Source organism: Oncorhynchus mykiss, chromosome 9, assembly GCF_013265735.2.
Source record: "Oncorhynchus mykiss isolate Arlee chromosome 9, USDA_OmykA_1.1, whole genome shotgun sequence".
NCBI classification, from domain to species: domain Eukaryota; kingdom Metazoa; phylum Chordata; class Actinopteri; order Salmoniformes; family Salmonidae; genus Oncorhynchus; species Oncorhynchus mykiss.
This window is the reverse complement of record NC_048573.1, coordinates 76,631,168-76,775,346: the sequence shown is the minus strand read 5'-3', so window position 1 is coordinate 76,775,346 and position 144,179 is coordinate 76,631,168. Positions and strand designations below refer to the sequence as shown.

The following is a 144,179-nucleotide window of genomic DNA, read 5'->3' as shown; positions in this document are numbered from 1 at the left end:
ACACTTAAATGGTAACTAGCTACAATGTAGCCTACAGTATGCCTACCTGGCAGTATGATATCAAATCCAAAACTTTATTCGTCACATGACCTTACAGTGAAATGCTTACTTTACGAGCCCTTAACCAAAAGTGCAGTTCAAGAAAAAAAAATACTTACCAAATGAACTAAAGTAAAAAAAATAATTACACAATAAAATAACGAGGCTATATACAGGGGGTACCGGTAACCGAGTCAGTTGAGGTCATTTGTACATGTAGGTAAGGGTGAAATGATTATGCATAGATAATAAACAGCGAGTAGCAGCAGTGTACAACATCAAACAAGTGGGTGGGGGGGGGGGGGGGGGCATCAATTTAATAGTCTGGTGGCCATTTGATTCATTGTTCAGCAGCCTTATGGTTTTCGGGTAGAAGCTGTTAAGGAGCCTTTTGGTGAAAGAATTGACGCTCCGGTACCACTTGCTGTGCTGTAGCAGGGAAAACAGTCTATAACTTGGGTGACTGGAGTCACTGACAATTTTATGGGCTTTCCTCTGACACCGCCTATTATATAGGTCCTGGATGGAAGGAAGCTTGGCCCCAGTGATCTTCTGGGCCATACGCACTACCCTCTGTAGTGCCTTGTGGTCAGATGCCGAACAGTTGCCGTACCAGGCAGTGATGCAACCGGTCAGGATGCTCTCGATGGTGCAGCTGCAGAACTTTTTGAGGATCTGGATTTCCTGACGGGCCGCCCCCAGGTGGCAAGAGTAGGTAACAACACATCCGCCCTGCTGATCCTCAACACAGGGGCCCCTCAGGGGTGCGTTCTCAGCCCCCTCCTGTACTCCCTGTTAACTCATGACTGCATGGCCAGGCACGACTCCAACACCATCATTAAGTTAGCCAATGACACAACAGTGATAGGGCTAATCACCGACAACGACGAGACAGCCTTTAGGGAGGAGGTCAGAGACCTGGCCGTGTGGTGCCAGGACAACAACCTCTCCCTCAACGTGATCAAGACAAAGGAGATGATTGTGGACTACAGAAAATAGAGGGCTGAGCATGCCCCCATTCTCATCGACGGGGCTGCAGTGGAGCAGGTTGAGAGCTTCAATTTCCTTGGTATCCACATCACCAACAAACTAATATGGTTCAAGCACACCAACACAGTCGTGAATAGGGCACGACAAATCCTATTCCCCCTCAGAAGACTGAAAAGATTTGGCATGGGTCCTCAGATCCTCAAAAGGTTCTACAACCATGCTGGTTGCATCACTGTGTGGTATGGCAACTGCTCAGCCTCCGACCACAAGGCACTACAGAGGGTAGTGCGAACAGCCCAGTACATCACTGGGGCCAAGCTTCCTGGCATAGGACCTCTATACCAGGCGGTGTCAGAGGAAGGCCCAGTACATCACGGGGCCAAGCCTCCTGCCATAGGACCTCTATACCAGGCGATGTCGGAGGAAGGCCCTAAAAATGGTCAAAGACTCCAGCCACCCTAGTCATAGACTGTTCTCTCTGCTACTGCACGGCAAGCGGTTCCAGAACACAAAGTCTAGGTCCAAGAGGCCTCTAAATAGCATCTACCCCAAAGTCATAAGACTCCTGAATACCTAATCAAATGGCTACCCAGACTATTTGCATTGCCCCCCCCCCCCTTTTTACACCACTGCTACTCTCTGTTGTTATCATCTATGAATAGTCACTTAAATAACTCTACCTACCTATGTACATATTACCTCAATTACCTCAACTAACCGGTGCAACCCTGTATATAGTCTCGCTATTGTTATTTTACTGTTGCTCTTTAACTTGCTACTTTTATTTCTTATACTTATCTGTACTGCGTTGTTGGTTAGGGGCTCGTAAGTATACTATAATACTTTTGTAAATAAGGTATTTCTGATTTTTATTGTAATAAATGTGCAAAAATGTTTCTGTGATGTCATTAGGGGGTATTGTGATGTCATTAGGGGGTATTGTGATGTCATTAGGGGGTATTGTGATGTCATTAGGGGTTATTGTGATGTCATTAGGGGGTATTGTGATGTCATTATGGGGTATTGTGTGTCGATTGATGAGGAAAATGTTTTATTTAATCATTTTTTAGAATAAGGCTGTAACGTAACAAAATGTGGAAAAAGTAAATGGGCCTGAATACTTTCCAAATGCACTGTATGTGTTTGACCCAGGTCTGCAGACTACATATGTGTTTGACCCAGGTCTGCAGACTACATATGTGTTTGACCCAGGTCTGCAGACTACATATGTGATTGACCCAGGTCTGCAGACTACATATGTGTTTGACCCAGGTCTGCAGACTACATATGTGTTTGACCCAGGTCTGCAGACTACATATGTGTTTGACAGAGACAGACAGACAGACAGAGGGACAGCCGGACAGCCAGACAGCCAGATGGACAGACAGAGAAAAACAGACAGAGAAAAACAGACAGAGACACACCCTGACAGACAGCCAGCCAGACAGCCAGCCAGCCAGCCAGACAGCCAGACAGACAGCCAGACACAGCCAGGCACAGCCAGGCACAGCCAGACACAGCCAGACAGCCAGACATACCCTGACAGACAGCCAGACAGACAGAGACACACCCTGACAGACAGCCAGACAGCCAGCCAGACAGCCAGACAGACAGCCAGACAGACAGCCAGACAGACAGACAGACAGCCAGACAGCCAGACACACAGACAGCCAGACAGACACAGACAGACAGCCAGACACCCAGACACAGCCACACAGCCAGACACAGGAGCAGGTCTTGACACACAGTGAGGAACAGGTCTTGACAGGCCGTCAGCTCCAGCCCTGTGTGTGTTATTAACTGTGTAGCTGTGCAGCCTTCTCACACAGGAGAGAGGTAGAGACAGAGAGAGATAGAAAGGGAAAGGGCGATACCTAGTCAGTTGTCCAAATGAATGTATTCAACTGAAATGTGTCTTCCACATTGAACCCAACCCCTCTGAATCAGAGGTGCGGGGGGCTGCCTTAATCGACATCCACGTCTTCGGCGCCTGGGGAACAGTGGGTTAACTGCCTTGTTCAGGGGCAGAACGACAGATTTTTACCTTGTCAGCTTGGGGATTCGATCCAGCAACCTTCCGGTTACTAGTCCAACGCTCTACCCACTAGAATGAACTGAAAGACAAAAGCAAGGAGGGCTTTCCATGCCATTAAAACATCTATTAAATGAGATCAGATTATATTAAATGAGGCAGACTATCTGACCACTGTGACTTGATAGAAAACTGAGGAAAACACCGACTAGGTACAGACAGTCTGGCCATAGAAAACAGTTGCCACAGACAGATCTGGCAAACCCAGAGAGAACGGGTTGTCCTCACTCTGCCCTCAGAGACAGGTTGAGACGAGGCAGAATCTTTCTCCTACACTGCCAGAATTATACAGACTTACGGGTAATTATCTTCACCCACATTGAGAGAACACACAGACTTCCAAACAAAAACAGAACATTTGAAAATCCAATATTAGCTGCAAAAATATGTTGACAGCCAGTCGAACGACCAACCAGAACAGTGGCATTACTACCCGTCTTCCTCACTATTTCAGTATTGTCCTCTACCCGTCTTCCTCACTATTTCAGTATTTGTCCTCATTCATTTCTAACACTATTCATGCCAATAAAGCCTTTTGGGGAGAAAGAGAAAGAGAAGGTGAAAGAGAGAATTACATGGTCTGGTTCGCCACTCTCCTTCAAAGCCTCTACACTCCACTTTTCTCCCTTCTGTGTGTTTGCATCTTAATTAACCAATCAGGTTTCATCTGCTACTCTCTGATGTGGTACCAAGCAGGTCGCCCCAGTTTCACAGTGAAACTAGATGTCCATCCAGGTCACCAGGACAGGAAACCCCCTCGCAGCCAGAGGTCGCAGCTTACACCGCTCCGTCATCCCCTTGTCGACAGGGAAAAACTGTGATTTCTAAGGTTTAAGTTGTTTTAAGCCTATCGCAAACCTTAGCTCTTAAATTTTAACATTCGGGAATGAACGCCTAAACTTAATAACCTTAGAAAATCGACATTCATTTCATCAACGGGAGTGGTGGCGTAAGCTGTGTGTTTTGGTTCCAAGGCTCACGAGTTGCACACATTTTCCCCCGTCAAATATCGACGTTTATCCCCTCCACTTGTCTGAAACGTCCAATTCGGAAGTGAGACTGTCATATCTTGGTGGTTCTGTTGTGAACACAAACTCTCTGACCCTTACACACACACACACACACACACACACACACACTGTTTAACAGTCATATACAGTACGCATCAAAAAGCCCAGCGCTTCCTATCTGAACATGCTGTGTAAGCAGGTTTTTGATGAAGACATAAAAGCAGGCTAATCTAAAAAATAATCTCCACATGACATGACACTAATTGATTTGACATAGACCTATTGAGATTAAAGTCTGTGGAAGAGCGATGTGTTTGGGATGATGAAACTGCACTTTGTTTGAGCTGCCGCACCCTGAGGGTACACGGCTTCAGTAGCAGTAGGCTTCAGTAGCAGTAGAATTCAGTAGCAGTAGGCTTCAGTAGCAGTAGAATTCAGTAGCAGTAGGGTTTAGTAGCAGTAGGCTTCAGTAGCAGTAGGGTTCAGTAGCAGTAGGGTTCAGTAGCAGTAGGCTTCAGTAGCAGTAGGGTTCAGTAGCAGTAGACTTCAGTAGAAGTAGCATTCAGTAGCAGTAGGCTCGGGTAGCAGTAGGCTTCAGTAGCAGTAGGCTTCAGTAGCAGTAGGCTTCAGTAGCAGTAGACTTCAGTAGCCAGTAGACTTCAGTAGCCAGTAGACTTCAGTAGCAGTAGGCTTCAGTAGCAGTAGTCCATCTCTTGTAGCTCTTTCTATCGCTCTAGTCCTCTCTCTCTCTCTACTTCTTTCTATCCTTCTGTTTTGCGCTCACACACACACACACACGCACACGCACACGCACACGCAAACACATGCAAACGCACACAAACCACCGTTTTAGTTACCTATACCGTATCTACTGTGTTTAGTTACCTATACAATATCTACTGTGTTTAGTTACCTATACCGTATCTACTGTGTTTAGTTACCTATACCATATCTACTGTGTTTAGTTACCTATACCGTATCCTACTGTGTTTAGTTACCTATACCGTATCCTACTGTGTTTAGTTACCTATACCATATCTACTGTGTTTAGTTCCCTATACTATATCCTACTGTGTTTAGTTACCTATACCGTATCCTACTGAGTTTAGTTACCTATACCGTATCTACTGTGTTTAGTTACCTATACCGTATCCTACTGTGTTTAGTTACCTATACCATATCCTACTGTGTTTAGTTACCTATACCGTATCCTACTGAGTTAAGTTACCTATACCGTATCTACTGTGTTTAGTTACCTATACCGTATCCTACTGTGTTTAGTTACCTATACCGTATCCTACTGTGTTTAGGTACCTATAACGTATCCTACTGTGTTTAGTTACCTATACCGTATCCTACTGAGTTTAGTTACCTATACCATATCTACTGTGTTTAGTTACCTATACCGTATCCTACTGTGTTTAGTTACCTATACCGTATCTACTGTGTTTAGTTACCTATACCGTATCCTACTGTGTTTAGTTACCTATACCGTATCCTACTATGTTTAGTTACCTATACCGTATCTACTGAGTTTAGTTACCTATACCATCTCTGCAGTGTTTAGTTACCTATACCGTATCCTACTGTGTTTAGTTACCTATAGGGGTATCTACTGTGTTTAGTTACCTATACCATATCCTACTGTGTTTAGTTGCCTATACCAAATCCTGCTGTGTTTAGTTACCTATACCGTATCCTACTGTGTTTAGTTACCTATACCGTATCCTACTGTGTTTAGTTACCTATACCGTATCTACTGTGTTTAGTTACCTATACAATATCTACTGTGTTTAGTTACCTATACCGTATCCTACTGTGTTTAGTTACCTATACCGTATCCTACTGTGTTTAGTTACCTATACCGTATCCTACTGTGTTTAGTTACCTATACCGTATCCTACTGTGTTTAGTTACCTATACCGTATCCTACTGTGTTTAGTTACCTATATCGTATCCTATTGTGTTTAGTTACCTATACCGTACCCTACTGTGTTTAGCTACCTATACCATCTCTGAAGTGTTTAGTTACCTATACCGTATCCTACTGTGTTTAGTTACCTATACCATCTCTGCAGTGTTTAGTTACCTATACCGTATCCTACTGTGTTTAGTTACCTATACCGTATCCTACTGTGTTTAGTTACCTATACCGTATCTACTGTGTTTAGTTACCTATACAATATCTACTGTGTTTAGTTACCTATACCGTATCCTACTGTGTTTAGTTACCTATACCGTATCCTACTGTGTTTAGTTACCTATACCGTATCCTACTGTGTTTAGTTACCTATACCGTATCCTACTGTGTTTAGTTACCTATACCGTATCCTACTGTGTTTAGTTACCTATATCGTATCCTATTGTGTTTAGTTACCTATACCGTACCCTACTGTGTTTAGCTACCTATACCATCTCTGAAGTGTTTAGTTACCTATACCGTATCCTACTGTGTTTAGTTACCTATACCATCTCTGCAGTGTTTAGTTACCTATACCGTATCCTACTGTGTTTAGTTACCTATACCATCTCTGCAGTTTTAGTTACAGCATCCTACTATGTTTAGTTACCTATACCGTGTCCTACTGTGTTTAGTTACCTATACCATATCTACTGAGTTTAGTTACCTATACCATATCCTACTGTGTTTAGTTATCTATACCGTATCCTACTGTGTTTAGTTACCTATACCGTATCCTACTGTGTTTAGTTACCTATACCATATCCTACTGTGTTTAGTTACCTATACCATCTCTGCAGTGTTTAGTTACCTATACCGTATCCTACTGTGTTTAGTTACCTATAGGGGTATCTACTGTGTTTAGTTACCTATACCGTATCCTACTGTGTTTAGTTGCCTATACCAAATCCTGCTGTGTTTAGTTACCTATACCATATATACTGTGTTTAGTTAGCAATACTGTATCCTACTGTGTTTAGTTACCTATACCGTATCCTACTGTGTTTAGTTACCTATACCGTATCCTACTGTGTTTAGTTTACCTATACCATATCTACTGTGTTTAGTTACCTATACCATATCTACTGTGTTTAGTTACCTATACCGTATCTACTGTGTTTAGTTACCTATACCGTATCCTACTGTGTTTAGTTACCTATACCGTATCCTACTGTGTTTAGTTACCTATACCATATCTACTGTGTTTAGTTACCTATACCGTATCCTACCGTGTTTAGTTAGATATACCGTATCCTACTGTGTTTAGTTACCTATACCATATCGACTGTGTTTAGTTACCTATACCGTATCCTACCGTGTTTAGTTACCTATACCGTATCCTACTGTGTTTAGTTACCTAAACCGTATCCTACTGTGTTTAGTTACCTATACCATCGCTGCAGTTTTTAGTTACCGTATCCTACTGTGTTTAGTTACCTATACCATATCTACTGAGTTTAGTTACCTATACCATATCTACTGTGTTTAGTTACCTACACCGTATCCTACTGTGTTTAGTTAACAATACCGTATCCTACCGTGTTTAGCTACCTATACCATCTCTGAAGTGTTTAGTTACCTATACCGTATCCTACTGTGTTTAGTTACCTATACCGTATCCTACTGTGTTTAGTTACCTATACCGTATCCTACTGTGTTTAGTTACCTATACCGTATCCTACTGTGTTTAGTTACCTATACCATATCCTACTGTGTTTAGTTACCTATACCATATCTACTGTGTTTAGTTACCTATACCGTATCCTACCGTGTTTAGTTAGATATACCGTATCCTACTGTGTTTAGTTACCTATACCATATCGACTGTGTTTAGTTACCTATACCGTATCCTACTGTGTTTAGTTACCTAAACCGTATCCTACTGTGTTTAGTTACCTATACCATATCCTACTGTGTTTAGTTACCTATACCATCTCTGCAGTGTTTAGTTACCTATACCGTATCCTACTGTGTTTAGTTACCTATAGGGGTATCTACTGTGTTTAGTTACCTATACCATATCTACTGTGTTTAGTTACCTATACCGTATCTACTGTGTTTAGTTACCTATACCGTATCTACTGTGTTCAGTTACCTATACCGTATCTACTGTGTTTAGTTACCTATACCTTATCTACTGTGCTTAGTTACCTATACCGTATCCTACTGTGTTTAGTTACCTATACCATATCTACTGTGTTTAGTTACCTATACCGTATCCTACTATGTTTAGTTACCTATACCGTATCTACTGAGTTTAGTTACATATACCGTATCCTACTGTGTTTAGTTACCTATACCGTATCCTACTGTGTTTAGTTACCTATACCGTATCTACTGTGTTTAGTTACCTATACCGTATCTACTGTGTTTAGTTACCTATACCATATCTACTGTGTTCAGTTACCTATACCGTATCTACTGTGTTTAGTTACCTATACCATATCTACTGTGTTTAGTTACCTATACCATATCTACTGTGTTTAGTTACCTATACCGTATCTACTGTGTTTATTTACCTATACCATATCTACTGTGTTTAGTTACCTATACCGTATCCTACTGTGTTTAGTTACCTATACCGTATCCTACTGTGTTTAGTTACCTATACCGTATCCTACTGTGTTTAGTTACCTATACCGTATCCTACTGTGTTTAGTTACATATACCGTATCCTACTGTGTTTAGTTACATATACCGTATCCTACTGTGTTTAGTTACTTATACAGTATCCTACTGTGTTTAGTTACCTATACCCTATCTACTGTGTTTAGTTACCTATACCCTATCTACTGTGTTTAGTTAGAGCATTTGGAAAGTATTCAGACCCCTTCCCATTTTCCAAAATGTTGTTTTGTTACATTCTCGTTATAAAATGTATGAAATGAATGTTTTCCCTCATCAATCAAACACAACACCAGATAATGACAAAGTGAAAACAATAAAAACAAACTGAAGTAGTATAAAACAAATGTAAACCAGAAATACCTGATTTACATACTGATATAAAATTAAACATGAAAATACCTGATTTACATACTGATATAAAATTAAACATGGAAATACCTGATTTACATACAGTATTCAGACACTTGGCTATGAGACTTGAAACTGAGCTCAGCTGCATCCCATTTCCAGTGATCGTCCTTGAGATGTTTCTACAACTTGATTGGAGTCCACCTTTGATAAATTCAATTGATTGGACATGATTTGGAAAGGCACACGCCTGTCTATACAAGGTCCCACAGTTGCACAGAAGCATGGTGGTGGCAGCATCATACTGTGGGGAAGGTTTTTAGCAGCAGGATCTGGGAGACTAGTCAGGATCGAGGGAAAGAGGAACGGAGAAAAGTACAGAGAGATCCTTGATGAAAACCTGCTCCAGAGCGCTCAGGACCTCAGACTGGGGAGAAGGTTCACCTTACCTTCCAACAGGACAACGACCCTAGGCACAGAGACTAGACAAAGCAGGAGTGGCTTCGGGACAAGTCTCTGAATGTCCTTGAGTGGCGCAGCCAGACCTCGACTTGAACCCTATCAAACATCCCTTGTCATAATGGGGTATTGTGTGTAGATTGATGAGAGAGAAAAACAGTTATTCCATTTTAGAATAAGGCTGTAACGTAACAAAATGTGGAAAAAGTAAAGGGGTCTGAATACTTTCCGAATATACTGTATACCATATCCTACTGTGTTTTTTAGAAAATTATCTATACTGTATTCTACTGTGTTTTCTAGAATATTACCTATACTGTATTCTACTGTGTTTTCTAGAATATTATCTATACCGTATCCTACTGTGTTTTCTAGAATATTATCTATACTGTATCCTACTGTGTTTTCTAGAATATTACCTATACTGTATTCTACTGTGTTTTCTAGAATATTACCTATACTGTATTCTACTGTGTTTTCTAGAATATTACCTATACCGTATTCTACTGTGTTTTCTAGAATATTACCTATACTTTATCCTACTGTTTTCTAGAATATTATCTATACCGTATCCTACTGTATTTTCTAGAATATTACCTATACCGTATTCTACTGTGTGTTCTAGAATATTACCAATACTGTATTCTACTGTGTTTTCTAGAATATTAACAATACTGTATTCTACTGTGTGTTCTAGAATATTACAAATACTGTATTCTACTGTGTTTTCTAGAATATTACCTATACTGTTATTATACTGTGTGTTCTAGAATATTACCTATACTGTATTCTACTGTGTGTTCTAGAATATTACCTATACTGTATTCTACTGTGTGTTCTAGAATATTACCTATACTGTATTCTACTGTGTGTTCTAGAATATTACCTATACTGTATTCTACTGTGTGTTCTAGAATATTACCTATACTGTATTCTACTGTGTGTTCTAGAATATTACCTATACTGTATTCTACTGTGTGTTCTAGAATATTACCTTTCTCTCTAAAAATAATTAAAAGGTCTCCAAAAGGGGTTCTTTGGCCGCCCCCCCTTTTTAAAAAATAGGTTTTGAGGAAATGTGGTCCACGCTGGTGACAGTATTCTCCACAACAAGAACCAACCACCTTCCAAGACTGAGGATGCGTCCCAGTTCTCTACCCTTATCCCGAAGTGTGCACTCTGTCATGGATTTAAAAACACTGGAATGGTGTGTTGTCTGGAGAAAATGAGCATGCAGCACATTCTCTGTGCTTCCAGTCAGACTCCCAGTCCTAGATACACCATGGCTGTGAACGTTCTGCAGTCAGTCTTCTCTCTCTCTCTCTCTCCTGCAGACTGCTGTTGCTTTATCCAACTGTAGTCTCTATCTCTCTCCCCTAGGTGTTTGCTTCACAACATGACCTACATATTTCTGCCTGAGTGCAGCAGAGCAGAGCAGAGATCCGTCCTCCTCCTCCTCCTCCTCCTCCTCCTCCTCCTCCTCCTCCTTCTCCTGGCTGGTGCCAGCCACCACCTCTCTGATTAAACTAAACTCCTACTGCACAATGAAGGGAAACAACGCTACGATGGGGCTGGGATCAGGACGGGATAGAAAGAACTTGGGAGACAGACAGAGCAGGAGAGACAGTCGATGGACGGGCGGGTGGGCGGGTCGGACGGGCGGACGGGAGAGCTGAGTGAATGTGTGGAGTGAGGCGAAGGAAGGCAGCCGCCAACCCCAGCATGGCAACAATGCAGCCAATAGATAGACGGCATCTCGTATCAGTGGTTGGTTCGTCGGTTGGTCCCACTGGGCAGCCAATAACGCCTCACCCCTGAGGCGCTGGCGGGGTGGTGAGGGTTGGGGGGGGGAGTGGATGGGGCTCTGCGGGGATGAGTGACTCAGATCCAGATGTCTCGACTGAACCGAACGAACCGACCGACTGACGGGGTCAAGTTCACGACCGCAATCAGGACACGGTATGCTTTGCATAAAACACAAGACTGTGTGCTGCATCTAACCGCATCACAAGAACATGTGCTAAAACACAAGACAGTGTGCTGCATCTAACCGCATCACAAGAACATGTGCTAAAACACAAGACTGTGTGCTGCATCTAGCAGCATCACAATAACATGTGCTAAAACACAAGACAGTGTGCTGCATCTAGCCGCATCACAAGAACATGTGCTAAAACACAAGACTGTGTGCTGCATCTAACCGCATCACAAGAACATGTGCTAAAACACAAGACTGTGTGCTGCATCTAGCCGCATCACAAGAACATGTGCTAAAACACAAGACAGTGTGCTGCATCTAGCCGCATCACAAGAACATGTGCTAAAACACAAGACAGTGTGCTGCATCTAACCGAACCCTGCCCAGGCAATACCCACAACCACAGCATGTGAACATGTGTGCTGCAACACAACAAAAAGACATTGTGCATTTCTAGAATTTGCGCAACGCCCCATTCTGTCTATTGTCAACAATAAAACTACACCTTCCAGACTACAGGCGGGTTTGGCTTTACCACAGTATGTTATTGGAGAGATTGGAAACCTGACCTACATTCTCTGTAGAAGACATACCTCAATCTACATTCTCTGTAGAAGACATACCTCAATCTACATTCTCTGTAGAAGACATACCTCTATCTACATTCTCTTCCCAAGACACACCTTAATCTACATTCTCTGTAGAAGACATATCTCTATCGTCCGATTGGTCACACCTCAGATCACTAGTGTTGCTCTGGCCCAATCAATTGGTCTCTGAGGTGACGAGGTAAATTGAGCCACCTTTGTTTCTAGGAAACCATACACCAAATGAATCATGTGGCCAAAATATTTAGGAAGTGGTCATCATTTCATGGCGTCTGTGAAGGACGAAACCACATGGAAAAACAAGTGGTAAACAAGTTAGGTCAAAAAAAAAGTGGATTTTGTACCAAATGAATGTATTGTGTGAGAGGTCCATGATGCCTGCATCACATATACATCAGTTGGGGTCTCTATAAGCTGCAATAGGAGGTACTAAAGCTAGCATGGAAGTACATCCTCGTAGCTGTGTGGGCTAATAAAGTCGAAATGTTTGCCTTGGGGTAAGTTGAGACAATGGGGCAAGTTGAGCAAATTGAAGTGCTTTCTTCCCAGGGAGTAATGCATTATCGCTGGGATGTTAGGTAACAAACAACAGGGACTGGTCAAAGGCAAGGGTTTTAAAAAACGTACTGCGTGTTTGTTAGATTTGTGATTGTGTTGAAATGTGTTTGGAAAATAAAGATAGACATGGTTTTAAAAGTAGTGGTAATTGAATTCAGTACAGACGTTTGTAGGCGGCTTAACCTAACCTGTAACTCAACCTGTCCCACGGCTCGATCCACCCTGTCCCACAGTTTAATCCACCCTGTCCCACGGTTTAATCCACCGTGTCCCACAGTTTAATCTACCCTGTCCCACAGTTTAATCTACCCTGTCCCACGGTTTAATCCACCCTGTCCCACGGTTTAATCTACCCTGTCCCACGGTTTAATCCACCCTGTCCCACGGTTTAATCCACCCTGTCCCACAGTTTAATCCACCCTGTCCCACAGTTTAATCCACTCTGTCCCACAGTTTAATCCACCCTGTCCCACGGTTTAATCCACCCTGTCCCACAGTTTAATCCACCCTGTCCCACGGTTTAATCCACCATGTGCCACAGTTTAATCCACCCTGTCCCACAGTTTAATCCACCCTGTCCCACAGTTTAATCCACCCTGTCCCACAGTTTAATCTACCCTGTCCCACGGTTTAATCTACCCTGTCCCACGGTTTAATCCACCCTGTCCCACGGTTTAATCCACCCTGTCCCACGGTTTAATCCACCCTGTCCCACGGTTTAATCCACCCTGTCCCACGGTTTAATCCACCCTGTCCCACGGTTTAATCCACCCTGTCCCACGGTTTAATCCACCCTGTCCCACAGTTTAATCCACCCTGTCCCACAGTTTAATCTACCCTGTCCCACGGTTTAATCCACCCTGTCCCACGGTTTAATCCACCCTGTCCCACGGTTTAATCTACCCTGTCCCACGGTTTAATCCACCCTGTCCCACAGTTTAATCCACTCTGTCCCACGGTTTAATCCACCCTGTCCCACGGTTTAATCCACCCTGTCCCACGGTTTAATCCACCCTGTCCCACGGTTTAATCCACCCTGTCCCACAGTTTAATCCACCCTGTCCCACGGTTTAATCCACCATGTCCCACGGTTTAATCCACCATGTGCCACGGTTTAATCCACCATGTGCCACGGTTTAATCCACCATGTGCCACGGTTTAATCCACCATGTGCCACAGTTTAATCCACCATGTGCCACAGTTTAATCCACCCTGTCCCACAGTTTAATCCACCCTGTCCCACAGTTTAATCCACCCTGTCCCACAGTTTAATCTACCCTGTCCCACGGTGTAATCCACCCTGTCCGATAGTTTAATCCACCCTGTCCCACAGTTTAATCCACCCTGTCTCACGGTTTAATCCACCCTGTCTCACGGTTTAATCCACCCTGTCCCACGGGTTAACTCAACCTGTCCCACGGCTTAACTCAACCTGTCCCACGGTTTAATCCACCCTGTCTCACGGGTAACGGGTAAATTGTGAAATGGGTAAATTGTGCCAATAGACCACTAGTTCTGGACAAGCTATGTTTTCAAAACTGTAATGTTTACATGAATTCTGATTATTTCCATGGATACACAACATCCTGAAATACATGTAGATATCTTGGTTCGAAAGAATACTATATTTCCCTTGAGTGATGCTGAATGTGGTAAATTGAGCAATTTTTTACAATCTCCCATACTGTCCATAACAACTTCAGCAGACCAGATACAATCCTTGGATGGACAAAGCAAACTATTCACATTTCTATTATATTTACAATCCATACAGACACACTTCACTGAACCAGACATATTTTCTATAGTTATAGTACCGGTACGACTTCGGGGACTAGCGACTCGTTGGGGCGGGCCAGGCACCTGCAAGCGGACTGGGCTCGTCGGTCGGGTGTTGCCCTCGACAAATTGGTTCAGCTGACTTCCGGGTTAGCGAGCAGTGTGGATAAGAAGCAGAGCGGCTTGGCGGAGCATGTTTCAGAGGAACGCATATCCCGATCTTTGCCCCTCTTGAGCTCGCTGGGGAGTTGCCGCAATGAGACAAAGTCGTATCTACACAATTGGATACCACAATTGGGGAGAAAATGGGGTATAGGAGGAGAGTGGAGGAGTAAACCTGGCAGGCTTTGAGGAATGACACACGCAATGAGTCTGGATCTAAGTACCTCCTCAATGATTTCTAGAACGCAAACACATTCTAACCGTTCTGATTGGTCCCAGAAACCGATGGGTAGAGCCAGAGGCAGAACACACGCGGGTAAAGCAGCGTTCAGAAAATGTGTCATTGGCTTTGATACTCTGATTGGTTAGAGACGATCCAATCGCAGATGACTTTGTTTTGTACGACGCCCCTCATTTTGGACGTCAGTTTCAGACTGAAGTACGTAGCGAACATTAAGCAGTGGGAGAATTCAGTTTGAGTCGTCAAGCAGACATGAACTGACCTTAAAACACACAGAGGGTCCATTATGAACACGCCATCTGTGTCCCAAGGTCAAAGGTAGTGCACTATATAGGGAATAGGGTGCCATTTGGGATGGCTCTGGTCTAAAGTAGTGCACTATATAGGGAATAGGGTGCCATTTGGGATGGCTCTGGTCTAAAGTAGTGCATTATATAGGGAATAGGGTGCCATTTGGGATGGCGCTGGTCAAAAGTAGTGTACTACAAAGGGAATAGGGTGCCATTTGGGATGGCGCTGGTCAAAAGTAGTGCACTACAAAGGGAATAGGGTGCCATTTGGGATGGCGCTGGTCAAAAGTAGTGCACTACAAAGGGAATAGGGTGCCATTTGGGATGGCGCTGGTCAAAAGTAGTGCACTACAAAGGGAATAGGGTGCCATTTGGGATGGCGCTGGTCAAAAGTAGTGTACTACAAAGGGAATTAGGGTGCTTTTTGGTATGCAGCCCATTACTGAACACACTGTAACCTCCATTATGTTTTAACACAACAGTATGTCAAACCCGGGCAGGAGGGAGAGGGGGACGGATTTCAGAAAATTATTTTGAATGAAATGCGCTTTGCAGGATTTCAAGGATAACTTGAATGATTGTCTGTAAAGCCTTTCATTTTCCTGTTTCAAAAATAGCGCCGATAGAGGGGGCAGCCGAGCTTCTAGTCCCTCTGCAACTTTGCAGTATTTTGTTTTTTATGTCATTTCTTACATTATTAGGTCAGAAATGTTTTTTGTGTTAATGCAGTGGGGCAAAAAAAGTATTTAGTCAGCCACCAATTGTGCAAGTTCTCCCACTTAAAAAGATGAGAGGCCTGTAATTTTCATCATAGGTACACTTCAACTATGACAGACAAAATGAGAAAAAATAATCCAGAAAATCACATTGTAGGATTTTTTATGAATTTATTTGCAAATTATGGTGGAAAATAAGTATTTGGTCAATAACAAAAGTTTATCTCAATACTTTGTTATATACCCTTTGTTGGCAATGACAGAGGTCAAACGTTTTCTGTAAGTTTTCACAAAGTTTTCACACACTGTTGCTGGCATTTTGGCCCATTCCTCCATGCAGATCTCCTCTAGAGCAGTGATGTTTTGGGGCTTTTGCTAGGCAACACAGACTTTCAACTCCCTCCAAAGATGTTCTATGGGGTTGAGATCTGGAGACTGGCTAGGCCACTCCAGGACCTTGAAATGCTTCTTACGAAGCCACTCGGGCGGTGTGTTTGGGATCATTGTCATGCTGAAAGACCCAGCCACGTTTCATCTTCAATGCCCTTGCTGAAGGAGGTTTTTACAAAAAATCTCAAGATACATGGCCCCATTCATTCTTTCCTTTACACGGATCAGTCGTCTTGGTCCCTTTGCAGAAAAACAGCCCCAAAGCATGATGTTTCCACCCCCATGCTTCACAGTAGGTATGGTGTTCTTTGGATGCAACTCAGCATTCTTTGTCCTCCAAACACGATGAGTTGAGTTTTTACCAAAAAGTTATATTTTGGTTTCATCTGACCATATGACATTCTCCCAATCTTCTTCTGGATCATCCAAATGCTCTCTAGCAAACTTCAGACGGGCCTGGACATGTACTGGCTTAAGCAGGGGGACACGTCTGGCACTGCAGGATTTGAGTCCCTGGCGGCGTAGTGTGTTACTGATGGTAGGCTTTGTTACTTTGGTCCCAGCTCTCTGCAGGTCATTCACTAGGTCCCCCCCGTGTGGTTCTGGGATTTTTGCAAAACCATTCTTGTGATAATTTTGACCCCACGGGGTGAGATCTTGCGTGGAGCCCCAGATCGAGGGAGATTATCAGTGGTCTTGTATGTCTTCCATTTCCTAATAATTGCTCCCACAGTTGATTTCTTCAAACCAAGCTGTTTACCTACTGCAGATTCCATCTTCCCAGCCTGGTGCAGGTCTACAATTGTGTTTCTGGTGTCCTTTGACAGCTCTTTGGTCTTGGCCATAGTGGAGTTTGGAGTGTGACTGTTTGAGGTTGTGGACAGGTGTCTTTTATACTGATAACAAGTTCAAACAGGTGCCATTAATACAGGTAACGAGTGGAGGACAGAGGAGCCTCTTAAAGAAGAAGTTACAGGTCTGTGAGAGCCAAAAATCTTGCTTGTTTGTAGGTGACCAAATACTTATTTTCCGCCATAATTTGCAAATAAATTCATAAAAAATCATACAATGTGATTTTCTGGATTTTTTTTCTCATTTTGTCTGTCATAGTTTAAGTGTAGCTATGATGAAAATTACAGGTTCTCTCTCATCTTTTTAAGTGGGAGAACTTGCACAATTGGTGGCTGACTAAATACTTTTTTGCCCCACTGTACATACAGCCGGAATAACTTTTGGATATCCGAGTGTCGGTAACTCACCAGCACTACATTGTTCGTAACTCCCAGGGCAATTGAACTGATTCCAGAGGCTGACCCAAAACATCGCCGGCAGAGAAGAGGTACTCGAAGTGGACTTCTAGTCCGACTCAGCAGGCGCCCACACCACCCACCGCTTCCGAGCATATTACTCGCTAATGTTCAGTCTCTGGATAATAAAGTGTACGAGCTCAGGGTGAGGATTTCCTTCCAGAGAGACATCAGGGATTGTAACATACTCTGTTTCACGGAAACACGGCTCTCTCGAGATTTGTTTGAGTCGGTCCAGCCAGTTGGGTTCTCAGTTCATCGCGCAGACAGGAATAAATATCTCTCCGGGAAGAAGGGCGGGGGTGTATGTTTCATGATTAACAACTCATGGTGTAATTGTGATAACATACAGGAACTCAAGTCCTTTTGTTCACCCGACCTAGAATACCTCACAATCAAATGCCGACCGTATTATCTCCCAAGATAAATATCTTTGGTTATAGTCACAGCCGTGAATATTCCCTCTCAAGCCGATACTACGACAGCCCTCAAGGAACTTCACTGGACTTTATGTAAACTGGAAACCATCTATCCTGAGGCTGCATTTATTGTAGCTGGGGATTTTAACAAAACAAATTTGAGGAAAACGCTACTGAAGTTCTATCAACACATTGACTGCAGTACACGTGCTGCTAAAACATTGGACCACTGCTACTCTAACTTCCGGGATGCCTACAAGGCCCTCCCCCACCCTCCCTTAGGCAAATCTGACCACGACTCCATTTAGCTCCTCCCTTTCCTATAGGCAGAAACTCAAACAGGAAATACCTGTGCTGAGGACTATTCAACGCTGGTCTGGCCAATCGGAATCCACGCTTCAAGATTGTTTAGATAACACGGACTGGGATATATTCCAGGCAGCCTCCGAGAATAACATTGACGAATATACTGATACGGTGAGTGAGTTTATCAGGAAGTGTATAGAAGAAGCTGTACCCACTGTGACTATTAAAACATACCCTAACCAGAAACCCTGGATAGATGGCAGCATTCACGCGAAACTGAAAGTGTGAACCACCTCATTAAACAATGGCAAGGTGACTGCGAAATATGTCAGAATACAAACAGTGTAGTTATTCCCTCCGTAAGGCAATTAAACAGGCAAAATGTCAGTACAGAGACAAAGTGGAGTCGTGAGACCTATATGGCAGGGTCTACAGATAATCACGGACTACAAAATGTAGACGAGCCACGTCGCAGACCTCCGATGTCTTGCTTCCGGACAAGCTAAATACCTTCTTCGCCCGCTTTGAGGAAACCACAGTGCCACCATTGCGGCCTGCGGCCTTTCTCCGTGGCCAACGTGAGTAAGACATTTAAACATGTTAGATGTCATCCCTAGCCGTGTCCTCAGAGCATGCACAGACGAGCTGGATGGTGTGTTTATGGACATATTTAATCTCTCCCTATCCCAGTCTTCCTGACGGGCCGCCCCCCCAGTGGTGAAGGTAGGTAACAACACCTACACTTCGCTGATCCTCAACACTGGTGTGTGTGCTCAGCCCCCTCCTGTACTCCCTGTTCACTCATGACTGCATGGCTACACACGCCCCCAACTCAATCATCAAGATTTCAGACGGCACAACAGTAGTAGGCTTGATTACCAAAAATGACGAGACAGCCTATAGGGAGGAGGTGAGGGCTCTGGTAGTGTGGTTTCAGGAAAATAACCTCTCCCTCAAAGTCAACAAAACAAAGGAGATGATCGTGGACTTCAGGAAACAGCAGAGCACCCCGCAACCACATTGACGGGACAGCAGTGAAGGTGGAAAGTTTTAAGTTCCTCGGCGTACACATCACTGACGAACTGAAATGGTCCACCCACACAGACAGATTGGCAAAGAAGGCGCAACAGAGTGCCTCCGGAGGCTGAAGAAATGTGGTTTATCACCTGAAACCTTCACAAACTTTAACAGATGCACAATTGACAGCATCCTGTCGGGCTGTATCAACTGCACCACAACCGCAAGGCTCTCCAGAGGGTGGTGCAGTCTGCACAAAGCATCACCGGAGGCAAACTACCTCCTGCCCTCCAGGATACGTACAGCACCCGATGTCACAAAAAGATCATCAAGGACAACAACCACCCGAGCCATTGCCTGTTCACCCCGCTATCATCCAGAAGGCGAGGTCAGTACAGGTGCATCAAAAATGGGACCAAGAGACTGAAGAACAGCTTCTATCGCAAGGCCATCAGACTGTTAAACAGTCATTACTAACTCAGAGAGACTGAAGAACAGCTTCTATCTCAAGGCCATCAGACTGTTAAACAGTCATTACTAACTCAGAGAGACTGAAGAACAGCTTCTATCTCAAGGCCATCAGGCTGTTAAATAGCCGTCACTAACACATTAGAGGCTGCTGCCTATATACATAGACATGAAATAACTGGCCACTTTAATAAATGGAAAACTAGTCACTTTAATAATGTTTACACATTTTGCTTTACTCATCTCATATGCATATAAACTGTATTCTATTCTACTGTCCTTCACAATAACATCTGCAAAACATGTTTATGTGACCAATAAAATTTGATTTGTATTGATTTGATTTTGAAGTTTCTACGGACTTAACCTGTGTTCTCTTCTCTCATTTAGAGTTTCTACGGGCATATCTTATCCCGTTTCTACGGGCATAACTTCTCACGTTTCTACGGGCATATCTTCTCCCGTTTCTACGGGCATATCTTCTCCCGTTTCTACGGGCATAACTTCTCCCGTTTCTACGGGCATATCTTCTCCCGTTTCTACGGGCATAACTTCTCCCGTTTCTACGGGCATATCTTCTCCCGTTTCTACGGGCATATCTTCTTCCGTTTAGAGTTTCTACTGGCATAACTTCTCCCGTTTAGAGTATATACAGGCATATCTTCTCCCGTTTCGAGGTTCTACAGGCATATCTTCTCCCGTTTCGAGATCCTACGGGCATATCTTCTCCCGTTTAGAGTTTCTACGGGCATAACTTCTCCCGTTTAGAGTTTCTACGGGCATATCTTCTCCCGTTTCGAGTTTCTACGGGCATATCTTCTCCCGTTTCGAGTTTCTACGGGCATATCTTCTCCCGTTTAGAGTTTCTACGGGCATATCTTCTCCCGTTTAGAGTATATACAGGCATATCTTCTCCCGTTTCGAGTTTCTACAGGCATATCTTCTCCCGTTTAGAGTTTCTACAGGCATATCTTCTCCCGTTTAGAGTTTCTACGGGCATATCTTCTCCCGTTTCGAGTTTCTACAGGCATATCTTCTCCCGTTTAGAGTTTCTACGGGCATATCTTCTCCCGTTTCGAGTTTCTACAGGCATATCTTCTCCCGTTTCGAGTTTCTACGGGCATATCTTCTCCCGTTTCGAGTTTCTACAGGCATATCTTCTCCCGTTTCGAGTTTCTACGGGCATATCTTCTCCCGTTTCGAGTTTCTACAGGCATATCTTCTCCCGTTTCGAGTTTCTACGGGCATATCTTCTCCCGTTTCGAGTTTCTACAGGCATATCTTCTCCCGTTTCGAGTTTCTACGGGCGTAACTTCTCCCGTTTCTACGGGCATAACTTCTCCTGTTTCGAGTTTCTACGGGCATAACTTCTCCCGTTTCTACGGGCATAACTTCTGCCGTTTCGAGTTTCTGCGGGCATAACTTCTCCCGTTTCGAGTTTCTACGGGCATAACTTCTCCCGTTTCTACGGGCATAACTTCTCCCGTTTCGAGTTTCTACGGGTATAACTTCTCCCGTTTCTACGGGCATAACTTCCCCCGTATCTACGGTCATATCTTCTCCCGTTTCGAGTTTCTACAGGCATATCCTCTCCCGTTTAGAGTTTCTACAGGCATATCTTCTCCCGTTTAGAGTTTCTAAGGGCATATCTTCTCCCGTTTCGAGTTTCTACAGGCATATCTTCTCCCGTTTAGAGTTTCTACAGGCATATCTTCTCCCGTTTAGAGTTTCTACAGGCATATCTTCTCCCGTTTAGAGTTTCTACGGGCATATCTTCTCCCGTTTCGAGTTTCTACGGGCATATCTTCTCCCGTTTCGAGTTTCTACGGGCATATCTTCTCCTGTTTCAAGTTTCTACAGGCATATCTTCTCCCGTTTCGAGTTTCTACGGGCATAACGTTTCGAGTTTCTACGGGCGTAACTTCTCCCGTTTCTACGGGCATAACTTCTCCCGTTTCGAGTTTCTGCGGGCATAACTTCTCCCGTTTCGAGTTTCTACAGGCATAACTTCTCCCGTTTCTACGGGCATAACTTCTCCCGTTTCGAGTTTCTACGGGTATAACTTCTCCCGTTTAGAGTTTCTACAGGCATATCTTCTCCCGTTTCGAGTTTCTACGGGCATATCTTCTCCCGTTTCGAGTTTCTACGGGCATATCTTCTCCCGTTTCGAGTTTCTACGGGCATATCTTCTCCCGTTTAGAGATTCTACAGGCATATCTTCTCCCGTTTAGAGTTTCTACAGGCATATCTTCTCCCGTTTAGAGTTTCTACAGGCATATCTTCTCCCGTTTAGAGTTTCTACGGGCATATCTTCTCCCGTTTCGAGTTTCTACAGGCATATCTTCTCCCGTTTAGAGTTTCTACGGGCATATCTTCTCCCGTTTCGAGTTTCTACGGGCATAACGTTTCGAGTTTCTACGGGCGTAACTTCTCCCGTTTCTACGGGCATAACTTCTCCCGTTTCGAGTTTCTACGGGCATAACTTCTCCCGTTTCTACGGGCATAACTTCTCCCGTTTCGAGTTTCTGCGGGCATAACTTCTCCCGTTTCGAGTTTCTACGGGCATAACTTCTCCCGTTTCTACGGGCATAACTTCCCCCGTATCTACGGGCATATCTTCTCCCGTTTCGAGTTTCTACAGGCATATCTTCTCCCGTTTAGAGTTTCTACAGGCATATCTTCTCCCGTTTAGAGTTTTACGGGCATATCTTCTCCCGTTTCGAGTTTCTACAGGCATATCTTCTCCCGTTTCGAGTTTCTACGGGCATATCTTCTCCCGTTTCGAGTTTCTACAGGCATATCTTCTCCCGTTTCGAGTTTCTACAGGCATATCTTCTCCCGTTTCGAGTTTCTACGGGCATATCTTCTCCCGTTTCGAGTTTCTACGGGCATATCTTCTCCCGTTTCGAGTTTCTACGGGCATATCTTCTCCTGTTTCAAGTTTCTACAGGCATATCTTCTCCCGTTTCGAGTTTCTACGGGCATAACGTTTCGAGTTTCTTCGGGCGTAACTTCTCCCGTTTCTACGGGCATAACTTCTCCCGTTTCGAGTTTCTGCGGGCATAACTTCTCCCGTTTCGAGTTTCTACAGGCGTAACTTCTCCCGTTTCTACGGGCATAACTTCTCCCGTTTCGAGTTTCTACGGGTATAACTTCTCCCGTTTCTACGGGCATAACTTCCCCCGTATCTACGGGCATAACTTCTCCCGTTTCTACGGGCATAACTTCTCCCGTTTCGAGTTTCTACGGGCATAACTTCTCCCGTTTCGAGTTTCTACGGGCATAACTTTTCCCGTTTAGAGTTTCTACGGGCATAACTTTTCCCGTTTCGAGTTTCTACGGGCATAACTTCTCCCGTTTCTACGGGCATAACTTCTCCCGTTTAGAGTTTCTACGGGCATAACTTCTCTCGTTTAGAGTTTCTACGGGCATATCTTCTCCCGTTTCTACAGGCATATCTTCTCCCGTTTAGAGTTTATACGGGCATAACTTCTCCCGTTTAGAGTGTCTACGGGCATATCTTCTCCCGTTTCTACGGGCATATTTTCTCCCATTTCTACGGGCATAACTTCTCCCGTTTCGAGTTTCTATGGGCATATCTTCTCCCGTTTAGAGTTTCTACGGGCATAACTTCTCCCGTTTCTACGGGCATATCTTCTCCCGTTTCGAGTTTCTACAGGCATATCTTCTCCCGTTTCTACGGGCATATCTTCTCCCGTTTCGAGTTTCTACAGACATATCTTCTCCCGTTTTGAGTTTCTACGGGCATATCTTCTCCCGTTTCTACGGGCATATCTTCTCCCGTTTCGAGTTTCTACGGGCATATCTTCTCCCATTTCTACGGGAATATCTTCTCCCGTTTAGAGTTTCTACGGGCATATCTTCTCCCGTTTCGAGATTCTACGGCCATAACTTCTCCCGTTTCGAGTTTCTACGGGCATATCTTCTCCCGTTTCTACAGGCATATCTTCTCCTGTTTAGAGTTTCTACGGGCATAACTTCTCCCTTTTCGAGTTTCTACGTGCTCATCTTCTCCCGTTTCTACGGGCATATCTATTCCCATTTAGAGTTTCTACGGGCATATCTTCTCCCGTTTCTACAGGCATATCCTCCCGTTTCGAGTTTCTACGGACAGATCTTCTCCCGTTTCGAGTTTCTAAGGGCATAACTTCTCCCGTTTCTACGGGCATAACTTCTCCCGTTTCTACGGGCATATCTTCTCCCGTTTAGAGTTTCTACAGGCATATCTACTCCCGTTTCGAGTTTCTACAGGCATATCTTCTCCCGTTTTGAGTTTCTACAGGCATATCTTCTCCCGTTTCGAGTTTCTACAGGCATATCTTCTCCCGTTTAGAGTTTCTACGGGCATATCTTCTCCCGTTTCGAGTTTCTACGGGCATATCTTCTCCCGTTTAGAGTTTCTACGGGCATATCTTCTCCCGTTTCGAGTTTCTACAGGCATATCTTCTCCCGTTTCGAGTTTCTACGGGCATATCTTCTCCCGTTTCGAGTTTCTACAGGCATATCTTCTCCCGTTTCGAGTTTCTACGGGCATATCTTCTCCCGTTTCGAGTTTCTACGGGCATATCTTCTCCCGTTTCGAGTTTCTACGGGCATATCTTCTCCTGTTTCAAGTTTCTAGAGGCATATCTTCTCCCGTTTCGAGTTTCTACGGGCATAACGTTTCGAGTTTCTACGGGCGTAACTTCTCCCGTTTCTACGGGCATAACTTCTCCCGTTTCGAGTTTCTGCGGGCATAACTTCTCCCGTTTCGAGTTTCTACGGGCATAACTTCTCCCGTTTCTACGGGCATAACTTCTCCCGTTTCGAGTTTCTACGGGTATAACTTCTCCCGTTTCTACGGGCATAACTTCCCCCGTATCTACGGGCATAACTTCTCCCGTTTCTACGGGCATAACTTCTCCCGTTTCGAGTTTCTACGGGCATAACTTTTCCCGTTTAGAGTTTCTACGGGCATAACTTTTCCCGTTTAGAGTTTCTACGGGCATAACTTCTCCCGTTTCGAGTTTCTACGGGCATATCTTCTCCCGTTTCGAGTTTCTACAGGCATATCTTCTCCCGTTTCGAGTTTCTACGGGCATATCTTCTCCCGTTTCGAGTTTCTACGGGCATAACTTCTCCCGTTTCTACGGACATAACTTCTCCCGTTTAGAGTTTCTACGGGCATATCTTCTCCCGTTTCTACAGGCATATCTTCTCCCGTTTAGAGTTTCTACGGGCATAACTTCTCCCGTTTAGAGTTTCCACGGGCATATCTTCTCCCGTTTCTACGGGCATATCTTCTCCCAAATCTACGGGCATAACTTCTCCCGTTTCGAGTTTCTACGGGCATATCTTCTCCCGTTTAGAGTTTCTACGGGCATATCTTCTCCCGTTTAGAGTTTCTACAGACATATCTTCTCCCGTTTTGAGTTTCTACAGGCATATCTTCTCCCGTTTCTACGGGCATATCTTCTCCCGTTTCGAGTTTCTACAGGCATATCTTCTCCCTTTTCGAGTTTCTACGGGCATATCTTCTCCCGTTTCGAGATTCTACGGCCATAACTTCTCCCGTTTCGAGTTTCTACGGGCATATCTTCTCCCGTTTCTACAGGCATATCTTCTCCTGTTTAGAGTTTCTACGGGCATAACTTCTCCCTTTTCGAGTTTCTACGTGCATATCTTCTCCCGTTTCTACGGGCATATCTTCTCCCATTTAGAGTTTCTACGGGCATATCTTCTCCCGTTTCTACGGGCATATCTTCTCCCATTTAGAGTTTCTACGGGCATATCTTCACCCGTTTCCACGGGCATAACTTCTCCCGTTTCTACGGGCATATCTTCTCCCGTTTCTACAGGCATATCTTCTCCCGTTTAGAGTTTCTACAGGCATATCTACTCCCGTTTCGAGTTTCTACAGGCATATCTTCTCCCGTTTCGAGTTTCTACAGGCATATCTTCTCCCGTTTAGAGTTTCTACGGGCATATCTACTCCCGTTTCGAGTTTCTACGGGCATATCTTCTCCCGTTTCGAGTTTCTACGGGCATAACTTCTCCTGTTTCGAGTTTCTACAGGCATATATTCTCCCGTTTCGAGTTTCTACGGGCATAACGTTTCGAGTTTCTACGGCCATAACTTCTCCCGTTTCCACGGGCATATCTTCTCCCATTTAGAGTTTCTACGGGCATATCTTCTCCCGTTTCTACAGGCATATCTTCTCCCGTTTCGAGTTTCTACGGGCATAACTTCTCCTGTTTCGAGTTTCTACAGGCATATATTCTCCCGTTTAGAGTTTCTACGGGCATAACTTCTCCCTTTTCGAGTTTCTACGTGCATATCTTCTCCCGTTTCTACGGGCATATCTTCTCCCATTTAGAGTTTCTACGGGCATATCTTCTCCCGTTTCTACAGGCATATCTTCTCCCGTTTCGAGTTTCTACGGACAGATCTTCTCCCGTTTAGAGTTTCTACGAGCATATCTTCACCCGTTTCTACGGGCATAACTTCTCCCGTTTCTACGGGCATATCTTCTCCCGTTTCTACAGGCATATCTTCTCCCGTTTAGAGTTTCTACAGGCATATCTACTCCCGTTTCGAGTTTCTACAGGCATATCTTCTCCCGTTTCGAGTTTCTACAGGCATATCTTCTCCCGTTTAGAGTTTCTACGGGCATATCTTCTCCCGTTTAGAGTTTCTACGGGCATATCTTCTCCCGTTTCGAGTTTCTACGGGCATAACTTCTCCTGTTTCGAGTTTCTACAGGCATATATTCTCCCGTTTCGAGTTTCTACGGGCATAACGTTTCGAGTTTCTACGGCCATAACTTCTCCCGTTTCCACTGTCATATCTTCTCCCATTTAAAGTTTCTACGAGCATATCTTCACCCGTTTCTACGGGCATATCTTCTCCCGTTTCTACAGGCATATCTTCTCCCGTTTCGAGTTTCTACAGGCATATCTTCTCCCGTTTCGAGTTTCTACAGGCATATCTCCTCCCGTTTAGAGTTTCTACGGGCATATCTTCTCCCGTTTCGAGTTTCTACGGGCATATCTTCTCCTGTTTCGAGTTTCTACAGGCATATCTTCTCCCGTTTCGAGTTTCTACAGGCATAACGTTTCGAGTTTCTACGGGCATAACTTCTCCCGTTTCGAGTTTCTACGGGCATAACTTCTCCCGTTTCTACGGGCATAACTTCCCCCGTATCTACGGGCATAACTTCTCCCGTTTCTACGGGCATAACTTCTCCCGTTTCGAGTTTCTACGGGCATAACTTTTCCCGTTTAGAGTTTCTACGGGCATAACTTCTCCCGTTTCGAGTTTCTACGGGCATATCTTCTAGCGTTTCGAGTTTCTACAGGCATATCTTCTCCCGTTTCGAGTTTCTACGGGCATATCTTCTCCCGTTTCGAGTTTCTACGGGCATAACTTCTCCCGTTTCTACGGGCATAACTTCTCCCGTTTCTACAGGAATATCTTCTACCGTTTAGAGTTTCTACGGGCATATCTTCTCCCGTTTCTACGGGCATAACTTCTCCCGTTTCGAGTTTCTACGGAAATATCTTCTCCCGTTTAGAGTTTCTACGGGCATAACTTCTCCCGTTTCGAGTTTCTAAAGACATATCTTCTCCCGTTTTGAGTTTCTACAGGCATATCTTCTCCCGTTTCTACAGGCATATCTTCTCCCTTTTCGAGTTTCTACGGGCATATCTTCTCCCGTTTCTACGGGCATAACTTCTCCCGTTTCTACGGGCATAACTTCTCCCGTTTCGAGTTTCTACGTACATATCTTCTCCCGTTTCTACGGGCATATCTTCTCCCATTTAGAGTTTCTACGGGCATATCTTCTCCCGTTTCTACAGGCATGTCTTCTCCCGTTTCGAGTTTCTACGGACAGATCTTCTCCCGTTTCGAGTTTCTACGGGCATAACTTCTCCCATTTAGAGTTTCTACGGGCATATCTTCTCCCGTTTCTACAGGCATGTCTTCTCCCGTTTCGAGTTTCTACGGACAGATCTTCTCCCGTTTCGAGTTTCTACGGGCATATCTTCACCCGTTTCTACGGGCATAACTTCTCCCGTTTCTACGGGCATATCTTCTCCCGTTTCTACAGGCATATCTTCTCCCGTTTAGAGTTTCTACGGGCATATCTTCTCCCGTTTCTACGGGCATATCTTCTCCCGTTTCGAGATTCTACGGCCATAACTTCTCCCGTTTCGAGTTTCTACGGGCATATCTTCTCCCGTTTCTACAGGCATATCTTCTCCTGTTTAGAGTTTCTACGGGCATAACTTCTCCCGTTTCGAGTTTCTACGTGCATATCTTCTCCCGTTTCTACGGGCATATCTTCTCCCATTTAGAGTTTCTACGGGCATAACTTCACCCGTTTCTACGGCCATAACTTCTCCCGTTTCTACGGGCATATCTTCTCCCGTTTCTACAGGCATATCTTCTCCCGTTTAGAGTTTCTACAGGCATATCTACTCCCGTTTCGAGTTTCTACAGGCATATCTTCTCCCGTTTCGAGTTTCTACAGGCATATCTTCTCCCGTTTAGAGTTTCTACGGGCATATCTTCTCCCGTTTCGAGTTTCTACGGGCATATCTTCTCCCGTTTCGAGTTTCTACGGGCATATCTTCTCCCGTTTCTACGGGCATATCTTCTCCCATTTAGAGTTTCTACGGGCATATCTTCTCCCGTTTCTACAGGCATATCTTCTCCCGTTTAGAGTTTCTATGGGCATAACTTCTCCCGTTTCGAGTTTCTACAGGCATATCTTCTCTCGTTTCGAGTTTCTACGGACAGATCTTCTCCCGTTTCGAGTTTCTACGGGCATAACTTCTCCCGTTTAAAGTTTCTATGAGCATATCTTCACCCGTTTCTACGGGCATATCTTCTCCCGTTTCTACAGGCATATCTACTCCCGTTTCGAGTTTCTACAGGCATATCTTCTCCCGTTTCGAGTTTCTACAGGCATATCTTCTCCCGTTTCGAGTTTCTACAGGCATATCTTCTCCCGTTTCGAGTTTCTACAGGCATATCTTCTCCCGTTTCGAGTTTCTACGGGCATATCTTCTCCTGTTTCGAGTTTCTACAGGCATATCTTCTCCCGTTTCGAGTTTCTACGGGCATAACTTCTCCCGTTTCTACGCGCATAACTTCTCCCGTTTCGAGTTTCTACGGGCATAACTTCTCCCGTTTCTACGGGCATATCTTCTGCCGTTTCGAGTTTCTGCGGGCATAACTTCTCCCGTTACTACAGGCATAACTTCCCCCGTATCTACGGGCATAACTTCCCCCGTATCTACGGGCATAACTTCTCCCGTTTCTACGGGCATAACTTCTCCCGTTTCTACGGGCATAACTTCTCCCGTTTCGAGTTTCTACGGGCATATCTTCTCCCGTTTCGAGTTTCTACGGGCATAACTTCTCCCATTTAGAGTTTCTACGGGCATATCTTCTCCCGTTTCTACAGGCATGTCTTCTCCCGTTTCGAGTTTCTACGGACAGATCTTCTCCCGTTTCGAGTTTCTACGGGCATATCTTCACCCGTTTCTACGGGCATAACTTCTCCCGTTTCTATGGGCATATCTTCTCCCGTTTCTACAGGCATATCTTCTCCCGTTTAGAGTTTTTACAGGCATATCTACTCCCGTTTCGAGTTTCTACAGGCATATCTTCTCCCGTTTCGAGTTTCTACAGGCATATCTTCTCCCGTTTAGAGTTTCTACGGGCATATCTTCTCCCGTTTCGAGTTTCTACGGGCATATCTTCTCCCGTTTCGAGTTTCTATAGGCATATCTTCTCCCTTTTCGAGTTTCTACGGGCATATCTTCTCCCGTTTCTACGGGCATATCTTCTCCCGTTTCGAGATTCTACGGCCATAACTTCTCCCGTTTCGAGTTTCTACGGGCATATCTTCTCCCGTTTCTACAGGCATATCTTCTCCTGTTTAGAGTTTCTACGGGCATAACTTCTCCCGTTTCGAGTTTCTACGTGCATATCTTCTCCCGTTTCTACGGGCATATCTTCTCCCATTTAGAGTTTCTACGGGCATAACTTCACCCGTTTCTACGGCCATAACTTCTCCCGTTTCTACGGGCATATCTTCTCCCGTTTCTACAGGCATATCTTCTCCCGTTTAGAGTTTCTACAGGCATATCTACTCCCGTTTCGAGTTTCTACGGGCATAACTTCACCCGTTTCTACGGCCATAACTTCTCCCGTTTCTACGGGCATATCTTCTCCCGTTTCTACAGGCATATCTTCTCCCGTTTAGAGTTTCTACAGGCATATCTACTCCCGTTTCGAGTTTCTACAGGCATATCTTCTCCCGTTTCGAGTTTCTACAGGCATATCTTCTCCCGTTTAGAGTTTCTACGGGCATATCTTCTCCCGTTTCGAGTTTCTACGGGCATATCTTCTCCCGTTTCGAGTTTCTACGGGCATATCTTCTCCCGTTTCTACGGGCATATCTTCTCCCATTTAGAGTTTCTACGGGCATATCTTCTCCCGTTTCTACAGGCATATCTTCTCCCGTTTAGAGTTTCTACGGGCATAACTTCTCCCGTTTCGAGTTTCTACAGGCATATCTTCTCTCGTTTCGAGTTTCTACGGACAGATCTTCTCCCGTTTCGAGTTTCTACGGGCATAACTTCTCCCGTTTAAAGTTTCTATGAGCATATCTTCACCCGTTTCTACGGGCATATCTTCTCCCGTTTCTACAGGCATATCTACTCCCGTTTCGAGTTTCTACAGGCATATCTTCTCCCGTTTCGAGTTTCTACAGGCATATCTTCTCCCGTTTCGAGTTTCTACAGGCATATCTTCTCCCGTTTCGAGTTTCTACAGGCATATCTTCTCCCGTTTCGAGTTTCTACGGGCATATCTTCTCCTGTTTCGAGTTTCTACAGGCATATCTTCTCCCGTTTCGAGTTTCTACGGGCATAACTTCTCCCGTTTCTACGCGCATAACTTCTCCCGTTTCGAGTTTCTACGGGCATAACTTCTCCCGTTTCTACGGGCATATCTTCTGCCGTTTCGAGTTTCTGCGGGCATAACTTCTCCCGTTACTACAGGCATAACTTCCCCCGTATCTACGGGCATAACTTCCCCCGTATCTACGGGCATAACTTCTCCCGTTTCTACGGGCATAACTTCTCCCGTTTCTACGGGCATAACTTCTCCCGTTTCGAGTTTCTACGGGCATATCTTCTCCCGTTTCGAGTTTCTACGGGCATATCTTCTCCCGTTTTGAGTTTCTACGGGCATAACTTCTCCCGTTTCTACGGGCATATCTTCTCCCGTTTCGAGTTTCTACAGGCATATCTTCTCCCGTTTCGAGTTTCTACAGGCATATCTTCTCCCTTTTCGAGTTTCTACGGGCATATCTTCTCCCGTTTCTACGGGCATATCTTCTCCCGTTTCTACGGGCATATCTTCTCCCGTTTCGAGTTTCTACAGGCATATCTTCTCCCGTTTCGAGTTTCTACAGGCATATTTTCTCCCGTTTAGAGTTTCTACGGGCATATCTTCTCCCGTTTAGAGTTTCTACGGGCATAACTTCTCCCGTTTAGAGTTTCTACAGGCATATCTTCTCCCGTTTCTACGGGCATATCTTCTCCCGTTTCTACGGGCATATCTTCTCCCGTTTCTACGGGCATATCTTCTCCCGTTTCTACGGGCATATCTTCTCCCGTTTCGAGTTTCTACGGGCATATCTTCTCCCGTTTCGAGTTTCTACGGGCATATCTTCTCCCGTTTCGAGTTTCTACGGGCATATCTTCTCCCGTTTCGAGTTTCTACGGGCATAACTTCTCCCGTTTCTACGGGCATAACTTCTCCCGTTTCTACGGGCATAACTTCTCCTGTTTCTACGGGCATAACTTCTCCCGTTTCGAGTTTCTACGGGCATAACTTCTCCCGTTTCGAGTTTCTACAGGCATATCTTCTCCCGTTTCGAGTTTCTACGGGCATAAGAGAGAGAGAGAGAGATAGAGGGAGAGCGAGAGAGAGGTGGAGAGAGAGAGAGGTGGAGAGATAGAGGGATAGAGCAGCAAACTGGTTGTCTTTCAGAAAACTGGTCAAATTTATTCTGTCTTCACATCACAGCTTAGAATCGTTCAACTTTCGCTGAATCAACAGTCCAAACAGTTCAAAGTTCACTGAATCCTCTGTTGATGCGTTGCAATAGAGTTGTTGTATTTCCAGCTGTTATCTCTTGGGGGGGAGGGGGGGCAGAGAGACAGAGACAGAGAGAGAGGAGTCTCTCTAAGAACTTTGCACACCTGGATTGTACAATATTTGCAAAAATTATTCAAGCTCTGTCAAGTTGGTTGTTGATCATCAGCCATTTTCTAGTCTTGCCATAGATTTTCAAGACGATTTAAGTTAAAATTGTAACTAGGCCACTCAGGAACATTCAATGTCGTCTTGGTAAGGTTATTGTCCTGCTGAAAGGTCAATTTGTCTCCCAGTGAATGTTGAAAACAGTCAGAACCTTGTTTTACTCTAGGATTTTGTCTCTGCTTAGCTCTATTCCGTTTCTATTTATCCCAACAACAAACCAAAAATATGTAGTTCTTGCCAATGACATGTATACCCATAACATGATGCAGCAACCACAATGCATGAAAATATGAAGAGTGGTACTCAGTGATGTGTTGTATTGGATTTGTGTTCAGGACATAAAGTTAATTTCTAACAGACAGAGAGAGGTCTATCCTAAGTGACTAATTAGTAACAGACAGAGAGAGGTCTATCCTAAGTGACTAATTAGTAACAGACAGAGAGAGGTCGATCCTAAGTGACTAATTAGTAACAGACAGAGAGAGGTCTATCCTAAGTGACTAATTAGTAACAGACAGAGAGAGGTCTATCCTAAGTGACTAATTAGTAACAGACAGAGAGAGGTCTATCCTAAGTGCTGAGAGCATTCAACCAGGTAAGGTTGGGCAGGCTCGGTGCTCAAGAGCTCCAGTGCGCCTGCACGGTCCGGTCTACCCAGTACCACCTCCACGCACCAGCCCTCCGGTGGCAGCTCCCCGCACCAGGCTTCCTGTGCGTGTTCTTGGCCCAGTACCACCAGTGCCAGCACCACGCATCAGGCCTACAGTGCGCCTCGCCTGTCCAGCGCTGCCAGAGCCTTCCTCCTCTCCAGCGCTGCCGGAGTCTCCCGCCTATCTAGCGCTGCCAGAGCCTTTCTCCTCTACAGCGCTGCCGGAGTCTCCCGTCTGTTCAGCGCAGTTGGAGCCTTCCTCCTCTCCAGCGCTGCCGGAGTCTCCCGCCTGTTTAGCGCTGCCAGAGCCTTCCGTCTCTACAGCGCTGCCGGAGTCTCCAGTCTGCATAGAGCTGCCAGTCTGCATAGAGCTGCAAGGAGCTGCCAGTCTGCATAGAGCTGCCAGTCTGCAAGGAGCTGCCAGAGCTGCCAGTCTGCAAGGAGCCGCCAGAGCTGCCAGTCTGTATGGAGCAGCCAGAGCCGTCAGTCAGCATGGAGCAGCCAGGGCCGCCAGTCAGCATGGAGCAGCCAGGGCTGCCAGTCAGCATGGAGCAGCCAGGGCTGCCAGTCAGCGTGGAGCAGCCAGAGCCGCCAATCAGCATGGAGCAGCCAGTCAGCATGGAGCAGCCAGAGCAGCCAGTCAGCATGGAGCAGCCAGAGCAGTCAGTCAGCATGGAGCAGCCAGATCCGTCAGTCTGCTCTTCCAGATCTGCCAGTCAGCCAGACTCTTCCAGATCCGCCAGTCAGCCAGACTCTTCCAGATCCGCCAGTCAGCCAGACTCTTCCAGATCCGCCAGTCAGCCAGACTCTTCCAGATCCGCCAGTCAGCCAGACTCTTCCAGATCCGCCAGTCAGCCAGACTCTTCCAGATCCGCCAGTCAGCCAGACTCTTCCAGATCCGCCAGTCAGCCAGACTCTTCCAGATCCGCCAGTCAGCCAGACTCTTCCAGATCTGCCAGTCAGCCAGACTCTTCCAGATCTGCCAGTCAGCCAGACTCTTCCAGATCTGCCAGACTCTTCCAGATCTGCCAGTCAACCAGACTCTTCCAGATCTGCCAGTCAACCAGACTCTTCCAGATCTGCCAGTCAACCAGACTCTTCCAGAACCACCAGCCAGCCAGGATCTGCCGGATCCAACTACCTGCCTGAGCTTCCTCTCAGTGCTGAGCTTCCCCTCAGTCCCGAGCTACCCCTCAGTCCCGAGCTGCCCCTCAGTCCCGAGCTGCCCCTCAGTCCCGAGCTGCCCCTCAGTCCCGAGCTGCCCCTCAGTCCCGAGCTGCCCCTCAGTCCCGAGCTGCCCCTCAGTCCCGAGCTGCCCCTCAGTCCCGAGCTGCCCCTCAGTCCCGAGCTGCCCCTCAGTCCAGTGGGGTTCTGGGTGAGGACTACTAGGCCATGGTCGGCGGCGAGGGTGGACTATCCTAGGACGCGAGGAGGAGGGACTAAGACATTGATAGAGTGGGGTCCACGTCCCACGCCGGAGCCGCCACCATGGACAGACGCCCACCCGGACCCTCCCTATTGTTTTGATGTGCGTCCGGGAGTCCGCACCTTAGGGGGGGGGGGGGGGGGGGGGGGTTCTGTCACGCCCTGGTCGAAGTATTTTGTGTTTATCTTCATTTATTTGGTCAGGCCAGGGTGTGGCATGGGTTTTTGTATGTGGTGTGTTGGTATTGGGATTGTAGCTTAGTGGGGTGTTCTAGTTAAGTCTATGGCTGTCTGAAGTGGTTCTCAATCAGAGGCAGGTGTTTATCGTTCTCTCTGATTGGGAACCATATTTAGGCAGCCATATTCTTTGAGTGTTTCGTGGGTGATTGTCCTTAGTGTCCCGATGTCCTTGTTCTGTGTTTATGTGCACGAGTATTAGGCTGTTTCGGTTTTCGTTACGTTTATTGTTTTGTAGTGTTTGTATTTAGATTCGTGTTGCTTCAGTTTAATAAACATGGATCGCAATAGCCATGATCAAAACGAGGGAGAACAAACCATTCATTTTTTAGGTCAATGTCTTTACAATACGTTTTCATGGGGAATCCAGAATTCCAATCGACGTTCCTGCAGTTCCTACTGCTTCCACTGGATGTCACCAGTTTGTAGAAATTAGTTGAGGTTTTTCCTTTGTGTAATGAAGTAGCCATGATCAAAACGAGGGTCACTTCGAATCACTGCTGATTCTCAAGATCTGGCACACTAATGAGATGCTAATGAGTCCAAACTACTACACCGTCTGAGCCAAGGGCTACATGCTTTTTGGTAAGTTTTGATTACAATACTGGGTGGGGTGAATATATTTTACAATACATATATGATTTTTGTTAAGGAGTAAATAGTAGCCTACAGCAAAGCGTGTTTAAATCATTTCTAACTTGTTAACAATTTCTGCTAGTTAGTTTTTGCTTGATTGAGCCTGCTAACTGAGGAGTTTTAATTCACCTGTTTCCATACATGTTTCATTTTAAACCATTTATCTTACAAAGGAGTTGTTAAATCTAACCGCTTAACTATTTATCTGTACATGGAATTGTATGGTTTTTTTAAACTCTTTTTTTCTAATCTTTGTAGGAAAATATCACAGGCACTATCTGATGTGTGGAGACATTTCACTGCAGCTAATGTAGAAGGAAGAGCTGTGTACATTTGCAAATACTGTGCCAAATCATATGTGAAGAATGCAACAAAGATGCAGAATCATCTGGCCCAGTGCATAAAGTTCCCTCAGCGTTCACAAAAAGCAACCTCTGACAAAAGTCCCTCTACTTCTATTCGAGGTGTAAATGATGAATCAGACACCTTATCGATAGCAACAGCTCATCGTCCTCCTGGAATCAGAGTTTTTTTGACTCAATGGAGGATCGTAGTCAGAGAAATGCTGATGAATGAATATAGCAACAATCTACCTCACTAAGCAAAGTGAGAAGAATAAGAGCACCACATTGAAGCTGCCCAGCAACACCTGTTGGGGTGATGATGTCATCATGTTTGACAGTCTCTTGGAGGGGAAGGAGTCTCTCCAAGAAATGGCCTTATCACTTCTCACTACCGTCTGCCAATATGGACAGCCCCATCAAGAGGATCCTCCTGGATGATGTATTTTGGGAGAGAGTGGTAAGCAGCCTGAAACCTATAGCAGTAGCCATTGGACGGATCGAGGGAGACAAAGCCATCCTGTCTGATGTTCAGACTCTGCTTGCAGATGTCAGAGAAGAAATCCGTACTGCCCTGCCCACTTCACTGTTGCTCCAAGCAGAGGAAACTGCAGTTCTGAAATGCAGCAAAAAAAAACGTGAAGACATCTGCCTGAAGCCCAATCACACCGCAGCGTACATGTTGGACCCCAAAGTCTGCTGGCAAGAGCATCCTGTCTGGTGCAGAGATCAACAAGGCCTATGGTGTCATCACTACCGTGTCTCGCCACCTTGGCCTGGATGAGGGCAAGGTTGTGAGCAGTCTGGTGCAGAGATCAACAAGGCCTATGGTGTCATCACTACCGTGTCTCACCACCTTGTCCTGGATGAGAGCAAGTTTTACAGATGTATGTTTAAAACGGTTTTTGGAAGATACGATGGATCATTGGGGATCATTGGGGATCATTGGGGATCATTGGGGATCATTGGGGATCCTTCAATATTCCCTTTCTTTTGTTGTTCAGTTGAAATCATCCCATGTGAAGAATCAACTCATTCAATTAAAGTTCAATTCGTAACTAAATTGTTATTTTTTTATTTCTATTGGAAGGATTTAATAATTTGCAATTATGTCTACTTATGATAAGGTAAAAGGTTTAGGTTTCTGTCGCCATATGATATGGTAAATATATCCAACGCAAAAAGCATCTACTTTTAAATGGTATTAATATTAAATTTGCATATATTCCTGTTAATTCCCACGGAAAGTTTCCACCTCTGAGTGCAACCCTAATCCTAAGTGACTCTTTAGAGCCACTCCTCTTCCTCATCTCCCCGTTGCTCTCTCCTCTTCATCTCCCCGTTGCCCTCTCCTCTTCCCCCCCCCGTTGCTCTCTCCTCTTCCTCATCCCCCCATTGCTCTCTCCTCTTCCTCATCCCCCCATTGCTCTCTCCTCTTCCTCATCCCCCCATTGCTCTCTCCTCTTCCTCATCCCCCCATTGCTCTCTCCTCTTCCTCATCCCCCTATTTCTCTCTCCTCTTCATCTCCCCATTGCCCTCTCCTCTTCCTCATCCCCCATTGCTCTCTCCTCTTCCTCATCCCCCCATTGCTCTCTCCTCTTCCTCATCCCCCGTGCTCTCTCCTCTTCCCCCCCGTTGCTCTCTCCTCTTCCTCATCCCCCCGTTGCCCTCTCCTCTTCCCCCCCGTTGCTCTCTCCTCTTCCTCATCCCCCCGTTGCCCTCTCCTCTTCCCCCCCGTTGCTCTCTCCTCTTCCTCATCCCCCCATTGCCCTCTCCTCTTCCTCATCCCCCGTTGCTCTCTCCTCTTCCTCATCCCCCTGTTGCCCTCCTCTTCCTCATCCCCCTGTTGCCCTCCTCTTCCTCATCCCCGTTGCCCTCCTTTTCCTCATCCCCCTGTTGCCCTCTCCTCTTCCTCATCCCCCGTTGCCCTCAACTCTTCCTCATCCCCCGTTGCCCTCTCCTCTTCCTCATCCCCCGTTGCTCTCTCCTCTTCCTTAAAAAAAACAAAAAAGGTAGGGGTGTGGATCAGAAAACCAGTCAGTATCTGGTGTGTCCACCATTAGCCTCATGCAGCACAACACATCTCCTTCACATAGAGTTGATCAGGCTGGTGATTGTGGCCTGTGGAATGTTGTCCCACTCCTCTTCAATGGCTGTGTGAAGTTGCTGGATATTGGGCGGGAAGTGGAACACACTGTCGTACGTGTGGATCCAGAGCATCCCAAACATGCTCAATGGGTGACATGTCTGGTGAGTATGCAGGCCATGGAAGAACTGGGCCATTTTCAGCTTCCAGGAATTGTGTACAGATCCTTGCGACATGGGGCCACGCATTACCATGAAACATGTGGTGATGGATGAAGGACCTCGGGATATTGTTACAGTATTTCTGTGCATTAACATTGACATCGATAAAATGCAATTGTGTTCGTTTTCCGTAGCTTATGCCTGCCCATACCATAACCCCACCACCACCAGGGGGCACTCGGCTCAAAATGTTGACATCAGCAAACCGCTCGCCCGGTTGTGAGGCTGGTTGGACGTACTGCCAAATTCTCTAAAACAAAATTCGAGGTGGCTTATGGTAGAGAAATTACCATTAAATTCTCTGGCAACAGTTCTGGTGAACATTCCTGCAATCAACATGCCAAATGCACGCTCCCTCAAAACCTGAGTCATCTGTGGCATTATGTTGTGTGACAAAACTACGCATTTTAGAGTGGCCTTTTATAGCTCCCAGCACAAGGTGCACCTGTGCAATGATCATGATATGTCACACCTGTCAGGTGGATGGATTATGTTGGCAAAGGAGAAATGCTCACTAACAGGGATGTAAACAAACATGTTAGAAATAAGCTTTATGTGCGTATGAAACATTTCTGGGATATTTTATTTCAACTCATGAAACATGGGACCAACACTGTACATGATGCGTTTATATTTTTGTTCAGGATGAGGAGGTACAGGGTTAGCCTGTTGAGCTAAAGGCACAGGGATGAAGAGGTTTCAGGGTTAGCCTGCTGAGCTAAAGGCACAGGGATGAAGAGGTTTCAGGGTTAGCCTGCTGAGCTAAAGGCACGGAGATGAAGAGGTTTCAGGGTTAGCCTGCTGAGATAAAGGCACGGAGATGAAGAGGTTTCAGGGTTAGCCTGCTGAGCTAAAGGCACGAGAATGAAGAGGTTTCAGGGTTAGCCTGCAGAGCTAAAGGCACGGAGATGAAGAGGTTTCAGGGTTAGCCTGCTGAGCTAAAGGCACGAGATTGAAGAGGTTTCAGGGTTAGCCTGCTGAGCTAAAGGCACGAGATTGAAGAGGTTTCAGGGTTAGCCTGCTGAGCTAAAGGCACAGGGATGAAGAGGTTTCAGGGTTAGCCTGCTGAGCTAAAGGCACAAGAATGAAGAGGTTTCAGGGTTAGCCTGCTGAGCTAAAGGCACGAAGATTAAGAGTTTTCAGGGTTAGCCTGCTGAGCTAACGGCACAGGGATGAAGAGGTTTCAGGGTTAGCCTGCTGAGCTAAAGGCACAAGAATGAAGAGGTTTCAGGGTTAGCCTGCTGAGCTAAAGGCACGAAGATGAAGAGTTTTCAGGGTTAGCCTGCTGAGCTAAAGGCATGGAGATGAAGAGGTTTCAGGGTTAGCCTGCTGAGCTAAAGGCACGGGATGAGGAGGTTTCAGGGTTAGCCTGCTGAGCTAAAGGCACGGGGATGAAGAGGTTTCAGGGTTAGCCTGCTGAGCTAAAGGCACGGAGATGAAGATGTTTCAGGGTTAGCCTGCTGAGCTAAAGGCACGATAATGAAGAGGTTTCAGGGTTAGCCTGCTGAGATAGAGGCAAGAGAATGAAGAGGTTTCAGGGTTAGCCTGCTGAGATAGAGGCACGAGAATTAACAGAATTCAGGGTTAGCCTGCTGAGCTAAAGGCACGGGGATGAAGAGGTTTCAGGGTTAGCCTGCTGAGCTAAAGGCACGAGATTGAAGAGGTTTCAGGGTTAGCCTGCTGAGCTAAAGGCACAGGGACGAAGAGGTTTCAGGGTTAGCCTGCTGAGCTAAAGGCACGGGGATGAAGAGGTTTCAGGGTTAGCCTGCTGAGCTAAAGGCACGAGATTGAAGAGGTTTCAGGGTTAGCCTGCTGAGCTAAAGGCACAGGGACGAAGAGGTTTCAGGGTTAGCCTGCTGAGCTAAAGGCACGGGGATGAAGAGGTTTCAGGGTTAGCCTGCTCAGCTAAAGGCACGGGATGAAGAGGTTTCAGGGTGTGGTCATTGGGTTCACTGAAGCATCTTCACCTCATGAAAAGATGACCCGTTAAAAACAGGGCATCCCAAATGAATGTTGCTCAATGAGAAATACAAAGTGACCTATATTATTAGTCATTATTAAAGACCGTCTTTACGTTGTTATCCAGCTACAGATGTGAATAAAGCAAGAACTGCAATTGAGGTCAGTATCATAGCAGGGTCAACGTGGAGCGGTTAAGGAGCAGAACCTACCGCTCAACCACAGGCTTCCGGAAGCATTACATCCAGACATTGACTCGACTGGCTACACCCCCTCCCTCCCGCCCCGCCTCTCCCCTCCCGCCCGGGCCCCTCCCGCACCTGCCAACCCCCCCACCCCACCCCGCCCCTCCCGCCCCTGCCACCCCCCCCACCCCGCCCGCCCCTCCCCTCCCTCCCGCCCCTCCCACCCTTGACACACACAAGCATTGAGTAGGCTTATCAAAACATGTGAACAGCAATGCAGCAATAATCAACCGGAACACTTTTGTGCTTCCTCTGATACAGAATAACCAATGGAGGGTGTGTGGGGATAGTGCGGGGGGAGAGATATATGCTTAGGGGCTCCTGAGTGGCATAGCAGTCTAAGGCACTGCATCTCAGTGCTAGAGGTGGTCACTACAGACCCTAGTTCAATCCCGGGCTGTATCACAACTGGCTGTGATCGTGAGTCCCATTGGGCGGAGCACAATTGGCCCCAGCGTTGTCTGGGTTAGGGGAGGGTTTAGCCGGGGGTTGGCCATCGTTGTAAAATAAGAATGTGTTATTTAAAACTGACTTGCCTAGTTAAATAAACGGTTTAAAATCATTGTAAAAAAAAGTAGCCTACCTGTTTGAAGGGATTTAGAGCGCCTTTATTAATGCCAAGAATCGACTCCCGAACGCGGCAGAAAAAAACATCTCTGAAATTCTATCCCGAATCTTCATGGAATAAACGTGTAAAGTGTGACTGGTCCAGTCCTGACGGAGTCCTCTAGGACTGCACCTATAGGGTGAGGGTGTCTGTATCATACCGACACGTTGATCATGATGAGAAGCAAAACTAACAAGCAGCGAGCAACAGAATAACACGTCCCATTCATAGCCTGTTGCCTGTTCGGGCGAGTGAACGTGTATCACAACAACATAACACTGTGTGGCGGCAACGTGGATAGCTCGCCTCTGTCCGGAGAGAGCTCATTCAGCACACCAACACAAGACCAAGTGCACTGCAAAGACCAGGCATTAGGACCGGACTTCGTGGAAGGAGTGATGGAAGAAAAAAAAAACACACCTTCCTTTCCGCAGATCTATTCGTAGTTCCTTGCGGTCCGGTAACGTTCATTCAGAATGAATTGTTTAAAAATGTATTTTTATTATCTCAGTACAATCTCTACACTGCCCTGGGGTAGACCGGTATAATGGTAAACCAATGGAGATGTTCTGTCTTTCACACACACCCCGGTTCGTTCCTCTGCGCCTTTCACACACTCCGGTTCGTTCCTCTGCGCCTTTCACACACTCCGGTTCGTTCTTCTGCGCCTTTCACACACTCCGGGTCGTTCCTCTGCGTCTGTCACACACTCCGGTTCGTTCCCCTGCGTCTGTCACACACTCCGGTTCGTTCCTCTGCGCCTTTCACACACTCCGGTTCGTTCCTCTGCGCCTTTCACACACTCCGGTTCGTTCCTCTGCGCCTTTCACACACTCCGGTTCGTTCCTCTGCGTCTGTCACACACTCCGGTTCGTTCCTCTGCGTCTGTCACACACTCCGGGTCGTTCCTCTGCGTCTGTCACACACTCCGGTTCGTTCCTCTGCGCCTTTCACACACTCCGGTTCGTTCCTCTGCGTCTGTCACACACTCCGGGTCGTTCCTCTGCGTCTGTCACACACTCCGGTTCGTTCCCCTGCGTCTGTCACGCACTCCGGTTCGTTCCTCCGATATCAGTTTCAGAATCTTCCAGTTGCTCACCTTCCATGCAGCATCCAAACCCGGGACTGGGAGGGAGATATAGCCTACAAATAACTTATGTGGTGATGTTTTCTTTATCCTGGTTAGCAGAAGATAAAGAAAGATGCTTCGCTTGCAAGTTTCTTCATCAGAGAGAGAGGGACAGAGAGAGAGACAGAGAGAGAGAGAGGAGAGAGAGAGAGAGGACTATATAACATAAACGCCTATTCACCAGGGATAGAGAGAGAGCACGCAACGCACATGCTCTTGGTCTCCATCAATAGGCTGCCTCTGCCTACATCTTCCGTATCCATGTAGTAACTAGGAGAAAAGACTGAGCCACTACCACAGTTAGTCAGAGAAAGGACCAATCCGGTCCCTCCTATTCACCGCTGAACGGTATATCGTAAAGTAGCGCTCAGCGCGTTAACTCTTTCATGGCTGGTGCGCTTCATGGCCGCTGAATAGGTATTCAAATAATTCCATATAAATTCAGCAAACACAATTGACTTGAACATGTATATTCGTTTTATTTAGATATGGAGGCTGTTTACATTCTAATTCGGAAAACATTGATCCATCAAGTCATTGCGTTTATCTATTGACTACATACAATTATTTGACCACATTTCCAAAATTGACAAAGAAGCAGAGGGCAATTCCTTTGCAGAGAGACAGATGAAAAGGTATTCCCGAATCCTGACAGTTTTCTGTTTGCGGTAGATTAGGGGTTAACACGTCGGTATTTTAATCCACCAAAGCCTTGTTAGAGATTATAAACCAGGGCTGCCTCCCGAATAGCATTACGTCTGTTAAATGGCACCCTATTCCATATATAGTGCAGATTACATTTGACCCTGGGCACTATGAAGGGAGTAGGGTGCCATTTGGTGGTGCGGTGTAGGGCACTATGAAGGGAATAGGGTACCATTTGGTGGTGCAGTGTAGTGCACTATGAAGGGAATAGGGTACCATTTGGTGGTGCAGTGTAGTGCACTATGAAGGGAATAGGGTGCCATTTGGTGGTGCAGTGTAGGGCACTATGAAGGGAATAGGGTGCCATTTGGGATGCAAAATGTAGTGTATTTGGGACACAGTGGGATCAGGAGGCGGTTGGCACAACATCAACAGTCATTGCTTTGCTTTATAAAAGGAGAAACAGAATAGATATGGAGTTTTTCTTTCATAGGATTATCTAATCTATTCACAGGTTTACTGTCAATAAACTGAAATAGAAAGGAGTGCTTCTCGAGGCCTAGGAATACACAGGTCAAATCTCACCCGTAGAAGTGGATTTATATCAGAACCTGAATTGTCAGTTACCCTTCTTGAACACATGAGTCATCCGATTCCATTTCTGATCATTCCAGTGTTGAAAGATGACAGTATCTGGACTAAACTTCCTAATTTGCTCCAATGGGCAAAATATATCGAATACACAGTACCAGTGGTTAGAGCGTTGGACTAGTAACCGGAAGGTTGCAAGTTCAAACCCCCGAGCTGACAAGGTACAAATCTGTCGTTCTGCCTCTGAACAGGCAGTTAACCCCCTGTTCCTAGACCAGTTAACCCACTGTTCCTAGACCAGTTAACCCACTGTTCCTAGACCAGTTAACCCACTGTTCCTAGACCAGTTAACCCACTGTTCCTAGACCAGTTAACCCACTGTTCCTAGACCAGTTAACCCACTGTTCCTAGACCAGTTAACCCACTGTTCATAGACCAGTTAACCCACTGTTCCTAGACCAGTTAACCCCACTGTTCCTAGACCAGTTAACCCACTGTTCCTAGGCCGTCATTGAAAATAAGTGACTTGCCTACTGACTTGCCTAGTTAAATAAAAGGTACAATTAAAACATTAAAACACAGTACCAGTCTAAAGTTTGGATACAGCTTCTCATTCAAAGGTTCTTTATTTTATTACAGTTTTGCACACTCTTGGCATTCTATCATCAAGGCAAAGTGTGGCAACTTTAAAGAATCTCATATATATATATATATTACAATATTACACACAGTGCCTTGCGAAAGTATTCGGCCCCCTTGAACTTTGCGACCTTTTGCCACATTTCAGGCTTCAAACATAAAGATATAAAACTGTATTTTTTTGTGAAGAATCAACAACAAGTGGGACACAATCATGAAGTGGAACGACATTTATTGGATATTTCAAACTTTTTTAACAAATCAAAAACTGAAAAATTGGGCGTGCAAAATTATTCAGCCCCTTTACTTTCAGTGCAGCAAACTCTCTCCAGAAGTTCAGTGAGGATCTCTGAATGATCCAATGTTGACCTAAATGACTAATGATGATAAATACAATCCACCTGTGTGTAATCAAGTCTCTGTATAAATGCACCTGCACTGTGATAGTCTCAGAGGTCCGTCAAAAGCGCAGAGAGCATCATGAAGAACAAGGAACACACCAGGCAGGTCCGAGATACTGTTGTGAAGAAGTTTAAAGCCGGATTTGGATACAAAAATATTTCCCAAGCTTTAAACATCCGAAGGAGCACTGTGCAAGCGATAATATTGAAATGGAAGGAGTATCAGACCACTGCAAATCTACCAAGACCTGGCCGTCCCTCTAAATTTTCAGCTCATACAAGGAGAAGACTGATCAGAGATGCAGCCAAGAGGCCCATGATCACTCTGGATGAACTGCAGAGATCTACAGCTGAGGTGGGAGACTCTGTCCATAGGACAACAATCAGTCGTATATTGCACAAATCTGGCCTTTATGGAAGAGTGGCAAGAAGAAAGCCATTTCTTAAAGATATCCATAAAAAGTGTCGGTTAAAGTTTGCCACAAGCCACCTGGAAGACACACCAAACATGTGGAAGAAGGTGCTCTGGTCAGATGAAACCAAAATTGAACTTTTTGGCAACAATGCAAAACGTTATGTTTGGCGTAAAAGCAACACAGCTGAACATACCATCCCCACTGTCAAACATGGTGGTGGCAGCATCATGGTTTGGGCCTGCTTTTCTTCAGCAGGGACAGGGAAGATGGTTAAAATTGATGGGAAGATGGATGGAGCCAAATACAGGACCATTCTGGAAGAAAATCTGATGGAGTCTGCAAAAGACCTGAGACTGGGACGGAGATTTGTCTTCCAACAAGACAATGATCCAAAACATAAAGCAAAATCTACAATGGAATGGTTCAAAAATAAACATATCCAGGTGTTAGAATGGGCCAAGTCAAAGTCCAGACCTGAATCCAATCGAGAATCTGTGGAAAGAACTGAAAACTGCTGTTCACAAATGCTCTCCATCCAACCTCACTGAGCTCGAGCTGTTTTGCAAGGAGGAATGGGAAAAAAATTCAGTCTCTCGATGTGCAAAACTGATAGAGACATACCCCAAGCGACTTACAGCTGTAATCGCAGCAAAAGGTGGCGCTACAAAGTATTAACTTAAGGGGGCTGAATAATTTTGCACGCCCAATTTTTCAGTTTTTGATTTGTTAAAAAAGTTTGAAATATCCAATAAATGTCGTTCCACTTCATGATTGTGTCCCACTTGTTGTTGATTCTTCACAAAAAAATACAGTTTTATATCTTTATGTTTGAAGCCTGCAATGTGGCAAAAGGTCGCAAAGTTCAAGGGGGCCGAATACTTTCGCAAGGCACTGTATATATATATATATATATATATATATATATATATATATATATATATATATATATATATATATGAATGAGAGAAAGAGAGAGGGGGGGAGAGAAGGGGAAGGAGAGAGGGGGGAGAGAGAGGGGGAGAGAGAGAGGGAGACATAGGGAGAAGGAGAGAGAGGGGGGGGGAGAGAAGGGGAAGGAGAGAGGGGGAGAGAGGGAGAGAGAGAAGGAAGGGGAAGGAGAGAGGGGAGAGAGGGAGAGAGAGAAGGAAGGGGAAGGAGAGAGGGGGGAGAGAGAGAGGGAGAAGGAGAGAGAGAGAGGGGGGGAGAGGGGAAGGGGGAGGAGAGAGGGGGAGAGAGAGGGAGAAAGAGAGAGGGGGAGAGAGAGGGAGAAAGAGAGAGGGGGAGAGAGAGGGAGAAAGAGAGAGGGGGAGAGAGAGGGAGAGAGAGAGGGGGAGAGAGAGGGAGAGAGAGAGGGGGAGAGAGAGAGGGGGAGAGAGAGGGGGAGAGAGAGAGGGGGAGAGAGAGGGAGAAAGAGAGAGGGGGAGAGAGAGGGAGAAAGAGAGAGGGGGAGAGAGAGGGAGAGAGAGAGGGAGAGAGAGAGGGAGAGAGAGAGGGAGAGAGAGAGGGGGAGAGAGAGAAGGGGAAGGAGAGAGGGGGAGAGAGAGGGAGAGAGAGGGGGAGAGAGAGAGGGGGAGAGAGAGGGAGTAAATCAGTAATGGCAGGTCTAAATGAAGCAGTATCTTTGATTTAAAAGGCTTTAATGAAGACTCCCTTTATAAAGCAGTTCCTCTTCCTCTCACAGAAACACAGGAGCCCTTTCTACTGCAGACATTTACTCACACACACACACACTGACCCCTCTCTTAATCCCAGCCCCCCTCTCTTAGGGGTCATTGAGTGTGTGTGTGTGTGTGTTTGAGAGTGTGAGTGTGAGAGAGAGAAACAGAGAGAGAAACAGAGAGAGAGAGCGAGAGAGAAACAGAGAGAGAGAGAAACAGAGAGAGGGAGAGAGAGAGAAACAGAGAGGGAGAGAGAGAGAAACAGAGAGAGGGAGAGAGAGAGAAACATAGAGAGAGAGAGAGAAACAGAGAGAGAGAGAGAGAGAAACAGAGAGAGAGAGAAACAGAGAGAAAGCGAGAGAGAAACAGAGAAACAGAGAGAGAGAGAAACAGAGAGAGGGAGAGAGAGAGAAACAGAGAGAGGGAGAGAGAGAGAAACAGAGAGAGGGAGAGAGAGAGAAACAGAGAGAGAGAAACAGAGAGAGAAACAGAGAGCGAGAGCGAGAGAGTTTACATTTTTAATCCCAGCCCCTGTCCCCGCAGGAAGGCCTTTTGGTAGGCAGTCATTGTAAATAAGAATTTGTTCTTAACTGACTTGCGTTGGTAAATTAAAGGCTAAATCAAATCAAAAATATGTCATAGTGTTTGGCAGTGAAAAGAAGTGGAACGATAGCAAGGTGTGGAATGTGGTCCATTGTAGCTCTGTTGGTAGAGCCTGGTGCTTGTAACGCCAGGGTAGTGGGCTCAATTCCCTGGACCACCCATACGGAAGATGTATGCAAGCATGACTGTAAGGTACTTTGGAGATGAAAGTGTTGGCTAAATAGCAGATATTACAGCATAACAATTTGCTGTGATATTAGTAATATGTTTGAATAAGCATCATTTTTAGGGGTCAGTCCAGGGGTCAACAGGACTAAATGACATGTCTGTAGGGGTCAGTCCAGGGGTCAACAGGACTAAATGACATGTCTGTAGGGGTCAGTCCAGGGGTCAACAGGACTAAATGACATGTCTGTAGGGGTCAGTCCAGGGGTCAACAGGACTAAATGACCAGTCTGTAGGGGTCAGTCCAGGGGTCAACAGGACTAAATGACATGTCTGTAGGGGTCAGTCCAGGGGTCAACAGGACTAAATGACCAGTCTGTAGGGGTCAACAGGACTAAATGACATGTCTGTAGGGGTCAGTCCAGGGGTCAACAGGACTAAATGACATGTCTGTAGGGGTCAGTCCAGGGGTCAACAGGACTAAATGACATGTCTGTAGGGGTCAGTCCAGGGGTCAACAGGACTAAATGACATGTCTGTAGGGGTCAGTCCAGGGGTCAACAGGACTAAATGACCAGTCTGTAGGGGTCAACAGGACTAAATGACATGTCTGTAGGGGTCAGTCCAGGGGTCAACAGGACTAAATGACATGTCTGTAGGGGTCAACAGGACTATATTACATGTCTGTAGGGGTCAACAGGACTATATTACATGTCTGTAGGGGTCAGTCCAGGGGTCAACAGGACTATATTACATGTCTGTAGGGGTCAGTCCAGGGGTCAACAGGACTAAATGACATGTCTGTAGGGGTCAACAGGACTATATTACATGTCTGTAGGGGTCAACAGGACTATATTACATGTCTGTAGGGGTCAGTCCAGGGGTCAACAGGACTATATTACATGTCTGTAGGGGTCAGTCCAGGGGTCAACAGGACTATATTACATGTCTGTAGGGGTCAGTCCAGGGGTCAACAGGACTATATTACATGTCTGTAGGGGTCAGTCCAGGGGTCAACAGGACTATATTACATGTCTGTAGGGGTCAGTCCAGGGGTCAACAGGACTAAATGACATGTCTGTAGGGGTCAACAGGACTATATTACATGTCTGTAGGGGTCAGTCCAGGGGTCAACAGGACTATATTACATGTCTGTAGGGGTCAGTCCAGGGGTCAACAGGACTAAATGACATGTCTGTAGGGGTCAACAGGACTATATTACATGTCTGTAGGGGTCAGTCCAGGGGTCAACAGGACTAAATGACATGTCTGTAGGGGTCAGTCCAGGGGTCAACAGGACTAAATGACATGTCTGTAGGGGTCAACAGGACTATATTACATGTCTGTAGGGGTCAACAGGACTATATTACATGTCTGTAGGGGTCAACAGGACTATATTACATGTGTGTAGGGGTCAGTCCAGGGGTCAACAGGACTATATTACATGTCTGTAGGGGTCAGACCAGGGGTCAACAGGACTATATTACATGTCTGTAGGGGTCAGTCCAGGGGTCAACAGGACTATATTACATGTCTGTAGGGGTCAGTCCAGGGGTCAACAGGACTATATTACATGTCTGTAGGGGTCAGTCCAGGGGTCAACAGGACTAAATGACATGTCTGTAGGGGTCAGTCCAGGGGTCAACAGGACTAAATGACATGTCTGTAGGGGTCAGTCCAGGGGTCAACAGGACTATATTACATGTCTGTAGGGGTCAGTCCAGGGGTCAACAGGACTAAATGACATGTCTGTAGGGGTCAGTCCAGGGGTCAACAGGACTAAATGACATGTCTGTAGGGGTCAGTCCAGGGGTCAACAGGACTAAATGACATGTCTGTAGGGGTCAGTCCAGGGGGCAACAGGACTAAATGACATGTCTGTAGGGGTCAACAGGACTAAATGACCAGTCTGTAGGGGTCAGTCCAGGGGTCAACAGGACTAAATGACATGTCTGTAGGGGTCAGTCCAGGGGTCAACAGGACTAAATGACATGTCTGTAGGGGTCAACAGGACTAAATGACCAGTCTGTAGGGGTCAGTCCAGGGGTCAACAGGACTAAATGACATGTCTGTAGGGGTCAGTCCAGGGGTCAACAGGACTAAATGACATGTCTGTAGGGGTCAGTCCAGGGGGCAACAAGACTAAATGACATGTCTGTAGGGGTCAGTCCAGGGGTCAACAGGACTAAATGACCAGTCTGTAGGGGTCAGTCCAGGGGTCAACAGGACTAAATGACATGTCTGTAGGGGTCAGTCCAGGGGTCAACAGGACTAAATGACATGTCTGTAGGGGTCAACAGGACTAAATGACCAGTCTGTAGGGGTCAGTCCAGGGGTCAACAGGACTAAATGACATGTCTGTAGGGGTCAGTCCAGGGGTCAACAGGACTAAATGACATGTCTGTAGGGGTCAGTCCAGGGGTCAACAGGACTAAATGACATGTCTGTAGGGGTCAGTCCAGGGGTCAACAGGACTAAATGACATGTCTGTAGGGGTCAGTCCAGGGGGCAACAAGACTAAATGACCAGTCTGTAGGGGTCAGTCCAGGGCTTCAACAGGACTAAATGACATGTCTGTAGGGGTCAGTCCAGGGGGCAACAGGACTATATTACATGTCTGTAGGGGTCAGTCCAGGGGTCAACAGGACTAAATGACATGTCTGTAGGGGTCAACAGGACTAAATTACATGTCTGTAGGGGTCAACAGGACTAAATGACATGTCTGTAGGGGTCAGTCCAGGGGTCAACAGGACTAAATGACATGTCTGTAGGGGTCAACAGGACTAAATGACATGTCTGTAGGGGTCAACAGGACTATATTACATGTCTGTAGGGGTCAACAGGACTATATTACATGTCTGTAGGGGTCAGTCCAGGGGTCAACAGGACTAAATGACATGTCTGTAGGGGTCAACAGGACTAAATGACATGTCTGTAGGGGTCAGTCCAGGGGTCAACAGGACTAAATGACATGTCGGTAGGGGTCAACAGGACTAAATGACATGTCTGTAGGGGTCAGTCCAGGGGTCAACAGGACTAAATGACATGTCTGTAGGGGTCAACAGGACTAAATGACATGTCTGTAGGGGTCAGTCCAGGGGTCAACAGGACTAAATGACATGTCTGTAGGGGTCAACAGGACTAAATGACATGTCTGTAGGGGTCAGTCCAGGGGTCAACAGGACTAAATGACATGTCTGTAGGGGTCAGTCCAGGGGTCAACAGGACTAAATGACATGTGTGTAGGGGTCAGTCCAGGGGTCAACAGGACTAAATGACATGTCTGTAGGGGTCAGTCCAGGGGTCAACAGGACTAAATGACATGTCTGTAGGGGTCAGTCCAGGGGTCAACAGGACTAAATGACATGTCTGTAGGGGTCAGTCCAGGGGTCAACAGGACTAAATGACATGTCTGTAGGGGTCAGTCCAGGGGTCAACAGGACTAAATGACATGTCTGTAGGGGTCAACAGGACTAAATGACATGTCTGTAGGGGTCTACAGGACTAAATGACATGTCTGTAGGGGTCAGTCCAGGGGTCAACAGGACTAAATGACATGTCTGTAGGGGTCAACAGGACTATATGACATGTCTGTAGGGGTCAGTCCAGGGGTCAACAGGACTAAATGACATGTCTGTAGGGGTCAACAGGACTATATGACCAGTCTGTAGGGGTCAGTCCAGGGGTCAACAGGACTAAATGACATGTCTGTAGGGGTCAGTCCAGGGGTCAACAGGACTAAATGACATGTCTGTAGGGGTCAACAGGACTAAATGACATGTCTGTAGGGGTCAACAGGACTAAATGACATGTCTGTAGGGGTCAGTCCAGGGGTCAACAGGACTAAATGACATGTCTTTAGGGGTCAACAGGACTAAATGACATGTGTGTAGGGGTCAACAGGACTAAATGACATGTCTGTAGGGGTCAGTCCAGGGGTCAACAGGACTAAATGACATGTGTGTAGGGGTCAACAGGACTAAATGACATGTCTGTAGGGGTCAGTCCAGGGGTCAACAGGACTAAATGACATGTCTGTAGGGGTCAACAGGACTAAATGACATGTCTGTAGGGGTCAGTCCAGGGGTCAACCGGACTAAATGACATGTCTGTAGGGGTCAGTCCAGGGGTCAACAGGACTAAATGACATGTCTGTAGGGGTCAGTCCAGGGGGCAACAGGACTAAATGACATGTCTGTAGGGGTCAGACCAGGGGTCAACAGGACTATATTACATGTCTGTAGGGGTCAGACCAGGGGTCAACAGGACTATATTACATGTCTGTAGGGGTCAGTCCAGGGGTCAACAAGACTAAATGACCAGTCTGTAGGGGTCAGTCCAGGGGGCAACAAGACTAAATGACCAGTCTGTAGGGGTCAGTCCAGGGGGCAACAAGACTAAATGACCAGTCTGTAGGGGTCAGTCCAGGGGGCAACAAGACTAAATGACCAGTCTGTAGGGGTCAGTCCAGGGGTCAACAAGACTAAATGACCAGTCTGTAGGGGTCAGTCCAGGGGTCAACAAGACTAAATGACCAGTCTGTAGGGGTCAGTCCAGGGGGCAACAAGACTAAATGACCAGTCTGTAGGGGTCAGTCCAGGGGGCAACAAGACTAAATGACCAGTCTGTAGGGGTCAGTCCAGGGGTCAACAAGACTAAATGACCAGTCTGTAGGGGTCAGTCCAGGGGTCAACAAGACTAAATGACCAGTCTGTAGGGGTCAGTCCAGGGGTCAACAAGACTAAATGACATGTCTGTAGGGGTCAGTCCAGGGGTCAACAAGACTAAATGACCAGTCTGTAGGGGTCAGACCAGGGGTCAACAGGACTATATTACATGTCTGTAGGGGTCAGTCCAGGGGTCAACAGGACTATATTACATGTCTGTAGGGGTCAGTCCAGGGGTCAACAGGACTAACATTTTTAACAGATCAGGAAATAACGTATTTTTTTAAACAAATTTGTCAAAATCACCACATTGAGATGAAATTGATTTACATTTTTTGTTAACAAAGAACATAAGAAGCAACTGATGGCGTGAGAACCTGGAGGCACTGAACATCACCAACCTGGAGGCACTGAACATCACCAACCTGGAGGCACTGAACATCACCAACCTGGAGGCATTGAACATCACCAACCTGGAGGCACTGAACATCACCAACCTGGAGGCACTGAACATCACCAACCTGGAGGCACTGAACATCACCAACCTGGAGGCACTGAACATCACCAACCTGGAGGCACTGAACATCACCAACCTGGAGGCACTGAACATCACCAACCTGGAGGCACTGAACATCACCAACCTGGAGGCACTGAACATCACCAACCTGGAGGCACTGAACATCACCAACCTGGAGGCACTGAACATCACCAACCTGGAGGCACTGAACATCACCAACCTGTGAGACTTCTTTTCAATGTGCTCAGTCAAGCGGTTCACTGCTCCATTGGCTAAGAAGAGACGCCGGCGCTCCCTGGTGGCAGAGACGAGCACTACAGGGGAGGCTGAGGAACAGCCTCAACATACACACCCGCAGCCAGTCTACGGTGTGTACAAAGGTCTACCAAGCACTCTTTCACACAGAATCTAAAGATGTTTTTACACCGGCAGCCCAATGCTGATATTTTTGCACGATTATTGGCAAAAGATCTGATTGGTCAAAAGACCAATAATTGGACAGAAGATTATAATTGGTATGTTTGTGTAAACACAGCCTAAATGACTACTAGTCTTTGGGGGAAAGCAGAGAGACCATGTCGGGGGAAAGCAGAGAGATCATGTCGGAGGAAAGCAGAGAGATCATGTCGGGGGGAAAGCAGAGAGATCATGTCGGGGGGAAAGCAGAGAGATCATGTCGGGGGGAAAGCAGAGAGATCATGTCGGGGGGAAAGCAGAGGGATCATGTCGGGGGAAAGCAGAGGGATCATGTCGGGGGAAAGCAGAGAGATCATGTCGGGGGAAAGCAGAGAGATCATGTCAGGGGAAAGCAGAGAGATCATGTCGGGGGAAAGCAGAGGGATCATGTCGGGGGAAAGCAGAGGGATCATGTCGGGGGAAAGCAGAGGGATCATGTCGGGGGGAAAGCAGAGAGATCATGTCGGGGGAAAGCAGAGAGATCATGTCGGGGGAAAGCAGAGGGATCATGTCGGGGGAAAGCAGAGGGATCATGTCGGGGGAAAGCAGAGAGATCATGTCGGGGGAAAGCAGAGAGATCATGTCAGGGGAAAGCAGAGAGATCATGTCGGGGGAAAGCAGAGGGATCAGGTCGGGGGAAAGCAGAGAGATCATGTCGGGGGAAAGCAGAGAGATCATGTCGGGGGAAAGCAGAGGGATCATGTCGGGGGAAAGCAGAGGGATCATGTCGGGGGAAAGCAGAGAGATCATGTCGGGGGAAAGCAGAGAGATCATGTCAGGGGAAAGCAGAGAGATCATGTCGGGGGAAAGCAGAGGGATCAGGTCGGGGGAAAGCAGAGAGATCATGTCAGGGGAAAGCAGAGAGATCATGTCGGGGAAAGCAGAGAGATCATGTCGGGGGAAAGCAGAGGGATCAGGTCGGGGGAAAGCAGAGAGATCAACAACCATAAAAGTTAAAGTTTAATACTTTTACAAGTTTTGATACAAATACTCACACCATAAAAAGTAAACCAGTACTTCTTTACCATAACAAACTGACATTCCCAGTAGGATACAGTAGGTTTCTGGAGCATCTCCACAGACCATTACCTTCAATTCTATCTTCAAGCCTAGTGGTTAGAGCGTTGGACTAGTAACCAAAAGGTTGCAAGTTCAAACCCCCGAGCTGACAAGGTACAAATCTGTTGTTCTGCCCCTGAACAGAACAGTTAAACCCACTGTTCCTAGACCGTCATTGAAAATAAGAATTTGTTCTTAACTGACTTGCCTAGTTAAATAAAAAAAAGGTAAAATAAAATTCTAATTTATAAAAAAGACAAGATGTTGTTGTAGCAAAAATGTGTCTTCTACTCAGACAGAGTGGTCCTTGTATGGACCATGTTGTTCCCATGAACAACATATAAAACCTTTGAAAACATGTTATTTTTAAACAAAGCCAAGAGAACAGTTACACGTGAACATATAAAAAAAGGTGATTGGGGCCCCCGGTTACATTTGCAACAGATTCTGATTGTGCTCAATGTCTCACTTCTCACTGACTATCCAGTCCAGTGTATTGACATATTGAAAACATTTCTTACCGACACAGACCTTCCTTCCAACACTACAACTGTCTCGGGAAATGGTAAGCCAGCCTGTGAGCACTTTGTTCAGTCAGCTGGGGAGAGTAGATAGTGATGGTCTAGTTCTGTAAAATGGTTTTTTTAAAATGTTTTTAAAAAAATGCATTTGAATTCACATAGAACCAGAAATAATAGAACTCTGAAAATAGAACCAGAAATATTCAAATTAAAATAACTGAACTTTGACCCCAGAAAAGCAAGTATAATGCCGTTGTTAATGTGAAAGTTAACCTGAAAAGGGATAAAGCAGCAGTATCCTCTACTTGGTAACGTCACTGCGGCAGTTCACAGTTCTTGAAAAGACGAACAAACTAGCTAGCTCCATTCTTAAAATGCGCAAAGAAAAATGTTCCTGCAACAGGAAGATATCAGAAGTATTTTTTAAATGAACAGAGTATGTCCCAACGTTAAGCAGACATTCTTCCATACACACATTGATACAGTACCAGTCAAAAGCTTGGACACAATTACTCATTCCAGGGTTTTTTCTTTATTTTTACTATTTTCTACATTGTAGAATAATAGTGAAGACATCAACACTATGAAATAACACACATGGAATCATGTAGTAACCAAAAAAGTGTTAAACAAATCAAAAATATATTTTATATTTGAGATTCTTCAAAGTAGCCACCATTAGCCTTGATGACAGCTTTGCACACGCTTGGCATTCTCTCAACCAGCTTGATGAGGTAGTCACCTGGAATGCATTTCAATTAACAGGTGTGCCTTGTTAAAAGTTAATTTGTGGAATTTATGTCCTTCTTAATGCGTCTTAGCCAATCAGTTGTGTTGTGACAAGGTAGGGGTGATCTGTGTGCAAAGCTGTCATCAAGGCAAAGGGAGGCTACTTTGACGAATCTCAAACATTAAATACATTTTGATTTGTTAAACAGTTTTTTAGGTTACTACATGATTCCATATGTGTTCATTTCATTGATTTGATGTCTTCACTATTATTCTACAATGTAGAACACTTCACAAATAAAGGAAAACCCCCTTGAATGAGTAGGTGTGTCCAAACTGTTGACTGGTTCTGTGTATGTATAACGTTACTAGATCATAAATGAACGTTAAGCAGCCAATCTTCCATACACACATTGCTACCAGTCTGCGTGCGTGATACGTAGTCTACGAAATACAGTGATGACTGATAAACAAATGTTTTTAAAAAAACAAACAGATGGTCCAGAAGACAACCAAAGACAAGTAGTCGTGTTGATATCCCAGTTGCCCCCCCGTCATGTTGATATCCCAGTTGCCCCCCCGTCATGTTGATATCCCAGTTGCCCCGTCATGTTGATATCCCAGTTGCCCCGTCACGTTGATATCCCAGTTGCCCCGTGTTGAGAACTTTCATTTGTCTTAATGCCAACAGCATTAAGTGTCACATGCAGAAGTAAAAAACAGCACTGGTCTGCCTGATCTAATGGTAAACTACCAGTGATGTGTTGGAAGACATTTTTCAGTCATGTCCATAAGTAAAGTCAAAATTCTAGTCATAGAAATACAATGAATAGAATGATTTTCTAGCCATTCTATTTCTAAAAGCACCAAATTGAAATGTCAATGACACGCAGGCACTTCTGCGATGGTTGGAGGCGCACCAATTCACGTCCTGGTTTTCCAAAAACAAAGTCCTGTACGGTGAACCGAGCTGGTATGATGAGCAACCTGGCCTTGGGTCCCTGTATTTAGTTGGTTCCGTGAACTACACTTGCATAACAAGTAAACCTGCCTAGAGTTATGGCTTGGTGGGCTAACACAAGTTTAGGATTTAGCTCAGCAGGCTAACACAGTCTTGTCCCGGGGGTTCAAACCCTCTCCAGTCACACCCTCCAACCCTGTTACACCCACCCATCCTCCCCCAACTCCAGCTCAAATTCCAGGTCCTCCTCCTCTATAAGTTCCAGGTCCTCCTCTATAAGTTCCAGGTCCTTCTCCACGATGTTGTCTCGACACCTCTCACACCTCTCCTCCTCCAGAGGGACCAGCAGTTCACAGATGGCCGCCCTCACACAAAGAACCGGCTCCATCACCTACCGGTAAAAACGGGACATTGTAAAAGATAAAATATATAAAAAAAATAAATAAAAAGGTATTGCACAATGACATGTTAAAAGATGCATTCTAGAGACTTTAGTCTGCTTTTACAAACACCTGAAGATATAGTTTGGAGTGCATTTTCAGTTCTTAAATAACATATTGAATGTATTGTCCAGGGGGTGTCCTGGTACATCAAGAGGTCTCACTACAGAAACAGGAGATCGACTCCTGTTATATGGGGTGTCCTGGTACATCAAGCTGTCTCACTATAGAAACAGGTGATAGACTAGTGTCCTGTCCAGGGGGTGTCCTGGTACATCAAGAGGTCTCACTACAGAAACAGGTGATAGACTAGTGTCCTGTCCAGGGGGTGTCCTGGTACATCAAGCTGTCTCACTATAGAAACAGGTGATAGACTAGTGTCCTGTCCAGGGGGTGTCCTGGTACATCAAGAGGTCTCACTACAGAAACAGGAGATCGACCCATAGGGCAGGAGTCTTTCTGGCTCTCACCTCCATGCCCCTGTCCCCCAGGGCGGGCAGCCTGACGGGGAAGCCGGGGCAGACCATCAGGCTCTCCAGATCCAGCAGCAGAGTCACCAGCTGGGTGATGGTTCCGAGGCGGGGAGGGTGGACCTCGTACAGGGGGTGGGTCAGCAGCAGGGGCTGGCCCTGTACCGTCACCTGGTTGAAGACGATGCACAATAACAAGCTCAACTCCTCCTTCAATAGTTCACAAGCTTAAAAAGGGGGGGAAGTTCAGTATTTTACAACAATGTTAGATGGTTCCTCACCCTGAAAAGTACTCAATGGGGCCTGGACAAACTGTAATCCATGCTTCGGTTTTCTGTAAACAGACACTTGAAAACTTGCGAGGAACCATTCTAACATTAAGTTGTAAAATACTTTGGAGGTGAGGCTTTGGGTGCCGTCGGCCCAAAAGGAAAATCGGACTGATACAAAAGATAGGAGGTGTCACAGTTATGGATGGCGTTTCTGCCCTAAAGCCTTCATCAGTAACGAGACCAAAAGGACTAGTCAAAGGTAGTGCATTCATTTTAGGGAATTAGGGTGCCATCTTGAACACGGCCTAAGTTGAATTGAACTTTCCCTACCTGGAAGTATATTTTACCCCTACCTGGATGTCTCTTTTTCCCCCCCTACCTGGAAGTCTTTTTCCCCCCCTACCTGGAAGTCTCTCTTCCCCCCCCCTACCTGGAAGTCTCTTTCCCCCCCTACCTGGAAGTCTCTTTCCCCCCCTACCTGGAAGTCTCTTTTTCCCCCCCTACCTGGAAGTCTCTCTTTCCCCCCTACCTGGAAGTCTCTCTTTCCCCCCCTACCTGGAAGTCTCTCTTTCCCCCCCTACCTGGAAGTCTCTCTTTCCCCCCTACCTGGAAGTCTCTCTTTCCCCCCCTACCTGGAAGTCTCTCTTTCCCCCCCTACCTGGAAGTCTCTCTTTCCCCCCCTACCTGGAAGTCTCTCTTTCCCCCCCTACCTGGAAGTCTCTCTTTCCCCCCCTACCTGGAAGTCTCTTTTTCCCCCCTACCTGGAAGTCTCTCTTTCCCCCCCTACCTGGAAGTCTCTCTTTCCCCCCCTACCTGGAAGTCTCTCTTTCCCCCCTACCTGGAAGTCTCTCTTTCCCCCCCTACCTGGAAGTCTCTCTTTCCCCCCCTACCTGGAAGTCTCTCTTTCCCCCCCTACCTGGAAGTCTCTCTTTCCCCCCCTACCTGGAAGTCTCTCTTTCCCCCCCTACCTGGAAGTCTCTCTTTCCCCCCCTACCTGGAAGTCTCTTTTCCCTACCTGGAAGCAGAAGCCAGGTTGGATCTGGAGAACTGTGTCAGCCATGGTAGAGAGTTTAGAGCACTGGAGGAGTTGTATTAGAGGTCCCCTGGCCATGACCCCTACCCAGTGGGCTGGTAGCACCGTGCGGCGCAGGGCCCTCAGGAACCCAAACAGAGCTGCCTCCCTCTCGTCACGACAGGACTCGCTGCCGTCGGCCAGACTGAAGGTCTCTGTGATCTAGAGGGACGGTGGGGGTAGAGGGAGGAGTGAAAGAGAGAGAGAGAGTAATGACAGAGATGAATGTGAGGAGAGATCAAAAACTGGGTTAAATACACGCGTCAAAATACTCCCAAACACTTGATCCGAGGTTAATTTGGTTTGCCCTGTACAGAGAACCAATCCAATCATGTCCATGATCGATGGAGAGAGAGAACCAATCCAATCATGTCCATGATCGATGGAGAGAGAGAACCAATCCAATCATGTCCATGATCGATGGAGAGAGAGAACCAATCCAATCATGTCCCTGATCGATGGAGAGAGAGAACCAATCCAATCATGTCCATGATCGATGGAGAGAGAGAACCAATCCAATCATGTCCCTGATCGATGGAGAGAGAGAACCAATCCAATCATGTCCATGATCGATGGAGAGAGAGAACCAATCCAATGGAGAGAGAGAACCAATCCAATCATGTCCATGATCGATGAGAGAGAGAACCAATCCAATCATGTCCATGATCGATGGAGAGAGAACCAATCCAATCATGTCCATGATCGATGGAGAGAGAGAACCAATCCAATCATGTCCATGATCGATGGAGAGAGAGAACCAATCCAATGGAGAGAGAGAACCAATCCAATGGAGAGAGAGAACCAATCCAATCATGTCCATGATCGATGGAGAGAGAGAACCAATCCAATCATGTCCCTGATCGATGGAGAGAGAGAACCAATCCAATCATGTCCATGATCGATGGAGAGAGAGAACCAATCCAATCATGTCCATGATCAATGGAGAGAGAGAACCAATCCAATCATGTCCATGATCGATGGAGAGAGAGAACCAATCCAATCATGTCCATGATCGACGGAGAGAGAGAACCAATCCAATCATGTCCATGATCAATGGAGAGAGAGAACCAATCCAATCATGTCCATGATCGATGGAGAGAGAGAACCAATCCAATGGAGAGAGAGAACCAATCCAATCATGTCCATGATCGATGGAGAGAGAGAACCAATCCAATCATGTCCATGATCGATGGAGAGAGAACCAATCCAATCATGTCCATGATCGATGGAGAGAGAGAACCAATCCAATCGATGGAGAGAGAACCAATCCAATCATGTCCATGATCGATGGAGAGAGAGAACCAATCCAATCATGTCCATGATCGATGGAGAGAGAACCAATCCAATGGAGAGAGAGAACCAATCCAATCATGTCCATGATCGATGGAGAGAGAGAACCAATCCAATCATGTCCATGATCGATGGAGAGAGAACCAATCCAATGGAGAGAGAGAACCAATCCAATCATGTCCATGATCGATGGAGAGAGAAAACCAATCCAATGGAGAGAGAGAACCAATCCAATCATGTCCATGCTATATAGAGTAAAGAACAAAGGGAGAGAGATTAAAAGAGGGACTGACGGACAGCTCACCTCTGGAGTGACATCATCAAGAGTGACATCATGGATGACCTCGGTGGTCAACCCAGGCATGACCTTTGACCCCGTGACCTCTGGCAGGTCAGGTGGTCCGAGGTGGATGACGGTTCGAGGAATCTCGGCGTACAGCTCTACTAGTTGTTCCTCCTCGGTGTAGTCCAGTGGGGCCGTCTCTGTCCTGCTCATACGGTACGGTGACGAGGGCTCAGTAAGGGGCTGGTGCAGAGGTGGACCTAGTTGCTGCACAGCTGTTGGTTCAGATGTCATGTAGTTAACTGACGGGGGTTCAACTGCAGGCTCCAGGACTGCGGAGGCCTTGGGAGAAAAATAAAATAAAAACATTGATGAGCTGGTTTTACTAAATTGATGGACTAGCTGGTTTTACTAAAATTGATGGACTAGCTTGGTTTTACTAAAATAGATGGACTAGCTTGGTTTTACTAAATCAATGGACTAGCTTGGTTTTACTAAAATAGATGGACTAGCTTGGTTTTTACTAAAATTGATGGACTAGCTTGGTTTTACTAAAATAGATGGACTAGCTTGGTTTTACTAAATCAATGGACTAGCTTGGTTTTACTAAAATAGATGGACTAGCTTGGTTTTACTAAAAATTGATGGACTAGCTTGGTTTTTACTAAAATAGATGGACTAGCTTGGTTTTTACTAAAATTGATGGACTAGCTTGGTTTTACTAAAATTGATGGACTAGCTTGGTTTTACTAAATCAATGGACTAGCTTGGTTTTACTAAATCAATGGACTTGCTTGGTTTTACTAAAAATTGATGGACTAGCTTGGTTTTACTAAATCAATGGACTAGCTTGGTTTTTACTAAAATAGATGGACTAGCTGGTTTTACTAAATCAATGGACTAGCTTGGTTTTTACTAAAATAGATGGACTAGCTTGGTTTTACTAAAAAATGATGGACTAGCTTGGTTTTACTAAAATAGATGGACTAGCTTGGTTTTACTAAAAAATGATGGACTAGCTTGGTTTTACTAAAATAGATGGACTAGCTTGGTTTTACTAAAATAGATGGACTAGCTGGTTTTTACTAAAATAGATGGACTAGCTTGGTTTTACTAAAATAGATGGACTAGCTTGGTTTTACTAAAATAGATGGACTAGCTTGGTTTTTACTAAAATAGATGGACTAGCTTGGTTTTACTAAAAAATGATGGACTAGCTTGGTTTTACTAAAATAGATGGACTAGCTTGGTTTTACTAAAAAATGATGGACTAGCTTGGTTTTACTAAAATAGATGGACTAGCTTGGTTTTTACTAAAATAGATGGACTAGCTGGTTTTACTAAAATAGATGGACTAGCTGGTTTTACTAAATCAATGGACTAGCTTGGTTTTTACTAAAATAGATGGACTAGCTTGGTTTTACTAAAAAATGATGGACTAGCTTGGTTTTACTAAAATAGATGGACTAGCTTGGTTTTACTAAAAAATGATGGACTAGCTTGGTTTTACTAAAATAGATGGACTAGCTTGGTTTTTACTAAAATAGATGGACTAGCTTGGTTTTACTAAAAATTGATGGACTAGCTTGGTTTTTACTAAAATAGATGGACTAGCTTGGTTTTTACTAAAATAGATGGACTAGCTTGGTTTTTACTAAAATAGATGGACTAGCTTGGTTTTACTAAAAATTGATGGACTAGCTTGGTTTTACTAAAATAGATGGACTAGCTTGGTTTTACTAAAAATTGATGGACTAGCTTGGTTTTTACTAAAATAGATGGACTAGCTTGGTTTTACTAAAAATTGATGGACTAGCTTGGTTTTACTAAAAATTGATGGACTAGCTTGGTTTTTACTAAAATTGATGGACTAGCTTGGTTTTTACTAAAATAGATGGACTAGCTTGGTTTTACTAAAAATTGATGGACTAGCTTGGTTTTACTAAAAATTGATGGACTAGCTTGGTTTTACTAAAAATTGATGGACTAGCTTGGTTTTACTAAAAATTGATGGACTAGCTTGGTTTTACTAAAATAGATGGACTAGCTTGGTTTTACTAAAAAATGATGGACTAGCTTGGTTTTACTGAAAATTGATGGACTAGCTTGGTTTTACTAAAAATTGATGGACTAGCTTGGTTTTACGCACCAAGCTGTGACAATGCAATAGATTCCCAGTAAAAAGTCCCATTCAGCACCAGCTATCGAATTTGTGAATACGGTGATGATGATGTGTGTGTGACTCACTACCTGAGAAGCGAGGCTGGGGCCAGGGGTGATGGTGATTTGGTTGCCGTTCATCCTGATGAACTGGAGGTTGCCATGGTCGCCCTGGTAACAGCTCTGCGGGTAGGGCTGGGGATAGGGCAGGGATTTTAATACAATTATACTATAGATGCATACATTCAGCATTATGGTCAATTGAAATTGGTGTAATGCATGCTGAACGCGGAACGAGGGAGTTTGTTGTGTTGAAAGTCTCTGCAAAAAAAAAAGTGTTCTATTGAAAAAAGTTTGGTTACTAGCGACATGGTTAACCTCAGTTGCTGGGACCGCTACATCTGTCCAGGGATCCTGTCAACTAATAGTTTGAAGAGCTGAATGGTAGCTCAGCTAGCTTAGCTGCTAACTCAATATCAAGCTAGCGAGGGTTTCCTTGACAACTTGAACACAGCCCGCAACACGTTTAGCCCTTGCGGGCCTGCGGAATGTCCCGGGCCTTGTGGCTGTCTAAATCCCCGTTGCTGGCGTTTCCATCAGATCTGCCCTGCCTGGAATTACATGGAGTACCAGCGATAGCCTACCATGACATCCAAAACTAAAATGGAGTACCAGCGATAGCCTACCATGACATCCAAAACTAAAATGGAGTACCAGCGATAGCCTACCATGACATCCAAAACTAAAATGGAGTACCAGCGATAGCCTACCATGACATCCAAAACTAAAATGGAGTACCAGCGATAGCCTACCATGACATCCAAAACTAAAATGGAGTACCAGCGATAGCCTACCATGACATCCAAAACTAAAATGGAGTACCAGCGATAGCCTACCATGACATCCAAAACTAAAATGGAGTACCAGCGATAGCCTACCATGACATCCAAAACTAAAATGGAGTACCAGCGATAGCCTACCATGACATCCAAAACTAAAATGGAGTACCAGCGATAGCCTACCATGACATCCAAAACTAAAATGGAGTACCAGCGATAGCCTACCATGACATCCAAAACTAAAATGGAGTACCAGCGACAGCCTACCATGACATCCAAAACTAAAATGGAGTACCAGCGATAGCCTACCATGACATCCAAAACTAAAATGGAGTACCAGCGATAGCCTACCATGACATCCAAAACTAAAAGACGGAGTAATGGAGAGTTTCTTGATCACAGGTGGGGAGAAAAAAAAAGAGTGTTCTACAAGCAGTTGCTACCTTTACATTTAAGCAGATGCTCTTATCAAGAGCGAATCACATGAGCAATTAGGGATACGTGCAAAGCTGTCAAGGCAAAAAGGGTGGCTACCTTGAAGAATCTCCGATACAAAATATATTTTGATCTCTCTAATTCTCTCTTTCTTTCTCTCTCTCGGAGGACCTGAGCCCTAGGACCATGCCTCAGGACTAACTGGCATGATGACTCCTTGCTGTGCCCAGTCCACCTGTCCGTGCTGCTGCTCCAGTTTCAACTGTTCTGCCTGCGGCTATGGAATCCTGACCTGTTCACCGGACTTGCTACCTGTCCCAGACCTACTGTTTTCAACTCTCTAGAGACAGCAGGAGCGGTAGAGATACTCTGAATGATCGGCTATGAAAAGCCAACTGACGTTTACTCCTGAGGTGCTGACTTGCTGCACCCTCGACAACTACTGTGATTATTATTATTTGTTCTGTTATAATCTCCACCTGGCACAGCCAGAAGAGGACTGGCCACCCCTCATAGCCTGGTTCCTCTCTAGGCTGGGTTTCTGTACAGCACTTTGAGATATCAGCTGATGTATTTATAAAGCCCTTCATACATTTGATTTGATACTTATGTAAATGTGATATTTCAGGGTTTTTTTAACCCGTTTTTGCCTAGCAAAATGTTTGAAAGGTCAAGGGGTCAAAATCCTTTTCAAATGCACAGTGTATGTACACACACAGTATGTATGCATACGTACAGTTGAAGTTGGACGTTTACATACACCTTAGCCAAATACATTTACTCACTTTTTCACAATTCCTGACATTTAATCAGAGTAAAAAATCCCTGTCTTAGGTCAGTTAGGATCACCACTTTATTTTAAGAATGTGAAATGTCAGAATAATAGTAGAGAATGATTTATTTCAGCTTTTATTTCTTTCATCACATTCCCAGTGGGTCAGAAGTTTACATACACTCAATTAGTATTTGGTAGCATTGCCTTTAAATTGTTTAACTTGGGTCAAACGTTTCGGGTAGCCTGTTGTTCTGGGATTGATTTGCACAAGTACGTTCATCTCTAGGAGACAGAACGCGTCTCCTTCCTGAGCGGTATAATGGCTGCGTGGTCCCATGGTGTTTATACTTGCGTACTATTGTTTGTACAGATGAACATGGTACCTTCAGACGTTTTGAAATTACTCACAAGGATGAACCAGACTTGTGACGGTCTACATTTTTTTTGCTGAGGTCTTGGCTGATTTATTTTGATTTTCCCGTGATGTCAAGCAAAGAGGCACTGAGTTTGAAGGTAGGCCTTGAAATACATCCACAGATACACCTCCAATTGATTCAAATGAGCTCAATTAGCCTATCAGAAGCTTCTAAAGCCATGACATCATTTTCCAAGCTTTATATAGGCACAGTCAACTTAGTGTATGTAAACTTCTGACCCACTGGAATTGTGATACAGTGAATTATAAGTGAAATAATCTGTCTCTAAACAATTGTTAGACAAATGACTTGTGTCATGCATAAAGTAAATGTCATAACCGACTTGCCAAAACTATTGTTTGTTAATTAACAAGAAATTAGTGGAGTTAAAAAGTTTTAATGACTCCAACCTAAGTGTATGCAAAACTTCCGACTTCAACTGTACATTCGTATGCGTTGTTGGTCCTTACCTGAACACAGCTGCTGGGGTAGGGTTCCTCTGACCCAGATACACCACTACTGGGGTTTACAGGCATATAGGATGGAGACATCTAGAACCAGAGGAAGATAAAGAAACATCATATTGTGCTGGATAACAAATTCTGCGGCACAACTAAAATGTCCTTATTAATTCATTTAAAGGTAATGACCTCCATCTCATCTGATCCATACTGCAAATCATCCATTTTGTGACATTTAAAAAAGAAACATATATATATAAATAAATAAATAAATAAATAAATAAATAAATAAATATATATATATATATATATATATATATATATATATATATATAAATAAATATATAAATAAATAAAAATATATATAAAAATAAATATATATAAATATATATAAATAAATAAATATATAAATAAATAAAAATATATATAAAAATAAATATATATAAATATATATAAATAAATAAATATAAATACATAAATAGATATAAATAAATAGATATAAATAAATAAATAAATATATAAATAATATATAAATAAATAAATACATTTTTTGAACTATTTTAATAGTTGGATAGTTCCTTACTCATGATAATTACGTGTGTACGCCTTTAAGAGTGTTCCGCAAATTTAAAAAAACAAAGCTTCAGTAAAATAGATATTTAGTTATGAAACATTGGAGACAAGATGGTTTTCTGTAAAAAAAGGTGCAACTGTGGACACAAAGCAACGCTCCATTTGTTTCTATGGCAGAGGCTATGGTACAGCTAAGCCTAAAATCAGACTTGCCTGTGCTAATGGTTCTCCCCTTTGTTCCTCAAATTATCCTAATGTAACAGCAGCCTGAGCAGACTGGACTGGACACAGCGATACAGATGTCACCACATGCAATTTAATGTATTACCTGACGCTCCCAAGTCTTAATTATATGTGCATTCCACCTGTCACATTTACAAGTGAGTGTTACATTTTTTTAAATCAAGATTAAGAAAAGTTCCTCCAGGGTCTAACCGAGAGAGCCCCCCCCTCCAGGGCCCAACCGAGAGAGCCCCCCTCCAGGGCCCAACCGAGAGAGCTCCTCCGGGGCCACATGGAGCGGCTGGGGATCCCCGACGAGGTTTGAAAACCCCTGATGTACAACAGAGGTCTCTAACTGGCGGCCCATGGGCCAGATGGGGCTTGAAAGCCGATTTAACGTGCCCCGTTAAAGGACAGAACAAAGATATGGGTGTGTGTCCCAATAAGCTCTCCTTCCTCCTGAAGTGTGCACTCGTTCACTACTACCCAAAATGTAAAATTATTGGATAGGTATAGGGCATGGGCTAGGGGTGTCCATATTACCGACCATTTCCTTTCAAATCCATGAAGGAAAGTGCACACTTCAGAAGAAAGACTAGGTTATTGGGACACAACCACAGAGACCGTCAGAGCTTACCTGAGGTATTTGTTCAGGCATGTCGTCGTCGTACTCCTGTAGTTCCGCCCATCCTTCTCCATCCTCTCCCCCTCCCCCAGGGCTGTGCTCCAACGACTGGGTGGTAACGGTGTAGACTGGTTCCTCTTCCTCCTCAGTCTCATCCGTCTCTGTCGTATCACTCGAGGAGACCTGGCTCCACACTCGTCTCCTCCGTTTGGTGAAGTGTTTAGGGTGCCGACCACGTCCCCTCCCTGTCCCAACTGTTGATCCACTTCCTGGTTTTACCATACGCCATTTTGAAAGTGTCCTTCCTAATAGTACATATCCTGCTCCACGTCCTACTACAGTTCCTGGTGAAATAGGAACACTTCCTGGAAGTACACTTCCTAGTCCAATGGGAACACACTGGCCACCTGGGTCTTCTGTCAGGTGTTTCTTAAAGAAGCTCCCCATTAAGTCCCTTTTGGTGGGCTGTAGGGAGAAGACTTGTAATTACAAATACATACATACTACTGACAGCATAACGTCTATAAGAGGCATTCAGACTGTGTGTGTGTGTGTGTGTGTGTGTGTGAAATACAAAATTTAAAATCATATATGAAAAACAAATGTCACGAGATTTAGCGAAATAAACTAACACAAATTGAAAACACATTCTCTTAACCACCACATACCATAACCAAAAAAAGTACCATATACCATAAAGAACCATGAACAAAATACCATACAAAACCATAAAGAACCATACAGAACCATAAAGAACCATAAAGAACCATAAAGAACCATAAAGAACCATAAAGAACCATAAACCATAAAGAACCATGAACAAAATACCATACAAAACCATAAAGAACCATACAGAACCATAAAGAACCATAAAGAACCATAAAGAACCATAAAGAACCATAAAGAACCATAAACCATAAAGAACCATGAACAAAATACCATACAAAACCATAAAGAACCAAAAAGAACCAGATACCATAAAGAACCGTATACAGTAGAAGTCGGAAGTTTACACTCAGGTTGGAGTCATTAAAACTCGTTTTTCAAACACTCCACACGTGTCTTGTCAAAGTAGGACATCTACTTTGTGCATTCCACAAGTCATTTTTCCAAGAATTGTTTACAGACCGATTGTATCACAATTCCAGTGGGTCAGAAGTTTACATACACTAAGTTGACTGTGCCTTTAAACAGCTTGGAAAATTCCAGAAAATTATGTCATGGCTTTAGAAGCTTCTGATAGGCTAATTGACATCATTTGAGTCAATTGGAGGTGTGAAAAAAATCAGTGCCTCTTTGCTTGACATCAAGGGAAAATCAAAAGATATCAGCCAAGACCCCCCCCAAAAAAATTGTAGACCTCCACAAGCAAATTCCAAACACCTGAAGGTACCACGTTCATCTGTACAAATAATAGTACGCAAGTATAAACACCATGGGACCACGCAGCCGTCATACCGCTCAGGAAGGAGACGCATTCTGTCTCCTAGAGATGAACGTACTTTGGTGCGAAAAGTGCAAATCAATCCCAGAACAACAGCAAAAAAGACCTTCTGAAGATGCTAGAGGAAACAGGTACAAAAGTATCTATATCCACAGTGAAACGAGTCCTATATCGACATAACCTGAAAGGCCGCTCAGCAAGGAAGAAGCTACTGCTCCAAAATTGCCATAAAAAAGCCAGACTACGGTTTGCAACTGCACATGGGGACAAAGATCGTACTTTTTGGAGAAATGTCCTCTGGTCTGATGAAACAAAAATAGAACTGTTTGGCCATAATGACCATCGTTATTTTTGGAGGAAAAATGGAGAGCCTTGCAAGACGTAGAACACCATCCCAACCGTGAAGCCCGGGGGTGGCAGCATCATGTTGTGGGGGTGCTTTGCTGCAGGAGGGACTGGTGCACTTCACAAAATAGATGGCATCATGAGGCAAGAAAATTATGTGGATATATTGAAGCAACATCTCAAGACATCAGTCAGGAAGCTTGGTTGCAAATGGGTCTTCCAAATGGACAATGACCCCAAGCATACTTCCAAAGTTGTGGAAAAATGGCTTGAGGCCAACAAAGTCAAGGTATTGGAGTGGCCATCACAAAGCCCTGACCTCAATCCTATGGAACATTTGTGGACAGAACTGAAAAAGCGTGTGCGAGCAAGGAGGCCTACAAACCTGACTCCGTTACACCAGCTCTGTCAGGAATAATGGGCCAAAATTCACCAATTTATTGTGGGAAGCTTGTGTAAGGCTCCCCGAAACGTTTGACCCAAGTTAAACTATTTAAAGGCAATGCTACCAAATACTAATTGAGTAAATGTATGTACACTTCTGACCCACTGGGAATGTGACGAAATAAATAAAAGCTGAAATAAATAATTCACTCTAATATTATTCTGACATTTCACATTCTTAAAATAAAGTGGTGGGGCCGGTAGGGATATCCTTGTCTCATCTCGTTCCTCTGGCGGGCCGGGCGCAGTGCACGTTAACCAAGGTCGCCAGATGCACAGTGTTTCCTCCGACACATTGGTGCGGCTGGCTTCCGGGTTGGATGGCGCTGTGTTAAGAAGCATGGCTTTCGACCTTCGTCTCTCCCGAGCCCGTACGTACGGGAGTTGTCGCGATGAGACAAGATAGTAACTACTAACAATTGGACGCCACGAAATTTGGGAGAAAAAGGGGGTAAAACATGTATTTTTTAATAATAAATGAGGTGGTGACCTAATACAGGGAATTTTTACTAGGATTAAATGTCAGGAATTGTGACAAACTGAGTTTAAATATATTTGGCTAAAGTGTATGTAAACTTCCGACTACAACTGTACCATATACCATATGTACCATAAATGTACCAAATACACCAGAACAACACGTACCATAACCATATGTACCATAAAGAACCATATGTACCGTAAATAACCATATATACCATAACTATATGTGCCATAAAGAGCTGTATGTACCATAAATAATAATATGTACCATAAATAAACATACACCATAACTATATGTACCATAAATAACCATACACCAGAACCATATGTACCATACATAATAATATGTACCATAAAGAACCATACATCAGAGCCATATGTACCATTAAGAAGCAGACGCCATAACCATATGTACCATTAATAAGCATACGCCAGAACCATATAGAACCATATGTACCATACATAACCATACACAAGAACCATATGTACCATATAGAACCATATGTACCATACATAACCATACACCAGAACCATACACCAGAACCATATGTACCATACAAAACCATATGTACCATACAGAACCATATGTATCATACAGAACCATATGTACCATACATAACCATACACCAGAGCCATATGTACCATACACCAGAGCCATATGTACCATACACCAGAACCATATGTACCATACACCAGAACCATATGTACCATACACCTGAACCATATGTACCATACACCAGAACCATATGTATCATACAGAACCATATGTACCATACACCAGAACCATATGTATCATACAGAACCATATGTATCATACAGAACCATATGTATCATACAGAACCATATGTACCATACACCAGAACCATATGTATCATACAGAACCATATGTACCATACATAACCATACACCAGAACCATATGTACCATACACCAGAACCATATGTACCATACACCAGAACCATATGTACCATATTAAGACAGCGACGGTACTTGCACTTCTGTTTCTTTTTGTTGGCCCCGCCGTTCTTGGGCTTGTCCAGGCAGTAGACACATTTACCACAATCTGTACGCCGACAGGGAGCACACTGACCACAGCCCTGAGTACGCTTCTTTAATTTACCCTGGGAGAGAAAGACGAGAAACACATAAAGAGGTCGTCGTACCTGGGCGAGTGAGCAGGGGGGGGGGGGGGAAAGAGAGGGGTGGGAATGCCATCTGGGACTCAAGTCTTCCACGGACTCACCGTTATACGTGAGATGTTAGTCGGCTCCTGCGGCGGCTCTTCAGAGTCACTTCCCTCGCTGTGGTTATACACCTGTAGGATGACAACAGGAAGAGAAATGTCACTCAAAACACATCTAGGGTTGTCACCTTGGATGCATCCCAAGTAGCACCGGATTCCCTACAGTGACTTTTTACACATTTTGTGATTGCAGTACCAATTAAAAACGAATTACATTTAGATTTTGTGGTCACTGGCCAACACACACACACACACACACACGTCAAAGTGGAATTGTGTTTTTTTTCTATTTGACATAATTAACTAAAAATGAAAATGCATAAATGTCTTGTCAAATATTAAACTCCTTTGTTATGACAAGCCTAAATAAGTTCAGGGGTAAAAATGTGCTTAACAAGTCACATTATAAGATGCATGGACTCACTCTGTGTGCAATAATAGTGTTTAACATGATTTTTCAATGACATCTCTGTACCCCCACACATACATCTGTAGGATCCCTCAGTCAAGCAGTGAATGTCAAACACAGATTCAACAACAAAAGACCAGGGAGGTTTTCCATTGGAACACAAAGAAGGGTTTGCCTGTTCTAGAATCTATTTTAGTATTCCAAAATCCAGTGAAGTTATTTTTTCTACGACCAGTACCAAAGTCCTTCACAGATTGCTCAGTTTGGTCGGGGGGGGGGGGGGGGCAGCTCTAGGAAGAGTCTTGGTGATTCCAAACGTATTCCATTTAAGAATGTTGGAGACCACTTGGGGACCTTCAATTCTGCAGACATTTTTCGGTACCCTTCCCCAGATCTGTGCCTCGACACAATCCTGTCTCTGAGCTCTACAGGCAATTCTTTCGAACTCAAAGCTTTTTTTTTTTTACTCTGACATGCACTGTGGGACCTTATATAGACAGGTGTGAGCCTTTCCAAATCATGTCCAATCAATTGAATTTACCGCAGGTGGACTCCAATCAACTTGTAGAAACATCTCAAGGATGATCAATGGAATCAGGATGCACCTGAACTCAATTTCGAGTCTCATAGCAAAGGGTCTGAAAACTTATGTAAATACGGTATTTTTAAAAATACATTTCTAAACACCTGTTTTCGCTTTTGGTCATTATGGGGTATTGTGTTTAGATGGATGAGAATTTTTTTGTATAGTTTAATCCATTTTAGAATAAGATTAAGCAATGGGACATTGCTGCTATAGCAGCCTCCACTCTTCTGGGAAGGCTTTCCACTAGATGTTGGGACATTGCTGCTATAACAGCCTCCACTCTTCTGGGAAGGCTTTCCACTAGATGTTAGAACATTGCTGCTGGAACTCGCTTCCATTGGAAGCCACAAGAGCATTAGTGAGGTCGGGCTATATTATATGATGTTGGGAAATTAGACCTGGCTCGCTGTTGGCGTTCCAATTCATCCCAAAGGTGTTCGATGGGGGTTGAGGTCAGGGCTCTGTGCAGGTCAGTCAAGTTCTTCCACGGGGGCCTCCCGAGTGGTGCAGTGGTCTAAGGCACTGCATCGCAATTGCTAGCTGTGCCACTAGAGATCCTGGTTCCGAGTCCAGGCTCTGTCGCAGCCGGCCGCGACCGGGAGACCTATGGGGCGGTGCACAATTGCTTCCGGGTTAAGTGGGCATTGTGTCAAGAAGCAGTGTGGCTTGGTTGGGTCGTGTTTCGGATGACGCATGGCTCTTGATCTTCGCCTCTCCCGAGTCCGTACGGGAGTTGCAGCGATGAGACAAGACTAGCTACTAATTGGATACCACGAAATTGGGGAGAAGGGGTAAAATAAAAATAATAATAATAATAATAATAATAATATTCTTCCACACCGATCTCAACAAAGCATTTCTGTATAGACCTCGCTTTGTGCATTGTCATGCTGAAACAGGAACGGGCCTTCCCTATGCATTCAGGTAACATGAGGAATGACTACCATCTCTGTACCCCACACATACAGATAATTGTAAGGTCCCTCAGTCGAGCGGTGAATTTTAAACACAGATTCAACCGCAAAGACCAGGGAAGTTTACCAATGCCTTGCAAAGGGATACTTATTGGTAGATGGGTACAAAATTAAAACAGCAGACATTAAATATCGCTCAGTTTAAAGGCTGTGATAGGAGAAAACTGGATGGATCAACATTATATAGGTGACTCTACAATACTAACCGACATGACAGAGTGAAACTAAAGAAGCCTGTACAGAATAAAAAAATATTCCAAAACATGCATCCTGTTTGCAACAAGGCACTACAGTAAAACTGCAACAAATGTGGAAAAGCAATTCACCTTTTTTCCTGAATACAAAGTATTATGTTTGGGGCAAATCCAATACATGAGTCCCACTCTCCATATTTTCAAGCGTAGTGGTGGCTGCATCGTGTCATGAGTATGCTTGTAATCGTTAAGGGCTCCCGAGTGGCGCAGCGTTCTGAGGCACTGCATCTCAGTGCAAGAGGCGTCACTACAGTCCCTGGTTCACATCCGGCCGTGATTGGGAGTCCCATAGGGCGGCGCACAATTGGCCCAGCGTCTTCCGGGTTTGGCCAGGATAGGCCATCATTGTAAATAAGAATTTGTTCTTAACTCACATGCCTAGTTCGGTTAAAGGTTAAATGTAAAAAAAATATATACAAACATTTAAGGACTGTAGAGCTTTTAAGGATAAAAAAATCCAAACGGAATGGAGCTAAGCACAGGCAAAATCCTAGAGGGAAAACCTGGTTCAGTCTGTTTTCCACCAGACACTAGGAGATGAATTCACCTTTCAGCAGGACAATAACCTAAAACCCAATGCCAAATCTACACTGGAGATGCTTACCAAGGAGACAGTGAATGTTCCTGAGTGGCCGAGTTTCAGTTTTGTCTTAAATCTGCTTGAAAATCTATGGCAAGACATGAAGACGGTTGCCTAGCAATGACCAGCAAACAATTTGACCAACAAACAATTTGCTTGAAGAATTTTGAAAATTTTGAAAATAATAAATGGCCAAATATTGTATAATCCAGGTGTGGATACATTCCCCCCCAAATTATTACTTTTGTCATTATGGGATATTGTGTGTAGATGGGTGAAAAAAAATATTGAATCCATTTTTTAATTCAGACTAACACCAAAACATGTGGAAAAAGTCAAGGGGTTTGAATACTTTCTGAAGGCACTGTATATAGTGCACTATACTATATAGGGCATATGGTGCCAGTTGGGGCACAGGCCTTGTCACACACCTAATAATAATGCACTGTATCCATGTGGGTGGTGTCCCTCAAGGCTCTACTCTCAGGTCCTCTGCGTTTCATTATTTATATAATTGAGTGGCATATCCATTATATAGGTGACGACAGACAACGTCTTAGCCTCCCATTAGAAAGAAGTCTTCTGAACTCAATGGGACTTCCTGGTTAAATAAATACGTTTAATATTTTTTAAAAACTCACAATTTTCTCTGGCTTCCACTCTACTTCCTCCTCCTTCTCTTTCACCCGTACCTTCTGTAAAAAGACATGGGTTTGCTAGCCTATGCAATTGTTTTATTTGCCGAGTATATTGTGTTTACACCCCTCTTACGCTAAATTCATAAATCTAAGGGTTAGACCCACCCGTACATCAACTGACTTAATTGTCCCCATGGGGACATTTTGTTGCAGTGTCAAGTACACGTTTAACGTGGCGTTTAAATACAAAACAAAATTGACAAACACCCATATTAAAATAAATTCATAAATACAAACCTTTCTCTGTGGTTTCAACTGTTGTTTTTCTTCCTCTTTGACCTTCTGGAAGATTTCACATCATGAGAAATTCAATTGACATATCATCCAAATGCTTTTTGGTACGCAAGGACAGTGACAACCAAAACCAACCAATTACCATCAATTCAGTCAATCAACAAATACCTGTTGAGGAGTCCTCATCTTCTTCTGTGGCTTTTCTTCTACTTCTTCCTCCTCCTCCTCTTCTTCCTCCTCCTCTTCCTCCTCCTCCTCTTCCAGTTCTTTCACAGATTCTTTCATCTTGGCTTTTCTCTGTGGGGACAACAGAACAATATTGACCTTATCTGTGGCCTACAATTGTGTTAACTTTCCCCAAATCCCGATTGGAGGATTCATGGATTTCCTGCTAATTCCATCCTGAATGCAGGATGTCTTCCAACAGAGTGTTACATATATATAGATTTTTTAAATTATCTCGAGCGCATTCAGAACGGATTCAGACCCCTTGATATTTTGTTATGTTATATATATATATATATATAACGGATGTGAAACGGCTAGCTTAGTTAGCGTGGGCGCTAAATAGCGTTTCAATCAGTGACGTCACTTGCTCTGAGACCTTGAAGTAGTAGTTCCCCTTGCTCTGCAAGGGCCGCGGCTTTTGTGGAGCGATGGGTAACGATGCTTCGAGGGTGACTGTTGATGTGTGCAGAAGGTCCCTGGTTCGCGCCCGGGTATGGGCGAGGGACGGTCTAAATTTGTACTGTTACACATACATACATACATACATACATACATACATATATATATATATGTAGACTAACACCAAAATATATATATATTGTAAAATGTATTAAATAAATGTTTTTTTCATCAATCCACACACAACCCCATAACGACAAAGCGAAAGCGTTTTTTAAAAATAAATGCTAGCACATTTATTAGCAATAAAAAAACAGAAAAACCTTATTCAGGTTTTTAAGTATTCAGACCCTTCGCTATGAGTCTCAAAAATGAGCTCAGGTGCATCCTGAACCTTCCAGAAGGACAACCATCTCTGCAACACTCCACCAATCAGGAGTTTATGGTAGAGTGGCCAGACGGAAGCTGCTCATCAGTTAAAAGCCACATGACAGCCCGCTTGGAGTTTGCCAAAAGGAACCTAAAGGACTCTCAGACCATGAGAAACAAGATTCTCTGGTCTGATAAAACCAAGATTGAACTCTTCGGCCTGAATGCCAAGCGTCACGTCTGGAGGAAACCTCGCACCATCCCTACGGTAAAGCATGGTGGTGGCAGCATCCTGCCGTGGGGATGTTTTTCAGTGGCAGGGACTGGGAGACGAGTCAGGATCGAGGCAAATACGAACAGAACAAAGTACAGAGAGATCCTTGATGGAAACCTGCTCCAGAGCACTCAGGACCTCAGACTGGGGGGGTCACCTGCCAACAGGACAATGACCCTAAGCAAACAGCCAAGACAACGCGTGATTGACCCAGCCAGAGCCCGGACTTGAACCCGATCGAACATCTCTGGAGAGATCTGAAAATAGCTGTTCAGCAACGCTCCCCATCAAACCTGACAGCTTGAGAGAAACTCCCCAAATACAGGTGTGCCAAGCTTGTCGTGTCATACCCAAGAAGACTCGAGGCTGTAATCGCTGCCAAAGGTGCTTCAACAAAGTACTGCGTAAAGGGTCTAAATACTTATGTAAAAGTATTATATAATTTATTTTAAATTAGTAACAAAATTGTAAAAAACGTTTTTCTTTGTCATTATGGGGTATTGTGTGTAGACTGTTGAGGTGTAACTTTGCATTAGGACTTTTGATGTCTATGCAAATCCCTAATGTCCAGGTGGTTGTTTATGCTACCCTACCCTTCCAGAAAGAAAACCAAAATACAATTGTTCCTCTTTGAAAAGCTTTGTTAGTTAAAAATTGTAATTTAAAGTTTACTTCCTAAATTGACTGGAATTGAAATGAAATGGTCCAACCCTACATCTTACCGATATACTAGGTCTCCTGGTGACCTTGGTTGATTTGTGTCCAAACCGCTTACGCTTCATCTGAAAAACAAACCAAGAGCAGATGAGGAGTACCTTATCAAAACACACATCATAAAAAAACATGCTAATTCCATCTGGAATTAATACTTATAATTATTATTTTTTTTAAGTATATTTTTGGAGTGCTGTCAATTTCATTCATTTAGTACGCCTCCCCAATGGCAACACTTTCCCTATATAGTGCACTACTTTCTACCAGAACCCTATGGGCCCTGATCAGAAGTAGTGCAATAAATAGGCAATAGGGTGCCATTTGGGATGCGCACACTTAAAATATGGTATACATTAAAAACCACCTTAGCGTACCTTAGTGTAAAGTGGAGTCAGGTTAAAAAGCGTACCTTAGTGTAAAGTAGAGTCAGGTTAAAAAGCGTACCTTAGTGTAAAGTAGAGTCAGGTTAAAAAGCGTACCTTAGCGTAAAGTGGAGGCAGGTTAAAAAGCGTACCTTAGTGTAAAGTAGAGTCAGGTTAAAAAGCGTACCTTAGTGTAAAGTAGAGTCAGGTTAAAAAGCGTACCTTAGTGTAAAGTAGAGTCAGGTTAAAAAGCGTACCTTAGTGTAAAGTGGAGTCAGGTTAAAAAGCGTACCTTAGTGTAAAGTGGAGTCAGGTTAAAAAGCGTACCTTAGTGTAAAGTGGAGGCAGGTTAAAAAGCGTACCTTAGTGTAAAGTGGAGTCAGGTTAAAAAGCGTACCTTAGTGTAAAGTGGAGTCAGGTTAAAAAGCGTACCTTAGTGTAAAGTGGAGTCAGGTTAAAAAGCGTACCTTAGTGTAAAGTGGAGTCAGGTTAAAAAGCGTACCTTAGTGTAAAGTGGAGTCAGGTTAAAAAGCGTACCTTAGTGTAAAGTGGAGTCAGGTTGAAAAGCGTACCTTAGTGTAAAGTGGAGTCAGGTTAAAAAGCGTACCTTAGTGTAAAGTAGAGTCAGGTTAAAGAGCGTACCTTAGTGTAAAGTGGAGTCAGGTTAAAAAGCGTACCTTAGTGTAAAGTGGAGTCAGGTTAAAAAGCGTACCTTAGTGTAAAGTGGAGTCAGGTTAAAGAGCGTACCTTAGTGTAAAGTGGAGTCAGGTTAAAAAGCGTACCTTAGTGTAAAGTGGAGTCAGGTTAAAGAGCGTACCTTAGTGTAAAGTGGAGTCAGGTTAAAAAGCGTACCTTAGTGTAAAGTAGAGTCAGGTTAAAAAGCGTACCTTAGTGTAAAGTGGAGTCAGGTTAAAAAGCGTACCTTAGTGTAAAGTAGAGTCAGGTTAAAAAGCGTACCTTAGTGTAAAGTGGAGTCGTGCCGCTGTTGCCGAATTCCTCTTCTTTGAACTCCAGTTGTTTCCCCCCTAGAACCCATTTATCCCCTCCCACCTGAGGACAGACCGACCAGCACAACACAGTCACTACAGCACACTACAGGAAGGGAAGGGAGGGACATAGCAACCAGCACAACACAGTCACTACAGCACACTACAGGAAGGGAAGGGAGGGACATAGCAACCAGCACAACACAGTCACTACAGCACACTACAGGAAGGGAAGGGAGGGACAGAGCAACCAGCACAACACAGTCACTACAGCACACTACAGGGAGGGAAGGGAGGGACAGAGCAACCAGCACAACACAGTCACTACAGCACACTACAGGAAGGGAAGGGAGGGACATAGCAACCAGCACAACACAGTCACTACAGCACACTACAGGAAGGGAACGGAGGGACATATCAACCAGCACAACACAGTCACTACAGCACACTACAGGAAGGGAAGGGAGGGACATAGCAACCAGCACAACAGTCACTACAGCACACTATGGGAGGGGAGGGACATAGCAACCAGCACAACACAGTCACTACAGCACACTACAGGAAGGGAAGGGAGGGACATAGCAACCAGCACAACACAGTCACTACAGCACACTACAGGAAGGGAAGGGAGGGACATATCAACCAGCACAACACAGTCACTACAGCACACTACAGGAAGGGAGGGAAGGGACAGAGCAACCAGCACAACAGTCACTACAGCACACTACAGGAAGGGAAGGAAGGGACATAGCAACCAGCACAACACAGTCACAACAGCACACTACAGGAAGGGAAGGAAGGGAGGGACATAGCAACCAGCACAACACAGTCACAACAGCACACTACAGGAAGGGAGGGAAGGGAGGGACATAGCAACCAGCACAACACAGTCACAACAGCACACTACAGGAAGGGAGGGAAGGGAGGGACATAGCAACCAGCACAACACAGTCACAACAGCGCACTACAGGAAGGGAAGGAAGGGAAGGGAGGGACATAGCAACCAGCACAACACAGTCACTACAGCACACTACAGGAAGGGAAGGGAGGGAGGGACAGAGCAACCAGCACAACACAGTCACTACAGCACACTACAGGAAGGGAAGGGAGGGATATAGCAACCAGCACAACACAGTCACTACAGCACACTATGGGAAGGGAAGATGGGAGGGACAGACCGACCAGCACAACACAGTCACTACAGCACACTACAGGAAGGGAAGGGAGGGACATAGCAACCAGCACAACACAGTCACTACAGCACACTATGGGAAGGGAAGATGGGAGGGACAGAGCAACCAGCACAACACAGTCACTACAGCACACTACAGGAAGGGAAGGGAGGGATATAGCAACCAGCACAACACAGTCACTACAGCACACTACAGGAAGGGAAGGGAGGGACATAGCAACCAGCACAACACAGTCACTACAGCACACTATGGGAAGGGAAGATGGGAGGGACAGACCGACCAGCACAACACAGTCACACTATGTTTGAGTTCCAAATGGCACTCGAATCCGTATAGTGTGCACTACTTTTGACCAGGCTCACAGTGTAGTGCACTATATAGGGAATAGGGTGCCATCTACTAATGTACTTCTAGTAGGGTTACAGAATGTGATTACATTTCCCAACATTCCAGTAAAATCATGAGGAAATAAAGTAATCCCCCATTAACCGGGATTTCCAGAAAACCTGGGAAAGTTAGCAGCATTGTTGCAACCCTATCCCATTACCAGATAACGACCCCGTTACCATCGGCCTAAATTAATCACTTTGATTTATACATAAAACTTTTTTTTTTGAAACCATGAGGTTTGCACTCATGTTTGTAAAGGTTAATAAGAGGCTAGTTAGTAGAAAGAAGTAAACAGCTTTAACCCACAGCTTTAACCCGTGCATTGATTAGTCTGGAATCTGGCGGTCAGTGAAAAAAACGGTAAATAAGAAAACAAAGGCTATGCTAAGAACTATTCTATTCTACAACTATTGTGGCGTCCCGCAAGGCTCAGTTCTAGACCCTCTCATTAGTGAGCTGACAACGATTCCTGCAGCGCAAATAGCCCAATGCTTGTGCAGCACTTGCCTTAGAAACAAAATGGACACCTTCTAAAAAACACAGAAACATTCAAATGCATTATTGTGGTGAATTCAGTCCGTCTTCAACACCCTGTGTGACAACAGAATGGTGATAGACCCTCGTGTGTCGTAGTCACGGAAATGGCTCAGGTGCACGCTTCCTAGAGCGCTGCAAGTAGAGCAGGATGTTGTCCCAACTAGGCACTACACTGAGCTACAAAACTAATTGATCACTCCAGTGATTGACTAAATTCAACACATCTGGTCTTCTAAGATTAAATCAATCTGAAACATGAGGGGACCAGAAAGTCCAGGACCACGGTTGCTACCCGCGGTTGCTACCCGTGTCCTAGGCAACCAGAGTTCCTACTCCTTATATAGTAGTGTTTATTTCACCATTGTACTTTTGTCTTTCACTTGATTCCTCTTGGTCTTCCAGAACAAAAAAATATATTTATATATATATATATATGGATATATATTGTGTCAGCGGTAGAGACAGGTTGTGGAAGTGAGGGGTAGAGTTTTTCCAGCTGAAACACGCCCCCCACATTCCTCCCTCAATAGAAAACCTTAATCCCCTGCCCCTTTAGTGAACGTTCCGATAATTTAAACATTATAGCTCACACTAATACGACAACACAATACCACAGTGGGATACCGAACTACAAAACCAGCAATATTCACCAAGATCTACTACCTACAACTACCCACCTCATAACTTATGTCATATCTTCAACTCTGTTGGAAGTTGTTTCTTGGAATTAATTATTACTGTACCTCAGCAGAGTCTGGAACTATGGCCTTTTCCCTGTGTCTGTTATCACGGACAGTGGCCGCTACTGCTACTCGCTGTTTGTTTGTTACCTATGCATAGTCACATCGCCCCCACCTACATATACAAATTACCTCAACTGACTCGGTAACGGGGCCCCCTGTATATAGCCTCGTTATGTTATTCTTATTGTGTTACTTTTTATTGATTTATAACGACTGGACCAACTGACAGACCCTGCCAGACCGGTGGCTGTATAACGCCTGGACCAACTGACAGACCCTGCCAGACAGGTGGCAGTATAACGCCTGGACCAACTGACAGACCCTGCCAGACCGGTGGCCGTATAACGCCTGGACCAACTGACAGACCCTGCCAGACCGGTGGCCGTATAACGCCTGGACCAACTGACAGACCCTGCCAGACCGGTGGCCGTATAACGCCTGGACCAACTGACAGACCCTGCTAGACAGGTGGCAGTATAACGCCTGGACCAACTGACAGACCCTGCTAGACAGGTGGCAGTATAACGCCTGGACCAACTGACAGACCCTGCCAGACCGGTGGCCGTATAACAACTGGACCAACTGGCAGACCCTGCTAGACAGGTGGCAGTATAACGACTGGGCCAACTGACAGACCATGTCAGACAGGTGGCAGTATAACGACTGGGCCAACTGACAGACCCTGACTCTGCTGAAACTAAAATAAATGTGCATCAGGACCAACACAGGACATTGTAGGGTGATCCAGTATCAGCTTCCTCGCCACCAAACCATGAGTGGAGAAAATGCTAAACTGACTCAGGATCAGTGTCTTAGGTGCAACTTCACCTTACACTAACATAGAACAGGGAGAATACTACAGACGATAGTAAACAGCTACAGAATTAAAAGGATGCTTTATCCAATCAGACTAGCAGAACAGGAGTAGCCAACACATGCAGAGTGAAAGACAGTTCGGCGGGCAGAGATGGATCATGTTAGGTCGGTCTTACCTTTCTGAACACAATACTTGGGGACTGTTTCTTCTCAGCTGGAGAACACAAAAAACAACACAAATACTTCAACCAAACAGACAGAAAGATGCCCCGAGGACTGTATATAATACAAACTACAGCCACTCAAAGTGACTCTTTTCCTCGAGACTCATCTGAACCAACAAGCGACAAAGATTTACAGTTGACTGTTGTCTTCTAGATATAACTGCCACACCTTCAAGTGCTCCACACACACACACACACACACCGTGGTCAGGAATCCCAGCATCCCTGGGGGTACACTACAGAGTGCACCAGCTAACTTTGGTGATTTTCTGAATTATTACTATTAATTACTATTATTTCAGAATAGTGGATCTGACTTTAAGACCTTTGTTTCCCAGGATGAAAGGTCCCGAAGCTTCTGCATTTGTGTTTTTTATCTTTACCAGAATAAAAAAATAAATTGTACAAGTGCTAGCGAATTTCCAATAGCGGCTGCTAGCTAAATATGCAAAGGCAAATAAACGAATTGCAAAGACAGGCAATCCAGCTCATAAATGTATACATCTATAGGTAGAATATAATTTTTTTGTGAGGTTGGATATTTACAAGCCAATGTGAACGAGAGACATTGTGCAAATGAACAAAGTTTTACCGCATGCTTGTCTGAAGGAAGAACAGCACTGTCTCTGGAGCAGCATGTGCACACGCTAGTGTTGCACGGTATACCGAAACGTCAGTACTTTGTTGATACTAGAACATGAAAATCGGGTACTAGAATTTGTTACTTTCGGTGCTTCTGTCAAAATGTGTCTCACGGATCAAGGCTGCTTATCAGTGCAGCAGACCCCTTACTATAGATCCGCCGGTCTGCTCCACTAGCCTGGGAGTCTGGACTGCATCAAGTTAGCTCCACTAACTCACTAACTTAATTTGCCAGAATTTCACATAATTATGACATAACATTGAAGTTTGTGCAATGTAACAGGAATATTTAGACTTCGGGTTGCTGCCCGTTCGATAAAATATGGAACAGTTCCGTATTTCATGGGGAACAATTTCAAAAAAATATGAATTATACATCTAATTGATTTATGATCCTATATTGATGGAACGGTTCACAACCCTATACATCCACCTGAATGACCCAGATGCTAAGGAAAAGTCCCTAACTGTTTTATGGGCCTACTGTAAGCGGTCTGTATGCAGCCAAAATGTGGTCAGAGTCCTAGAGCAGCACTGCCCCCTCAAGATTCAAATACTTATTTTTCACCATAATTTGCTAATAAATTCATTAAAAATCCTACAATGTGATTTTCTGGATTTTTTTTCTTCTCACTTTGTCTGTCATAGTTGAAGTGTACCTATGATGAAAATTACAGGCCTCTCTCATCTTTTTAAGTGGGAGAACTTGCACAATTGGTGGCTGACTAAATACTTTTTTGCCCCACTGTATATCTGACCTCCATCATCTAGGACGTCACAATGGTTAATCAAATCTCCCCCTTTCTGCCCATGTTTTTGCACAGTTTTGCAGGCCGTCTCATACAGCTGCAACTGTATATGCATTCGTAAATCAAGAACTTTCTTGAGTTGGGCTCTGGGATGGTGCAACTGTTGAGAATGTGAGTCTATGGTTGTTGTTGGGGAAAGGGGTTGACTGTGTGTGGGTGTGTGTGGGTGTCCCACAACTGTTGCGAGGGAGTAAAATATGTTAGGGTCAATATAGGAGGATTCACAATAATTGTTTGCTAATATAATAATTGCAATAATGTAATTTTGGTCATGGCGAAAGGTAAAATCCTTTGCATACATTGCCTACATTACCACAAATATTAATAGCTAATTATGAAAAATAAGATATGCAGGATTTAAAAAATATATATATACACATTTATTTTTGATGGATTTTATATATATATATATATATATATATATATACACACACACACACAAATTGAGGTGAGGGTGATGGAAATGCATTTGGCGGTTCATCTACTTCTGTTCTGTAAATGGCACTGTGTGCTCTTTTCGAAGGATGGATCCCAGTCTCTTCAGGGCTGGGATACGGGGGGGGGGGGGTGACAACCCAACTCGGGATGAGGAGGGCTTTTAGCGGATGGAATAGTGGGGACCAATTGGAGGTTTTACTTAGTAGCAATGCAAATATCATGGTACAGCTATATAGACACACAATCGTCATGTTACGTTTACAAACATATATTGTGATAAATAGAATTGAAAGTTGTGTCTCATTATGGTAAGTGGTGAAATAAGTATAGCCAGTTATAATTGTAATGGCTTAGCAGATAATAAGAAAAGACGATCAGTGTTTACCTGGCTAAAAAGAGAAGGAATATAATATCTATTGTCTACAGGAAACTCATTCAACAGTTTTAGATGAAGTTGTGGAAAAATAACTGGGGGGAATATACAGTATTTCTCCCATGGGCAAAGAAATTCAAAAGGGGGTGATGATATTAACAGTAATTTTGATCCAAATGTGCAAATTGTTCAAACAGATCAAGGTAGATGAACTATTTTAAATATGTTATTGGACAATAAACACATATGGCTTATTAACCTATACGTTCCAAATAATGATGATCCAAGCTTATTTGAAAATATATATATTTAAAAAATTATCAACTCTACAAGCAACACTAGACTCTATTATTATGGTGGGAGATTTTAATACAGTCTTAAATACCTCTATGGACCGGAAAGGAAATCACACTACAAACCATCACCCTCAGGCACTTAAGGAAATCATGAATGTCATGGATATATTGGAATAAGTGGATATATGGAGGCTTAAATACCCTGACCTAGTGAGATATACATGGAGGTTTAATATCCTGACCTAGTGAGATATACATGGAGGTTTAATATCCTGACCTAGTGAGATATACATGGAGGTTTAATATCCTGACCTAGTGAGATATACATGGAGGAGGTTTAATACCCTGACCTAGTGAGATATACATGGAGGAGGTTTAATATCCTGACCTAGTGAGATATACATGGAGGTTTAATACCCAGACCTAGTGAGATATACATGGAGGTTTAATACCCTGAGCTAGTGAGATATACATGGAGGAGGTTTAATACCCTGACATAGTGAGATATACATGGAGGAGGTTTAATACCCTGACCTAGTGAGATATACATGGAGGAGGTTTAATATCCTGACCTAGTGAGATATACATGGAGGAGGTTTAATATCCTGACCTAGTGAGATATACATGGATGAGGTTTAATATCCTGACCTAGTGAGATATACATGGAGGAGGTTTAATATCCTGACCTAGTGAGATATACATGGAGGAGGTTTAATATCCTGACCTAGTGAGATATACATGGAGGTTTAATATCCTGACCTAGTGAGATATACATGGAGGAGGTTTAATATCCTGACCTAGTGAGATATACATGGAGGTTTAATATCCTGACCTAGTGAGATATACATGGAGGAGGTTTAATATCCTGACCTAGTGAGATATACATGGAGGAGGTTTAATATCCTGACCTAGTGAGATATACATGGAGGAGGTTTAATACCCTGACCTAGTGAGATATACATGGAGGAGGTTTAATACCCTGACCTAGTGAGATATACATGGAGGAGGTTTAATATCCTGACCTAGTGAGATATACATGGAGGAGGTTTAATACCCTGACCTAGTGAGATATACATGGAGGAGGTTTAATATCCTGACCTAGTGAGATATACATGGAGGAGGTTTAATACCCTGACCTAGTGAGATATACATGGAGGTTTAATATCCTGACCTAGTGAGATATACATGGAGGAGGTTTAATATCCTGACCTAGTGAGATATACATGGATGAGGTTTAATATCCTGACCTAGTGAGATATACATGGAGGAGGTTTAATACCCTGACCTACTGAGATATACATGGTGGAGGGTTAATACCCTGACCTAGTGAGATATACATGGAGGAGGTTTAATACCCTGACCTAGTGAGATATACATGGAGGAGGTTTAATATCCTGACCTAGTGAGATATACATGGAGGAGGTTTAATATCCTGACCTAGTGAGATATACATGGAGGTTTAATACCCTGACCTAGTGAGATATACATGGAGGAGGTTTAATACCCTGACCTAGTGAGATATACATGGAGGAGGTTTAATATCCTGACCTAGTGAGATATACATGGAGGAGGTTTAATATCCTGACCTAGTGAGATATACATGGAGGAGGTTTAATACCCTGACCTACTGAGATATACATGGTGGAGGGTTAATATCCTGACCTAGTGAGATATACATGGAGGGTTAATATCCTGACCTAGTGAGATATACATGGAGGAGGTTTAATATCCTGACCTAGTGAGATATACATGGAGGAGGTTTAATATCCTGACCTAGTGAGATATACATGGAGGAGGTTTAATATCCTGACCTAGTGAGATATACATGGTGGCGGTTTAATACCCTGACCTAGTGAGATATACATGGTGGAGGTTTAATACCCTGACCTACTGAGATATACATGGTGGAGGTTTAATATCCTGACCTAGTGAGATATACATGGAGGTTTAATATCCTGACCTAGTGAGATATACATGGAGGAGGTTTAATACCCTGACCTACTGAGATATACATGGTGGAGGTTTAATACCCTGACCTACTGAGATATACATGGTGGAGGTTTAATACCCTGACCTAGTGAGATATACATGGAGGAGGTTTAATATCCTGACCTAGTGAGATATACATGGAGGAGGTTTAATATCCTGACCTAGTGAGATATACATGGTGGAGGTTTAATATCCTGACCTAGTGAGATATACATGGTGGAGGCTTAATACCCTGACCTACTGAGATATACATGGAGGAGGTTTAATACCCTGACCTAGTGAGATATACATGGAGGAGGTTTAATACCCTGACCTAGTGAGATATACATGGAGGAGGTTTAATACCCTGACCTAGTGAGATATACATGGAGGAGGTTTAATACCCTGACCTAGTGCGATATACATGGAGGAGGTTTAATATCCTGACCTAGTGAGATATTCGTGGAGGAGGTTTAATATCCTGACCTAGTGAGATATACATGGAGGAGGTTTAATATCCTGACCTACTGAGATATACATGGAGGAGGTTTAATATCCTGACCTAGTGAGATATACATGGAGGAGGTTTAATACCCTGACCTAGTGAGATATACATGGAGGAGGTTTAATATCCTGACCTAGTGAGATATACATGGAGGAGGTTTAATACCCTGACCTAGTGAGATATACATGGAGGAGGTTTAATATCCTGACCTAGTGAGATATACATGGAGGAGGTTTAATATCCTGACCTACTGAGATATACATGGTGGAGGTTTAATATCCTGACCTACTGAGATATACATGGAGGTTTAATATCCTGACCTAGTGAGATATACATGGTGGAGGGTTAATACCCTGACCTAGTGAGATATACATGGAGGAGGTTTAATATCCTGACCTAGTGAGATATACATGGTGGAGGGTTAATATCCTGACCTAGTGAGATATACATGGAGGAGGTTTAATACCCTGACCTAGTGAGATATACATGGAGGAGGTTTAATCAAGCTAGTCATCTTCATTCTCTCTTGCACCAAAAGTTTTTTTTTTTAAAGTGTTGATAGGGGACAGATTGTGGACAGAGCCTCACATAATTGGCATATATATATATATATATATATATATATATATATATATATATATATATATATATATATATATATATATATATATATATATATAAATATATATAAAAATAACTCTTTACAGAATTTTCACGTGGGCGATATTGGAAATTTAATCAAAGCCTACTAGATGGTAAATTGTTAAAACTAGGACAGAACATTTTTTAACTGACTTTTTCAGACATAACATTAGGTACAGCAGATCCCCTTATTGTATGGGACACTTTTAAATGTGCCTTTAGAGGCCCTGCAATTCAGTACTCATCTCTTAAAACAAAAGACATTTAGATCAAAAGAGTCCACATTAACAAAGGAAATTGAAGGACTAACAGTACAGTTAGACAGCAATTAAAAACCTGGACCACAGAGGCACAGAATAAGAGGAAGAACAAAAAGAAGTGGAGGAACTTATCGAAGAAAGATCCCGTGTAATATATTATTAAAAATAAAGCTAACTAGATGGAATATGGGGGAAAAAATGCAAATTATTTTCCGATCTTCAATATAGAAATGCTACCCAAAAAAATGTATTGAAACTTGTTACAAATGATGGAGTCACACGTGATTCACTGAATGAGGAAGTGAAGTACTTTAAGAATATGTTTTCGTTTGTCTCCATCTCCACTACCCGAAGCTAATTGTATGGATTTTTTTCCAAATAATAATAATAATAATAATAATAATAATAATAATAATGTAAAATTAACATATGTACAGAAAGACTCATGTGAAGGCCAAATTACAGAGGAGAAACTTCTTGATGCATTTAAAGCCTTTAAGTCTGGGAAAACTCCAGGTCTGGATGGCACACCAGTGGAAGTATATCAAACATTTTTTAAATATATATTGAGAGGACCATTATTAGCCTGTTTTAACCGCTCCTATATAAAATGGTAAATTATCGGACACGTAACAAGGTCGCCTGATATCATTATTACTGAAACAGGACCCAAGTGGTATATATAAAGATCCAGTCCATTAAAGAAAATCGGAGGCCTCTTCAGTGTTGTGATGCAACAATCCAAAATACGCTAAATGCTTGGCGCATAGAATCTAAAAAAAAAGTATTGTCAGATATTATTCATCCTAATCAGACAGGTTTTTATTTTACATGGATGATACATGGGAGATAATATAAGGCAAGTACTGGAAACAATAGAATACTAGGAAATATCGGGGACACCAATCCTGGTTTTCATAGCTGATTTTGAAAAGGCTTTTTATAAAATATGACTGGATTTTATATATAAATGCCTAGAATATTTCAATGTTGGGGTCTCTTATAAAATGGGTTAAAATTATGTATAGTAACCTTAGGTGTAAAATAGTAAATAATGGCTAAATCTCAGACAGTTTTAAACTGTTAAGAGGAATAAACAAGGTTGTCCGCTATCGGTATATCTATTTATTGTTGCCATCGAAATGTTAGCTGTTAAAATGAGATCCAACAATAATATTAAGAGATTAGAAATCAGTGGCTTTTAAACACAAGTGTGTCATTGTACGCTGATGACTCATGTCTTCATTTAAATCAACAATTAGCAGGCCTCCACAGCCTCTTAGAGGATCTAGATACTTTTGCTAACCTCTCTGGATTAAAACCAAGTGTACTATATTACGTATTGGATCACAAACAAAACAAAAAATCTAATTTTACATTACCGTCATTACTGGTTAAAGAGACTGCGCACATTTTTATAATATAAGCCACTGTTGATTTTAATATTGGTATAAATATAAATATTTAATATTTAATACTAGACTTTTAAACCTTTTTTTGTTAGAAAATACTATATGGGGTTGATTATAATATGTTTATATGTTTATTATGTGTTTTAAAATGATTGTATTTGTTGTGCTGTTTATACTGTTAGAAATGTAGCTTTATTAAATTGATTAATATTATGGTGTTTCTATTCCAAGAAAAACGAAAATGCATTTTTACATTAGTCTGTGTTTCCTCAGGATTTCCGTTAGGAAAATATGGCGCTGTACAACGTGACCGGTGGGCAGTAGGCCTAGGCTACTAAGCAACTGCGAGTGAAAAGCAAAATAATCTTAACATTTCGAAAGCGTAATTGTAGGCTAACCAATATCCAGATATACTTTTCACTCATATATATATATATATTTATTTATATTTATATATTTTTTTTGCTAACAGACCGTAGCATAGCCTACCTGAATGAATTTTAGAGCTACGTTGCTAACAGACCGTAGCATAGCCTACCTGTGTATTATGCCTAGTGGGACACGCTGTTGTGTGTTTTTTGTCTGACAGTTATACTGTGCTATTATATTCACTCTGTTAGGTAGAAGCCTATCATTATGTGATCTCAGCTTCTGTATAACTTTATTAAAACGAGCACCATTCACCAGAGTAGCCTGCCCTCTACTGCCTAAAGTACAGAAGCAACACGTGTGCTGAAGCTTCGGAATCTTTAGGGTTTTTTTGGAGGGGGGTGGGGGATCTGGGAAAAGTCTGATCTGCAGCCACTCTGTTCAGAATATTTAGGGAAGCTGGCTGGCTAACTCCTTGATCCTGTTTTGTAGTCTAGCCCTCTGAGAAAGATAAGCCAGTGTTACTGAGCGGACTATCCCTGGCTTGTTGAATACAAAAGAATGGAGAGAAAAAAAGAAAAAAAAGGACTCACCATCTTTGTCATTGGCTGTTTTCATCTGCTGAATCCTCTCACCGTAGGAGCCTGGCCTAAGGGACGTTGCTTCCACTGACTCTGCCCGTCCACGTCTACCTGTACAAGTTGGTTTCTCGGTGTCCATTTCTCTGTGTCCATTCAGCACAATATTAGATCCACTCCACTGTTGGGTCCACTGGGTTACCAGGGAACGGTGCTGAGGGGGAGGGGAGGTGATTGGGTCCAGATCCACATCCGGCCTATGGATCACTACTACCTTCCTGTGCCTCTCTGGGGTTTGTAGTCCTAATTGAGAGAGTGGATTATTGGTTGGGCTAGGTGGTTGTAGTCCTGACTGAAGGAGCTGGTTGTTGGTCGGGCTGACAGGCAGGAGAGACTGAGACAGATGAGGGATTACCGCGTCTCGGCTTGAAGAGGCCACGGCACTGAGTCTCTGTGGGGAGATCTGCTCCAGACGGAGAGAGGGGGAGCCACTGGCCAGGGATGGCTTAGGGGTGGTGGGGAGGCTGTTGTGGATAACAGCAGTGGGGGACTGTGTGATGTGCGGGAAGCTGGCCTGACTCTGTGGTGTGCGCTGGGGAGTTCCAGGGAAGCCATCGGGGGTGTGGTTCCGGTCCAGGTCTGGAGTGCCTGTCCTGGGGGTGTCGGTCATAGGGGTACCAGCCCTGGAGGTGCTCGTACTAGAGGAGGGAACTTCCTCCAAGTGGTTCAAATGCTGTGGTGAGGAAATAAACCTAAATATATATATATATATATTTTTTTTTACATAACTACTGTGTACATACACAGCAATATCGGGGATGGAAACCAGGGTTGATCACTAGGAACCAATCAGAAGCAAGCGGGCTGAAAACGGGGACGGTTCTTCCTTATTCACTAATGAATAAGACCCATGGCACCAAGAATAATAATGGCACCAGGAATAATAATGGCACCAGGAATAATAATGGCACCCGGAAGTAAGGCCCCGGGGAATAATAATGGCACCAGGAATAATAATGGCACCAGGAATAATAATGGCACCCGGAAGTAAGGCCCCCGAGAATAATAATGGCACCAGGAAGTAAGGCCCCCGGGATTAATAATGGCACCAGGAAGTAAGGCCCCCGGGAATAATAATGGCACCAGGAAGTAAGGTCCCCAGGAATAATAATGGCACCAGGAATAATAATGGCACCAGGAATAATAATGGCACCCGGGAATAATAATGGCACCAGGAATAATAATGGCACCAGGAATAATAATGGCACCAGGAATAATAATGGCACCAGGAAGTAAGGAAGTGTTTTTACCTTCAACCTGCTCTTCTCATCCAAGAAGAGTCCTGACTGGAAGTCAAAACGAGAGAGGTCCATGCCACCACGGAGGTATTTGGTCAGTTCAACCTTAGAATATAGAATATAACTTTATTGACCATCCAAGGCAAGACAACGTTATTTAGCATCAATGTAAAACATCACATACAGATCATAAACATGCAGCCTACAATACCAGTATCACCCCACTCCTTAGTATCATGGGCCATACCAGTATTTCCATACCAGTATCACCATACCAGCTTCTCCATACCAGTATCACCCCACTCCTTAGTGTCATGGGCCATACCAGTATCTCCATACCAGTATCACCATACCAGCATCTCCATACCAGTATCACCCCACTCCTTAGTATCATGGGCCATACCAGTATCTCCATACCAGTATCACCATACCAGCATCTCCATACCAGTATCACTCCACTCCTTAGTATCATGGGCCATACCAGTATCTCCATACCAGTATCTCCATACCAGTATCACCCCACTCCTTAGTATCATGGGCCATACCAGTATCTCCATACCAGTATCACCATACCAGTATCACCGTACCAGTATCACCGTACCAGTATCTCCATACCAGTATCTCCCTACCAGTATCTCCCTACCAGTATCTCCATACCAGTATCACCCCACTCCTTGGTATCATGGGCCATACCAGTATCACCATACCAGTATCACCGTACCAGTATCACCATACCAGTATCACCATACCAGTATCTCCTTACTTCAAAACCACATGCATTTATTTTTACACGCTATAACACACAATGCAGGTTTTTAAAGGACCAGAGTTTAAGAATCAGTTTATTGGTCACATACACCGTTTTGTAGAAGTTATCGCAGGTGTAGAGAAATGCTTATGTTTCTAGCTCCAACAGTACAGTAACACCTAGCTAAATGCTTATGTTTCTAGCTCCAACAGTGTAGCAATATCTACTAATTTAATAACTATACACACAGAATCCAAAAAGTTGTTTTAAAAAAAAAAGAAAAGAAAGAAGATATCGTAATGAGTTAGGAATATAAATATACACTAGGTGGTTCGAGTCCTGAATGCTGATTGGCTGACAGCCGTGGTATATCAGCCTTTTGTAACACGGGTATGGAAAAAAATGTTTTATTAAAATTGGTAGACAGTTTGTAATAGCAATTAGGCACCTTGGGGGTTTGTGGTATATGGCCAATATACCACGGCTAATGGCAGCGTCCATGCACTCTGCGTTGAGTCGTGCGATAAGAACAGCACTTAGCCGTGGTATATTGGCCATATATCACAACCCCCCAAGGTGCCTTATTGCTGTTATAAACTGGTTACCAACGTAAGTAGAACAGTAAAAATAAAATAATTTTTTTTTTTAAATACATGGTTTTTGTCATACCCGTGGTATACGATCTGATATACCACGGCTTTCAGCCAATCAGCGTTCAGGACTCTTTACCACATGATGAACACCTTCTCTTTCTACGACATAGACTGACCAGGTGAATCCAGGTGAAAGCTATGAATCCCTTTATTGAGGTCACCTGTTAAATCCACTTCAAAACGTTAATTCATACCTGACCGCTACCCTTTCTCGCTGTAGAAGTATGTAGAAGTGTTCACCTTGCTCCTCATGCGGTCCCCACAAGGACTGCAGTAGTACGTGTCCCACTTCCTCTTAGCGGGCAGGGTGGTTGAGCGTCGGAACACCACTTTGCGTTTCCAGCCCGGTCCTAAAGAGGAGCAATCTTCCCAGTCGTCGTCAGCCTGTACCGGAACCTTCCACCTCCACCTGCGCTTAGGAGCCGGTCTGGACAAAGGATAACGTATGTCTGAGCCAGAACAACCCATATAACAGGAGTCGATCTCCTGTTTCTGTAGTGAGACAGCTTGATGTACCAGAACAACCCATATAACAGGAGTCGATCTCCTGTTTCTGTAGCGAGACTGCTTGATGTACCAGAACAACCCATATAACAGGAGTCGATCTCCTGTTTCTGTAGCGAGACTGCTTGATGTACCAGAACAGCCCATATAACAGGAGTCGATCTCCTGTTTCTGTAGCGAGACTGCTTGATGTACCAGTCCACCTGGGGCGACAGGGTAGCCTAGTGGTTAGAGCGTTGGACTAGTAACCGGAAGGTTGCAAGTTCAAACCCTCGAGCTGACATGGTACAAATATGTCGTTCTGCCCCTGAACAGGCAGATTAACCCACTGTTCCTAGGCCGTCATTGAAAATAAGAATTTATTCTTAACTGATTTGGTAAAATATCACAGGCCAAGCTCTGCTAAGAGTGAATGCAGACACTAACTAATATAATAAATAATAAAAACAATGACCATTTTACATTTCAGTCATATAGTAGATGCTCTAAAATCCAGAGAATTTAGTGGGGAAAACAACCAGAATTCAGTCATTACAACTAGCCACTATCAGCTAAATCAGTTACCAGGAAGATCAAGTGTGAGTGAAGAAATTAAATTCCATACCTCTGTTCATTACCACGCTCCTCCATCTCTTCCCCATCGTCAATGTCGTCCTCCCCCAGGGGCTCAGACCAGGCTCCAGGCGGCCCATCCAGACACCTCCCTCCTTCCCTTGTCCCCTGGGCCAAAACCAGTCGTTCACTGGAGGCCGTGTGCATCTGGACTTCTGCTCCTAGAGGGAGCATGTCGCTCTCCAGCTGGATCAGCGCCTCTTCACCACGGGTCTGCCGCGTTACAGAACATTCAGATAGAAAATGTACAACAGATTGTCTTGGCAGATAGAAAAAGGGAAATGGTGTCAATTCTAGTCACTGTTCAGGAGGATGTAATACCACAGAACATTCAGATAGAAATGGTGTCAACTCTAGTCACTGTTCAGGAGGATGTAATACCACAGAACATTCAGATAGAAATGGTGTCAACTCTATTCACTGTTCAGGAGGATGTAATACCACAGAACATTCAGATAGAAATGGGGTGTAGGACAAATATGATTCTCTCAAAATAGGAAAAAATCCTAGCATAGCTTAAAAAAATATATATATAAAAATCGGCTTGTTGCAGGTACGTGGGAATAATTTGATTACATTTTTTAAAAAACACATGTTTTTTTTTAAAGACCTGCTATAGCTGAATAAACTGAAATTATGGTGCCAAGAGTGTAAAATGTATACAACGTAATTCCTATGTAAAGGACTGTAAATTGCTTAGGATAAAAAAAAGTGTCTGCTAAATGGCATATGTTCATATATAATACTTTTCTTTAAAGTTACACTTGTCTGTTGGATAAAATAAGGACTGGAGTGAGCTCTGTCTGTTTTCTATCTGCAATGTTCAAAACCGTCTTTCAGATCACTGAAAACACCCCTCACTCACCTCTTCTTCGGCCCCGGCCTGGTCTCCCTGATTGGCTCCCTCTCCGAGGTCTGGAGCCTGATTGGCCGCACGGCTCAGGGGCGTGTCCTCCTCCAGAGCAATGTGTCGTGCCACCATCCTACCCTCTACTGTGTCTCTCCTTAGGATGAGCAGTTTAGGGCGCTTCCTGTCCATGTCGGGTCGAATGTAATCTAGTTAAGCCTACTCACTGTTTATCATCCATGTTCAGTAGCGTTACTGACTCACAGCAAACACAGGTCCTCCTCTGTTCTCGCCTGTAGCCTTACGACATATGAAGGTCTATACACAAAGTCTCTAGTCTCTTCATCTTGGCATTTGTGGTGGTAAGGGGGTTTGGGTGGGTTCAGCTGATGTTTGGAACACTCTGAAATAAAAGGAAAAAATGTCAGTCGGTATCATTATTTATTATAATATAGAAAGAACGAGGTAACAAAATGGACAGTTCTGAAACGATCAATATATAACCTACATTCAAAATGTTAATTCAATAATCTCAACCATTGACAACGATACTGCACTCGATACCATCTACTCCATCTTGCCTATGCCGCTCTGTACCATCACTCATTCATATATCTTTATGTACATATTCTTTATCCCCTTACCACTTGTGTCTATAAGGTAGTAGTTGTGAAATTGTTAGGTTAGATTACTCGTTGGTTATTACTGCATTGTCGGAACTAGAAGCACAAGCATTTCGCTACACTCGCATTAACATCTGCTAACCATGTGTATGTGACAAATAAAATTTGATTTGATTTGATTAGGACTAAACATGTAATTTACTGTGAACTAACATGCAAGGCATACGTACGTAACATAGAAAACAACAAGAAACCATGGACATTGGCTCGATTGAAACCATCAATCTGGAGCTTGGCGTTCACCCATGTGGGTTTCCAAGGCTACACGCTGGTGCCATGGCGATATGTTTAGCACCCGAGAAGAAGAGAGAAAAAAGATGTGGTTGCCATGGTGATCACAGCGCGGGCCGGCAGGGCAAAACAAAAAACACTCGCCTGCAGAAATGCAGCGGCATAATAACGTAATGCTGACACCACTTTCCAAGATAACAGAACATGAGTGGGGAAAAAAAGGCCTAATGGATCATTTATAAAAACAAGCTTATTAGAAAATAATTACCAGGGAGGGCGTGGGAAATGTAATACCTAAAATTATTAAGCCTACACCTGCAGAGTTAGAATATTACAGGCCTTTGGGGTTGCTCTTGGAAGTTTAAACCCTGCCCGTGTTTTAAATCCAACCAATCACCTGGCGGCTTAAATTAATCAATTAGTCATATTAGTCATATTGTCATATTGACTAATTATATTGACTAATTAAACTACAAAACTCACAAGGAACCCCACATCATCAAGCTTTAAACACAGTGCTAGTAAGGTGGGAACTATTTTTTGTCAAAAGCCATTTGTCAACGTGCTTTGCAGAATAGGTTGTATGGTGTCTGTTCACAACACTGCTAATCAATTCAGTCTTTGCCTAAATCAAACTTTCTCTAGGTCTCCAAAGCAAGAGGCAAACCTTCTGGCATTATAACAGTCAATAATATAAGGGGGGCCCGCCCTACCTTATAGAATGGTAGGGGAAACACTGAATTAATGACTGCAGCACTGTGCTCAAATCACAATGAAGCACAGCCACTTGTATACAGGAGTGCGTAGGAATGCACTAAGTCCCTCTGGAAAAGTGTCTGCTAAGATGTCAAAAAATATAAATAGAACTGAGAAAAACCTCAATATCACCATGAAAATGTGTTGGGGTTATTGTAATAATATTATCTGGTAGGCTATTTAAGACTGACTGGTGTCAGAGCTCCTTATCAACCTGTAGTTGATGAATGGGCCATCTGCCAAGTTCTTGTTAGTTAAGGTATTTTGCCTTGACAAACTCAAAACACACTGTAGTTAGCTTGTAGCACGGTCAGCTGTTTCGAACTGCAGCAATTAAATCACTACAACTTAATCTGATTGTAGTGTTGTTTTGATGAACATTACCAACACGTTTGATACATAACAGCTTTGTGGGTCACTAGCTATCTACCAAACTCTAAAAACAACAACTGGAAACATGGCTTGGTTGTTGCTAGTCATTAACATGGGTAGGCGTGCATCGAAGCACTGTAGCAACAAAAAAAACACACACACACACACACACACACACACACACACACTTTCATGTTCCATCCGCCATGATTCAGCCTGGTCGTCGGATCCATGTGACTCCCAACAACAGGGGATGTATTCATTACACAGATTCTGTTGCATAACGTTTACGTTTGTGAAACCCGATTTTTCGACGTAACGTAAAAAACTGTTGGGTACTTAAACGGAAGTTGTAGTTCACTTTGAAATGGTATGGTTTCCACGCGTTGCCATTCCAATCTGAATAGTCTGCGAAGTGCTGTCTCTGAAGTGAGGACCCCGGTGCTGGGTTTCTTCAACCTCTTCCATACGTTTATTTATTTTTTTAAGAGACACGACTGAACTACAACTTCTTTTTTGAGAACAAAACTCAAAAGCGTTTGAAGTAACGTTTCTGTTCCACAGACAAAACGTTTTGCAGCAGAATCAACGTAATGAATATACCCTTCCTCGTTGTGTAGGACCCTCCTCTGCTGCTCACTCCCCCTCTCTCCGTTCTCCGTCCACGGCTCCGTGTGTTTTCCCCTCGGCGCTACTACTGAAAAACTGCTCGTTGCAGGAGAATGTTATGCGCTACTCAGATGTATTTCTTCTAATTCTCATGTTATAATGATTCTGTTTTGAAAAAAACTCCATTCGTGATTTTTTTTAGGGGTCAGCGATGTAGCGCCAATCTTTGTTACTAATTTGCAACGTTGCAACAAATGTAAACAAACCCTCTAAAATGGACAGAAATTGGTTGAAAATACTCACACAGTAACGCTTCTTCCATCGCGGCCGAAATCACGTTCGATCGTCTTCCTGTTCTCGTTTCCTTTTTTCTTCTTCAGGGGACTAATGTGTTGAACTGGGCATGTGCAGGACGAGCGGGAAGGGACGGCGATCGGCAAGATAATTAAAAAAAAAAAAATAATAATAATTAAAGTGTCGGCCAATTTGTATCGAGTCCAACTTTGAATGGTGACCGAGTTATGTGCACTATGACCAGTGCATCATGGGACTTAATGTCTCTGAATATTATAAATGTTGTTACCTTAGTGAAGAATGATGGCAGAGGATCACGAACATTTTTAGACTCAATAAGACAAATGCCCTGATAAGACTAATTAGCCTACCCCATGATCAAACATTGCTACCATTTCCCTTCTACGCTATCCCTTTGAGGGTCGGTGAGAACGTCAGAAAATGCGGTCTCTGTTGAATAGTATATATATTGGGGGAGGGGTCACGCTCATGAATGGAATCGGACCTATACCATTTATTTGATTATTAGTATCTGGTATGATAATCGATTTGACATTTGAGTCATTTAGCAGACGCTGTTATCCAGAGCCATTTACAGTTTGTGCATTCGTCGTAAGATAGCTAGGCGAGACAACCCCATATCGCAGTCATAGTCCGTACATTTTTTCCTCAACGTAGCTATCAGAAAAGCCAGCAAAACTGACGAGGAACAAACTGATTTTAGATCTTGAAAAAGAGGCCTATTCTAAAATAAATATGGATGAACCAATATCTGGAAGTAGGCCATCACACCCAACTATTAAAATGAATAGGATACCCATTCAAATGTCTCATTGGCAGGTTTTAATTTGTCACATAATTCCTAAACTCCATTCCAATACTTGGTTAAGAAGAAAAAGATGTAATGTTGACTTCGGCAATAAAATACCATAAAACACATTAACACCGTCAGTAACATGATGTCAGACAACACTTGAAAACGCTCTTCGACAGTTTGTGGGAAAATGGGAAACATACACATGTAGCTCCTCATGTTGCTTTGTCCACAACCATGAATCCCTGTGTACAGTCGAAGTCTTCGGAAGTTTACATACACCTTCGCCAAATACATTTACTCACTTTTTCACAATTCCTGACATTTAATCAGAGTAAAGATTCCCTGTCTTAGGTCAGTTAGGATCACCACTTTATTTTAAGAATGTGAAATGTCAGAAAAATATTAGAGAGAATTATTTATTTCAGCTTTTATTTCTTTCAGCACATTCCCAGTGGGTCAGAAGTTTACATACACTCAATTAGTATTGGGTAGCATTGCCTTTAAATTGTTTAACTTGGGTGAAACATTTCAGTTAGCCTTCCACAAGCTTCCCACAATAAGTTGGGTGAATTTTGGCCCATTCCTCCTGACAGAGCTGGTGTAACTGAGTCAGGTTTGTAGGCCTCCTTGCTCGCACATGTTTTTTCAGTTCTGCCCACAAATCGTCTGTAGGATTGAGGTCAGGGCTTTGTGATGGCCACTCCAATACCTTGACTTTGTTGTCCTTAAGCCATTTTTTCCACAACTTTGGAAGTATGCTTGGGGTCATTGTCCAATTGGAAGACCCATTTGCGAACAAGTTTAACTTCCTGACTGATGTCTTGAGATGTTGCTTCAATATATCCACATAAGTTCTCTTCCTCATGATGCCATCTATTTTGTGAAGCGCACCAGTCCCTCCTGCAGCAAAGCACTCACAGTTGGGATGGGGTTCTTCGGCTTGCAAGCCTCCCCCTTTTTCTTCCAAACATAATGATGGTCATTATGGCCAAACAGTTATATTTTTGTTTCATCAGACCAGAGGACACTTCTCCCAAAAGTACAATCTTTGTCCCCATGTGCAGTTGCAAACCATAGTCTGGCTTTTTTATGGCAGTTTTGGAGCAGTGTCTTCTTCCTTGCTGAGTGGCCTTTCAGGTTATGTCGATATAGGACTCGTTTTACTGTGGATATAGATACTTATATACCTGTTTCCTCCAGCATCTTCACAAGGTCCTTTGCTGTTGTTCTGGGATTGATTTGCACTTTTCGCACCAAAGTACATTAATCTCTAGGAGACAGAAAGCGTCTCCTTCCTGATCGGTATGACTGCTGTGTGGTCCCATGGTGTTCATACTTGCATACTATTGTTTGTACAGATGAACATGGTACCTTCAGGCATTTGGAAATTGTTCCCAAGGATGAACCAGACTTGTGGAGGTCTACAATCTATTTTCTGAGGTCTTGGCTGATTTCTTTTGATTTTCCCATGATGTCACGCAAAGAGGCACTGAGTTTGAAGGATAGGCCTTGAAATACATCCACATGTACACCTCCAATTGACTCAAATGACGTCAATTAGCCTATCAAAAGCTTCTAAAGCCATGACATAATTTTCTGGAATTTTCCAAGCTGTTTAAAGGCACAGTCAACTTAGTGTATATAAACTTCTGACCCACTGGATATAAGTGAAATAATCCGTCTGTAAACAATTGTTGAAAAAATTACTTGTGTCATGCATAAAGTAGATGTCCTAACCGACTTGCCAAAACTATAGTTTGTTAATTAACAAGACATTTGTGGAGTGGTTGAAAAACGAGTTTTAATGACTCCAACCTAAGTGTATGTAAACTTCTGACTTCAACCAAATGTTTCCCAAATGGCAACCTGTTCCCTTTATAGTGCACTACTTTTGACCAGGGTCAATAGGACTCTGGCACCCTATTCCCTTTATAGTGCACTACTTTTGACCAGGGCCTGTCGTGCTCTATGTAGGATGTCATTTGGGATGTAGCCCATGTGAAATGTATAGGTCTACCTACAGCTGGTGTTCCCACATAACTAGTTCTCAGAGAGAGAGAACAGATAACTAGTTCGCAGAGAGAGAGAACAGATAACTAGTTCTCAGAGAGAGAGAACAGATAACTAGTTCTCAGAGAGAGAGAACACAGAACTAGTTCTCAGAGAGAGATAACAGATAACTAGGTATCAGAGAACGAGAACAGATAACTAGTTCTCAGAGAGAGAGAACACAGAACTAGTTCTCAGAGAGAGAGAACACATAACTAGTTCTCAGAGAGAGAGAACAGATAACTAGTTCTCAGAGAGAGAGAACAGATAACTAGTTCTCAGAGAGAGAGAACAGATAACTAGTTATCAGAGAGAGAGAACACAGAACTAGTTCTCAGAGAAAGAGAACAGATAACTAGTTCTCAGAGAGAGAGAACAGATAACTAGTTCGCAGAGAGAGAGAGAACAGATAACTAGTTCGCAGAGAGAGAGAGAACAGATAACTAGGTCTCAGAGAGAGAGAACACAGAACTAGGTCTCAGAGAGAGAACAGATAACTAGTTCTCAGAGAGAGAGAACAGATAACTAGTTCTCAGAGAGAGAACAGATAACTAGGTCTCAGAGAGAGAGAACAGATAACTAGGTCTCAGAGAGAGAGAACAGATAACTAGTTCTCAGAGAGAGAGAACAGATAACTAGTTCTCAGAGAGAGAACAGATAACTAGTTCTCAGAGAGAGAGAACAGATAACTAGTTCTCATAGAGAGAGAACAGATAACTAGGTCTCAGAGAGAGAGAACAGATAACAAGGTCTCAGAGAGAGAGAACAGATAACAAGGTCTCAGAGAGAGAGGCCACATAACAAGGTCTCATACAGAGACCAGAACATCAAGTATAGAACCTGACAAAACGAGTAGCAAAATGTTTTGCAATGAAAATGAGTTTCTAATGGACAAATTCAGGTAGGTCTTTTCCCATTTTGCACCGTTTTCCCCCTGTTTGTTTGCATTTGTTTCCTTATAAATACACCCCCAGGTGAAGTATCTGACATGATGAGGATACCGTTGAACATCCAACGTCTGGGTGAGGTTTCCACCATCTTGTTTTGTGTCCTGTCATGTGCAGGCCTAGTCTTTGTGCTGCAGGGTGAAGTTTCCCCTACAGTACAGATCTAGGATCAGCTATCCCTCTCCCAAACCTAAAAATTAACCATTAGTGGGGGAAATCCTTCACCCCTACACCCAGCCTTTCTACTCGGTTGTATTGAACATTATTTGGATAGGTGTCTGGGGGGGGGGGGGGGGGGGGGGGGGGGGGGGGTGTTATTCAGATAAAACAGAGCACAACGCAACACTGTAATGCAGTACCGCTGTCCTCATACAGGTGGCGCCACTCCTACAACAATCATTGATGCAGTTTTTTTTATTTTTAACTAGGCTAGTTATTTAACCGTCCAAATCCTTATAAACATGTACAAATACAACTAAAATACTCTAATGTAGACCTGGGATGTCTTTCTGTCTGTCTGTCTGTCTGTCTGTCTGTCTGTCTGTCTGTCTGTCTGTCTGTCTGTCCTTGTAGGTGGAGAGGTCCAGGTGGGCCCAGCTCCACCAGAGGGGGAAAAAATGGGATTAGCCCCTTCAGTTGACTCTTCAGTTTTAGTTTTATGTCCTTTTATAAAAATAGCAAAAAGTTCAAATGATTGAGTGACAAGCTGGAGCAAAATCTGCATCTCCTCTGTGCTGTGTCAGCACAATGGGTATGACTCTAAAAGCTTGTATTTGGGGAGTTTCTTCCATTCTTCTCTTCTCTTCTCCTCTCGCGTTCTGTCGGGTTGGATAAGGAGCATCGCTGCACAGGTATTTTCAGATCTCCAGAGATGTTCTATAGGGTTCAAGTCCGGGCTCTGGCTGGGACACTGAAGGACATTCAGAGACTTGTGCTGAAGCTACTCCTGCGTTGTCTTCAAATCAAAATCAAATCAAATGTATTTATATAGCCCTTCGTACATCAGCTGACATCTCAAAGTGCTGTACAGAAACCCAGTCTAAAACCCCAAACAGCAAGCAATGCAGGTGTTGAAGCACGTTGGCTAGGAAAAACTCCCTAGAAAGGCCTAAACCTAGGAAGAAACCTAGAGAGGAACCAGGCTATGAGGGGTGGCCAGTCCTCTTCTGGCTGTGCCGGGTGGAGATTATAACAGAACATGGCCAAGATGTTCAAATGTTCATAAATGACCAGCAAGGTCAAATAATAGGTCTGATAATGTGCTTGTCCTGTTGGAAGGTGAACCTTCGCCCCCAGTCTGAGGTCCTGAGTGCTCTGGAGCATTATTGATCAAGGATCTCTCTGTACTTTGCGCCGTTCATCTTTTCCTCGATCCTGACTAGTCTCCCAATCTCTGCTGCTGGTTTCCTCCAGACGTGACGCTTGGCATTCAGGCCAAAGAGATTCATCAGACCAGAGAATCTTTTTCGTCTGAGTCTTTTAGGTGCCTTTTGGCAAACTCCAAGCAGGCTGTTATGTACCTTTTACTGAGGAGTGGCTTCCGTCTGGCCACTCTACCATGAAAGCCTGATTGATGGAGTGCTGCAGAGATGGTTGTCCTTCTAGAAGGTTCTCCCGTCTCCACAGAGGAACTCTGGAGCTCTGTCAGAGTGACCATCGGGTTTTTGATCATCTGCCTGACCAAGGCCCTTCTCCCCTGATTGCTCAGTTTTGCCGGGCACCCAGCTCTAGGAAGAGTCTTGGTGGTTCCAAACTTCTTCCATTTAAGACTGATGAAGGTCACTGTATTCTTGGGGTCCTTCCCCAGATCTGTGCCTCAACACAGCATGAACTGACATGTTGTCCCCCAAATTAAAGGATCAGAGAATGAATCTAGTACTGAAAACATAGACTACAGCTAGCTAGCACTACAGTGTATAAAATGTGGTGAGTAGATGACTCAAAGAGAGCGAAAGACAATACTTGAACCGGTTTGAACAAATACATTTCTTCCAAAATGAAAGAGACGCAAGAGAAAAATATAGAGAGATTGTCATTTTTTCCCACTTTTAGTTTCACTTACTTAGCTAGCCAATACAGCTAGCTAGTTTAGCCTACTGAAACACCCTGCTCAAACAGAGGGATGCTATGTTAGCTAGCTGGCTATGACAGAGGGATGCTATGTTAGCTAGTTGGCTATAACAGAGGGATGCTATGTTAGCTAGCTGGCTATAACAGAGGGATGCTATGTTAGCTAGCTGGCTATGACAGAGGGATGCTATGTTAGCTAGTTGGCTATAACAGAGGGATGCTATGTTAGCTAGCTGGCTATAACAGAGGGATGCTATGTTAGCTAGTTGGCTATAACAGAGGGATGCTATGTTAGCTAGCTGGCTATAACAGAGGGATGCTATGTTAGCTAGTTGGCTGTAACAGAGGGATGCTATGTTTGCTAGTTGGCTATAACATAGGGATGCTATGTTAGCTAGTTGGCTATAACAGAGGGATGCTATGTTAGCTAGCTGGCTATAACAGAGGGATGCTATGTTAGCTAGCTGGCTATGACTATCCAACACAACACTGGAACTCTTCCAAGTCATGGTAATCTTTTAATATTACTTACATATTGTTACCGGGGCCCGCTGATGAAACTGCTTCCTGTTAACCTTTATTTAACTAGGAAAGTAATTTAAGAAAAAAAATCTTATTTACAATGACTTCCTACCCCGGCCAAGCCCGGACAACGCTGGGCCAATTGTGCACCACCTTATGGGACTCCCAATCACGACCGGTTGTGATACAGCCTGGGATCGAATCAGGGTGTCTGTAGTGACGCCTGTAGCACTGAGATGCAGTGCCTTAGACCTTTGCACCACTCGGGAGCCCAAACTGCATGATTGTAGCGGGTTTACTAACACGTTAGTTCCAGTAGCTATGTTGACTAGGACGTTACTAATATGGTGACAACGATGTAGGCTGTGTGTAGCGGTTTGGCTTGGATTTTTTTCTTCTCCTGGTCACATACAGTGTTGTCATCAGTCACCCAATATGCTGTAATAGAAATAAGGCCATGAGCACAGTTCTCTTACTGACCTGGCATAGGATCTCTCTATGTGTCTTAGAGCCACCTTGGGGTTGATGGTGGTGTGTTGTTTGCGGCTGCTATGAAAGTGAACTGTTTACGGGGATAAACATACCTGAATTAGCCCAATAGAAACTGCAGGACAGACAGAATATATACACCCTCTGCCTCATTCACATAGAAGAGAGAAACAAAACAACTAAAACAATTCATTCAAGTAATAAGTAATACACAGGTTTGGCACTGAATGATTGGGCTTTTGAGGCTGTGTGTGTGTGTGTCACTTTCTTTCTCTCCCTCTCTCACCTCTTTGTCCTGTTGCACCACCTGTTGTTTGGACTTGGCGGTGATCCCCTCCAGCTCGTGGAAGTGTTTCATTCATGTCCGTGAGTCTCAGGCGGGCTGACTGCTCCTCGGCTATACAGGGAGACTGATGCCAATGCTGTATCCTCTGGAGCACGAATCCAACATCATCATTAAGTTTGCAGACGACACAACGGTGGTAGGCCTGATCACCGACAACGATGAGACAGCCTACAGGGAGGAGGTCAGAGACATGGCAGTGTGGTGCCAGGACAACAACCTCTCCCTCAACGATGAGACAGCCTACAGGGAGGAGGTCAGAGACATGGCCGTGTGTTGCCAGGACAACAACCTTTCCCTCAACGTGATCAAGACAAAAGGAGATTATCGTGGACTTCAGGAAAAAGGAGGGCCGAGCCACGCCCCCGTTCTCATCGACAGGGCTGCAGTTGAGCAGGTTCAAGTTCCTTGGTGTCCACATCAACAACAAACTAACATGGTCCAAACACACCAAGACAGTCGTGAAGAGGGCATGACAATTCCCCCTCAGGAGACACCCTCTATATTCTAACAGATTCACTACATGGATTAACAAATCAAAAGGAGATTTGTTCTGAAATGTCTTTCCCACATCTGAGAGATAGAAGAAAGACCAGGAAACGTTTGTTATGGTTTTGACATGTATTTAACCCCATATTTTTGGCATTAAATAGTCTCCATATAAACTTCCATTCATTTTCTCAACTGGTACCCGGGGGTCCTTCGGACCAGTTTACAGTGCCCTTTTTTCTTACTACGGGTGTGGAGGATTTGGGCCTGGTCCAGGATAATCAATATGTCTTTCGCCTCCGACTCAAGTCTTCGTCCAAATCGAGGTTAGTGATAGCTGGCCAAATACCTTGTCTGACGTTGAATACCATGTCTGTCTTGGAAACAACTTCCGGCAGCATCTGGTCTCCCATCCAGGACCAACCCTGCTTAGCTTCAGAAGCAAGCCAGCAGTGGGATGCAGGGTGGTATGCTGCTGGCGATGCAGGGTGGTATGCTGCTGGCCAAATACCTTGTCTGCTGTTGAATACCTTGTCTGTCTTGGAAACAACGTCCGGCTGATATACTGCACGGGCAGTGAGATGTCAGGACTCTGCAACACTGGCTTCTGGTACATGCACTGTTTCAGATGCTCAAAGGCTGCTTCGCACTCTGGGACCAATTTCACCTTCTGAGGGCTTGACTTCCTGGTCAGCCCAGTGAGACCAGCAGCTCGGTCTGAGAAGTTGGGAATGAACCGCTGGTACCACCCCACCAAGCTCAAATCAAACAGCTAAATGACCATCATATGACCATCGTAAAACAATTCTAACAATTCTAACCCCCTCTACTGTGTTATTGACTTGTTAATTGTTTACTCCATGTGTAACTCTGTTGTTGTCTGTTCACACTGCTATGCTTTATCTTGGCCAGGTCGCAGTTGCAAATGAGAACTTGTTCTCAACTAGCCTACCTGGTTAAATAAAGGTGAAATAAATAAATAAATAAAATGGCTTATACTTTTAGGTGTTAAGGGTTAAAACACATACCATTTAAAATGTCTGCCTGCCTGCCTGTCTGACTATGGCTGGTCAGTCCGTCTCCTGCCCCTTGCTCTGTCTGGAGTGAAGGAGACGTCACTACGATCACCACTTCCATTTCTCCTGTTCTAAAACGGAACAGCTGATACCAGTGGCAGGTAGCCTGTAATGACAGATAGTCTCCACTAGCTGGCAGGATTGCATAAAAAACGTAACACCTGAGCAGCACTGATGCGTTTTGGGGAATACGAGTTAAAAAACGAGTATAAAACAGACATGTAGCTGAATGAGATTTGTCTTATTTAATGAGATATTCAGTAGCCTATCTAAACTAGAAAAGGAGTAATAACAGTCAAAACTGCCCGCATTGTGACACACAGATATATATAGTCATGATGAGAAGAAGCATGTTTTATATTAAAAGTTCTGGTCAAAGTTTTTTGGGAAACATAGGTTAGGCATAATCAAATGCCAAGTGTGTCAAATATTCAACAGCTGACTAGATAGACGCATCCCTAGTTAGCTCTAATGATTTGAACACATTGACTGTTATTCAAGTAACCCGAGTTTCTTACTGTGGGAAAGGAAGCGGAGGTGGTCTATCTTGATGACGCTCGACCCCATCCCGGTCTCGCACTCAAACTGCTGCCCGGTTCATCCGCTAACGCGCATCTGTCAGCGCAGTCACTGCTCGCTTTTAAGACCAACACATGAGACGAGTCTATTACCGACAGAATGTGGCGGGATGTCAAGTTTTTCCGATAGTTTACAAACTCATGTTTTCTGCATTGTTTCACCCGTGGTCTAAGACTGGCATCAAGTTCAGGTAAGCATACTAATAGGTTAAAATTAGCGTTTTTTGTTCGGGATACTTTCTTACTGTGTGGGCGTTGATTTATTTGGAAGATTAATTTTTTTTCATAGCAGTTTACCAATTGGCCTTAATTCATAAAGCTATGAATTAATGACATAAAAAAATTATACCCCTAGAATACTTCATTTGCGCATTTCCATGAACTATGACATCCGTTAATAACTGGTTAGTAAAAGTTCAGTTTAAAATAAGTAAAGTAACATTTTAGTAGCCAATTCAAGAAAGACTTGTAAGGCAATGAATAATAATATGACTAATAGACTGAAGTTAGTCTGAATGTTGATTTGGTGTCAATGAACCAATGTTGTCCGGTAATCATAAAGATTACGCACGAAACGTCAAGACGTGGAGAAGACAACACAAGTCAAAAATAGGCTGAGTGAATATTTAAAAAAAATAAATAAATAGGGAAGACATTGCATATTGAAAAATGGAAAATGTGGAAATCATTGTACCCTAAAATATGTCCATTGACCTAGTTTTAAATGTTCCCTACTGTACTCTGAGTCCACTCAGTTAACCATCCATACAAGGGTGTTTTGCTCATGGAACAAGTCCTTTAAACTTCTGTGTAAATGAACATCTCTGAGATCAATTTCACATCTGAAATTGTTTCTCTATCTGTTTTAATTCATTTCATAATATTTAGTTTAGGCCGGGATTTAATCCGATCGCGTTTTGTCGGCTAAGCACCTTTTAAAGGCAATGTTGTTGCATTTGCAGAGACCGCTTTTACGTTTAAACATGGCATAGGTCAGGTCAAACGGAAAATTACCTTTAAATGTCAACAGCAATATATAACTTGGATCTACCACTGATGAGATTGAATCCCAACATTTAACCTCCTGTGTTATGTTCAGGGTTGGTAATAGGTGTCTGGAGAGGAGCCTGGCTGTCTGGACAACATGGAGCTGCTGCAGCAGGGGAGGACAGGAGAGACAGTCATCAGTCAGGACAGGGTCAAGGGACAGGAGGTGGCCAAGTGTCCCCTGGACCTGCCAGAGTACCAGACCACACAGCCACAACCACAGCCACTACCCAATGTTTTTACCCAACAGCCACTGTCTAATGGGACAGCCGGGGAACACAAAGGTGAGGTTATAGTGGATACAGGTGGGGTTATAGTGGATACAGGTGGGGTTATAGTGGATACAGGGGAGGTTATTGTGAACACAGGTGAGGTTACAGTGGCTACAGGGGAGGTTATAGTGGATACAGGTGGGGCTATAGTGGATACAGGTTGGGTTATAGTGGACACAGGTGGGGTTAAAATGGATACAGGTGAGGTTACAGTGGCTACAGGGGAGGTTATAGTGGATACAGGTGGGGCTATAGTGGATACAGGTTGGGTTATAGTGGACACAGGTGGGGTTAAAATGGATACAGGTATGGTTATAGTGGATACAGGTGGGGTTATAGTGGATACAGGTGGGGTTATAGTGGATACAGGTATGGTTATAGTGGATACAGGTATGGTTATAGTGGATACAGGTATGGTTATATGGATACAGGTGGGGTTATAGTGGATACTGGGGAGGTTATAGTGGATACAGGTGGGGTTATTGTGGATACAGGTGAGGTTATAGTGGACACAGGTGAGGTTATAGTGGATACAGGTGAGGTTATAGTGGATACAGGTGAGGTTATAGTGGATACAGGTGAGGTTATAGTGGATACAGGGGAGGTTATAGTGGATAAAGGGGAGGTTATAGTGGATACAGGTGAGGTTAAAGTGAATACAGGTTGGGTTATAGTGGGGAAAGGTGAGGTTATAGTGGATACAGGTTAGGTTATAGTAGACAAATATGTATACCATGTATATGTATACCTGTACTGGTTCAGCAGAGCTCCCAGGGCCCTCTGTAAGTGTTATTGTGTGGATCCTGGTTCAGCAGAGCTCCCAGGGCCCCCTGTAAGGTCTGCCAGAGCTGATGGTGAAGATAGTGATGATTCTATGACAGATCTCAACACAACTGACGACGCGTCACATCTCCTACCAAACAGTATACCATCAAACCCCTACCATCTACCGAGAGGTAATGCTACTGATAATGATGGAAACACTTTAAAACATTACTTCGACAGCTTCTGCTTTTATTAACTTTATGATAAATGTTCAGCGCTGTATAAAGTCAACGTTGATTGATTGATTGATTGATTGATTGATTGACTGCTCACTCACACAGTAGAGCTTCCCAGCGGGGTCCCTGTGTCGTCCAGTCCGAAAACTTCCCCCAAGACCCTGATCAACGGAGCCTCCCCCTCCCCCGTCTGTACCCCTCCATCTGCCTCTCTTGACCAGAGAGGATGGAGCCCACCTCAGTCCCCTCAGTCCCCAGCCTGTGACAGACACCATGGGTACCCTATTAAAAAACAACACCTGCCGTCCACCACAAGGAGCCAGAACTCATTGAAAGCTGACGCCACTCAGATAAAGGAAATAGCTGGAGATGGTGAGAATAAAAACGAATTATTCTACGTTTCATAGACAGTCAATATATATAGTGGGGTTATAGTGGATACAGGGGAGGTTATAGTGGGTACAGGTGGGGTTATAGTGGATACAGGTGGGGTTATAGTGGATACAGGTGGGGTTATAGTGGATACAGGTGAGGTTATAGTGGATACAGGTGAGGTTATAGTGGACACAGGTGAGGTTATAGTGGACACAGGTGAGGTTATAGTGGATACAGGTGGGGTTATAGTGGATACAGGGGAGGTTATAGGGGATACAGGAGAGGTTATAGTGGACACAGGTGGGGTTATAGTGGATACAGGTGAGGTTATAGTGGATACAGGTGGGGTTATAGTGGATACAGGTGAGGTTATAGTGGATACAGGTGAGGTTATAGTGGATACAGGTGGGGTTATAGTGGGTACAGGTGGGGTTATAGTGGGTACAGGTGGGGTTATAGTGGATACAGGTGAGGTTATAGTGGATACAGGTGAGGATATAGTGGACAGAGGTGAGGTTATAGTGGATACAGGTGGGGTTATAGTGGATACAGGTGAGGTTATAGTGGATACAGGTGAGGTTATAGTGGATACAGGTGGGGTTATAGTGGATATACAGGTGAGGTATGTTGTAACTTCGTTACACGTATGATTATACAAAAGCGGACAGAAAAGATGGGTAAGGACTGTATAAAAAATTAACAGTAGAATAAAGGTCTTCAAATATTGTTGTCCCTTCTACACTGCTCGGGTAACCATAACTATGCCAGAAAAGGAGCCACTTCATTGGTCTTAGCTGGCAGAATCATTGATTTGAACCAATGAAATAGGTTCCTGTCTGGGGGCAATGTGACCCCCCCCCCCCCCCCCCCCCCCCCCCCCCCCCCCCCCCCCCCCCGTCACTACGATCTAGTCTTTATCTTAAAGCCACCTTGAAGCCACGTTCCCCTCTGACAGCTTTATCAGTTCTGCTGTCTGGCCCCTTCACCATCAGGCGGTCACCGATAAACAGTTGGGATACATTGACCTGGTGGCGTTACACAAGTCACCAAACGGCTAAAAAGAAAACAATGTGAGTTTTCACTGGATTTTGCCACTCAGTTTTTTGTTATTCCAAACGGCTAAAAAGAAAACACTCAGTTTTTTGTTATTCAATGATAAAAAAAATGAGGCTTTGTTATTGTTAAACTGGCTAAATACATGAAATGTAATTGATTGACACATTAATTGATTGATATGCCACTAATGACTTGTATGTTTGTCTACATGTAATATAATGTTAATCTGTCACTCCTCACCCTTCATGGCCTTAAATATACCGTATTTAATATATAACATTATCAGGTGTTAACCCTGGGTCCTGGCCTTAAATATACCGTATTTAATATAGAACATTATCAGGTGTTAACCCTGGGTCCTGGCCTTAAATATACCGTATTTAATATATAACATTATCAGGTGTTAACCCTGGGTCCTGGCCTTAAATATACCGTATTTAATATAGAACATTATCAGGTGTTAACCCTGGGTCCTGACCTTAAATATACCGTATTTAATATATAACATTATCAGGTGTTAACCCTGGGTCCTGACCTTAAATATACCGTATTTAATATATAACATTATCAGGTGTTAACCCTGGGTCCTGACCTTAAATATACCGTATTTAATATATAACATTATCAGGTGTTAACCCTGGGTCCTGGCCTTAAATATACCGTATTTAATATAGAACATTATCAGGTGTTAACCCTGGGTGGGTCCTGACCTTAAATATACCGTATTTAATATATAACATTATCAGGTGTTAACCCTGGGTCCTGGTCTTAAATATACCGTATTTAATATATAACATTATCAGGTGTTAACCCTGGGTCCTGACCTTAAATATACCGTATTTAATATATAACATTATCAGGTGTTAACCCTGGGTCCTGACCTTAAATATACCGTATTTAATATATAACATTATCAGGTGTTAACCCTGGGTCCTGACCTTAAATATACCGTATTTAATATATAACATTATCAGGTGTTAACCCTGGGTCCTGGCCTTAAATATACCGTATTTAATATAGAACATTATCAGGTGTTAACCCTGGGTGGGTCCTGACCTTAAATATACCGTATTTAATATATAACATTATCAGGTGTTAACCCTGGGTCCTGGTCTTAAATATACCGTATTTAATATATAACATTATCAGGTGTTAACCCTGGGTCCTGACCTTAAATATACCGTATTTAATATATAACATTATCAGGTGTTAACCCTGGGTCCTGACCTTAAATATACCGTATTTAATATATAACATTATCAGGTGTTAACCCTGGGTGGGTCCTGGCCTTAAATATACCGTATTTAATATATAACATTATCAGGTGTTAACCCTGGGTCCTGGTCTTAAATATACCGTATTTAATATATAACATTATCAGGTGTTAACCCTGGGTCCTGACCTTAAATATACCGTATTTAATATAGAACATTATCAGGTGTTAACCCTGGGTGGGTCCTGGCCTTAAATATACCGTATTTAATATATAACATTATCAGGTGTTAACCCTGGGTCCTGGCCTTAAATATACCGTATTTAATATATAACATTATCAGGTGTTAACCCTGGGTCCTGACCTTAAATATACCGTATTTAATATATAACATTATCAGGTGTTAACCCTGGGTCCTGGTCTTAAATATACCGTATTTAATATATAACATTATCAGGTGTTAACCCTGGGTCCTGACCTTAAATATACCGCATTTAATATAGAACATTATCAGGTGTTAACCCTGGGTCCTGGTCTTAAATATACCGTATTTAATATATAACATTATCAGGTGTTAACCCTGGGTCCTGACCTTAAATATACCGTATTTAATATAGAACATTATCAGGTGTTAACCCTGGGTCCTGGTCTTAAATATACCGTATTTAATATAGAACATTATCAGGTGTTAACCCTGGGTCCTGACCTTAAATATACCGTATTTAATATATAACATTATCAGGTGTTAACCCTGGGTCCTGATCTCTGTGTGGTCTTTTCTTGTATTTAACCAGGAAAAGACCGTTGAGGTTAGTAACCTCTTTTAGGATGGGGACCTGTCACGAGGTCAGCAGGAAGTAGTGAGCATGTACACAAAACACAAGAACACAATATGTTCTCTATATTCTAATTAAATATATGTTATCCCCCCCCCACAGACTGCTGTGTACACTGTGTCCTGGCCTGTCTGTTCTGTGAGGTGCTGTCCCTGTGCTCAGTGCTGGCCCAGTGTCTGGCGTGCGGAGAGGGCTGTGAGGTGCTGTGTTGCTGTGGGGAGGGGGCTGCCGGCGGGTTGGCCTGTGGGGAGGACGCCTGCTCTGCCCTGTTGGATTGTGGGATACTAGAGGACTGCTGCGAGTCTTCCGACTGTCTGGAGATCTGTCTGGAGTGTTGTTCTATCTGCTTCCCTGTGTAGCAGAAGAAGAAGAAGAAGAAGAAGAAGAGGAAGAGGAACATTGAAACATTTGACAGAAAGACAGGTGGAGTGTTGTTCTATCTGCTTCCCTGTGTAGAAGAAGAAGAAGAAGAGGAAGAGGAATGGAGGAAGAAGAAGAAGAAGAAGAATGGAGGAAGAAGAAGAATGGAGGAAGAAGAAGAAGAAGAACGGAGGAAGAAGAAGAAGAAGAACGGAGGAAGAAGAAGAAGAAGAAGAATGGAGGAAGAAGAAGAAGAATGGAGGAAGAAGAAGAAGAAGAAGAATGGAGGAAGAAGAAGAAGAATGGAGGAAGAAGAAGAAGAAGAAGAATGGAGGAAGAAGAAGAAGAAGAAGAATGGAGGAAGAAGAAGAAGAAGAAGAATGGAGGAAGAAGAAGAAGAAGAACGGAGGAAGAAGAAGATTGAAACATTTGACAGAAAGACAGGTGAAGTGGCTCTGTGTTAGGCCTCCTAAACGGACTGAGCTGTAATAGACGAGACAAATGACCACAACCACCATGTTGAACGCTTTTCACGCAGTCAGATGTCTCTGTTCTACACCAACATTGATTAAACTTTGGCTTTTGGGTTTATTTAATATCAGTGTTTATTTTGCAAAGTCATTAAGCCACAGCACAGGTTGAGGATGAGATGTTGTACTGAGCAGTCTGACCAGTCAGGTTGAGATGTTGTACTGAGCAGTCTGACCAGTCAGGTTGAGATGTTGTACTGAGCAGTCTGACCAGTCAGGTTGAGATGTTGTACTGAGCAGTCTGACCAGTCAGGTTGAGATGTTGTACTGAGCAGTCTGACCAGTCAGGTTGAGATGTTGTACTGAGCAGTCTGACCAGTCAGGTTGAGATGTTGTACTGAGCAGTCTGACCAGTCAGGTTGAGATGTTGTACTGAGCAGTCTGACCAGTCAGGATGAGATGTTGTACTGAGCAGTCTGACCAGTCAGGTTGAGATGTTGTACTGAGCAGTCTGACCAGTCAGGTTGAGGATGAGATGTTGTACTGAGCAGTCTGACCAGTCAGGATGAGATGTTGTACTGAGCAGTCTGACCAGTTAGGTTGAGGATGAGATGTTGTACTGAGCAGTCTGACCAGTCAGGTTGAGGATGAGATGTTGTACTGAGCAGTCTGACCAGTCAGGTTGAGGATGAGATGTTGTACTGAGTAGTCTGACCAGTCAGGTTGAGGATGAGATGTTGTACTGAGCAGTCTGACCAGTCAGGTTGAGGATGAGATGTTGTACTGAGCAGTCTGACCAGTCAGGTTGAGGATGAGATGTTGTACTGAGCAGTCTGACCAGTCAGGTTGAGGATGAGATGTTGTACTGAGCAGTCTGACCAGTCAGGTTGAGGATGAGATGTTGTACTGAGCAGTCTGACCAGTCAGGTTGAGATGTTGTACTGAGCAGTCTGACCAGTCAGGTTGAGATGTTGTACTGAGCAGTCTGACCAGTCAGGTTGAGATGTTGTACTGAGCAGTCTGACCAGTCAGGATGAGATGTTGTACTGAGCAGTCTGACCAGTCAGGTTGAGATGTTGTACTGAGCAGTCTGACCAGTCAGGTTGAGGATGAGATGTTGTACTGAGCAGTCTGACCAGTCAGGATGAGATGTTGTACTGAGCAGTCTGACCAGTTAGGTTGAGGATGAGATGTTGTACTGAGCAGTCTGACCAGTCAGGTTGAGGATGAGATGTTGTACTGAGCAGTCTGACCAGTCAGGTTGAGGATGAGATGTTGTACTGAGTAGTCTGACCAGTCAGGTTGAGGATGAGATGTTGTACTGAGCAGTCTGACCAGTCAGGTTGAGGATGAGATGTTGTACTGAGCAGTCTGACCAGTCAGGTTGAGGATGAGATGTTGTACTGAGCAGTCTGACCAGTCAGGATGAGGATGAGATGTTGTACTGAGCAGTCTGACCAAAAATTTAAAAAATCAATCGTAAAATTGAATTAATTCTCAAAAATTGAAGTTTTTTTTTAAAATAGCAAGCTAGGACTAAGGGAAGAATACTATAAAAGCTGAAGAAGGGTTGACAAGTCGACGTCGAGGAAGTAATGGGATGACTGTAGATCAGGACAGTTAACAGCACAGTGATACAGATGGAGCAGCTTCGTTAGAGCCAGTTGGCTACAGCAGGAAAAGAATCCTGCAGCAACAGGAAATGGGAATTATTGTTCTAGATTATAATTAATGGACATATTTTTTTTTGTAGGGGTTGATACAGTATTCATAAGGCGAAAATCTAGTCTGTAATTTCATAGTGGAAATTACAATCTTTAGAAGCTTTTTTTTTTATTATCTCAAATACGGCATCTGTATTTTTTTTTCTTTTTTTACAATATGAGATTTAACATTGGTTTATAAGATATGCTGTTACAATATGAGATTTAACATTGGTTTATAAGATATGCTGTTACAATATGAGATTTAACATTGGTTTATAAGATATGCTGTTACAATATGAGATTTAACATTGGTTTATAAGATATGCTGTTACAATATGAGATTTAACATTGGTTTTTAAGACATCTTGTGCCACTTGCCTCTGTCTGGACGAGTACACACTATACGTCATCAATGTGAAAATTAAGCTGTTTAATTTTGTATTGATGAGATCTTTCAACAGTCAATATGCAATTCTGAAAACATATCTACATAGACAACGTGTTGTAAGACAAGATGATTAGAAAAGTAGGTGAAACATGGAGTTTTAAACCTCTACTAAACCTTCTCCTCTCCTTGTCCTAAAACAGTCACTTCTGAAATATCACTGTTTTCCTTTGTCTTTAACTGGCAGGAAATCTGTTTCGTATCTGGATGTTAAGTATACAGTATCTAGTCTGGATGTTAAGTATACAGTATCTAGTCTGGATGTTAAGTATATAGTATCTAGTCTGGATGTTAAGTATACAGTATCTAGTCTGGATGCTAAGTATACAGTATCTAGTCTGGATGCTAAGTATACAGTATCTAGTCTGGATGCTAAGTATACAGTATCTAGTCTGGATGCTAAGTACACAGTATCTAGTCTGGATGTTAAGTATACAGTATCTAGTCTGGATACTAAGTATACAGTATCTAGTCTGGATGCTAAGTATACAGTATCTAGTCTGGATGTTAAGTATACAGTATCTAGTCTGGATGCTAAGTATACAGTATCTAGTCTGGATGTTAAGTATATAGTATCTAGTCTGGATGTTAAGTATATAGTATCTAGTCTGGATGTTAAGTATACAGTATCTAGTCTGGATGTTAAGTATACAGTATCTAGTCTGGATGTTAAGTATACAGTATCTAGTCTGGATGTTAAGTATACAGTATCTAGTCTGGATGCTAAGTACACAATATCTAGTCTGGTTTAAGTATACAGTATCTAGTTTGGATGCTAAAAACCTCTCCAGGATTGTTGTCCCCCCCATGGGACGGTTAAGCTAACATAGGCTAATGTGATTAGCATGAGGTTGTATGTAACAAGAACATTTCCCAGGACATAAACATATCTGATATGGGCAGAAAGCTTAAATTCTTGTTAATCTAACTGCACTGTCTGATTTAGAGTATCTATTACAGTGAAAGAATGCCATGTGATTGTTTGAGGAGATTGCACAGTTATGAACTTGAAAATGTGTCAATAAACCAATTAGGCACCTTTGGGCAGTCTCGATACAACATTTTGAACAGATGTACAATGGTTCTTTGGATCAGTCTAACACTTTGCACAAACACTGCTGCCATCTAGTGGTCAACATCTAAATTGCGCCAGGGCTGGAATAATACATTATGGCCTTTCTCTTGCATTTCAAAGATGATGGTACAAACAACAATAAAAAATGCATGTTTATTTCTTTGTATTATCTTTTACCAGATCTAATGTGTTATATTCTACTACATTAATTTCACATTTCCACAAACTTCAAAGTGTTTCCTTTCAAATGGTATCATGAATATGCATATCCTTGATTCAGGTCCTGAGCTACAGGCAGTTAGGTTTGGGTATGTCATTTTAGGCGGAAATTGAAAAAAAAGTTGGATCCTTATTAAGAGGTTTTTAAGTACACAGTATATAATCTGGTTTAAGAGTACAGTATCTAGTCTGGATGCTAAGTATACAGTATCTAGTCTGGATGTTAAGTATACAATATCTAGTCTGGATGTTAAGTATATAGTATCTAGTCTGGATGTTAAGTATACAGTATCTAGTCTGGATGTTAAGCATATAGTATATAATCTGGTTTAAGAGTACAGTATCTAGTCTGGATGTTAAGTATACAGTATCTAGTCTCGATGTTAAGTATACAGTATCTAGTCTGGATGTTAAGTACACAGTATACAGTCTGGTTTAAGAGTACAGTATCTAGTTTGGATGTTAAGTATACAGTATCTAGTCTGGATGTTAAGTATACAGTATCTAGTCTGGATGTTAGGTATACAGTATATAATCTGGATGTTAAGTATACAGTATCTAGTCTGGATGTTAAGTACACAGTATACAGTCTGGATGCTAAGTACACAGTATACAGTCTGGTTTAAGAGTACAGTATCTAGTCTGGATGTTAAGTATACAGTATCTAGTCTGGATGCTAAGTATACAGTATCTAGTGTGGATATTAAGTGTACAGTATCTAGTCTGGATGCTAAGTATACAGTATCTAGTCTGGATGTTAAGTATACAGTATCTAGTCTGGATGTTAAGTATACAGTATCTAGTATGGATGTTAAGTATACAGTATCTAGTCTGGATGTTAAGTACACAGTATACAGTCTGGTTTAAGAGTACAGTATCTAGTCTGGATGTTAAGTATACAGTATCTAGTCTGGATGTTAAGTATACAGCATCTAGTCTGGATGCTAAGTATACAGTATCTAGTCTGGATGCTAAGTATACAGTATCTAGTGTGGATATTAAGTATACAGTATCTAGTCTGGATGTTAAGTATATAGTATCTAGTCTGGATGCTAAGTATACAGTATCTAGTCTGGATGTTAAGTATACAGTATCTAGTCTGGATGTTAAGTATATAGTATCTAGTCTGGATATTAAGTATATAGTATCTAGTCTGGATGTTAAGTATATAGTATCTAGTGTGGATATTAAGTATATAGTATCTAGTCTGGATATTAAGTATATAGTATCTAGTCTGGATGTTAAGTATATAGTATCTAGTCTGGATATTAAGTATACAGTATCTAGTCTGGATATTAAGTATATAGTATCTAGTCTGGATGTTAAGTATACAGTATCTAGTGTGGATATTAAGTATACAGTATCTAGTCTGGATATTAAGTATATAGTATCTAGTCTGGATATTAATTATACAGTATCTAGTCTGGATATTAAGTATATAGTATCTAGTCTGGATGCTAAGTATACAGTATCTAGTCTGGATGCTAAGTATACAGTATCTAGTGTGGATGTTAAGTATATAGTATCTAGTCTGGATATTAAGTATATAGTATCTAGTCTGGATGTTAAGTATACAGTATCTAGTCTGGATGTTAAGTATATAGTATCTAGTCTGGATATTAAGTATATAGTATCTAGTCTGGATGTTAAGTATACAGTATCTAGTCTGGATGTTAAGTATATAGTATCTAGTCTGGATATTAAGTATATAGTATCTAGTCTGGATGTTAAGTATACAGTATCTAGTCTGGATGTTAAGTATACAGTATCTAGTCTGGATGTTAAGTATATAGTATCTAGTCTGGATATTAAGTATATAGTATCTAGTCTGGATGTTAAGTATACAGTATCTAGTCTGGATGTTAAGTATATAGTATCTAGTCTGGATGTTAAGTATATAGTATCTAGTCTGGATATTAAGTATATAGTATCTAGTCTGGATGTTAAGTATACAGTATCTAGTCTGGATGTTAAGTATACAGTATCTAGTCTGGATGTTAAGTATATAGTATCTAGTGTGGATATTAAGTATACAGTATCTAGTGTGGATATTAAGTATATAGTATCTAGTCTGGATGTTAAGTATACAGTATCTAGTCTGGATGTTAAGTATACAGTATCTAGTCTGGATGTTAAGTATACAGTATCTAGTCTGGATGTTAAGTATATAGTATCTAGTGTGGATATTAAGTATACAGTATCTAGTGTGGATATTAAGTATATAGTATCTAGTCTGGATATTAAGTATATAGTATCTAGTCTGGATGTTAAGTATACAGTATCTAGTCTGGATGTTAAGTATACAGTATCTAGTCTGGATGTTAAGTATATAGTATCTAGTGTGGATATTAAGTATACAGTATCTAGTGTGGATATTAAGTATATAGTATCTAGTGTGGATATTAAGTATACAGTATCTAGTGTGGATATTAAGTATATAGTATCTAGTCTGGATATTAAGTATATAGTATCTAGTCTGGATGTTAAGTATATAGTATCTAGTCTGGATATTAACATGCGTGGTTATTGAACTGTGTCAATAATCATGTGTCCATCCAGTTTTTAAAGTCATACCGTCTTTTTTTTTTTTAAATCAAGAGAAAGTTTCTATACAATTTTATAAATGCAGATAATTTGTTAATTCGACATGGTGGGCTATTTTTGTATCTGTAAAATTAGTTATGTGAGAAATGGTTGTGGAAACGCCTTTACAGTGGGGCAAAAAAGTATTTAGTCAGCCACCAATTGTGCAAGTTCTCCCACTTAAAAAGATGAGAGAGGCCTGTAATTTTCACCATAGGTACACTTCAACTATGACAGACAAAATGAAAATCACATTGTAGGATTTTTAATGAATTTATTTGCAAATTATGGTGGAAAATAAGTATTTGGTCACCTAAAAACAAGCAAGATTTCTGGCTCTCACAGACCTGTAACTTCTTCTTTAAGAGGCTCCTCTGTCCTCCACTCGTTACCTGTATTAATGGCACCTGTTTGAACTTGTTATCAGTATAAAAGACACCTGTCCACAACCTCAATCAGTCACACTCCAAACTGTATGTGAAAATATAACAAAGTAAAAGTCGTAATATGTTGTGTGGTCCTCCCACTATGACTCGGGGAATCGTGCAGTTTATTAGGCTACAGATGACATGTTGTGCCGTCCTCCCACTATGACTCGGGGAATCGTGCAGTTTATTAGGCTACAGATGACATGTTGTGCCGTCCTCCCACTATGACTCGGGGAATCGTGCAGTTTATTAGGCTACAGATGACATGTTGTGCCGTCCTCCCACTATGACTCGGGGAATCGTGATGAAACCATTTATGTTGAACTTCAGGGTGGAGAAAGAGCCCGGTGACGAGTTCAAAGAGCCTTTTCAATTAATATCGAGGGTCTTATTCTGGTGACATGAGGATCGATTCCTGGCTGCCGTTTGACAAATAATACTCACGTCATGTAGACTAGACAACCTCACTGTATCTGACAGCTGTTGGCAAGATCACACCTGCCAAGACCAGAGTGGGCACCTGCCAAGACCAGAGTGGGCACCTGCCAAGACCAGAGTGGGCACATTTGGTTGTTAACACAACAGTTTTAGTCACCAAACTATCGGTAGAGTTAGAGAAATGTGATGGAAACACACCGAACTGTCCATTTTCATTTGGTACATGAACATTTAAGAGAAACAAATGATTTATATCCACTACAAGTCAGTTTGGTGGCAACACCTGTGGTGGGGAGATGTTTTTATGTGTACTGGGCCATCAGGTACTGATTTATATCCACTACAAGTCAGTTTGGTGGCAACACCTGTGGTGAGGAGATGTTTGTATGTGTACTGGGCCATCAGATACTGATTTATATCCACTACAAGTCAGTTTGGTGGCAACACCTGTGGTGGGGAGATGTTTTTATGTGTACTGGGCCATCAGGTACTGATTTATATCCACTACAAGTCAGTTTGGTGGCAACACCTGTGGTGGGGAGATGTTTTTATGTGTACTGGGCCATCAGATACTGATTTATATCCACTACAAGTCAGTTTGGTGGCAACACCTGTGGTGGGGAGATGCGCATACTGGCCACATACTGGTTGAATCAATGTTGTTTCCATGTCATTTTACTGAAATTAACGTTAACCCAACATGAAATAGACGTTCACATTCGTCTGACACTATCAATTATTATTTTCTTCACACCATAGTCATATGCGATTATATATACAGTGCATTCGGAAAGTATTGAGACCCCATGACTTTTTCCACATTTTGTTACTTTACAGACTTATTTTAAAATAGTTTCCCCCCCTCATCAATCTAAACACAATACCGCATAATGACGAAGCAAAAACAGGTTTTTAGACATTTTTGCACATTTATTTGAGAGAAAAAGATGAAATATCACATTGTCGTAAGTATTCAGACCCTTTACTCAGTACTTGGTTGAAGCACCTTTGGCAGCGATTACAGCCTTGAATCAAATCAAATCAAATTGTATTGGTCACATACACATGTTTAGCAGATGTTACTGCAGGTGTAGCAAAATGCTTGTGTTTCTAGCTCCAACAGTGCAGTAATCTAACAAGTAATATCTAACAATTTCACAACAATACACACAATACACACAAATCTAAGTGAAGGAATGGAGCTAAGAATTTAGAAATATATGGACGAGAAATGTCAGTGTTGCACAGCCTAAGATACAGTAGAATAGAATAGAATACAGTATATACATGTACCAGGCGGTGATACAGCCCGACAGGATGCTTTCAATTGTGCATCTGTAAAAGTTTGTGAGGGTTTTAGGTGCCAAGCCAAATTTCAAGTGTCTTCTTGGGTTTGACGCTACAAGCTTGGCATACCTGTATTTGGGGAGTTTCTCCCATTCTTCTCTGCAGATCCTCTCAAGCTCTGTCAGGTTGGATGGGGAGCGTCGCTGCACAGCTACTTTCAGGTCTCTCCAGAGATGTTCGAATGAGTTCAAGTCCAGGCTCTGGCTGGGCCACTCAAGGACATTCAGAGACTTGTCCCAAAGCCACTTCTAAGTTGTCTTGGCTGTGTGCTTAAGGTCATTGTCCTGTTGGAAGGTGAACCTTCGTCCCAGTCGGAGGTCCTGAGCGTGCTGGAGCATGTTTTCATCAAGGATCTCTCTGTACTTTTCTCCGTTCATCCTTCCCTCTATCCTGACTAGTCTCCCAGTCCCTGCTGATGAAAAACATCCCCACAGCATGATGCTGCCATCACCATGCTAAACTGTGGGGATGGTGCCAGGTTTCCTCCAGACGTGACACTTGGCATAAAGGCCAAAGACTTCAATCTTGGTTTCATCAGACCAGAGAATTTTGTTTCTCATGTTCTGAGAGTCTTTAGGTGCCTTTTGGCAAACTCCAAGTGGACTGTCATGTACTTTTACTGAGGAGTGGCTTCCATTTGGCCAATCTACAATAAAGGCCTGATTGTTGGAGTGCTGCAGAGATGGGTTTCCTTCTGGAAGGTTCTCCCATCTCCACAGAGGCACTCGAGCTCTGTCAGAGTGACCATTGGGTTCTTGGTCAACTCCCTGACCAAGGCCCTTCCCCCTCGATTGCTCACTTTAGCCTGGTGGCCAGCTCTAGGAAGAATCTTGTTGGTTCCAAACTTCTTCCATTTAAGAATGATGGAGGCCACCGAGTTCTTGGGGACCTTCAATACTGCAGAAACGTTTTTGTATCCTTCCCCAGATCTTTGGCTCGACACAATCCTGTCTCGGAACTCTACGGCCAATTCCTTGGACCTCATGGCTTGGTTTCTGCTCTGACATGCACTGTCAACTGTGGGACCTTAGATAGACAGGCGTGTGCCTTTCTAAATCATGTCCAATCAAATGAATTTACCACGGGACTGTAATCAAGTTGTAGAAACATCCCAAGCATGATCAATGGAAACAGGAAGCACCTGAGCTCATTTTTGAGTTTCATCACAAAGGGTCTGAATACTCATGTAAATAAAGTATCTGTTTTTTTGTGTGTTTTTTTTTTAACATTTGCACAAAATAAAAATAAAATGTTTTCGCTTTGTCATTATGGGGTATTGTGTGTAGATAGATGAGAACAAAATATATATTTAATACATTTTAGAATAAGGCTGCAACATAACAAAACGTGGAAAAAGTAAAGGGGTCTGAATACTTTCTAAATGCGCTGTACAAGGTTTTTCCCGTTCTATTCTGACCGCGCCTGTCGGAGCTAGTCTCTGGTCGATGGTCAGAGTCGGACCGAAGTGGAACAGGAAATATCTGTTGATTGTAGCGATGTGCCAAGCCATCCACAACAGGAAGCAGAGGAAATGACTGAAATGACAGGGCTGGCTGACACCAGAGGCCCCTCGGAGGCTGCGAACCAAGCCCTGCTTCTGCTGACCTCCACGACCCCCAGGCCGCCACACATCAAAGAAATGGGCCGTCGGCCAGACAGGAAGCAGCTTTCACAGTGCTACCCACCCCAGCACCCTATCTCAAGCTTAGGGCCAGGCCCAGCCACCCACCCCTATCGCAGGGCACCCGGCCTTCTCAGAGGCTCTGCCAACCCTGGTCCAGGTCAGCTAGACAGACCTCGTCTGTCTACAGGCTACAGGCTGATCCATGCCACTAACAGCTCTGATGACAATCTTTATTTTGTTGTTCAACAGAGCTGCAGAAGAGAACAGGGTGCTGACGTACAGATGTACCATCTTAATTTGATCACTGTTGTCGCAGAGAATGTTGTAGGGTATTCAAGGCTTAAAAAGGCTTCTAAAGTTTGTAATTTCCGCTTATATTTGTCCCGTTACACGCAAATGTTTTTTTTCTTCATATCACAACACCTTCTGAGAGACCCGCAGGGTCATGGCCAGGAGCACTTAGAGTTCAATGCCTTGCTCAAGGGCACAGCAACAGATTATATTGTTTATTTCACCTTGTCGGCTCCGGTATTCAAACCAGAAATCTTTCGGTTACTGACCCAACTCTCTAACCTCGAGGCTACCTGCCACCCTATTAAACTGACAGATTTGATTTGCCCTTAAACAAAAAAGCGAATTAATTATAATCCACATAATAATTCACATTTTCTGTTGCTGTAGGATTATTTCTTGCTGTGAGAAACTGGTCAAATGAAGACATCACACCTGTAGAACAAAGCCTAATCCTGGCACATTCCAGAAGACCACTACACCAGCAGCCTGTGTGTCTGGAACCAGGTGCCCAGACCAACCAAGTTCTACTGAGATCAGGGTTGAGGTCAATACCATTTAAATTTAGGAAGTACACTAACATTTTAATTCTCCAATGCTTTTTAATGAGGAAAATTTGGAATTGGAATTTGGTTTACTTTCTAAATTGACCCCAACCCTGATTGAGATGGGGTTTCTCTCTTTCTTTCTTTTTTAGAACGGCGGCTATTTATGAAACAATAGGAACACCTGCTCTTTCCATGAAATAGACTGACCAGGTGAAAGCTATGTTAAATCCACAGTAGTAGATGAAAGGTAGGAGACAGGTTAAAGAAAGAATTTTTTTAAGCCTTGAGAAAATTGAGACATGGATTGTGTATGTGTGCCCATTCAGCGGGTGAATGGGCAAGACATAAAATATACGCAATTTAATATTAGGAAGCTGTTGCAAATGTTTGGTATACTCAGTGTATAGTACAATAACAAAGCAACGAGCAGAGCAGCCCATTCCTAATCCAGTAATATTGACTTTAATACAAACAGATAAAGGGTGTCAGTATTGGTGCTGGTGCCAACACCAATATCCCTTATCGCGCCATCACTGGGCCCACACGGCTAAGTGAAACAGGCCTCTCTCTCTCTCTGGATTTTCCCTTTTCTAGGGCCCGTCCCAATGGCACCTTATTCCCCATAGGGCTCTGTTCAAAAGTACTGCACTTTATAGGGGGTGACGAAACCATGAACTGGCCTACTGATTGAACGGCACTCGTTATGTTTAGGGGTCTTAGGTCCTCGTTAACTGTTCTGTACACTGGCGTACCACTGATTGAGCTGCACTCGTTATGTTTAGGGGTCTTAGGTCCTCGTTAACTGTTCTGTACACTGGCGTACCACTGATTGAGCTGCACTCGTTATGTTTAGGGGTCTTAGGTCCTCGTTAACTGTTCTGTACACTGGCGTACCACTGATTGAGCTGCACTCGTTATGTTTAGGGGTCTTAGGTCCTCGTTAACTGTTCTGTACACTGGCGTACCACTGATTGAGCTGCACTCGTTATGTTTAGGGGTCTTAGGTCCTCGTTAACTGTTCTGTACACTGGCGTACCACTGACTGAGCTGCACTCGTTATGTTTAGGGGTCTTAGGTCCTCGTTAACTGTTCTGTACACTGGCGTACCCATGGTTTATGGGGGCCCATTTATTTATGATTATATGACAAGATATGTCATATATGACAAGATTTTATGTTGATAATAATTATGTTAAACAATTTCTGATATATCACATGCCTTTGATTCATTTTTCTTTCTAAGTAAAATCAGGATTCTGCCTCTACTGCCGTTCATTCCAATTAGACTGGTTTGGATTTCGACCTGACCAATATGGCTGGCATTTTCACCCCATTCTGGAACTTCAAGAGTTATTGACATAGCCTCTCTAGTCATTTAAACGGATCTCTGTGGTCGCCTCCCCATATAATAACAACAGGGAATAGGGTGCTATTTGGGACGCAACTCTAAACCTCCCAGGAACACCCTCCCAGAAACACCCTCCCAGCCTCCACTGCCTCCAGCTCCCAAACAGGTCAGAGGTTATTAAAACAACAACCGTCTGGAACGTCAGCTAACCCAGCGTGGATTAAAACAACAACCGCCTGGAACGTCAGCTAACCCAGCGTAGATTAAAACAACAACCGTCTGGAACATCAGCTAACCCAGCGTGGATTAAAACAACAACCGCCTGGAACGTCAACTAACCCAGCGTAGATTAAAACAACAACCGTCTGGAGTGTCAACTAACCCAGCGTGGATTAAAACAACAACCGTCTGGAACGTCAGCTAACCCAGCGTGGATTAAAACAACAACCTTCTGGAACGTCAGCTAACCCAGCGTGGATTAAAACAACAACCGTCTGGTACGTCAGCTAACCCAGCATGGATTAAAACAACAACGCGCTTCAGCCTCCACCACAGGGGCATGTGGTGTTGCTCCTGAACATGTGTCAACCTCCATCACGGGGGAATGTGGTGTTGCTCCTGAACATGTGTCAACCTCCACCACGGGGGCATGTGGTGCTGCTCCTGAACATGTGTCAGCCTCCACCACGGGGGAATGTGGTGTTGCTCCGGAACATGTGTCAACCTCCACCATGGGGGAATGTGGTGCTGCTCCTGAACATGTGTCAGCCTCCACCACGGGGGCATGTGGTGCTGCTCCTGAACATGTGTCAGCCTCCACCACAGGGGAATGTGGTGCTGCTCCTGAACATGCGTCACCCCTACTAGAGAGGTAAACAAGCCAAGCTAGAGTTAGGCTAGCTGGCTAGTTAGCCTAGCTAACTAAAACTGTGGGGAGATAAACTCTGTGATGGAGCTTTCTGAAGTACTTTTATTGGATTAAACATGGGGAACCCCACACATAACATGTTCTTCTGCAAGAACTACTAGCATAGTAATGAATGTGCTTCAAATTCTTTATATTGTTACCAGTTATACATTTATTCTGAATGAGGATGGGAATTAAGAATCTATAGCCTAGGTTTTTATCACAGTCAGCATTCTAACAACAGTACTGTTTCACTAGTACAGGATGGAACATGTTCTGTGATTCACATCAGTCACTGGCTTCATTAATAAGTACATTGACAACATCATCCCCACAGTGACTTTACGTTCATATCCCAACCAGACACCAGGGATTACAGGCAACATCCGCACTGACCTACAGGCTAGAGCTGATGCTTTCCAAAGAGCTGGACGCTAATCTGGACGTTTATAAGAAATCCCACTCTGCCCTCTGACGAACCATCAAACAGGCAAAGATTGAATCCTACTACACAGCTCTGACGCTCGTCGGATGTGGCAAGACTTGCAAACTGTCACGAATAACAAAGAGAAACCCAGCCACGAGCTGCCCAGTGATACAAGCCTACCAAACTAACTAAATGCCTTCTATGCTCATGTCGAGGCAAGCAACACTGAATCATGCATGAGAGCACCAGCTGTTCTGGATGACTGTGTCATCACGCTCTCCGTAGCCAATGTGAGTAAAACCTTTAAACAGGTTAACATAACAAGAATGTAGGGCCAGATGGATTACCAAGACTCGTACTCAGAGCATGCGCTGACCAGCTGGCAAGTGTCTTCACTGACATTTTCAACCTCTATAGGGGAGCTGTGGAAAGCCACAGGGGCGGTTAGGTATGATTTCTTTAGAGTTTGCAGACTGAAATCGTCCGCTCCGGCTCCTATGAAGACAAATGGATCCCACTTGATATCCTGCAATGATTCTCTGGACCACTCACCGCAAACCGATTCCCGCTGTACTGACTCATGCACAGACTCACGTTCTGACTAATGCACTGACTCATGTACTGACTCATGTACTGACTCATGCACTGACTCATGTACTGACTCATGCACTGACTCATGTACTGACTCATGTACTGACTCATGCACGGACTCATGTACTGACTCATGCACTGACTCATGTACTGACGCATGCACTGACTCATGTACTGACTCATGCACTGACTCATGCACTGACTCATGCACTGACTCATGTACTGACTCATGAACTGACACATGCACTGACTCATGTACTGACTCATGCACTGACTCATGTTCTGACTCGTGTACTGACTCATGCACTGACTCATGAACTGACTCATGAACTGACACATGCGCTGACTCATGTATTGACTCATGCACTGACTCATGCACTGACTCATGCACTGACTCATGCACTGACTCATGTACTGACTCATGTACTGACTCATGTACTGACTCATGCACTGACTCATGCACTGACTCACATATTGACTTTTGGGGTGTCCACAGCTACACGCGAGAACTAATTTTCCACTTTGACAAACGTGTTCAGTCAGCACAGAAGAAGCATTCTACCCCCATGGAAAGAAACAATCTAGCTGGTTTTGATCCCAAATGTTGGTGGTATAGCCATTGGAGTCATTTCAGCAGAAACCTAGGGCATGGAGTGGCTGTGCTTCTATTAGCTACTATTAGCTATTTTAGCTAGGATAATGTTAGCTAGCTAGTTAAGTATCTGGATCTCCCCGTTGTACTTTTCAACTGCTGTTTCAGATGAGCAGGACTCAGTGAGACAGTGGTCACCCTAGTAACTGTAGCTAGTGCCCTTAATGGAGGGGCTAACACTACCCTAGTAACTGTAGCTAGTGCCCTTAATGTAGGGGCTAACACCACCCTAGTAACAGTAGCTAGTGCCCTTAATAGAGGCGCTAACACCACCCTAGTAACAGTAGCTAGTGCCCTTAATGGAGGGGCTAACACCACCCTAGTAACTGTAGCTAGTGCCCTTAATGTAGGGGCTAACACCACCCTAGTAACAGTAGCTAGTGCCCTTAATGGAGGGGCTAACACCACCCTAGTAACAGTAGCTAGTGCCCTTAATGGAGGGGCTAACACCACCCTAGTAACAGTAGCTAGTGTCCTTAATGGAGGGGCTAACACCACCCTAGTAACAGTAGCTAGTGTCCTTAATGGAGGGGCTAACATCATAGAGGAGAGAAGTGCAGGACATATGTTTTCTTGCAGAGAATTGTAAGTAAATGAATGGCTACATAGTTAGCTAGCTAGCTAACTACACGGTACAATTCATAATAGACTGGTACTATGTAGTCAACTAGCGAAAAATATATATTTCCATCCAGTACATAAATAATTTAGCTAAATCAACCTGAATCTAGTTCATGTTAATAAGCTGACCCCATCATTTTTAAGGTCAGCCAATTTTGTCATATGATCATAGTATTTGGTCATGTGATCATGGTATTTGGTCATGTGATCATGGTATTTGGGCATATGATCATGGCATTTGGTCATGTGATCATGGTATTTGGGCATATGATCATGGCATTTGGTCATGTGATCATGGTATTTGGGCATATGATCATGGTATTTGGGCATATGATCATGGTATTTGGGAATATGATCATGGTATTTGGGCATATGATCATGTGATCAAAGACAGGCAATAGAGAGAGTAAGAGCACCACCCATGTTCAACTCTTCATCAAAACCAAATAGTAGTTATGGACACCAATTCTAGTGTATAGACTGCACTCAACTACTCATTCAGTTCTAGTGTAGAGGCTGTACTCAACTACTCATTCAGTTCTAGTGTAGAGGCTGTACTCAACTACTCATTCAGTTCTAGTGTAGAGGCTGTACTCAACTACTCATTCAGTTCTAGTGTAGAGGCTGTACTCAACTACTCATTCAGTTCTAGTGTAGAGGCTGTACTCAACTACTCATTCAGTTCTAGTGTAGAGGCTGTACTCAACTACTCATTCAGTTCTAGTGTAGAGGCCCCACTCAACTACTTATTCAGTTCTAGTGTAGAGGCTGTACTCAACTACTCATTCAGTTCTAGTGTAGAGGCTGCACTCAACTACTCATTCAGTTCTAGTGTAGAGGCTGCACTCAACTACTCATTCAGTTCTAGTGTAGAGGCTCCACTCAACTACTCATTCAGTTCTAGTGTAGAGGCTGTACTCAACTACTCATTCAGTTCTAGTGTAGAGGCCCCACTCAACTACTCATTCAGTTCTAGTGTAGAGGCTGTACTCAACTACTCATTCAGTTCTAGTGTAGAGGCTCCACTCAACTACTCATTCAGTTCTAGTGTAGAGGCTGTACTCAACTACTCATTCAGTTCTAGTGTAGAGGCTGCACTCAACTACTCATTCAGTTCTAGTGTAGAGGCTGCACTCAACTACTCATTCAGTTCTAGTGTAGAGGCCCCACTCAACTACTCATTCAGTTCTAGTGTAGAGGCTCCACTCAACTACTCATTCAGTTCTAGTGTAGAGACTACACTCAACTACTCATTCAGTTCTAGTGTAGAGGCTCCACTCAACTACTCATTCAGTTCTAGTGTAGAGGCTGTACTCAACTACTCATTCAGTTCTAGTGTAGAGGCTCCACTCAACTACTCATTCAGTTCTAGTGTAGAGGCTCCACTCAACTACTCATTCAGTTCTAGTGTAGAGACTGTACTCAACTACTCATTCAGTTCTAGTGTAGAGGCTCCACTCAACTACTCATTCAGTTCTAGTGTAGAGGCTCCACTCAACTACTCATTCAGTTCTAGTGTAGAGGCTGTACTCAACTACTCATTCAGTTCTAGTGTAGAGGCTCCACTCAACTACTCATTCAGTTCTAGTGTAGAGGCTGCACTCAACTACTCATTCAGTTCTAGTGTAGAGGCCCCACTCAACTACTCATTCAGTTCTAGTGTAGAGGCTCCACTCAACTACTCATTCAGTTCTAGTGTAGAGGCTCCACTCAACTACTCATTCAGTTCTAGTGTAGAGACTGTAGAACTTCTAAGAGGACTGGCAGTAGAAGTGTGGAGCTGATTTCCCAATGTTGAAGCTCTGGCCAGGTTGCTCCTTGTCATAATAGCCTTTTTCCTCGTCTGAACCAGAAAGGAACATTAGCGCCCCCAGGAGGTAGGAGACGTGGCTGCGCTCAACAAGGACACAAAGCAGATTGAACCATGTCGCTGTATGTCATATCCACCAGGAGAAGCTGGATTACATAGATAAGAAAACAACATGTCAGAATTGTATTGCTAACCACATGCTAACCATGTGTATGTGACAAATACAATTTGATTTGTATTGCTGGCAGTGACAGGCGTAAAACAGGTATTTGGTGCATTTAAGTGAATTGAGACGGACGATCTGACCCCTGTCGGTAACACTGCATGCCCATATTTGTATAAGGTTGCAAGCGATTACGAACTGTTATTTACTGTGTCTGTTTTGTTTACTTGATCGGTGATTGGTGAATGGTGATTGGTGATCGGTGAATGGTGATCGGTGAATGGTGATCGGTGAATGGTGATTGGTGAATGGTGATCGGTGATTGGTGAATGACAGTCAGTTGATTCTTGAGCACGACGTACTAAACTGATTGGCTGAGCAAGACGCCATATTGAAAAGTTATATTTTGTCTGTCACTATATTATTTTCTGAATTAATACCGTATTTAAATTGTGTAACCAACTCTGTGTAAGTTAATTGGGTATAAGAAACGTGTTATTCAAGACCATGTAGTAGCCAAGTGTGGTGAAGGGGTTTTAACATTTAAATGTAGTTAAAGTGACTTGTGTGTTGGTAAGAAACACAGCCTAAAGTAATATATAAACAGATGGTATTTCAGTTGTGATTGGGGTATATTGACCAAATTACCAGGACATGTATGTATTTTCCTTCATAATTCACCAGAAACAAACATTTCAATTTTATTTAATACCCCTGGACCCCCCCCCCCCCCCAAACAGGGGCGATGACACCGGACCTATTGACCCCCCCCCCCCCAACAGGGGCGATGACACCGGACCTATTGACCCCCCCCCCCCCAACAGGGGCGATGACACCGGACCTATTGACCCCCCCCCCCCCCCAACAGGGGTGATGACACCGGACCTATTGACCCCCCCCCCCCCAACAGGGGTGATGACACCGGACCTGTTGACCCCCCCCCCCCCCCCAACAGGGGTGATGACACCGGACCTATTGACCCCCCCCCCCCCCCCCCAAACAGGGGCGATGACACCGGACCTATTGACCCCCCCCAAACAGGGGCGATGACACCGGACCTATTGACCCCCCCCCCCCCCCAACAGGGGCGATGACACCGGACCTATTGACCCCCCCCCCCCCAAACAGGGGCGATGACACCGGACCTATTGACCCCCCCCCCCCCCAAACAGGGGCGATGACACCGGACCTATTGACCCCCCCCCAAACAGGGGCGATGACACCGGACCTATTGACCCCCCCAAACAGGGGCGATGACACCGGACCTATTGACCCCCCCCCCCCCAACAGGGGCGATGACACCGGACCTATTGACCCCCCCCCCCCAAACAGGGGCGATGACACCGGACCTATTGACCCCCCCCCCCCAAACAGGGGTGATGACACCGGACCTATTGACCCCCCCCCCAAACAGGGGCGATGACACCGGACCTATTGACCCCCCCCCCCCAACAGGGGCGATGACACCGGACCTATTGACCCCCCCCCCCCAAACAGGGGCGATGACACCGGACCTATTGACCCCCCCCCCCCCCCAAACAGGGGCGATGACACCGGACCTATTTACCCCCCCCCCCCCCCCCCCCCCCCCCCCAAACAGGGGCGATGACACCGGACCTATTGACCCCCCCCCCCCCCAACAGGGGCGATGACACCGGACCTATTGACCCCCCCCCCCCCCAAACAGGGGTGATGACACCGGACCTGTTGACCCCCCCCCCAACAGGGGTGATGACACCGGACCTATTGACCCTGACCCCACGAAATAAAGCTATGCCCCTTGCTGTGACTCTCCTCTCTGGAACTACAACAGCAGTAGTTGCGTAATAAACGGTAATTATGCGCAATAGCATTTTGAACAACGGTTATTTATATGCTTGTGCCTCTCAGAAATGCTCCTCCTCCTTTCGGCAACCACCGAAACACGATGCGTCAATGCCAGGAGCAGCAACACACATTGGAACATTGTATAGAGGTTTTCTATTTTGCTTTTGTATTTGTTCAGCAGGCAACATCAAAGACGTTGTCACCAGGTACCACCGGCTGCTGAACCTAACGAAGAAGGGCTAAAATATGATATGACCTCGGCTTTAACGAAAGGCGGGAACACGGTGTCCGCCACCGCTCCCATTGCTGAGTTTTCCGTAGCAGACGGACAGGTGTTGGTTGTCTTTATGTAAACAACTCACAGTTCTGGCAACATTATGCTCAGAAAAGATGGTTGGTGATATTCAAGGAGAGATCAGAGAGATTAAGAGAAGGTGGAGATACTAACCTTCCAACTAAGATTAACACATTTTACTTCCTTGTTACAGTCGATAATACTAGTAAAATAAAAAAATAAAAAACACGCCTTCGCTACGCAATTCTCAGTAGTTGGTCATCAGATTTAATTTATTAAGTTGTATAACGGGCCTTGCAGGAGTTGTTCACTTGCACGCTCTGTGTAAAAATGTAATTAAGCGTCTGAAATCCCATCAACTTGCTGGCCAACGTATTTATAGTGGTATTTATATTCAATGTTCGGTACATTTATCTTAAACCATCATAAACTGCTAGACAGATGAACCCTTCCATTTGTGTACTTTTTTTGAAAGTGTTTTTTTTAGTTAGAATTTTTGTCGACAGACAAACGGGTTCAGAATATGGGGATCAATGAATGAAAGCCATGCGAATATATGCATATTCGTCTCAGTTTCAGCACCAACTGGTATATTTAAAAAATACTCTTGCTTTTGTAGATTAAGGGTTAGGAAAGTATTTATAAATCATATTTTTTTTAAATTAAGAAAATAGTGCTTTGATTCATTCTGAAAATTGCCTCATTCAGTTCTTTGATCCATGGTAAATGTTGGAACATTAGTGTACATAGAATTATAATATAGAGATAATTTAATAGTACAATAGTAGGCTATATATCCTCATCTATTGCCTGCACCAACCATGGAACTGTGTGATGGCACAGCCAAGTATTTGTGCCATGCGTCGGGTGTAACGGTCATCGTTGCGTGAAGAAGTGGACCAAAGCGCAGTGTTCATGATTATTTGATAGAACTGAACACCGAATAACAAAAACGAGAACGAACGAAACCGAAACAGTTCTGTCTTGTGCAGACACACACACAAACAGAAAACAACTACCCACAAAACAGGTGGGAAACGGCTACCTAAGTATGGTTCTCAATCCGAGACAACGATAGACAGCTGCCTCTGACTGAGAAATAGAAAACATAGAATGCCCACCCCAACTCACACCCTGACCAAGCCAAAATAGAGACATAAAAATGATCTCTAAGGTCAGGGCGTGACAGTCGGGTTCAAACTGTTTTGGTTTGGTCAGTGCTCCGCTCCGTAATGATTTAATTTGCCAACGTGTCGTAGTACTATTTTGTTTTTAATGATCCGGCCGTGACAGCATTGACAGAGAAGGCAAATAAAAGGATAATGTAGGCTATACCAACTGAAGGGAACTAACAGTAAACTGGCAGTTGAAAATGTGTTGTTATCAGGCCTACCATGATAGAGATAGGAGAACAGAGGAAGTCGTTCAGACAATTTCGAGAGTGGCCATCCCTGCAAGTTAAAAGGCCATACAGTTTAAATTCTTCGTAACGGCACAACATTTCATAAACGTCACTGTGGGAAAGTTGATGTGTTAAATATGCCTCAGTTTGCTGCCATATGACTGGTTTCACATTTGCCTCCAGAGATTTTAATTGTATCTTTATTTAACAAGGCAAGTCAGTTAAGAACAAATTCTTATTTTCAATGACGGCCTAGGAACAGTGGGTTAACTGTGGGTTAACAAGTTCAAGCTCAGGGGCTTGAACTTGAACTTGTTTTATACACGTGAATAGCGGGTGAATAGCGGGCGATTTGCGGGCGAATAGCAGGCGAAATAGCCCTCTATTCTCATGCTTGAGTTCAAGGTCAGAATACGCATAGAGAGAAAAGTGCATTAAAAGGAATTACGTTCCATCTCAACTCGGGTCGGAATCGGCCCCTTAGTGAATGCACTGACCATGCTCATCAGTTGATACATAGTTGAATGTGAAGCAGATGGTGTGTAGACCGTCAACTAAGCTCCACTTGTGTTTCACTTCATTTGGATAGTCCCGAAGCATATCTACAGATAGTTACTAGAAAATAACAACAAATATGTTGTTAAATTGTAACATAGATGCTGCTGATAATCTCCTGATTGTTTGTTGATCATCTATAGATGGACTATAGACTACCTTTTTGAAAATGATGAGATATGCTGTGGAGATGCTGTTGAACGGCTAGATATGCTCTTGAAATGCTACTGAACGGCTAAAGATATGCTATTGAAATGCTACTGAACGGCTAAAGGTATGCTATTGAAATGCTACTGAACGGCTAAAGGTATGCTATTGAAATGCTACTGAACGGCTAAAGGTATGCTATTGAAATGCTACTGAACGGCTAAAGGTATGCTATTGAAATGCTACTGAACGGCTAAAGGTATGCTATTGAAATGCTACTGAACGGCTAAAGGTATGCTATTGAAATGCTACTGAACGGCTAAAGGTATGCTATTGAAATGCTCCTGAACGGCTAAAGGTATGCTATTGAAATGCTACTGAACGGCTAAAGGTATGCTATTGAAATGCTACTGAATGGCTAAAGGTATGCTATTGAAATGCTCCTGAACGGCTAAAGGTATGCTATTGAAATGCTACTGAACGGCTAAAGGTATGCTATTGAAATGCTACTGAACAGCTAAAGGTATGCTATTGAAATGCTACTGAATGGCTAAAGGTATGCTGTTGAAATGCTGCTTATAGTTTTTTTGAACATGGACTAAAAGACACTTTCTTGGAGCTGATCGTGGATTATAGGAAAAGGGGGGCGAACAGGCCCCCATTAACATCGACTGGACTGAAGTGGAGCGGGTTGAGAGCTTCAAGTTCCTTGGTGTCCACGTCACCAACAAACTATCATGGTCCAAGCACACCAAGATAGTTGAGAAGAGGGCACGACAACACCTTTTCCCCCTCAGGAGACTGAAAAGATGACCTCTAGCTGGTATGGCAACCACTCAGCATCTGACCAGAAGGCGCTACAGAGGGCAGTACATACGGCCCAGTACATCACTGGGGCCAAGCTTCCTGAAATCCAGGACCTCTATACCAGGCGGTGTCAAAGGAAGGTCCAAAAATTGTCAAAGACTCCAGACTGTTCTCTCTGCTACCGCAAGGCAAGCGGTACCGGAGCGCCAAGGCTCTTTAACAGCTTCTACCCCCAAGCCATAAGACTGCTGAATGACTAAACTAATCAAATGGCCACCCAGACTATTTACATTGTCCTGCCCTTTGCCCTCTGAGGGATTAACAACCTGTTTACTGAGGGATTAACAACCTGTTTACTGAGGGATTAACAACCTGTTTACGAGGGATTAACACAACCTGTTTACTGACGGATTAACACAACCTGTTTACTGAGGGATTAACAACCTGTTTACGAGGGATTAACAACCTGTTTACGAGGGATTAACACAACCTGTTTACTGACGGATTAACACAACCTGTTTACTGAGGGATTAACAACCTGTTTACGAGGGATTAACAACCTGTTTACTGAGGGATTAACAACCTGTTTACGAGGGATTAACAACCTGTTTACGAGGGATTAACAACTTGTTTACTGTCGGATTAACACAACCTGTTTACTGAGGGATTAACAACCTGTTTACTGAGGGATTAACAACCTGTTTACGAGGGATTAACAACTTGTTTACTGTCGGATTAACACAACCTGTTTACTGAGGGATTAACAACCTGTTTACGAGGGATTAACACAACCTGGTTACTGAGGGATCAACAACCTGTTTACGAGGGATTAACACAACCTGGTTACTGAGGGATTAACACTGAGGGTAACAACTTCAGGATTCAGAAAAATAAAACACAAACGCCATTGTTCTGTTTGTCGTTTAATCATTGTTTATCAAAGATTCTATAAAAATGAAACAATGAAAAAGTCAAGAAGCATGTTTGTTATCTTTCTAAGTGGAGTTAAAAGTAAACTATACATTTTAGGCTACATGTAATACGACAATGTTGTTGTTGACGAGGAGTGAAACAACTGGTACAAAAATCTCCTTCATGATCCAATATCTACAGTGAGTTGAGTATCTTGATCTGATGGTGTGTGTGTATATATATATATATGGTGGGTGGAGGGTTTATGGTTTTTGATACACATAAAGTGACACTTTACATCCAGGTAACCAGACAGGCAGGTAACCAGACAGGCAGGTAACCAGACAGGTAGGTAACCAGACAGGCAGGTAACCAGACAGGTAGGTAACCAGACAGGCAGGTAACCAGACAGGCAGGTAACCAGACAGGCAGGTAACCAGACAGGTAGGTAACCAGACAGGCAGGTAACCAGACAGGCAGGTAACCAGACAGGCAGGTAACCAGACAGGCAGGTAACCAGACAGGCAGGTAACCAGACAGGTAGGTAACCAGACAGGTAGGTAACCAGACAGGAAGGTAACCAGACAGGCAGGTAACCAGACAGGCAGGTAACCCGTTATTGCTGTATATCTACAACAAAACATATCATGGACAAATATACTGAATCGTGTCAAAATAAAATTACCAATCATAATTTGGTTTACTTTTAGCTCAGCCAAATCTATCTTCTAAACAGGACCCTGTTCCCCAGTCCCAAGCAGCACCCTTTTCCCCAGTCCCAAACAGCACCCTGTTCCCCAGTCCCAAACAGCACCCTGTTCCCCAGTCCCAAACAGCACCCTGTTCCCCAGTCCCAAACAGCACCCTGTTCCCCAGTCCCAAACAGCACCCTGTTCCCCAGTCCCAAACAGCACCCTGTTCCCCAGTCCCAAACAGCACCCTGTTCCCCAGTCCCAAACAGCACCCTGTTCCCCAGTCCCAAACAGCACCCTGTTCCCCAGTCCCAAACAGCACCCTGTTCCCCAGTCCCAAACAGCACCCTGTTCCCCAGTCCCAAACAGCACCCTGTTCCCCAGTCCCAAACAGCACCCTTTGTGCTTAACATTCCACTCCTTGTATTTCTGTGTCATTCCCAAACATTGTTTTGGCATGATAAGGACAAACAGACTGTATTTCTCCAAACACACACACACACACACACACACACACACACACACACACACACACACACACACACACACACACACACACACACACACACACACACACACACACACACACACACACACACACACACACACACACACACACACACACACCAAAGTTATACCCCCGAGTCAAATACATTTAAAATAGTAAAATTAGACACTATATATATTTAAATAAAAAAAAATTAAAAACCCTGAATTAAGGCCAAAATATATGCAATACTTTTACATAATACAAGATATATAGCTCTAAAATATGTGTTAATAAACGTTGTCTCAGAACATTACGCTATATCGAGTTATGTACAATTTCTATTTACATACATAAATAAAAACACAAAACAAACTAGATGTAATTTGCATAAAACAGAACCTAAACTGTGGTTATAAACATATTACCCACTACCATTCCCTACTTCTTCATCTGTATATAACATACATACAGAGTCTACAAAACATTAAGAACCAGGTGAATCCAGGTGAAAGCTATGAATCCCTTATTGATGTCACCTGTTAAATCCACTTCAATCAGTGTAGATGAAGGGGAGGAGACGGGGTTAAAGAAGGATTTTTAAGCCTTGAGACAATTGAGACATGGATTGTGTATGTGTGCCATTCAGAGGGTGAATGGGCAAGATAAATCATTTGGGTGCCTTTGAACGGGGTATGGTAGTAGGTGCCAGGCGCACCGGTTTGTGTCAAGAACTGCAACGCTGCTGGGTTTTTTTTCCCCCACACTAAACAGTAGGAAGGTGTTCTTAATGTTTGGTATACTCCGTGTGTATAATTGCTTTTCTAATGAAAATAAAAAGACACAAAGTAAATCAAAGCACCGAAGTCGATCGGTAGAACCAAAAACACAGCGCAGCAGGACAGTCGATATTCTCCAATAGTACGTATCACAGTTAATAACACAGAAACTATATGTGGTTGTTGTATCGGTCTTTCACTGCAAGGACTACTGTTTCCAACATGAATGTAGTCTCTTGTACATAGTTGAACAACATGAAGGAGAACAAGCGTACTGAAATATGAAAGGAATAGATCAAATATCGGTAGTGGGGGATGCACGATATATCGGTGAACATATTGGAATCGGCTGATATGAGTTAAAAATGCCTAACATCGGTAACGTCCCGATGTCTAGTTTAACAGCGATGTTAAAAACCAATGTCAAAGCTACCGTGCAAACCTATATAACGTAGGTGAGGTACAGACAGGTAATGAGGCCACGTAAAACTTTGCACTACACGTGCAACACAGCATTCCTAACCTAGCCCACAATGTCGGCTGTGTGGATCGAGCAGACAACAAGTCCAGCTGTCATTTGAAAGAGTAAGAACATTGCAGCAGGACAACTCAAAGGCGAAATACATACTACAGAACGAGTCTTTGAGTGTCAAAAAAGATACAGTAGCACTGTTAAAGCTGTACAAAAAAAGTCTGCAAACAAGCACACACCGGTCACAAACAATGTGTTTACAATACCGCGTTGGTAATAAAGCTCAACCGCAACTTCTGGGTAGCTGGCTTTAGCTTGGTACCTAGCTAGCACCAATACAACCAGCCTGAAAACAATGACCAGTAGAAACTGCAGTCATTTTCATTATTCTTAACAATGATTTAGGAATCCTTGTGAGTAAGTATTAGCTAGGTTGCCACCTGTTGTTCACCTATTGAAATTGAACTTCAGTTCATTAAAATAAATAGTTAGCCAGCTACTTAACCCTGTTGCTCAAAGCTAACATGATAAGCAGCCAGCTAGCTTCATCTGGCTAGTGACCGGGTTATGTGTTGTGAATCTAGCCACAATAAGAATTAGGCACAATAGTGGAATTTGCAGGTGGCCTTCAAAATAAAAGTATGTCATTGACAGTGATGCAAATGAATACAAATAGTATAATTATGCCATACTTTTATTTTGAAGGCTAACCACAAAGGCCACTATTGTGGCTAATCCTTATTGTGGCTAGCCTCACATAGATTGGTCCGACCACCATTAATCAAATAAGAACTGTCTTATAAATTAGGGTTATTTTAGATGATGACACCTAGCTATAGCTAGCTAACTATAGCTACTGAAACATATGTTGTTTTGCTGTGTTTTTGGGGAAGCACATTGTTTGTCTCCATGAGCTAGCTAGCTTTTTTAAAATGACCAGCACTGAAGGTGAGCGAGACAACTTTACCAGCGTCATAGCAGATGTATCGTTGTGACATATGAAATACGAGTGACGCTGTAATCAATGTGTAATAACTACATAAAAAAAATGACCTGTAACTTCTTCTTTAAGAGGCTCCTCTGTCCTCCACTTGTTACCTGTATTAATGGCACCTGTTTGAACTTGTTATCAGTATAGCAGACGTATCGATGAATCCCTGAAATACGAGTGACGGTGTAATCAATGTGTAATAACTAAAACATGTATGAACGCGTTAAATGTATTATGTGACGTCATATTCAGGTCCTGATTGGTCAACAAGCTTATTTTGATGTTTTATCTCTTTTTGACACGTAAAGACCCAAACGGCGTTCCATAGAAATCTTGGTTGAGAATGAAACAACTGAACAAATTAACAACGAAACAGCACAGCAAGTACATTAATTAAATAGGTTTTTGATGATGTTTTACTGGTAATTGGGACATACGTAAATGCCAACAAAATAACTTTTTGGTCAGTGTGTTGTGTGTATGTGTGCAACCTTTATTTAACTAGGCAAGTTAGTTAAGAACAAATTCTTATTTACAATGACGGCCCGGACGACGCTGGGTCAATTGTGCGCCGTCCTATGGGACTCCCAATCACGGCCAGATGTGATACAGCCTGGATTCGAACCAGGGACTGTACATCTGACCAACATGTCCTCTAAATACACCTCTTCTGTCTGCAACCAGGATCTCAGCGATCACTGCCTCATTGCCTGCATCCGTAATGGGTCCGTGGTCAAATGACCACCCCTCATCACTGTCATCACCCTAAAACACTTCAGCGAGCAGGCCTTTCTAATTGACCTGGCCCGAGTATCCTGGAAGGATATCCACCTCATCCCGTCTGTAGAGGATGCCTGGTTGCTTTTCAAAAGTGCTTTCCTCTCCATCTTAAATAAGCATGCCCCATTCAAATGTAGAACTAAGAACAGATACAGCCCTTGGTTCACCCCAGACTTGTCTGCCCTTGACCAGCACAAAAACATCCTGTGGCGTTCTGCATTAGCATCGAATAGCCCCCATGATATGCAACGTTTCAGGGAAGTCAGGAACCAAGACACACAGTCAGTTAGGAAAGCCAAGGCTAGCTTTTTCAAACAGACATTTGCATCCTGTAGCACTAATTCCAAAAAGGTTCTGGGACACTGTAAAGTCCATGGAGAATAAACGCTCCTCCTCCCAGCTGCCCACTGCCCTGAGGATAGGAAACACTATCAACACCGATAAATCTACGATAATCGATAATTTCAATAAGCATTTTTCCATGGCTGGCCATGCTTTCCACCTGGCTACCCCTACCCCGGCCAACATCTCAGCACCCCCTGCATCAACTTGCCCAAACCCCCCCCCCCCCCCCCCCTGCTACCCAAATCCAGACAGCTGATGTTCTGAAAGAGCTGCAAAATCTGGATCCCTACAAATCAGCTGGGCTAGACAATCTGTACCCTCTCTTTCTAAAATGATCCGCTGAAATTGTTGCAACCCCTATTACCAGTCTATTCAACCTCTCTTTCGTATTGTCTCAGATCCCCAAATATTGGAAAGCTGCCGCGGTCATCCCCCTCTTCAAAGGGGGTAACACCCTAGACCCAAACTGTTACAGACCTATATCCATCCTGCCCTGCCTTTCTAAAATCTTCGCAAGACAAGTTAATAAACAGATCACTGACCATTTCGAATCCCACCGTACCTTCTCAGCTGTGCAATCTGGTTTCAGAGCTGGCCACGGGTGCACCTCAGCCACGCTCAAGGTCCTAAACAATATCATAACCGCCATCGATAAAAGACAGTACTGTGCAGCCATCTTCATTGACCTGGCCAAGGCTTTCGACTCTGTCAATACCCGTATTCTTATCGGCAGACTCACAGCCTTGGTTTCTCAAATGATTGCTTCGCCTGGTTCACCGACTACTTCTCAGATAGAGTTCAGTGTGTCAAATCGGAGGGCCTGTTGTCCGGACCTCTGGCAGTCTTTATGGGGGTGCCACAGGGTTCAATTCTCAGGCCGACTCTTTTCTCTGTATACATCAATGATGTTGCTCTTGCTGCTGGTGATTCTCTGATCCACCTCTACGCAGACGACACCATTCTGTATACATCTGGCCCTTCTTTGGACACTGTGTTAACTAATCTCAAAACGAGCTTCAACGCCATACAACTCTCCTTCTGTGGCCTCCAACTGCTCTTAAACGCAAGTAAAACTAAATGCATGCTTTTCAACCGATCGCTGCCTGCACCCGTCTGCCCGAATAGCATCACTACTCTGGACGGTTCTGACTTAGAATATGTGGACAATTACAAATACCTAGGTGTCTGGTTAGACTGTAAACTCTCCTTCCAGACTCACATTAAGCATCTCCAATCCAAAATTAAATCTAGAATCGGCTTCCTATTCGCAACAAAGCCTCCTTCACTCTTGCCGCCAAACATACACTCGTAAAACTGACTATCCTACCGATCCTCGACTTCGGTGGTGTAATTTAAAAAATAGCCCCCAACACTCTACTCAGCACACTGGATGTAGTCTATCACAGTGCCATCTGTTTTTATCACCAAAGCCCCATATACTACCCACCACTGGGACCTCTATATACTACATATTCGTCGCCAAACCCACTGGCTCCAGGTCATCTATAAGTCTTTGCTAGGTAAAGCCCCGCCTCATCTCAGCACACTGGTCACCATAGCAACACCCACCCATAGCACGCGCTCCAGCAGGTATATCTCACTGGTCACCCCCAAAGCCAACACTTCAATTGACCACCTTTCCTTCCAGTTCTCTGCTGCCAATGACTGGAACGAATTGCAAAACTCTCTGAGGCTAGAGTCTTATGTCTCCCTCTCTAACTTTAAGCATCAGCTTTCAGAGCAGCTCACCGATCACTGTACCTGTACACAGCCCATCTGTAAACAGCCCACCCAACTACCTCATCCCCATATTATTACTTACCCTCTTGCTCCTTTGCACCTCAGTATTTCTACTTGCACATCATCATCTGCACATCTACCACTCCAGTGTTAATGCTAAATTGTAATTATTTCACCTCTATGGCCTATTTATTGCCTTACCTCCCTACATTTGCACAAATTGTACATAGATTTTTCTTTTGTGTTACTGACTGTGCGTTTGTTTATGTGTTGTTGCTTGTGTCGCACTGCTTTGCTTTATTCTTGGCCTGGTCGTCGTTGTAAATGAGAACTTGTTCTCAACTACCTGGTTAAATAAAAGGTTAAATAAAAAAATAAAATAAATAAAAAGTGCCACCTCTTTCACTGAGATGCCAGTGACTTAGACCTCAGCGTCCATTAACTATTTAACTGTACTAGAACTTTATTTTTACCTTTATTTAACTAGGCAAGTCAGTTAAGAACAAATTCTTATTTTCAATGACGGCCTAGGAAGGCTTCCAGTTGCCTTGTTCAGGGGCAGAACGACAGATTTGTACCTTGTCAGCTCAGGGGTTTGAACTTGCAACCTTCCGGTTACTAGTCCAACGCTCTAACCACTAGGCTACGCTGCCGCTCCATTTAAGAATGCTTAAAAAAATTTGGGCAAGGAAAATATCAGATATCGGTATCAGCCAAAAAAATGTCATATCGGTGCATCACTAATCGGTAGATACAGCTACAAGTGGAGACAGATTAGATCAGATATCGGTATGTACAGCTACAACAGGAGACAGATTAGATCAGATATCGGTAGGTACAGCTACAACAGGAGACAGATTAGATCAGATATCGGTAGGTACAGCTACAACAGGAGACAGATTAGATCAGATATCGGTAGGTACAGCTACAACAGGAGACAGATTAGATCAGATATCGGTAGGTACAGCTACAACAGGAGACAGATTAGATCAGATATCGGTAGGTACAGCTACAACAGGAGACAGATTAGATCAGATATCGGTAGGTACAGCTACAACAGGAGACAGATTAGATCAGATATCGGTAGGTACAGCTACAACAGGAGACAGATTAGATCAGATATCGGTAGGTACAGCTACAACAGGAGACAGATTAGATCAGATATCGGTAGGTACAGCTACAACAGGAGACAGATTAGATCAGATATCGGTAGGTACAGCTACAACAGGAGACAGATTAGATCAGATATCGGTAGGTACAGCTACAACAGGAGACAGATTAGATCAGATATCGGTAGGTACAGCTACAACAGGAGACAGATTAGATCAGATATCGGTAGGTACAGCTACAACAGGAGACAGATTAGATCAGATATCGGTAGGTACAGCTACAACAGGAGACAGATTAGATCAGATATCGGTAGGTACAGCTACAACAGGAGACAGATTAGATCAGATATCGGTAGGTACAGCTACAAGTGGAGACAGATTAGATCAGATATCGGTAGGTACAGCTACAACAGGAGACAGATTAGATCAGATATCGGTAGGTACAGCTACAACAGGAGACAGATTAGATCAGATATCGGTAGGTACAGCTACAACAGGAGACAGATTAGATCAGATATCGGTAGGTACAGCTACAACAGGAGACAGATTAGATCAGATATCGGTAGGTACAGCTACAACAGGAGACAGATTAGATCAGATATCGGTAGGTACAGCTACAACAGGAGACAGATTAGATCAGATATCGGTAGGTACAGCTACAAGTGGAGACAGATTAGATCAGATATCGGTAGGTACAGCTACAACAGGAGACAGATTAGATCAGATATCGGTAGATACAGCTACAAGTGGAGACAGATTAGATCAGATATC

At 43.6% G+C, this 144,179-nt stretch overlaps 4 protein-coding genes and 1 long non-coding RNA gene across 15 annotated transcripts in view; 1 reads left to right on the top strand and 4 right to left on the bottom strand.

Moving 5' to 3' along the window:
• The window catches only part of si:ch211-169p10.1 (coiled-coil domain-containing protein 120), a 120,960-nt gene extending 79,064 nt beyond the window's left edge, over positions 1-41,896 (bottom strand). Inside the window, exon 1 of the mRNA XM_036989099.1 lies at positions 40,495-41,896. The gene's annotated coding sequence lies outside the window, so the exon portion shown is untranslated. The remainder of the gene's footprint in view (positions 1-40,494) is intronic.
• A 13,301-nt stretch (positions 41,897-55,197) lies between these two features.
• On the bottom strand, positions 55,198-97,256 carry mbd1a (methyl-CpG binding domain protein 1a). Of its 7 annotated transcripts, none has more exons than XM_036989096.1 (22): positions 97,125-97,256; positions 96,845-96,938; positions 93,909-94,293; positions 93,036-93,256; positions 92,168-92,354; positions 90,539-90,631; positions 89,244-89,961; positions 80,889-80,926; positions 77,005-77,097; positions 75,694-75,753; positions 73,870-73,998; positions 73,705-73,749; positions 73,411-73,464; positions 69,967-70,038; positions 69,692-69,844; positions 66,021-66,473; positions 64,598-64,678; positions 61,753-61,857; positions 59,524-59,844; positions 57,873-58,091; positions 56,586-56,756; positions 55,198-56,066 (listed from the first exon to the last, which is right to left on the bottom strand). In XM_036989096.1, exons 3-22 carry the CDS (start codon positions 94,080-94,082, stop codon positions 55,875-55,877), a joined length of 3,579 nt encoding a protein of 1,192 aa, XP_036844991.1. In that variant the 5' UTR covers positions 94,083-94,293; positions 96,845-96,938; positions 97,125-97,256; the 3' UTR covers positions 55,198-55,874. The 7 variants fall into 7 exon arrangements, with proteins under 7 accessions (XP_036844991.1, XP_036844986.1, XP_036844985.1 ...); XM_036989091.1 differs by lacking the exons at positions 96,845-96,938; positions 97,125-97,256 and adding an exon at positions 94,744-95,207 and having other exon boundaries at positions 73,462-73,464; positions 93,909-94,074; positions 94,155-94,293; XM_036989090.1 differs by lacking the exons at positions 96,845-96,938; positions 97,125-97,256 and adding an exon at positions 94,744-95,206 and having other exon boundaries at positions 93,909-94,074; positions 94,155-94,293.
• A 6,406-nt stretch (positions 97,257-103,662) lies between these two features.
• Positions 103,663-106,254, bottom strand: cxxc1a (CXXC finger protein 1a). Its single transcript, XM_036986979.1, has 3 exons — positions 106,156-106,254; positions 104,016-104,243; positions 103,663-103,802 (listed from the first exon to the last, which is right to left on the bottom strand). The coding sequence occupies exons 1-3, from the start codon at positions 106,202-106,204 to the stop codon at positions 103,663-103,665; spliced, it is 417 nt and encodes a 138-aa protein (XP_036842874.1). The 5' UTR covers positions 106,205-106,254.
• On the top strand, positions 106,212-112,563 carry zgc:113363 (uncharacterized protein LOC791449 homolog). Of its 5 annotated transcripts, XM_036989086.1 has the most exons (6): positions 106,212-106,406; positions 107,315-107,546; positions 108,347-108,490; positions 108,641-108,907; positions 112,118-112,381; positions 112,470-112,563. In XM_036989086.1, the coding sequence occupies exons 2-5, from the start codon at positions 107,360-107,362 to the stop codon at positions 112,372-112,374; spliced, it is 855 nt and encodes a 284-aa protein (XP_036844981.1). In that variant the 5' UTR covers positions 106,212-106,406; positions 107,315-107,359; the 3' UTR covers positions 112,375-112,381; positions 112,470-112,563. The 5 variants fall into 5 exon arrangements, with proteins under 5 accessions (XP_036844981.1, XP_036844983.1, XP_036844980.1 ...); XM_036989088.1 differs by having other exon boundaries at positions 108,644-108,907; positions 112,118-112,505; XM_036989085.1 differs by having other exon boundaries at positions 112,118-112,505.
• A 22,731-nt stretch (positions 112,564-135,294) lies between these two features.
• LOC118966127 lies at positions 135,295-136,910 on the bottom strand. Its single transcript, XR_005053398.1, has 3 exons — positions 135,754-136,910; positions 135,568-135,684; positions 135,295-135,473 (listed from the first exon to the last, which is right to left on the bottom strand). It is a non-coding gene; the product is annotated as an uncharacterized LOC118966127 (long non-coding RNA).
• Positions 136,911-144,179: the final 7,269 nt, after the last annotated feature.

Bases quoted from the DNA above. Each gene is read 5' to 3' on its own strand.
- zgc:113363 (XM_036989086.1), top strand. From the start codon at position 107,360: ATGGAGCTGCTGCAGCAGGGGAGGACAGGAGAGACAGTCATCAGTCAG. The intron at 107,547-108,346 runs GTGAGGTTATAG...ATCCTGGTTCAG, and splicing joins GACAGCCGGGGAACACAAAG to CAGAGCTCCCAGGGCCCCCT. The intron at 108,491-108,640 runs GTAATGCTACTG...TCACTCACACAG, and splicing joins CCCCTACCATCTACCGAGAG to TAGAGCTTCCCAGCGGGGTC.
- mbd1a (XM_036989090.1), bottom strand. The intron at 73,999-75,693 runs GTAAGATGTAGG...TTGTCCCCACAG, and splicing joins CCAGGAGACCTAGTATATCG to AGAAAAGCCAAGATGAAAGA. The intron at 56,067-56,585 runs GTGAGAGCCAGA...TTTTACCGGTAG, and splicing joins TGGGGGACAGGGGCATGGAG to GTGATGGAGCCGGTTCTTTG.
- cxxc1a (XM_036986979.1), bottom strand. From the start codon at position 106,204: ATGGGGTCGAGCGTCATCAAGATAGACCACCTCCGCTTCCTTTCCCAC. The intron at 104,244-106,155 runs GTAAGAAACTCG...TCCTCCCTGTAG, and splicing joins CCTCCGCTTCCTTTCCCACA to GCTGTCTCATCGTTGTCGGT. The intron at 103,803-104,015 runs GTGAGAGAGGGA...CCCCGTAAACAG, and splicing joins TGGTGCAACAGGACAAAGAG to TTCACTTTCATAGCAGCCGC.